Consider the following 144,179-nt stretch of genomic DNA (forward strand, 5'->3'; position numbering starts at 1 on the left):
CTTAGTCAACTCACTCACTTGACGCATGAGGATAGCCAATTGAGGATCAGGCGCTGATGCTGCGGCTACCTGAGGAGTTGCCACGTCGTGCACACGGTCAGCCAACTCTGCTAGCTCTTCAATTGGGTCATTGGGCTTCGATGCGATCACGAATTGCAAGTTACTTGGTAGGCGAGACGTCCATATAGATAAAAGAAACTCATCGGGTACATTCGGCCCGGCCAAATGACGCAGGTGGCGGAGAAACTGGGAAGGTTTTCTATCACCCAACTCTTCCTGACTAAGCAACTGCTTCACTTTCTTCTGCCGGGACACAGAGAGTCTTTTGATGAGCTCTTCTTTTATTTTCTTATATTTGTCGGTAGCTGGCGGCGAAACAATTATATCTTCCACCTCAGCGGCATACTGAGAATCGAGCTGCGCGACTATGTAATTATATTTGGTCGCGTCCGCAGTAATATTCGAAACACTAAATTGCGATTCCATTTGGGCGAACCATACTGCCGGTTTCTCTGGCCAAAACACAGGCACTTTCACGCCGATGCGGTAAATTTCCGTTGCTATGCCGCCATCTTGAGCACCGTTCCTTTGTTTGCTCGGCCCGGGCCTCTCCGAACCGTTATTCTCAGTATCGCTCATTTTCAGCGTTCCACGGGGTCACCAGTGTAGATGTGGTAGGTACACTTGCCTTTGTGCCGTTGCTAAGCGTGCCGGTAAGCGGGTGCAGAAGCTGAGATAAATAACAAGCACCAAGCGTTCGTTTTCAAACACCAATTTATTGTCCGTTAGTACGGCACACGAAAGGAACAGTTAGCACAATACACATCAGTCCATAAAGAGCAGAAGGAGAAGAGCGAAAGCGAAAGAAAAAGCGAACTATTTAGAATACAATGCAAGCGGAATGCAATTTGGCTCGGCAGCACGATAAGGCACATGCGTCTCGCGTCGAGGTCTCTCAAGCACTGGCTGCGCCTGCGCTGGCGGGCGCAATACAGCGCTGCGAGCGCTGCAGCCGACGGTCGCCCGTTAGACCGTTCCGTACGGCACGCAGCGCTTACAGCGGAACTAGATCAATTTACTCCGGGACAAAGTGCATGCCAAGTAGAAATCTAATAACAAAATCGGTCGCTCTGTCCGCGAGAGATTTAAATACATATTTGTATTGAGATTTCAGATATACATTATTTGTTATTATTATTTAAGAAATTATTCATATAAATGTTATATAACCTTAATATAAGTTATACATTATTATAACTTACACAAAATTATACATAAAAATTATTATCTTCGACATGAAATTAAGGAAATTTACGCACGATAAATTACCAATTATTATTATTAATAAAATAAAAGTTATAAAGGTCATTCCGACCCCACAGTATGAAGTGCTTATACTTATACTGTGCAAATTTTACTACGGGTCCAACCCTGAAATCGTGAAAAAATATTTTCACCTCAGCAGCTCGAACAAGGGTACTTTGCTTCTTAAAAACAGTGAGCAAAATGCGATTTTGCTCACTGAGTCATTTTGTCTCACTCAGTGAGCAAAATCGCATTTTGCTCACTGAGTGTGTCTTAGTCAGTGAGCAAAATGCGATTTTGCTCACTGAGTGAGACAAAATGACATTCAAGTGACCTTTATAGTCAAATGTCATTTCAACATGCGGGGTCTAATACAAGTTCGATATACTTGGGTTCTATTATCTCTGTCCCTCTAGGTATGTTCTCACTGCTTAGGGTGAAAAATTTTGTGTACTACACGAGATCAAAGTTATTTACATCTCGTGCGCTTTTGAATCCCTTACTACGCTCAAGATTCTAAATTAGATATTATAGAATCTTTCGCTTGCACGGGACTCAAAATAAGCACTCGAAGAAATATCAAACTTTGATCTCTTGTTGTACAAATAACTATTGGCTGTTTCATACATTTTGGCTGGTCCATTTTCTACGGGAGGGTATATTTTTTTCACGATTTCAGGGTTGGACCCGTAGTAAAATTTGCACATCGCGAAACACACAATCGCGAAAAAATATTTTCACCTCAGCAGCTCGAACAAGGGTACTTTGCTTCTTAAAAACAGTGAGCAAAATGCGATTTTGCTCACTGAGTCATTTTGTCTCACTCAGTGAGCAAAATCGCATTTTGCTCACTGAGTGTGTCTTAGTCAGTGAGCAAAATGCGATTTTGCTCACTGAGTGAGACAAAATGACATTCAAGTGACCTTTATAGTCAAATGTCATTTCAACATGCGGGGTCTAATACAAGTTCGATATACTTGGGTTCTATTATCTCTGTCCCTCTAGGTATGTTCTCACTGCTTAGGGTGAAAAATTTTGTGTACTACACGAGATCAAAGTTATTTACATCTCGTGCGCTTTTGAATCCCTTACTACGCTCAAGATTCTAAATTAGATATTATAGAATCTTTCGCTTGCACGGGACTCAAAATAAGCACTCGAAGAAATATCAAACTTTGATCTCTTGTTGTACAAATAACTATTGGCTGTTTCATACATTTTGGCTGGTCCATTTTCTACGGGAGGGTATATTTTTTTCGCGATTTCGGAGTTGGTCTCATAGTAAAAGTTGCTCAGTATAATCCCAAAACCTCCTGGTAACGGGAATGCACTTATTTTTTGGCCACCCTGTATATTACCCGCTTTCGAACTTACCCCAATGCACCTTACAGAATGGTGTAAAGGAACTTCCGTAGAGATAGGAAGTGCAGCAATGCGTAGTCTAGCAATTATTTCAGTTTGGACTCTGCCGAGCGGAAAACTTCTTGAATTGGAAGAGTTTTTGTTCATTTTAATGAAAACATTGCACAAGGGAGAAAAATGGTAGGTACTGGTAAGGTAAGTACCTATAGGTAAAAATGTATAGGGATTTGTTTTTCATTTCTCATGCTCTGAAAGAGGGTCATTGTTGTTCTAAAAGGTGTGCAGAAAATGATACGTTTCTGCACTAGAGCATTTTACGTTTCAAGTCCGATTTTTGTTTAATTTTTACGATAAGCAACTGAAATTTAGGTTTAAATGTATTTGTTATACAATATCTATTCTGATATTTTTTAACTCCCCATTCCATAAATAACGATACTCTTGCCTAAATTGTTAATTGAAAGTACTCTCAAGAATACTATAAAAATTGTACTTAGTCATGTCTTTAAAAAAACACATGCATTTTACTTTCCTCGTATTTTGAATGAAAAGTATAGTGTTTAACTCGGGTGAGAGGCATCATTTCAGCCTCGGACTATTGGCTCGGCTGAAATGGGTGCCTTTCATCTCTTGGTTAACAATCTCCTATTTCCAGGTTAAGATGTAATGTACAGTATGTTATACAATTATAGGAGTCGTATACATTTGTTTGTTTTATTTATGAGCATAAGTACATTAGGGTAGTGTGTCCTTCTAATGGCAAAATACCATAATTTTTGCAGTATTTTTCAATTTACGAAGTGGCATTGTATAAGTAGGTCCAGAAACGGTATCATGGTCGCATTTTTATCACCTGTCATGCCATACGTCACTTTCACACATACATATTTGTTAGAACGTAACAGGCATGGTGACAAATTTAATGACCATCTTAACCCTACAGGAATTTGATTTGATGAGGTAGGCTGGGGGTTTTCATTGGACCCCAAAATTATAATAACACTCGACTCTGGAAATATTGGTATTTTGCGATTATCAATGTTAATATGAACGTACTTATTTGTTGAAACGCCAGGATAATCCGTACGAGGTAGGTATACTAATTCCAAAACTGACCGCATCTTATCAAAGGAATTATGATAAACGTAGACTATATACTCTAAATCATAATTAGATTCCAAAAAAACTAAGACAATGTTGCCACTTTTTACTAGCGCGTCTTGTATTTATGTAAAAATAAGTAAATAAAAGTACCAACAAATAAATTATCTTAGCGTATTTATTTATAAAAAGGAATTTACTATTTTACAAACAAATTATTGAAGTGGCAACATTTTCTTACTTTTTTTGGAATCTAATTATGATTTAGAGTTTAAATAGGTGCTTAAATGCGTAGCGAGCGTGCGACTCTCAATCCGGAGGTCGCGGGTTCAAACCCTGGCTCGTACCAATGAGTTTTTCGGAACTTATGTACGAAATATCATTTGATATTTGCCAGTCGCTTTTCGGTGAAGGAAAACATCGTGAGGAAACCGGACTGATCCAAATAAGGCCTAGTTTCCCCTCTGGGCTGGAAGGTCAGATGGCAGTCGCTTTCGTAAAAACATAGTGCCTACGTCAAATCATGGGATTAGTTGTCAAGCGGACCCGAGGCTCCCATGATGCAAAATTCCGGCATAACACGAAGAAGAAGAAGAAGAAGATAGGTGCTTAAATATAGGTATATGATCGCAAACTATAATCCTAATACTAAACTATTACACGTTGCAAAACAACTTACCAATATGCAACATTGTTGCGCTTCTTAACCGACCGCGATTCGCTGAAGTTAACCGAGTAGCCCGAACTTTGCCGAAGTTCGCCGAAGTTTCACGAAGTTCGGTTAATCTGGCCCGAATGGAAGGCGAGGCGTGATGGCGTAAAGTTTGGTGACTCGGTGTTTGGTAACTGGTCTTATTCCTATCGCCTTTGAGGTGAATCAGAATATTATGGTGCTTGGTTACGCATGGGTATTGTGGATCTTATGATATTCCGTATGATAACGTGACTCTGTCCATATTGTGGACGGAGGTATTTTTGCTTCTATTCCCCTCAACTGTGACACAATTTCCACATCCTCGAAATACGGACATGGACAGAATGGCGTATTTGCTTCTATGCCCCTCGCGTGTATGTGTGACCCATGGTGTATAGTGGCTATAATTGACATTTTGCAAATTTCGGCAGTGGTCACCTGGTTTGGTACGGCTCAGGCAATATACATAGAGATGGGCTCCCGCTAGTTTTAGAATTCAATTCAAATTGTTAATAATATATGTACTACTAATAGACGCGTGGATTTTGTGAAAAATTGCTAATTTAGATTTTTTTTCTTTAAGGAAAATTGTTCTGTCGAATGCTCCATTTTTGGAGAAAAAGGTTCAGAAAAGTACTGCCCTGTGTTGCTGCCCGATTCGAACTTTAAGATACGTCAGTTAATAGATCTAGATATTTCTTCAAACAAAAGCGTCACTTTTGACACTGACACATCTAATCTATATCGTTTCTAGATCTATTAACTGACGTATCTTAAAGTTCGAATCGGGCCGTTAAACATTTCTTAATTTCCCGAAAAGCTATTAAACAGCTACTGACTATGCGTATAAACCACCTTAAGATAAACCTTAACACGAACTCTGTAGTCCTAAAATATTCAACACAGTCCACTGCACTTGTATAGCCGGTTAATCCGTCACCCTATAACCCTGACCTTAGCCAAAACGCCGTATCTTCAAACAAATTTCATATGACAGCCGTCTTTTTGTGTTAAGCTGGCACAAGACGGAGGCATTCAAGTGATTCGAGGAAAACGGTCGACGCAATTGGCTTGGGGATTCACAGCTTGGCGCTTTGAGGTGACCGGAGATAAAGGATAGGGCAGATTAAGAGGAAAGGGGACGATCGCTTCACCATACAAAAGCCCGCGTTTTCCTCTCTGTGGCCGATATAAATAAAACAATAAATAATAACAATTTCAGCCTATATACGTCCCAATGCTGGGCATAGGCCTCCTCTCATGCGCGAGAGGGCTTGGGCTATAGTCCCCACGCTAGCCCAATGTAGATTGGGGACATCGCATACACCTTTGAATTTCTTCGCAGATGTATGGAGGATATTTTAAAACAAATTGCGTAAAAATATTTTTGCACAACTATGCCCCGAATCGAAAAAATCCAAACGTCATCAAATTGAATAAAAATAGTTTCCATAATGCATTGAGGCGTATTGTCAAAGTAAATTTTGTAGTCACAGTAAATTTACTGCCATCTTTTGAGACGGGATTAAAACTTTTTTCTCGAAAAAACAGTTCTTATAATAAGTATTTTTACCTGCATAAATTACCTACTTTCTTACCTTATACTATATTTTAGTAAAATATAATATGCTGTGTTAAATAAAATGTACTTACATTATTCATAATTTGGTGCAAGATAAGTGCAGTGGGTACACAATTTACCCTGTTTAGCGGGTCGTAAACCTAAAAACCTGTAATCCTTTAAGTTTTCTTTTGTAAGTTACTGAGAAATAAGCGACTAGCGGGTTTGAAGGACAGTTTTTTATGACACAAACTAAAATAAGTACCTAATATGATGTAGGTAAGTACAATTTTTAGGTACCTACAGCAGAGCAAAAAGACCTACCTTCTGAATTTATAACCCGAATGTATGTTAAACCTCTGAAATAGGTAAGTGAACTAAAAAAAAAAGAAAAGGTGACGTAACAATTTATCCACCTCGTCATATTGTTAAAAAAAAAAAAAAAATTTGAATAAAACAAAAATTAAATAGGGTAGGTAAATACTAAGTACTAGCTATAGACCTCGCGGCCCTCGCGGTGATAGCTTAAAACTGAATAATGTTTATTGCTCCTCGTTCTGAAAAAAAATCCAAAAACTAAATAGGTAAAAAAAAAATTTAACGTAGTCTATCCGGATATAGGTACAAAAGCATTTTTGCACAAGCTGAAAGGGAGAGATCATCGCTAACGCTCGCTCAATATACTCTAACGCGCTGGCCACGACATTGCGCTACTCGCTTCGGCTAAGGCGACAACCATAGGTTGCAGCGAGACAGCGATCGGACCTTTTCAAAGACAATTACATGATAAGTTTGCAATGATGTCAAAAATACAAGAATTGGCGAGCGAGCCGCGAGAATTCGCGATTAAGAGAGCCGAAGCCAGTCGCGCAATGTCGTGGCCAAGCCGTAGTCGTTTGCACCGCACCCTTTCAAGACTTGTACCAGTACTCGCCTGCTGGAACGGGGGACAGTCATGCAGCGTGGCATGCCAGTACAGTATAAACGTCGAATCGCCCCGTCCACGCCACGGGGCAGCAGGACAAGGCCCTTATCAGCTTTAGTACGAATTAGTTCATAGGTACGGTTATATTTAGTTAGTTTGAGGTGTGAAATTGATTAAAATGATATTTTATAACAACTTGATTTCAATATCAGATACTGTGACCAAAGCGGATATATTAGATTAGATTCGATACGATACAGGCTTGAAAAGTTCGGCAACGCGCATTGTAAATTGTAACACCTCTGGAGTTGCAGGTATCCATAGGCTTGATGACCGCTTATCATCTAGCCTAGCGGGCCGCATTTTGGTTCAGCACCAACGTGGTACCTATGTATATAAAAATTATCAATGCAATGTGAATATTTATCACAGACATCAGAATTCACTTAACATTTCTACTTAATTCGCACTTAACGGCATTATCATTTCTTTATTCAAGTCACGGATAACCGTTTGTTTAGATCCGGCAACTCGAGACCGACAAGAGTATCCGGGTGCACAGATTAAGTACATAATAAGATACGCCGCTCATGTCGTCAATTTGCGTTGTTACATTTTTGGTATCATTATTTGAAAAGTTTTTCTTGCGAGATAAAATGACCCAATTGTTTTAGGTACGGGAAAAAGAGCGAAGAGGAGGAATGTCGCACTTATTAATTATTATTGTAATTCTAATAAGAGTAGAAATTTTCAATTTCTGCGTTGAGGATATGCTTCTAGCCATAGAAGCTTGCCATGGTCGCAGTTACCGTTGAAGAAGATCAGAAGCAGAAGCAGAGCACATTTGCACTAAACATAAGCTTACATAATGCCACGGGAATTAACGGCCAAGAAATATACAGTTTATGCTCTTCCTCTCCTTCCTCCTCCTCTTCCTCCTCCTTATCCTACCTCCTCCTCCTTATCCTTCCTCCTCATCCTTCCTTAAAGAAAAGATTAACAAAAGGGGCATAACCTCGAGGTTTTGACACACCATAGAATACTATCAAGGTGTTCAAATGAGTGAAACCCTAACCAACTCATATATTTATTAAATTTGACGCATAAATTAAATGCATCCTGTAGCTTTGAAGTTTGCCACCATCGCGCTGTGAATTAATTGTAAGTATCCTTGGTGGAATGCATATTAGGTGATTATAATGACACACCTAAATTCTTGCTCATAGCACATAGAACTTGCTCGAAAACAAATCTTTAATTGATCTTTGGATGGTCGCGCGCAATCAATATTTTGGGAACCTATTTTTCGTGGCGTATCTATCTACCTTATGGCATCTTATAATCTGTGCAAGTACCCTAGCCCCGCTAGGGGCTCTCGAGAAGAGATTTAAGGCTTCGCCAGCCAATATTTGCCCGAGTTTGCTGTAATTTGAGATAATGTATTTGGATTACAATTACAGGGAATTCGATTATGGACCTTGTTTGGGTTTGTAGGTTTTTCGATAATGTCTTAAATTTCAATGTTATTTGTTTATAAGTTTTTTGTTTCACAGTAGGTAATACGCTTAAATACAGAGCTGTATAATTTATTCAGTTTCTTAGCTAATTTGTAAATGATATCACCATTAAGTTAGCACAACAACTGACTGAAGCTAAAGAGGCTAGCAGACTGATTGTAAAACAACTTTAACAAGCCATAGGTATTTTAGAAACCATAAGTATTTCAGCTATCAAATTTCTAAGAGTTTGTTATTAGAGTTCCGTACCCAAAGGTTAAAAACGGGACCCTATTACTAAGACTCCGCTGTCCGTCTGTCCGTTTGTCTGTCACCAGGCTGTATCTCATGAACCGTGATAGCTAGGCAGTTGAAATTTTCACAGATGATGTTGGGTATTCCGTGGACTACTCAATGAAATACCATATAAAGTTCCCAAATATATTGTGCATCCGCACAGGCAAACGATTACAAGAGAATGACTTATATGTAAATGTGACATCTGTCTTAGAAGACTTATTCTATCTAGCCAGAGTTTATGTTGGTACATATACGAACTCTATGTAGGTATATTAGGCACACGCCAACATCATTGTTGTAATTAAGTTAGTTCCAACAGTATGTACTGTTGCCGCTATAGAGTCCGTGCGGAAAGAGAAGAGTCGTGAAATGTATGGACTCCCTTACATTCTACGACTCTTCTCTTTCCGCACAGACTCTAACAACAAATACTAAAAATAAAATAAATATTTAAGTGGGGCTCCCATACAACAAACGTGATTTTTTTGCCGTTTTTTGCGTAATGGCACGGAACCCTTCGTGCGCGAGTCCGACTCGCACTTGGCAGGTTTTTTGTAGACGCTACTCTAAGACCAATGCCACAAAATAAAAAGAATAAACTTCAAAATACATACAATAAGTAACACAATAAAGCCACCCCTGTAAAAAACAAGTTCGATAAAATCATAATGAAACAATTTGGTCTATGGAAACATTTTATCGAGATCATTCCCCACTTTCAAATAAAAATCTTACACAAAAAGCATCGAAATAAAATATTCCGTTTTAAAGATAATTTTATCGCAGCGCGTTTATTGCAATTTTAAAAACAGGTCATCAAGATAAACTGTCAATGTGACTTCATTTATTTTTAAAAACGGCGCAGTACGTTTCGACTTTTTTTTACAATTAATAAATTTTGTAAGGGTTGATGACAGTCATGAAATAACCCACTTTAAGGGTTGCGTTAGGTAGCCCAAATGGCAAAAACGGAGTCTTTATATTTTCGTTATTTGTCCTAGCATTTAACTAGGCAATGATCTTAAAGTTTTTCAGTCTTTTGATTTTTAAAGTTAAAAACTTTATTGCAAAATATGTCATGTCAAAAAGTTATGAATTAAAATACTTATAATAAAAACACAACGTATAGGTACAACGTCTAATATAGGTAGGTACTTACAGTACTTAGGTATCAATGAGGCCCGTATAAATCCATTATCGTACAAATCCTGCGTAAGCCAGTGACACTTAAATCGCTAGAACGGTCCGGGTCCGAGCCGAAGCGTCGGACACTTCGTTTTCTATAGAAAGCCCCTTCCGAGCCCCGGTAGTAACGAAGAACTATAGAAGAAGACTAACGAAGTTATTTCTCACTTGATGGTCTCATCGGAAGATCAGCGCTGCAAGTCGCCAGCAACATGCTGAGGTGGGGCCATTTCGTGACGCTTTATTTTTCACTCTGTTATTTCTATGTATGACTATTGTCTGTGTGTTTACGAATAAAAAACTATTCTATTCTATTCTATTCTAAGTGTCAATCACCTCGGTCCGAACCCGGACTGTTCTATAGTTCGTTTTTTTTAGCATTAGACAGAACTTGAAAGAAGGTAAGCGATTTTACCATGTTTTATATTTTTAAAACGCTTATTAAAAATCAGTAACTATTAGTTATGAAAGCAGAAGAATATAAAAGATCGTATTAGATTTTTGCCGTAACCTATTTTTAAAATGTGTTTTTCAATTAAAAGACACATCAAGATTGTTTACCTTATTTCTAATGCTAAAAAAAACGAACTATAGCATGAGTCGTCCTTTATGAAACGTAGCAAAGTCATCCCGTGGAGCGCCCTATTCTCACACGTGTGATATTAACTCAATTTGGGTCGTAGCGACTCAGTATCAGACGTGTGTTACTACAGGTCAATATGGGTCAAATTGCTTTGCAACAATAGATAACGTGCATTTTTGAAGTGAAAACTTTTTTAGCGGCGCTGTGCACTTTTTGTGATAGGGAAAAAATGTAAATATCGCGACAGGTCACGTGACCGTGAGATTCGTAAGACGTAAGACGGACACGTGACCTGATCGAAAAACTGTTACAATGTCATTGAGTTTTCACTTCTGCCGGCACTCCCGGAGTGCAACCCGTTGCTTTATTTTTTTAATGATTTTTGTACAAAATAAATCTACAAAACGTACATCTCAGAAAAAGGAGCATTTCCAAAATATTAAACTCGAGTAAATAGCACAATCTCAAGAAAGAGCATTTCCAAAATATTGAACTCAAGTAAATAGCTAGGAGCCGAAATGAAGTATTACTGCCAAAATCCCTTGTATTACAATAAAACATCTCCGTAAACAATCCGTCCAATATTGTAAGAGATCGCTAAATGTTTGAGCAGACCGGGCAAATATTCCCTTTCCTTGTAACCAAAGACCAGTTAGTAGGAAAGACTACAACGGGCTTACCGCCAAACACGATAATCGATATTTCGTTATCTGCATCTCTACCATTGAATTTCGATTTGTGTGTTTCGGGCCCTTTGATTATCCGTGAATAAATTGAAACAGCATGCAGCAAACGGCGTTAGATTACCGCGGTGCGCATCTTCTTCAAATAAATAAATACTTATAACTTTTGTACTTTTCCTACAAAATAAATAGCAAACGTCACCTATTCAAACGTTAACTATAAAAACAACATTTTCAATCACAAATGTCATTTCAATTCATTCATAGCTAGGATTACAAGAAGGTGTATACCAATTCATAAGTCTCGCACGCGCCTATACATGTACGTACAAATACCCACATGTACGGACAACTCGGACAAGTATGAGCGAAATACACGATAACTGAATGACATCAGTTAGATGTCATTCCAATGTCAGTGTACGTTTGCATTGGCTTATGAGACTACATTTTCAAGCATTACCTAATAGTACAGTCAGCAAAACTATTAGCTTAGCACTCCTGCATACAAATATGTTTGCAGCGGTGCTAAGCTAACGATTTTTCTGACTGTACATAAGCAGAGCATGAGCTGCGCGCAGCGTTGTGTGTTAACATGTCGCGAGTGACTGAAAATACGTGAGTTAAACCGTAAAATTAGCTTAATGTTAATATGACTCATGACAGTATAAATTCGATTAAAAGTCTTTATTATTGAGTCGTCTCGGTACTAACTAAGCAAACCAAGTCACTCCGATACCTAGCTCCGTTGTTTGTGATCTTAGAGTTACAAGATTGTTATAAGGGTTTGTGAGCGCTTGTCGAAACTGTTATTGATTAAATTATGGATTGTGCAAATACCGCCCCGGCTTCGTACAGGTTAGACAAAACCTTAACAAATTGTACACTTAAACCTTCCGCAAAAATCACTCTATTGATAGGTGAAAACCGCTTGAAAATCCGTTCAGTAGTTTTGAGTTTATCGCGTCGCGAACAGACATACATACAAACAGAGAGATGCGGCGGGGGACTTTGTTTTATAAAGTGTTAGTAATTAGTGATATATCCATGTACTTATAGGTACTCAGGAGGAATATTTAGTGTTAGTAGGAACTCCAGTTTAAATTTGAAGAACTCGGCTCATTTTTCCGAGATGCTGCACTAAAAAAACGGTTTTCTATGAAACATCGTCTGTACAAATTTCGGTTCAAATCCCCGGAACTGAGTTAAAACCGAACCTTCGTTTTTGGTTTCGTTTTCAACAAAACAATCTGGATTCAGTCGGACACTAATATTTTTTGCGCCTTTTTACTACCCTGAACTAAATTTCCATAATATTTAATTTATCACAAAAAAAAGTTAATATCAATTTTCAAGGAAAAAAACAAGTGAACTGAACGGAAATACAATTAAAAACTACGTTCATCAATCCGCCATTGAATATTTAAATACTATCCCAACTTCACAGACTTTTTATGATTTAGAGGCCGATTCGGTTTTATGAATTTTATAAGGTTATCACCTTATTTTAATAAGAGATTTGACCTTGATAGCGAGCATCAATCAACGTTAGCATAAAGTACCTAATATATAATGCTGTAACCCGCAATACAATTGTAGTGCGGGTTACAGCATTATTGCTTTCCAGTGACGATATGATCTAATCTGTGGCGATAAGCACTGTATTCCTAGGATAGCGGTGCCGCCATATAGCGGCTGTCTCCTTACAAAATAATACGGCTACCTAAATATGGATGAGTAGTATTTTGTACTGAGACGGGCCGCTATATGACGGCATCGCTATCTTAGGAAACCAGAAGGCCAAACCACGTTCGAGGTGTTGCCTCCCTGTCACACTTACGTACGAATTTACAAGTACGACAGAGAGGCAACACGTCGGACGTGGTTCGTGGTAGGCCCTCTGAGCTTTAGCGACTTACGCTGACTAGTGCTGACCAAATGCAATCAGGATGCCTAGCTAAAAGATGCCAATTGTTCGCTCCGTAGCGGACGATACGCTAATGTCTCTGTCACACCAAGGGTAACATTCCATTTTCAAACCGCAGCTGCACTACTCTAGTACCAACGCGTCGGTGTTGTTGTCAATTTCCATAGTAAAATGAATGGTAGTGCTGCTGTCGTTGGAAATGGACTGTTACCTTAATATGGAAGCGTGATAGTGTCGTTACGACATAGTGGGAATGCGGCCTAACACGACTCAAGATCGTATCAAAAATTGTTAATTCAGAATCAGCCTCTTGAACCGTAAAAAAACATAAAAGTGGTGAAAAACTAGCATAAGTTTATTTGTGCCTGTGGAATAAATTCCGATAATTTTCGCTGGTATGGCGCCCGTTTTATTCGATGTTGCAGACAATAACATTGATTGGATTCGAATACGACAATCGTAGTGCATTTAATCGGCCTGTGTTGGTATAACTAGCAGTAGGCCTAGCACATAATTGACGCTACAGTATCTCGCGGCGAGATAGACTACTCGTCTTTTACTATAAAAGAGGCACGGGTAGTCATCGGATAGACATCTCACCGAGAGATACCGTCGCGCCAGTCATGTATCTTCTACTAGCCCGGCTGGTGATAAGATATGAAAATAATAACATTTGTTTAAATAATAGGCACGATTTTAAATCCCGTTATAATATAAACACAGAACATTAAAGTCGCAACAGCCAAATTTGTCATTATGTTCGTAAAAAAAGATAATTAAATATTTACTTGCGAACTTGGGCGTATGTATACAATCTTCTACACCTGCTTATTCCAAAAATATTAGCAAATCTTAATAGGAAAAAAAATTGTAAACAACATTTGAACGTCGTTTAATCCTCTTTTTTCTATGTTAACATATAACTATATCTTGGTTAATTTAAACGCTAATTTAAAACTTTATATTAGTTATATTAAACATGAACAATCTACTCGTTAAAGAACTAAATTAGCATTTCATAGTTCACGGTGAAGGTTTTCCTCCAAGCTAAAATAAGAATATATATTTAAATATAGAAAAATGCAGGGAAAGTTTGCAAGCGCATGGCTCGCGATTTCCGAGCATTTTCCGCGAGAGCGCGTGTCGAGCATTTCTCGCGTGAGAAGGCATTGCTTACTGACGTAGAATATGTAAGGTATAGTTGGTGTCATGTCTAGGCAGAATATCGGTTTTGGTTTAAATTTATACCTATTTTTAGGCTTCCGTACCCAAAGGGTAAAACGGGACCCTATTACTAAGACTTCGCTGTCCGTCCGTCCGTCCGTCCGTCCGTCTGTCACCAGGCTGTATCTCACGAACCGTGATAGCTAGACAGTTGAAATTTTCACAGATGATGTATTTCTGTTGCCGCTATAACAACAAATACTAAAAACAGAATAAAATAAAGATTTAAATGGGGCTCCCATACAACAAACGTGATTTTTGACCAAAGTTAAGCAACGTCGGGAGTGGTCAGTACTTGGATGGGTGACCGTTTTTTTTTTGCTTTTTTTTCGTTTTTTTTTTGCATTATGGTACGGAACCCTTCGTGCGCGAGTCCGACTCGCACTTGCCCGGTTTTTTTTTATAAGATTTTTCGGTCTTGCCTACCGTCTTAGTTAAAGTTTGTGTCTTGTTTAACCCTTATCTTGGCAAGGTTCAAAATATATTAATTTTTAATATTTTTTGAGTTTTTTGTCACCTATTAACCATACTAGACTATTAAAAAATTATTAAAAAAAACCAGAGTTTTCCAGTTTTGGAAAATCATATGTATCATATTTAATACAATGCCAATCCCTCGACAAACTAGTTGTTAACTTTTTAATAGAAAAATGTGGATTTTAATCAAAATAAAACATGTAATGCAACAGAAATCATCATTAATTGTTATTAAACCGCAATCTAAAGTATAAAATGACTATTATACCTATAAAAATAAATTATATCTACGAATACCTGATCACTTGGTGCAAAATTTTAGTCCCGCAGAGATTCGAAAAACACGTTAACAAAAAGTTGTGTAAAATAGGGAAACTTTTTTTACTTTGGGCGCATTTTTTACCATAAATTAAATTTGCTGTGCTACGGTCTACGGCGTAGCAATAAGGCTACAGCGTCCTAATATACAGTTTAAATAATATCCATTACATAAAAAAAATCACTTACTAAATAGTATGATAACTTATATGACATATTTGAAACATGTATTTCAACCCCCCACAAGTATAAAAAAATCAAAATTTAAATAAATCATGTACACCTATTTTGACGACAACTTAGCAATGTATTAAATGTAATACACATGTACTTTTATGAGTTCTTGGCAATGTATTAAATATGATACGTAACAGTTTTATGTAAATATTGTATGTGTTAAATATTTTAAACACGAACACTATGTAAATCCTAATACACTAACGATAGTTAGCGCATTTAAATGTGGATTATGCAAAATATATACTAATCTAAGAAATAAGTGCAAAACTTACAGTACGAAACGAGATCTGTTGTTTCCGCGGCGAAATGTTGATAATTAGTAATTAATTTACAATGACACTTGTGTGTATTATTTTTTGCTTCAATAAAGGAGGGTAGATCGACATATTTATAGCAAAATTATTTTGTTAAGTAATAAAGTGAACCTTCTAGATTTTTTAATGTTCCATGTATCACGGGTGTTACAATGCCAAGATAAGGGTTAAGCGGACAATCCTTTTGATTTTTTAATTAATAAGACGCATCTTCACTTTGGTAGAGCCAATAAATAGTGTTGTGTGTGGGGTTTTAAGTACTTATACTTATTTGTATCACGACGTAAAACATTGTACTTGATAAGTTGAATAGAAAAATTTAAGTATGTATGTAGGTGTCAGCATCACTGGGCGAGAAGTCAAAAAGTAAAGCATTTGAAAAGAACCCTTCCATGACTTTGCCGTAGTGCCATACTCGTGAAAAAAATAAAACAGGGCAGCCCTAAAGGATTTACCTGCTCGTCACAGCCCTAAAGGCATTTCCTGGCCGTCGATCTGCCATTATACAGCTATCTACCTAAGTATTATACAGATAGCACCAGAAACAGCTAAACGGGAAGGGTATTCAAAATGGTCTACATAACTTTTCAGGAAAGGCCGTCAAAATTTTATTTCTGTATAATCAGTAATAGGTAACTTGGGTTGTTATGATTTGATTTGGAAACTGATTACACAAATAATAATTAATTATTGGCTTTCTTTCAAAGCTTCATTAAACTAAAGAAAAATTCAGAGCAAACGGTAGGCAAGTAGGTACTCAACTTGTTTTGGTCATTTTATTTTTTTCCTAAGGTCAAGGACGAGGTCTAATCTCCCCAATGGTGAAGTTGTGAACAGAAAATTTGGAACACCTCGCTGGCTTAGCTACTTTTGTGCTGACTGTGAAGGTGACGTTCGGATTCAGCCACCACCAACAATACTGCAGCAGTATTGGATTGCGACATTACTGCCGGCTGCAATACTGCCGCGAATGTCAAAAATCCGGGCATTTACATCGATTTTCACACTTGCAACAGTAATGCCGCGCTGCAATACTGCTGCAGTCGACTCCATTGCTGCAGGAAACTTCAACACTGCAGCAATGGTCTGAATCGAAATGGTACCTTAACCGTCTTTGATACAGGTGCAGCATTTAGCAGTTCTTATTAAGCGCACCATCCATCAGTGCCACGTATTACTTATGCATTCGCCACCGGCCGGTAATCCAGCGCGCCGGGAAGTAATGTTTTATTGTACTCTATTTAGATAATTAGTTATTCTGCGTGAGGTATTTTTGAAGCCACCTTGTTGATGTTTGGATTGTTTGCTTAAATAATATAATAAATATCTGATTTTTTAACTTTACTCTAATTTGTGTTACCATAAGAACGAATCATTATGACGATATTATCGCCTACACGTCGAAATTCAAACTCCTATGTTTTAATTTTTTTTTTTTTTTACTAAATAAATCTTTATTTAAGTACATACAATATATATACAGTGGTAAACGAAATTAATAACTAGCTTAAATCTAAAATAGGCCCTTGAGGCATTGTACCAAGGATGCTGGCGGCATTTCCTCGCTGTATCGCAATGCTGATACGTTGTGCGAGGTAGCCGCCAGCTCTTCGGTCAATTAAGTATGAAATAAATGGCCTTTACTCACGAGGAGGTCCGCTCATTCAAATAAAAAATATAGGTATAAATTGTATTGTATAAACATTAAAAAAGTTAGATGTAACCTTAGTTTGTAAACTTTAGTTATGAGTTGGAATAAAAAGGCTTTTTTTTTATTAAAATAAAAATTTACGTAACTTTTTAATAAATCACTAATTAGGACAGTTACGGATTAAAATTTAACGTCTAGACATTATTTTAAGACTAAATCTGATTTGGTTCAAGCTTTAATAGGTATAGTCTTTCGTGAATGTTTTTAGCGAATAATCAGTCTTAAAAAGTTTGTATTTACATCAACACCGTATCTGCACATGATACTAAGTAATAATTAGTCTCCTAGAGCCCCTAGAGTAACGTATTTAGGATGCAGCAAAGTACCCCTTTTAACCCTATTAGGCATCTAATGCAAAATATTGAAGCTCAGAAACAAATCTATTTATCGCCAGTCGTACACGATGTCACGCTAAATAAACTCAACAGTATCTGTATAGAAAATAGAGTTTAATTTTATTAGTACTCAACAAGCGGGCGTAATGCAAAACGGAAACTCCCTTGAGACAAACTCAATTAATTCCCTTTAAAACACAAGTCGCTTTCAATGAAAGCCTGAAAATTTAAACATTTTCTGATACAGTTCTAAACGCTTCGCATCCACCGCTTTCTTTCCTACCACCTCTTCTTTTTAAGTGTTAAGAAAGGCAGCAATGTACATAATACGAGTCCTTGTTCAAACTACGAGAGGGTTGTACAGTGCGCATGACAGTAAGTAACTTGTTGGCTCGGAAAGCGTTTCAAAGCGGCAGTGCGGCGTCCGACGTCCTCAGCGTATCCCGCTGGGGTTTACCGCTCCCGGACTAAGTTTCCGTTACGAAAAATCCGCGAAAAGCGTTCGAATTTCGAATTCGAAATGGATTAGGCGTGTTTTGTTTTTCATTGACTTTTCTGCCATGTTGGAAGCGGGGTTTCACGAAACATGGATACAACGTGACTTTAAAGAAATTAAGATTGAATTTGATGGAATGATTGAACTGTAAGTGTTTGTGATGGCGTTGAAGAGACTTGTTATCGTCTGGGCGGTCTGGCTGGCGTTGCCATTGGCAACGGGCCATCTCAACGTGCTCATCAGCCAGGCTGAAGTGATGAAATTGCTCGGTGAGTCTGATTAGAAACTGCACTTGTCTAAGTCTTGAGACTTGGCAAGTTGTGTGCGTTGTTCATCTTAACTACATATTTGATACTTAGAACTATGTTGTTTATGATAACTTTATATCATATGAATCTACAGAGAGCACATACTCTATTAGAAGAATGGTTGTCATGGTATTAGTATTTGATAGGAATGTTGCGCGTGGAAAATAAAACAGCGAAAAGCCGATATAGCCTTAAATTGTAGCTTATATAATATGTTGCAGGTACGGTGACGTTACAACTCAGAAATATAATTAAGACCTATAGTATGCAACTATTTTACGTTAAAGCTACCTATGAACAATATAAATATTTTGATTGCCCTGAAAAACTTTTCAGTAATATTTACACGGGTTTTCATGATTAGTTCATGTGCTATTTAAAACGAAAGGTTAACCGTTCTGATCGACAACCAACAACGTAGTAGATACTTTTTATCTCAATTTATCACATTTATAAATCATTTTGGATTTCACGGGCCTATAAATCCCGGTCTTTTGATAGGCTTGCGTAGGGATACCTATAGATCCAACACGTAGAGGCCCTTTGGAAAGCTTTAATGTCATGTAGAAATAAATGTCAATATATAATTATTATTAACTTATTATTATATGATATCCTTACGTATTTTTTTAGCCATAACAATGTATTCATTAATTTATTGAGTTTATTTCAATTAATCAAATTTCAAATTTAACGACCGGTCTGGTCTAGTGGATAGTGACCCTGTCTGCTAAGCTGATGGTCCTGGGTTCGAATCCCAGTAAGGGCATTTATTTGTGTGATGAACACTAATATTTGTTCCTGAGTCATGGTTGTTTTCTATGTATATAAGTATGTATTTATCTATACAAGTATGTATATCGTCGCCTAGTACCCATAGTACAAGCTTTGCTTAGTTTGGGGCTAGGTTTGATCTGTGTAAGATGTCCCCAATATTTAAAAAAAAAAAAAAAAAAAATTGGGGTAATCGGTCGGGAACCGACGGCCTCCCAATCCAAGGGCTAAAGTAGGTAGATCGAAAGGTAACTAAGTAACTTGAATAACTATTAGTCTCAAAGCTTTACCTATTACCTGCATATCAGTGGTCAGAAGCCAAAATTATTCGAACACAAGCTGACTTCCCAAATTGACTTCCTGACAATAGCCGTCAGCCGTTAAGACCATAAATTCAAATCAATTAACACCTCTGTCATCAAAATCGGCTTAGTAGGTATTAACAATACGGTAAAACATAGGTACCTACATACAATATGGTAAGGCTAAAACGGATATCATCAATGTTGCCTCTTTTCTGGAAACACCCTTTTATTTTACATCACATTACGACTCATATCATTCGTAAGAATTCTTTTACGTATCGCTAAGCAAAGACGTTCCATATATTTGAGACGTGACGACATTTCACAATCAGAATATTGATATTTCTCGTATTTAATATCTACATACGATCTGATACATAACGACCTGATTTGAATTTCATCAAAAGGCAGTAAGATTACCACACTGAGAAAAAAAAACATTAAAAATAATTGAAATTGCATTAGCGTTTAATGCTTTAAACAGTTCCATATGAGCCTATCGAACAAAGCGGTAAATGTAACTGTCCGTACGTTACGTACGTACGTACATTAGTTGATATTGTATATAGCGGTTAATCTCAATGAAATCAATTTAATGTGTGCTCGATAGATCATATTTTTTTTCAGTGCATTTACCTTTTTTTAATTTTGTATAATTTTATTGGTTACTTTTTAGAAAATAGAGAGAGAACAATATAGAGTATACTCTCCAGGCGGGTGTTGTGCCTGGCGACTGAAGTCTAGGTACTGAGAGTTGGTCAGAAGTTGTATACAGGATGGCCCATTTTGATCAGTCACTATGGGAAAATCTAAAACCATAAGACATACGACGATCTCTTTTCGACCATCTAGGTTCCAGGTCATCGATTTCAGTAACAAGAAAAACTGCATTCATATATTTAAAAAAAAGCGTACTCGGGTCGGGAATCGAACCCGGACGTTTTGAAAAATAGAACTAACATTATTTATATTTAGATATCGATTGTGTAGGTCTTAAGCAGTAAATGTTACTATGAAACATGATGTCTGAAATGAACTATTTCTTGTGGATTATACTGAGCAACTTTTACTATGGGACCAATCCCGATATCGCAAAAAAAATTACGCTCCCATAGAAAATGGACCAGCCAAAATGTATGAAACAACCAAATTATTTTTGGTTGTACCTGAGTACCTACCCACAACCCAAGTCTTCTTGAGCTTACTGTGGGGCCTAGACAATTTGTGTCAGAATGTTCTATAATATTTATTTATTTGGCACTAGCGACCCGCTCCGGCTTCGCATGGGGTTCTCAAAATCTTAACAAATTATACCTTCCTCAAGGATCACCGCAAAGGTAAAAACCGCATGAAAATCAGTAGTTTTTGAGTTTATAGCGAATATACATACACACAAACAGACAGACGCGGCGAGGGACTTTGTTTTATAAAGGTGTAGTGATTTATAATATAAGTAAGGATTAATTATTAGCACGATACCAAAACACCAGATTGCTACACATTAATTAACCAACCAGAACACCATGACACAGTTTAGGTATAATCACATTAAATCAACAAAGACAATTTAGTACTTACAATACGTGTTATCATAATGGATCGAATTCCTCTGCTAATGGAGCTTGAATACGATACTATTGAAACTAGAGGACGCGTTGCCGAAAAGGCTTTTATTTTTAAAGGTATAACCGGTTTTATGGGTAAATAACGAAACGTTTCCCCTTTTGTTATAAAAGACACACGAGAAATAGAATGTCACTGGAAAGCAATAATGCTGTAACCCGCAATACAATTGTAGTGCGGGTTACAGCATTATTGCTTTCTAGCGACGACATATTCGTTGAAAATAATACAGAATATAACCTTTTATAAAAAAAGAACGGAGATCATCATCATCCTACGCTGACAAAGTCGCGGCCAGTAGCTATTACCGTAGAATGGGCTTTGATTCGCGGGGTAACATTGATCATCGATTTTTGAGGAATAGGGAGTTGATTTTTGAACGCGACCTTAAACATTTTATGATGTGGTTGACAGGCTTAATAAAAATAGATAATGAAAGCGTTCAGAAACGTATTCCCTATAGTTTAAAAATCGATGATCAATGTCAACCCACGAATCAAAGTATTTACGGTTTACGGTACTACTTATTTTTATACCTTATTTTTTGCATAAATAGTCAAAATAAAATAACGCAAAGCAATAATAAATTCTCAGTATTGTTATTGTTTTGAAAACACAAACAATACTCAGATTTTGTCAGCAATGCTCGAGAAAAATATCAACTACCTACATAAATAACATAACCAATAAACAATGAAAATATCATCCAATCAATCTTTTATTTCCTAGTGGATCGGTAAATGACATGTCAACTTGTTTCCAATTTCCTCCCAAAAACATTCCCATACCGTATTGCGTTTGACTTGCGTCACCTCCGCACAAAACCTCTCACGACTGTTGATACGTCACAAAGGCATTGACGACCCCTGCCTCCGAAGATCAAAAAATGTAATTATCTACCCCTGATCTACCCTCAACCATTTATATTTGTTCTACAAATTCGACGTATGTGAGTGCGTGTCCGTTTGTTGAGACGGTACGGCAAAGTAATAATTGTATATTTTTCCTTGAATACTTTAAGGACAACACGCGTTAGCTTTTCGTGTTACTACACAATTGTTTCATAGTATTTTATTTTAAACAACTGTTAGTAATAAGGATATAATTAGTAAGCCATAATATACAGCAATAATAATGTAACATTTATAAAATGACTACCACTGGTGAACATTTTTTGTCTATTGAAACAGGTTCCTATTTAAAAACCTCTTATTCCTGATTTTAATAGAAAAACAAATTAAAGAAGGTAATACCCCCACAGAAAACCAGCGCCACGGTTTGCCTCGGCATTATGCTGACTGCTGAGTTATGTTAGCGCCCAAATGTTTTTTTTTTATGTTTTATGCCTTTCTCTTTTTTATGTACTATTTTGTGGCGTTAAATAAATGTATTTCTTCTAATCTTAATATAACAAAAGCTAGAAAACAATTGCGTTATCGTTACAATTTAACTCAACTAAGTCTAGCTACTTTTTTATTCACTTCTAGCACTAACCATTCACTTTCCCAACTAACAAATTCGCTTTCCAACACCCAACTTTCGCCATGCAACAATGGAAACAATTATAGTGCATCCGCCACTACTTTATTACTTTAGGGACTACATACTGCCAGATCTGAATGAAAATCTTATTAGAGATAAAAGAAACGCCACTGCGCAATGCATACAGAATTGAGACATAAAACAAGCTGTCAGATAAGTGCAGTGGCTGAATAATGGTCAGTGCATGATGGAATGAAGGCTGCATAGTTGTGATATAGTTGGATATCTAGAAATGCGGGGACGTGAGCTACATGCGAATAAAAGTAGTGTTTAGTGTATGCGGGCCTTTGGTCGGGAAACATAAACAGCATCGTTGTATATTATGTAAAGACTTTTATCACAAATGTCTGTAGGGAACCAATCAATCATCTGTTATTTTCGTACTCTCAGAAAGATTTTACTTTGTCATGTTAAAATGGGACCGATTTGGACATTTATTTTTGAGTCGTTTCCAATAACAAATCATTCTTGTAAATAGTAAGGTTGGCTTTTAGAACATCCTCCACATTAGTAGTAAGCATAATTAATTATTTAATTAACTTCGGTATTTAGTCTATAAAACACGAGTAGGTAAGAGTAAATAGGTAACTAATGAAACAAAGACTAACCTTCCTGTAATTAAGGATTACTCTAGAATATTCGAACTTTATTTTGAACGTAGAAAATAATACTTATATTTACTACTCAAACGTATGACTAAAACTAAACAGGTATCTTACGTGTTTGTTTTTTTGGATAGTTACTGAGTCTTATTGAATAATGATCAGTGATCACTGTACTGTCTAAAAAGTTGTTTCAAGAATCGATTCACTTTAAAAAAACCCGTATCAAAAAGTTTGTAATAATGCTTTTATACAACTCTTATATAACTTCTTATCGAAAGGAAACAAATTATACCAATAAACTAATACTTTTATAGCACGAAAGCTCAACGTACACTCGATTAGACAAGCATAAATCATTTTAATGACAAATGACAGTCGTATGTGTCAAAAATAATAGACTGGAGCGACATCTGTCGTGCGGGGAATTAATGACAGTTCAAACATCAATTTGGGAGTCTTATCGTATGGTTGCAGCGGTGGGGTGTCAATGTATGGTCGACGTCAAATGTGTTAACAAATTTAAACCCTATTCCTTTGTAATAAGGATATGTATGTACATATCTGTAAAGGCGTTCGTATGGGGTTATTTAGCAATTTTTGTAGTGGAGATTACGGTAATGGTGGAATAAATGGGGTGATTGGGAGCGCTGAAGAATGGCAAAGTTGTGTCTTCATTTTAAATGTGTGGGGTGCCGTGATTATACTCGTATCGTATAATTAGATCTCAATTATTCTGGTTGGCAAACAAAGTGATGACTAAGTGCAGTTGTATTTACTTTTTTGCTTTTATAAATTGTCCCCAGCTTTTACCTTTTTACTACACCATAGTCCATAAGAGCAACGGGCATCTTAAGGGGCCCACAGATTACCAGTTCGCCGGACGATATCAGCCTGTCAGTTAAACGCAAATGGTGACAGTACCGAACAACTGACAGGCTGATATCGTCCGGCGAACTGGTAATCTGTGGACTCCTTTATAGGTACCATTTGGATTCAGATTGCTCCAGCATTACTGCAGCACTATTGCAGCGCGACACATGTCATATTCGGGTAGCAAAATTGATTTCGGCATTTGCGGCAGCAATGCAATCGCAGCAATGCAATCGCAGCCATTTCGCTTCACATTACAGCAGTTCAAGTGGGATTGGGCGGGACATGTCTGCCGTATGCCGGATCGGTGGGCTAAACTGGCTACTGAATGGACACCGCAGACTAGCCGGAGCAGAGGCAGCCCAAAAAAGAGATGGTGGGATGACCTCGACGCTTTTCGCAGCGACTGGCGGGAGCTTGCACCAAACCGTGGTGTATGGCGGAAGAAATGGGCCTTTGCCCAGCAGTGGGACACAACATAGGCTCTGAAAAACAAATAACAGCAGGAAAGTATATTCAAGCGGTACCTTTATTATTTCACGAGTTTTCCACGGTACATAAACCAAAAAAACCTTGTGAGGGAGTTAAGACTATGTGTGTATACATACTAGCGTACTCTTTTAGCACAGAAGAGAAAAGACGTAATTGACTGAATTTTGTGAGTAAAATAAGCTGTTTAGCGTTAGAATTGCTGTTAAAGGGATAATATCAATAAAACGTACTTGAAGTCGGTTTATGGCGTAGTTTATGGCAGGTTTAGTGCGATTTGTAAGGTATAGGTGCTAAAAGGGCGTAGTTGTAATAAATATGTATAGTTACAATTGGGGAAGAAAGGGTCCAATGGTTTCTAAGACTTAGTGGTGTACGAGACGACCCAATAATCCTTGTTCCTTTGGCGAACGTCGAAGCGTCTGAGATCTCCTGCTCGTACAACATATAATTGTAAAATATTCTTTACAAAATACTTATTTCATAAAAACTTCCTTGCACTATTTAAAAATAAATAATACAATAGAAATTTCCAGCCTTCCTACGTGTTCTAACGAAGACGCATGCCGTCCATTTGTGCCCGTCGCTATGTGGGTCACTGGGCTGTTATGTTATATATTATGGTAATGAGGGATGACCACTCCCTTTATTTAGGTCTTGTACTTTATGTACTAACAACGTACCTATTGAACTATTTAAAAATAAACAAAAACACAATAGAAGTACTCAGGCTACGTGTTCTAACGAAGACGCATGCCGTCCATTTGAGCCCGTCACTATGTGGGTCACTGAGCTGTTGTACATGGTAATGAGGGATGACGACACCCTGCGCTATTTAGGTCTTGGGCTTTATGTACTATAAAATGTGGCTGTAAACTACAAGTGTGATATAAAATACAGGAAAACAATTTAACAAATTAATAATGTGTAATAGGATAATATTCAGTCCTTTAGTATATGTGGTGTTTTGTCATCTACTTAGGTTAAAAAAATATTTTTAGAACTAAATGATATCAGGAAGTGTCATGTGTTATATCTTAAATTAAGGTCAATTTGGAGAAGACCATCTCATCATCATCATCATCTCAGCCATAAGACGTCCACTGCTGAACATAGGCCTCCCCCTTGGACCTCCATATGTGCCGGTTGGAAGCGACCCGCATCCAGCGTCTTCCGGCGACCTTAACAAGATCGTCTGTCCATCTTGTGGGTGGACGTCCTACGCTGCGCTTGCTAGTCCGTGGTCTCCACTCGAGCACTTTTCGACCCCATCGGCCATCTTCTCTGCGTGCAATGTGGCCTGCCCATTGCCACTTCAGCTTGCTAATCCGGTGGGCTATGTCGGTGACTTTAGTTCGTCTACGGATCTCCTCATTTCTGATTCGATCACGTAGAGAAACTCCGAGCATAGCCCTCTCCATAGCTCGTTGAGCGACTTTGAGTTTTGAGATGAGGCCGATAGTGAAAGACCACGTTTCGGAGCCGTAAGTCATCACTGGTAACACACATTGATTAAAGACTTTCGTCTTGAGGCACTGAGGTATGTCGGACGAAAAGACATTACGTAGTTTCCCGAACGCTGCCCAACCGAGTTGGATTCGGCGGTTGACCTCTTTCTCGAAGTTGGACCTACCTAATTGGACTACTTGTCCTAGGTAGATGTACGAGTCAACAACTTCGAGTACCGAGTTCCCAACAGAGACTGGGATGGGCACAACATTGGCATTTGACATAAGTTTCGTCTTGTCCATGTTCATTTTCAAGCCCACCCATTGTGAAACTCTGTTGAGGTCATCGAGCATCATGCTGAGTTCCTCCATCGACTTTGCCATGACTACGATATCGTCGGCAAACCGAAGGTGAGTGATGTATTCGCCGTTGATGTTGATGCCAAGTCCTTCCCATTCCAGGAGCTTGAAGGCGTCTTCCATTACGGCAGTAAACAGTTTCGGAGAGATAACGTCTCCCTGCCTTACACCTCTTCGCAATGGAATCGCCCTCGTGCTCTGCTCCTGTACTCGGACCGACATGGTGGCGTTACTATACAAACACTTCAACACTTCGATGTACCGATAGTCAATATGGCATCGCTGAAGAGACTCAAGCACCGCCCATGTTTCCACCGAATCGAAGGCTTTCTCATAGTCCACAAACGCTAAGCATAATGGCAAGTTATACTCTTCGGTCTTCTGTATAACTTGCCGCAGCGTATGGATGTGGTCTATGGTACTATAGCCTTTTCGGAAACCGGCTTGTTCGGGAGGCTGGAAGTCATCAAGTCTGTGTTCGTGATGACCCTTGAAAACAGCTTATAGACATGGCTCAGAAGCGTGATGGGTCTGTAGTTCTTCAATAGGTTGTTATCACCTTTTTTGAAGAACAGCACCACCTCGCCTCTATTCCATGTTTCAGGCGTTATGCCCTCGGACAAGACGGAATTAAAGAGCTTCTGGAGGACTTTAAGTACCGTTGTTCCACCCGCTCTCAGAAGCTCTGAAGTGATTCCGTCTTTGCCCGGCGCCTTGTTGTTCTTAAGCTGCTTCAGGGCCATCCTAATCTCGTACAGACTGATGTCCGGGATATCTTCGGTATAATGTCGGGACAGCTTGGCTCTTGGATCTCCTACCAAGCTGTGTGTGAAGACCATCTATCAGGTAAGATCTACAAGCTTTTACGTCGCTTTTGACTCTTGCATTTGTAAGGTAAGGTAAGGTAAGGTGTGTAGGTACACACCTTACTCCACTTACACATGGTAGGTAGAGCAGAAGGAGCAAAGCTCTTCCTTTCTGACTGTGTTTGAGCGAAGTACGTAATCAAATACGAGAGTTTTTGCCCTTTGAGGGTCTTCCCAACCAAAAATATTCCCATCCCTACAATAACCTTACCTATACAAGAAAATCAACAAAAACATTAAATCAATAAAAATAGCATGTTACTAATTAGACTAGCCAAGTTACAAATGAAGTCGTAACATGTCATAATAAATAACTTTATGACACTCAAGACCCGTTTGTCAAAAATAACCTTTAACAGAAACACCAAGAGCGCTGAGCGCCATTAATCTGACAAACTTTTACAAATTGGCGTTTAAAACGCATCAGTCAGTGTTACCATGATGAAATTGATGAACAACTCGCCAGACCGTCACGTGAGTTGCGATGTTAAGTGTTACAATCGCTTTTAAAACTTAAAAGAGTCCGGCACTCGAACCAACCAGTCACCCAGCTAGTACCGTAAAATGGGGTCAGTAGGGTCAAAACTGAAATTCAAACCTCGATAACATTTTATTTTTACATATGAAAACTGAATGGTGTACATAATAAGTGTTCATTTCATAACTTTGACGATAAAGAGGAAAACCCACCTCACCCCGTAGTGCCTCGTATTTGGGGTGAGAGGGGTTTTCATACAAAGGTGATTTTGGAAGATTGTTGGATCGATTTTTTTTATTATGCGTATTATAAATTGGAATACATTATTTTTGTAGCAGTAGCCTTAAAATCCCTTCTCACCCCCCTCTCAAACCTTCTCTCCCCATTCATAACCCACCTCTCCCCGCGAAACCTACTCACCCCGTTTTACGGTATAGTATTTTTCAAACTGGAAGGGTACGATGATAGATGTCATCTCTATACAATTTATTACCTAAAAATGCCAAATGTCGCAGAATTGTATTTAATTCACATCTATCATATCATCTACCCTCCCAGTTTGAAAAACACTACAACGAATGCCCTTTCAGTGTCTTATAATTATGTAAGCTCAATAAGCTTTACGAACACCAGAAGAAGTACTTAAATGAGAAACTAATTCAGATGTGTGCATTACGCCGGAGCCCCACTGCTGCGCACGCTATGTACACGACCCACGTTCCTATACAAAATTTCATGGGCTTGCCCAGGGTTTGTATTAAAACGTAGGCCGTGCATGTAGCGTGCGCAGCAGTGGGACTCCGGCCTTACTTCTGGAGCATTCCACGGGTTGTCCCGTACAAACGCATTTTATTTCCTGTGTTATAACTTTTATTTCGGCATTTAAAGCAGGCAATTATTTTTCTGTGCATATTTTTGACCATTTGCCATAGAAAAGGAAACTTATACCTGCAAATCTTCAGAAAATTGGTATCGTCTTGGGTCGTCCCATTCGTTTTTCGTCAAGTTCTTAAATTAATCCTATTCTGCTTTCGTCACTGAAACACATTGAAACATTAACTCTAACACATTAACATTAACTTATTGAAAGCCACCAACGATTGTGACGATTGTAGATAACCCTGAAGTCCAATCATTCACTCCGTCTCGCGTTGCATTTTAATTATCTAGGTAATATGTTCGTGTTATACTTTTCAGTTACACGGGTCAAGTACACGTTTGTCTGAACGCTCGACTCGTCCAGCTACACGAATACACGTAACCCTGATGCCCAACCATCCACTCCGTCTCGCGTTGCATTTTAATTATCTAGGTAATTCATGTTATACTTTTAAGGTAGGTACTCGGGTTTGTCTGACCGCTCGACTCACTCGTCTGGTTACACGAATAACCCTGATGTCCAACCATTCCGTCTCGCGTTGCATTATAATTGGCTAGATCTGCTCCTGTCATTTTTCACCTGACACTGTCGAGAACCCATGGTAATACATTACTTATGATGGATGGTTCTGATATTTAAGAACTTATACATTCCTGGATATTTATAGGGGCTTGAGGTGTGAAATCGGGGGGCATGGTGGTGAACGCAGTTAGGTGAAGGTAACTGAGTGAATAAATACAAAAAATGGGAGTCTCGAAATAATGTTGATATAAAAATATTGTTAGAAAACTTTCTTCTTTTTTAGGGTTCCGTACCCAAAGGGTAAAACGGGACCCTATTGCTAAGACTCCGCTGTCCGTCCGTCCGTCCGTCCGTCTGTCTGTCACCAGGCTGTATCTCATGAACCGTGATAGTTAGTTGCTAGGCAGTTGAAATTTTCACAGATGATGTATTTCTGTTGCCGCTATAACAACAAATACTAAAAAGTACGGAACCCGCGGTGGGCGAGTCCGACTCGCACTTGTCCGGTTCTTTTTATATATTGCTGTTACTAATAATAATAACCTACAGTAAGTATTAAGTTCAGTCACCATTGGATAGGTATATATCGTAACGGCCAAGGTGCTCAAAAATGTCTGCACTTTCTACTGTCGTGGTAATAGAGGCTTTATTCAGATATAAATATTTACCGTGATGGCGACTGTACATTAAGTTCTAGAAAGTCATATATTTAGGGTTAGTACAAAATACAGTCTCCTACCTAATTGTGAAATAGATGGAGTCAGCATCAAATACCAAGTGACCAAATAATATATCGTCACATTACTATAGCAATGAAGGAAGGTGTGTTACGATATATTTTGCCACTTTGACCGTCACTGTTTATTTAATGATAACTGTAACTACTTAATTCATATGTATAGATGGCCAAGCAAATCTTGTCAGTAGAAAAAGGCGCGAAATTCAAATTTTCTATGGGACGATATCCTTTCGCGCCTACATTATTCATATTTGCCGCCTTTTTCTACTGACAAGATCTGCTTGACCCAGTATAGTTTTATTATCGTTCTATTAAAGTTCGCAACAGACACAAAAACAAAAGAAGTAACTTTGCTTTTTGCGATAGAGCCATGAGTAGTAACTATTATGATCTAAAAACACATCTATTTATGATAATCATTATCATTTCCCCGCCCAATTTCATATTCAATTCCCAATTCATTTGATTCCCGCACAACGCACAATTGCCTCGGGATCTGATAATAGTTAGCGGTCGCCATAAACTACACTATAAAATGGACTCGTAAAATACATTATTTTAACAGTTATTAGCTATGGTTTTAACGATACGCTTTCATATTTAGCATATTAGGACATCTATTGGGAAATATAAAAATAACCATGTATCGCTGCGAAATAAAATATGAACTTGCAGACCTTAATTATAGGTACAAACTTTTCAGTCTTTTGCAGAGTTTTTTAAAAGCAATAAATATTTAAAATATCGATAGAACACATAACATATGTCCCTCAAATATGTTACAACTTATAGTCAAGTGTAAAAATATGGGTGCATATAACTTCTCAAAAATATGTCCCATGGTTCTTAATTCGCTGACATAAGAGCTATGGGACATATTTTTGAATATGATGCGTGCACCCATATTTTTACCCTTGACTGTACAATCAGATAACCTATTATTTACGAGTTAATTTTACTAATAAACAATGCAATTAACATCCTCTCTTGCATGAAATCAAACGTGCCATATTTTCCGAAAACACACACAGTACTAAATAAACGTACTTTATGACACTTTAAATTTATGACATGTGCGTTGCGTATACGCCGTAAAACATTGATAACCAAACGTGCAATCAAATGGTTCCCTGTGGACTGCCAAAACTGGTGGAATGGATGCTTTGCTGTATATGTTTGGTGAAAGGCGGAAATTAGCTATAATGATCATTACTCATCAGAAGCAGCCATTTCATTGCAGATCGGCAGTACATAACATTTTGTTCAGCAAAACAATTAATTAATTGTGAAAAAATTGCTAATTTATTCAGGACTCACTTTTACATTTTAAAAATATTCTGTAAATGTGGCATTGAACTATTAGGTGTTTTATATCTCTATTTGAAAGACCGCATTGACTCCCTTATAATAGGTAGGTAGTTAGGTACCATGGCAATGCAGCCAGCCTCGGGGCTCGCTGTCCATCGGCAGAGATATTTTAAGTTTATTTATAGTTTTTTGATACTTATCTCTTAATTGAAAACCGAAAACATACCTACTTAATTTAAAAAAAGGAAAAAAAGCAACCTAAAATAAATAAATAAAAAACCGGCCAAGTGCGAGTCGGACTCGCCCACCGAGTATTCCGGCCTTTTTAGTATTTGTTGTTATAGCGGCAACAAAAATACATTATCTGTGAAAATTTCAACTGCCTAGCTATCACGGTTCATGAGATACAGCCTGGTGACAGACGGACGGACGGACGGACGGACACCGGAGTCTTAGTAATAGGGTCCCGTTTTTACCCTTTGGGTACGGAACCCTAATAATAATAATAATAATAATAAAAAGCTTTATTTATTTATAACTCCCTAATAACTACATAATTAAAACTTGTTACCTAAAAAAAGTAAAAACATAATAAAAATAAAAAGCCTAATATGTTTATTTATAATTCGGCTAGCTAGATCAGATCACCCAAGGTCCGACCCCAGTGCAAGGGTTTCCATAAGGCTGGCTGCGTCACAATAACTTTCTTAACAACCTTTAGCGAGCAAACGTAGATCAAGCGTAAGCGTAAGCGAGAACCCGGAGATCAAGCGTAGAGTAGCCATGGCGAAAGACGCGATGACACGCCTTCAGAACATCTGGAAAAATCGGGGTATAAGCTATAAGACCAAAACTCGCTTAGTCAGAGCCTTAATAATGCCTATCTTTCTCTATGGAGTAGAGACGTGGACAATCCGATCAAGAGAGAGGCAGAGAATAGATGCGTTCGAAATGTGGTGCTGGAGGCGAATGCTACGAATACCGTGGACGGCAAAACGCACAAATGTGTCTATTCTCTCACAACTTGGCATCAAGACTCGGCTGTCCACCATATGTCTGCAACGCATACTGTCATATTTCGGTCACATCATGCGAAGAGAGGATAGCAATCTGGAAAAATTGGTCATTGTTGGCAATACCGAAGGCAAGAGAACACGAGGCCGATCGCCAACACATTGGTCTGACCAAATAAAGGAAGCCACCGCCTCTTCCAAGCTACATCAAGTAGTGAGGGCTACTTTGGACCGCAACCGATGGAGACAGATTGTTTATTTGAGGGGTTCCAGTGACCACGATCCTCAGTAATGAGGGACCGACCAGAGAGAGAGCGAGCAAACAGACTGTTTTCTAAAAATTACTTATGTATGTTCATCGTTAATTAAATAATTTGTCTATTAATACTTACTATGTAACAACGTCTCCACTGTTTCTACCAATTTCACGAAATCAAGTAAACCTCAGTATAAATAAATCTCAACTACCAATTACTGTAAGCCTACAATTCGCGTGTGTTTGGTAGGGTTGTCTCTATAAATAGACCGGACAAAGGACACCGTGGGAACCATCTGGTGCAACACGGCCGTTTGTCAACCCTTCACCAATTACAAGATAGAATTAAATATAGAACGGAATAGAAAGCTTAAGGTTTGGTGTAACAGTGAATAATACAATATACTCAGTGTTTCATGGATTATAAATTATAATTTAGTTTGACACAAAACAACCTGTATACTTATTTAATTACACAAACGGGTCTAACGCAATATACTTTCATTGTTTTTACCTTAACGCGAGAGTTAACAGTGTTATGACCTGTATACTAATTTTTTGTACTAATTGAAAAAGTTACTAGTTTGCTTACTTTTAAACTAGGACATATTGGGAGTTAGTGCGTGTAGGAGGTAACACAATTTTTAGTACCTATTTATAATAAATGTAGATTTAAATCTTGAAAACGTCTGATAGGCTACGCCTAATAGAAATGCTGTTTGTATAAAAAAGATATTAGGTAAAATTTTTGTATAATTTATAATACCTATATTAGGCATTAATTAATTCATAAACAATAATTATTTGTTATACTCGTACCTACCCGCATTCGGTAAGCGAATTTAATTTTAGCTTGTATACCTATCAGTGGCGGCGCGTCCATAAAAGCAGTTCCCACCGGCTTGCCTGTTTTTGGACGTTTGAGCAAAGTTGTAAAGGAAATATGTAAGCCAAATTAGCCCCGGCTGGCCTATGGATATGTTTGACGCGCCGCCACTGATATCTATGTATGTTCAAGTGATAGTTCGTGTATATTCAAGGCGATACAGGCTAACCCGTGTTACCCGTGTATTTTTCTCCCCTTTTGTGAAGACACCTCATAATTTGCCACCGTAATTACCTGTATTTATAGCCGCTGATAGCTTCGACAGCTCCCGTCAGACTGTCAATAATTATCGTGTTCTATATCAGTACTGTTTGACGTTAGTTGACCAGCGCGATATTTCCAGTGAATTATTTAAGTGGGCGGAGTTTACAAACGGCAATAATAGCACGAGTTTCTTTGCAGTCTTTTTTCTTTTCTTCGGCTGAATGGATAATAAGTAACAAGGCTGTGGTTATTCTGCGAAGTATATTTTTTGTTGACTAAATAATTCGTTTTGGACTCTTCAGTTGGGACAGTTCACTATGCAATTGAAGATAGCCGTTCACTCCGTTCGAGCGCTTATGATATATCGGGGGCAGTGTGCAAAGAACAATCTAATTCCAAGATGAACTGACGATCTAGTCATGTTAGAAGAACACGCACGACTCGACGTTGTATCATCCTTGAGGGAGGCTTTTGTATGTATCAGCTGACAACATGATGGTTATGACTTTTTTCCTTAGCCAATTTGAGTATCCTACTGCTGGGCAAAGGCCTCTCCCCTGGTTCTCCATAACTCCCGATGGTTATGACTTACGAAACTTAAATTAAAAGCATCTTACAGTCAATGTATTTAACAAAAGCTTTGTACCTTTTATCGTGTTTATTTCTATTAACTTACACAATAAATCAATCGTTAAACTTTACACAAACAATAGCTTAGCTTGCACGTGTTACCCGGTGTTCAGTTTATTTTGCCACAAGTGTACACTCCATGCTGTGATGTTATTCCCGTAACTAGCGCAAATACGCATTTGCCTCCTATCCAACGTAAGTGTGAACTCTCGTTATAATCGATTGTTATTAATATAAAGGTCAAGTTATACTGGTTAGATGTTTCAGCAAATTGCAAGATAAAAGATAAACTTGACGCGTGACGGAGTTATGGCTTGTTTACCTATCCCATTACACTGGCGGGTAAGTTAATGGCTTTTAGATTATGAATTTACTGTAATTTGGTAAAGTGGTTTTTATAAGTTCAGGTACGTGGTGCTATTTTTGGATAGTCATGTTAAGGTGAAAGTACGTGATACTATAAAGATAAGTAAACCCACTAAAAAACTTATAAGCTAAAGTACTTTTAATATAAATAATTCAGCACTTGCGCCGTACTTCATTTAACGGCTTAAAGAAATGCATTTGGTAATTGAAATAATTTCAAATCTCTGTTTATTCAGAATATTTAGATACTGTATTTTTAAAGTATTGCCCGAAAACGCGCAAAGAGGCACAATCCACCTGACGATGCCGACATGGCTCCCTGCTTCAACTGCCACGAATGCGGTCGCAAATGTCGGTCCCGCATTGGCTTATACAGCCACTAGAGATGTTGTTCCTCGCTTACAGACGCTGCATAAATCATCTTTCAAGATGTTAAAGGCCTGATGATGATGAAATTATGAAAATGATTTCTACTAAGTATTGATTTAAATAAACCAAAGCTTATATCAACTTGAATTTAAATTCCATTATGCACAGGTTGTTTTGTATTAGCCACATATTGGAAACCTCTTATACCCTTCGTTTATACCTAATGAATAGCCATTATTTAAAACAACTGTTTTTAATTAAAATTTCTGCTATTTCGACTATTTATATAAAAAAATCGCGCGTATCCTCAGATACTTCGGACATGTGACGCGACGTGGAGAGCAGGCCATGGAGAGACTTGTTTTCCAGGGACGGGTCAATGGCTGTAGGTCAAGAGGACGTTCCCCAATGCGTTGGACGGATCAGATAAAAGCCCTTACCAACACCCCACTTAACACATGTGCCAGAGAAGCATCTGCCAGGGAGAACTGGCGTAGAATCGTTCGTCGTTCAACGTGACCACGACTGCTCTGTCAAGAGTAATTCGACGGAGAAGAAGAAGAAGATATAAAAAAATATATGCAAAAACAGGTTGTGTTACTTTGAACGTGGCAGTCAAAGTATCCAGTGATAAGAGACTGGACTGGGCACCGCACACTACAAAAAGGTTCATGTTTATATATTGAACTTTAGTCAAGTGTATTAGTTTGTGTTTGTTGCTAAGTCAGTCTGTTTTCCAGTTAAACGAAGCCAGGAATGAAGTGGATTCCGTTCGCATTGAACTAACAAACAAACAAAGTTTTTAACTTTTTCCAAGTCCCTGTTACTTTCCAAATATCATACTGTGTCTGTGAAGAGTGTTATTGAAAAAGCAACTATACTTGAAGTAAATAAAGCCCATTTTTAAATACATAATAATTTATATAAGTTTAGTTAAAGGACGCATCTAGTGAAGCAATGCACAATCAAAGAGAAAATGTTTTTCTTTTGCTGCAGAAGATAGTTTCGTTTATCTTTTTTATTTTGTTTTGAGTTTAGCACGGAAAGCATTGTTTTAATTAAGTATTTAGGATAATAAATATGTAATTATTTTAAAAATAAACTGCAGGATTAGTAAAATAGGTTATTTGTGTATAAAAAATGGTACCTAATGGATAAGTATTCAAGCTATGGAACGATGTTACTGTCATGTATTTTTTCTATATTTTAGGCAATAGCAAATTTAAAAACTTCCTATGTGATGATTTGTTTGGATCGAACATTCTAAATTAGAGTAAGTATAAGAATAGCTCAATGCTTGTGTCGTAGTAAAGTTATGTATCAGTTTATAAACGTATGTATGTCATTTTATTAAATTGCCTTATTATTGATAATAACCGATTGAAAAATAGCCACATTCATCATAAGCAATTTAGCACCATACGTCGTAATATTATAAAACCATTATATACTTACTTGAAAAGTCGACTTTTTCCGACGATAAAATATTAATCGTGTGAAGCCAGTCAACATTCACAGTAAAAAAACGAACCACTTATACAATAATCAACGTCAAATATATGTATACGATTTTCTACCTTTTATCATTGAAATAAAGCGTATAAATGGACATTATATTAGATATTCTATAACTTGAAGAAGTACGAAGGTACAAATTACTTTAATAGACGATTCAAAACTACCACATGACGTGTAAATTGTTACCTACGTTCGTCGTTTGAAAAGAATATTCGTGAACTTTTCTTTTCCTTTTCAAGCGAGTATAAATTGTCTTTTTAGTTGCTGTCAAGAATTTAACTCAGTTTTAAAAATTTTAATGATCACAAGTATAAGTCTTTAATTGATAAAATGTCCCAAACTTAACTCCCAATATTAACTTGCTCCTGAACTATTACAAACGTAGTAACGATTTTCCTCTCAAGATATTAACATTATAGAAAATATGTTTACACAATTTCTTGTCACTGAACCCCAGAGCTATTGTTAGGTATATTTCAATTCCCAACAATTTTGTTTTTAAGTTTTAATATTAATTTGTTTGTTTATAATATTAAAGTATACCTGCCTAATAGTTTAGCTTTCTATTTGTGACTAAGAAAAGAAATTGATAACACAAGCATTAGTTGAAAATATTCACTTAAAGCAAAATGTATGTAAACACTTTATTGTACATAAGACAGATTAAATTACAATGAAACAAAATATATATAATGTACAAAGGCGAACTTATCCCTGTAACTCAGCGGTCGGCAACCTTTTAGCAGCCAAGGGCCACATAGTAGTTAACGAAGTTGACGCGGGCCGCACTTTGGTAATATTTGTGACTTTGACGTTTGTCAATATTACATACAAAATAGCCAGGGAGGCTCGTGGGCCGCAAGCGAGAGGTTCGCGGGCCGCATGAGCCTCGCGGGCCGCTTGTTGCCGACCGCTGCTGTAACTTATCAAAATAATGTATACCGAGATTCCAGCAAGAATTTCTACCAGATATGTGTACAAACAATAACTATTCTTCTCAAGAAAAATTAGCATCTTCATCTCCAAGCGCTGGCTCAGCTAATACGTTTTGTTTTCTTTAAAAACAATTTCGGGGACGCAATTCTGGAAGTTGGAACATTGTTTTGCACTATAAGGCTTAATGGTGCCAAATGCTTGAGCCAAAAAGTTACAGAAGTCAGTCGAGATGAAATAGTGGTCTATGAATGCAATTTGTTTTAAGTTAGATGCATGAAGTTAAATAGTACAATATATAATTATGTTATTTTTAATAAATAATTATTATGACAACTTTTTCGTCTTATATTAAAGTTCGTTAATTCTTTTGTTGAAGCGAATAAAATTCGTTTGTGAAATCAAAGATAAACTAAAACTTTTAGGCCTTAGCTTATCCGTTTTAGGCTCTCCTTTTTTTTTTAACAGTAACATTGAAATTTTTAATATGTTAATGTTGAATCGGTCACTTACTTTAGATATAAGTACCTAATTATAATCTGAATATTTATAAAAATTGACCCGTTTTCAATCTTCTTACGTGTAAATGATCTCATGTAGGTAAGTAAAGTATGTAGTACTTACTGGCCGCGTAGCCAACATGCCAATCGCTTACGCTCCATAGCGATCGAAACACAACTGTCACTGTCGCACTAATGTGGAAGAGTGATAGACAGACATAAAGCGTTTCGCTTTCGTAGCGATATCGATTGTCACCTTGGCCGGCTGTCTCCTCATTCTGAATCCCAATATATGCTCGTACTTGCATAATAAATACTCCATACATAATTTATGTACCGCCTCTGAAATTGCAAATGTCTAATTCTAATATAAACCACAGTGTCCACTTGCGATAAGGTAGACCATAAGGTGCATATCCACTTCTGTTCCACACAGTAACACTAGGTAACTTACCTAGTTACTTATTGTTGCACAGTGTTGTTCCAAAGTTGTTACAAAAGTTAAATGCGGTGTGGATGCACTTATATGTCACCATTAATTGTGACGTTCGGATGTCAACTGCAGGTGCATTACCGTTGCAGCGTTATTGTGCCGCTTTTAATAACCTTGATAAAATGAGTGACGATTGCCGTCGCAAAACCTACTGCCGCGATTATAACGTTCATTCTGTCACTTATGATTATTAAGGAAATCGACAGATACAGCGGCGGCAACACCGAAGCCACAACAGTAATGTAGCTGCAGTTGACATCCGAACGTCACCTTTAGGGTAACATTCCATTTCTGACCGCAGCTGCACTACTGGTACTGAACGCGTCGGTGTTATTGTCAATTTCCATAGTAAAATGAACAGTAGTGCAACTGTCGTTGGAAATGGACTGTCACCTTTATTCTTGCATTTTTCTACCTTACAAATTACGAAACTTTATCATATACTAGTCTAATAAATGTATTACCCTATCTCGCTCTAATTAACAAAGGCTCGCAAAAGTTACATTTATCCGCCAACAAATAAACATGTAATGGAGATATTCGGTAATTCCCCGCGAGGTCGCATACGTGACGGGCCGGGAATACTTTGCGCAACAAGTGGGTATAATGTCGGAAAATAATACTTTATCGAGCTTTATTGCCTTCCGCTTTGCAGATGTGTTCTCCATTCATTCGTTGTTTTGGGTTTATTTGGACTTAATGTGGTTTTAGTTGATTGATATGTTTGGTGCTTTTATTTATTTTACGAAAAAAATTGTTGTCAGAGGTATTATGATTAAATATAATTTTATTGTTGATCCAGTTTTTGGTTTTTTTTTTAATGCGGAAATTGTTATAAAGAACTTAACCGCCAATAGCGTCTATGGCGCTTATGACCATGGTGCGTTCACTGTGATAACGACTCAATGAACTTAGTATATTTCACTTTTACTTTTTTGAAGTGAAAACTTCTTTAGCGGCGCTGTGCACTTTTTGAGGTGGGAAAAAATGTTAAACTCGAGACAGCGTAAGGCGTAAGGCGTAACCCTCTCTTTCTACCGCGCGGCGAAAATGTATGCCTGAGCCTGCTGTTACGTTTAGGCGGCGCAGGGCGCTTGCGTGACGTCACGTGTGACGGACAATATAATTGTGTTTTTCTTTTTTGATTTAAATGCCATCAAGTGAGTTTCCCTCAAACTGGTATTAATATAACTGTAGTACTCACAGTGATGTGCTTAGGGCTTCCAAGTAATGCGACGAAATAACGCTGGATGGCGTTAACCTCAATTATAAGAACATAGTGCTGCAGACATTTTGCACTAGATGGCGCTGTCATTAATATATTGAGTTACAATGTCGTTGAGTTTTCACTTCTGCCGGCACTCCCGGAGTGCAACCCGTTGTTTTTTTTAAGCTTAAAGCGAGGTCTACAGCTCACAGAGCCACTAGTTTAGCTTGAAATGTGTTATCTGTCTTTTTATTCTATGTAAAGACAATATATAATACACTTTACAAGTCCCTGTGATGTCATCGAAAGTAATAACCATGAGTAATCCACATTTGCATGCTCCAATATCAAGCACTTGAAGCTAACATGCGGTCACAACATGTCACTCTTGATAAAGCTCAATTTGTGTAATAAAAGGTCTTCAGCAAAACTGCATTGTGATGTCAGTTACAATTGCTTTCGCGAATATTACAGCTTGTGAGTGACATGTGGACGTAGGTAATAAAGTACCTAAGGTTGGGAGTGCACGTGAGATAGTTCCCAAGGAAAAGGAAATTTAAACGTTTGTGTCACCTGTAGCGCGGCTAGTCAAAAACCAAATTATACCTAGTTTAGATTTCAATTGTATACTTCTTGCGTCGATTGATGGTTCCTATGACAGTTCCTCCAAGGGCTCCAAGTTTATTTTGATAGGGCTTGATTTGAAAAAAAATTGAGGAAATATGTTTAACCATATTTTACTTAATTAAATGTTACGTTTCTAAATAAACAAATGTGCTCAACTTCCAAAAAATGACAATAGAAAGATTTTACGTGACAGCTACTCCATATATTAAAATAAACTGTCATGCCGGCCATCAATCCACGCGAGAGGTATAGCTATCTCATATTTTTCTTCTTAGTCGTAGATCTCTGTAAATCAGCACGGTTGTGTGATAGTTAAGACAAAAAATACTCACCTATGTAATTATTGGGAGTCCTTTTAGTTAAACCGTTCATATTTAATTTTCTCGGTGTGACCTCTCGCGTACTCTTTATTTTATTTGATAAATCTGAACAATCTATCACACCATTTAAGACTTACAATGCAAACACATAGACAAGTAGACCCATGATCGTATTTGTTCCAATTGCCATTAACAATGCTATTGCATTTCCAAATTAATAAATATTTATATTTAAATCGAATTGTTAGCCATCAAACAATCATCCTAAAAGCATTCCCGTTTCAAACTTAATTAAATAACCATGACTAAACAACTCCTTGCATTCGATTTCAGTTTCAGTAAAATTTGAAGTCATCCTGCATTTGTAAAGCATGTAATACCACCGCATTGAAATATATACTTAAATGCAAAACGACGTAACTTCCTTACTTCCTGAGCCACTTAAGACCTTATTGTACCAAGTGTAGAAATTACTTTTGTCGTAGAACTCATAACTTCCTAGAAAATGTCTTATGCGGTTATACAGTTTTACCAAAGAGAATTTAGACTAGAGGGATATTGTCAAAGTAGATTTTTTAGTCAGTACATTTACTGCCATCTTTCGACACAAATGATTAACACTTTTAGAAAGCCATTTGACTTTGATCCTTACTTTTTCACTAATTTGTGTTAAATTTATAAAATGTCAAAAAGTATCGCTATCTATAGTCGAGAGTAGGCCAAAGGTATGGCGCCATCGCTCGACAAGATGGCACCATACCTTTGGCCTATCCTCGAGTGCTACACATACCAGTGAAAAAAATAAGGATCACTACATAATTTACTTTGACAATATCCCTCTAATCTAAATTCTCTTTGGTTTTACAAACATAGGGCGTTGTATGAAACGGTACACACTCTTTTGTCGTCGTGGGAACGGAGGCGTGCGCTCGACAAGAATACCATTAGTCAAATCTTATGACCGAGCAAAAACGGTCTTAAGGAAATGTCTAATTTTAAGCGGTTTTAAAGTGGTCGGCGGTTTTGTGGTGGTTTTTAAAATGTGGGAATGTTGTAGCTTAACTATTGGGTGGAACATTACTTACTTAAAAAATGCGCTTAGGTACATATTTGAAGATTTTGAGCTAATAAAAATGCTCGGAGGCGGGCATGAATAGCATTCTATCAGCACAACCTACCGAGCGTGAATGCTACATTACTGGCCAGTTGTCATGTAAAAACCTGGACTGGCCAAAAGCATGTCAGACCATGCTGTTACCCTTCTGTCACAATAGGCTGCCTTGAACGGGGCTATAAGAAATTATTATGTACATTACAAGCAAAAGAGAATACCTTCGTAACGCTACGGACAGACTGACTTAGCGAAACAGCTGGCCTAGCCAAAGCCAAGGTTACAATCACTATCGCTTCGACAACGAAAAGCTTTATGTCTCTCTATCACTCTTCCATATTAGTGCGACGGTGACAGTTGCGTTTCGATCGCTACGGAGCGTAAGCGATTGGCATCTTGGCTACGCGGTCTGTACGGTTTCCTAGTCGACTACGGAATCCTAAAAATGTAAGCAAAACAGCTTAAGGCAGTTTGCGCCAATTTTCCAGTTTGCTCTGAAGTTGGTTTCCGCATTTAACTGAATGTAAAAGTTCAGGTTTATAATTAAAAATTAAGACAAAGGCAAAGATTGGCGCCTCGCGCCATTATTATTTTTCGATTCATCATACATCATCATCATCATATCAGCCCTTTATCGCCCACTGCTGAGCATAGGCCTCTCTTCTAGTACGCCACTTATCTCGGTCCTGAGCTAATCTCATCCAGAAGTGGCCCGCAATTTTCCGGATGTCGTCCACCCAACGAGCCAACGGACGCCATTTTTCGACTGGTGGTCAGAATCTAAAGAACCATTTCGTCAGCATGTTTACTGTAGGTTTAATCCGGGCTCAAATCTAAGTCTATATTCAGACATATGGTACACGCCACCATAGAGAAATATAGTAAGAATAGAGTGCTCACTTCATACATCAGTTTTGGTACCAAAACGACTGTTATTTTCACAGTCGACATCTAGCATCGAGTAGCGGAATTATCAGTACCGCTACTTGATATTAGAATTCTCTAGTGTCGCGACTCACGAAAATTGTATTGAACAACAATTTACAACTAATATTAAAAGCAGAAGGAGTTGAAAATAGAGTTCCGGTTAATCTGGTTATAATATTAGCTGAAAATTGTTGAGCATTAGACTTTTCGGTCGTTGCAGCATCTTTTGTCAAGTAGCAGTACTGATAATTCTGCTACTCGATGCTAGATGTCGACTACGAAAATACCTAATAGTCGTTTTGGTACTAAAACTGATGTATGGAGTGAGCACTCTATGTATTTTTTTTTACCATGACGCCACCTACGAAACGTCACAATATTCAACATTATGACAGTGAAATGCTCAAGACATGCAAATGAGTCAAATTATTGTCCCTTCGCGTCCTGACACACGTCAGTTACAGGTGGAGACGCGATAGCATCGGCTGCTTGAATATGAATGAAGACGTGTTATGGGGCAGTGAACGGGTTAAGTAATTTTATGACTTAATGCCTGTATATTCGTTGGATTGTCGAATGTTAAAAATATGTGAAGTACGACATTTTTATGTTCACGCGCATTTTGTTTTTTTTTTTAACTTAATTACAGAAATTAAATACGTACCAAAGGTACACTAAAATGTCTAAGGGTTAAATGATTTTTGTTTAGTTCAAAATTCTATTCAGCAAAAGAGAAATCACTTAAAGTAAGTGATGACCAAATGTCTTAGCATGAACGTACTGATTAAACATATAAGGAGTGGTCCAGTAAAAAAGTAGCAGTGAATTATATGGTATTTTTTTTGCTAATTATGAAGCAGTTTTTTTTGTAATTTAGGTAATATACTATAAAGTAAAAATATAAAATAAAATAATATCGATAAATATGAGATTGTTTGAGTTTTCTCATTTTTATTGCAATGTTGTACTTTGTAACTTTTTGAACAGTACAATTTGATAATATTTGCCACATGCCACAAATGAAGTTCCAGTTTCATAACTTTTTTTATGCTTTTAAGAACATCATCTAACGAATAAGCTATTCCAATAAACTGGAATTTATCTTGGGTAGTTAGGAAGTCTCTCCAATCTAACCTGTGACATAGGTTTTTCTATCGAAGACAAATCTCTGTAAAAATGGCAAATACACAAAAGTAGAAATTCCATGAAACTACCTCAAAGTGAAGTCAAATAAAAAAAGTTTTATATAGAACGAAAAATAATTTAATAATGTATTAATTCGATTATCAAACTTTTAGAAAAAACGATGTGTATGAGAAATACTTTATAATTTCCTTCAAAAGACACTGTTCAAAAAGTGTCATGACAGATGTAATATAAAACCTGAAAACTCTAATTCACCCTTTTATATTAAATACGTGTGTATTTAATTGTAAAGAATAGCATCTACATATCACTATAGAAATGAACTGCTTACAAATTATTACAAAATAAAATGAAAAATCCACATAATGTGCTGCTACTTTTTTTCCGGACCACTCCTTATCTCAGTATGTTTTGACTTGATAATTTAATTCTCGTTGATATTGTCAAAAAAATCTTTTCTACTTAAAATGTATTCAGTGACTCATTCTAGAGAAAATCTTTTTCATTTTCAACCTTAAGTCCACAGGGTAGATTCCAAAACTCAATTGTAGTTTAGTGTAATTTTAGGGCGATGAGTCACGTCAAGGCAGACATATAAATTCCTTAAATCATTATTGGAATATTAACACCTATCTGTAGTCACACTTGAAAGGCTTCAGACCAAATTATTAATATTGCGAACACGAAACTCGATAGCAGTAAACCCTTAAGTGCATTGGCAATGAATGTACTCCTATATGTGAATTGATAATTGATTTTTCTTAAAGTACCTGATATTGTTTCAAACTCACTCATGTTAAAGCCCGACGATTATTATTAACTGTAGAGACTATGTACATCTCTGTTATATTGTAGTAATTATTTATTTAAGATTATTGTAAAATAATGTTTATTGGTATTGACTGTTAAAATTAGCTAACTTTATATTTTTCATGGCACTACCTAATAATAGGTACTACCTATACCATATTTTGTGCTTTGTACAATAAAGAGTTTATCCATACCTATAATAATATGATGTCACGGTAAATGTTGTATTGACTTGTGAAAAAAGCACTTAAGGTCTACTTCAATACGGATATTATTTTTTATTTTTAAGCCAGTTTTGGCCGTAGGTACCTACCTACATAATATGTAAAGATATTACAATCATGTCTTGGTAATTTTTTGGCACTTACCAACGAATAATTTTATTTTCGGCTTTTTGTACCTAATAATTTATATATAGATTTATAATTAGCAGCTTTTCATGGAAAACACAACGCCAGGTTATTAACATTTCAAACAGAAATATTATAAATTCCGGTAGCCTCTAAAGATCTTAGCGTTCCAATAAAATAGAAAAATCTTTTAACTTTTTTAGGGTTCCGTACCTAAAGGGTAAAAACGCGACCCTATTACTAAGACTCCACTGTCCGTCTGTCCGTCTGTCTGTCTGTCTGTCACCAGGCTACATATCTCATGAACCGTGATAGCTAGACAGTTGGCATTGTCATACATGATGTATTTCTGTTGCCGCTATAACAACAAATACTAAAAAGTACAGAACCCTTGGTGGGCGAGTCCGACTCGCACTTGGCCGGTTTTTTAATTGTACAAAGCGAAAACGAGTTTTTCAACGAAACGTTGGTAGGTCAATTAGAGCGTAATGACGAGAAACTTATCAAAGAAGGTTTTTTGGAAAGACGATAATTAAAAACATAAATTTTAACGAGGCCGATTGTCGATGAAACTGTCTCTTTTTTTACAAAAGTGTTTTAGGGTGGTAAGCTTTTTACGCCACAGGCGTTTTTTGTAGGCATTATTCAGAGGCACGTGGGAAATTAAATAAAAAAAGAAAGAATAATCCGTGCTAAATCGTGTTTTTGAAATAATTACATGAGCGTTTTTTTTATTTTTTGCCATTTCTATATACTGTGACCTTTTTTACCATTTTTGTGTTATTTCTACTGAGAATCACGAGCTCTTTCGATCCTAATGGGATAAAAAAATGTCCCAGAGTTCCCCATATACTCTGTATGGCGGTAACAAAAAGGAAAGTTTGAAAATGTATGGAAATTTTAGGACAATTTTTTCTCCTACAAGGATGAAAAGGGCTCACGATCCTGACTAGAAATAGCATAAAAGTGGCAAAAAAGGTCACAATATATAAAAATGGCAAAAAATAAAAGAAGCGCTCACCTAACTATTTCAAACATCTGTAACTCAACAATTGGACGTAGTTACGCGAAAACGTTCCAACCCACAGCGACCCAATTTTGAGATAAACGCAATTTTGTGTTTTAGCGGTACACTTTTTCCCTGTAATTATTTCAGGCGAATACTATTGGTTTTACTGTGGAATGCCAAACTAGTTATTGAATGATATGCATATTTTTTGTAAATACATAATACAAGGGTCATATAAATAGGTAAAACGAGTTTGAATCGTTTTTGCTAAATTTAATTTTGTATGAACCTTGTTAAATAGCAATTATGCATAAACGTTCCAAAACGAATTTAAGTGTATTATTTTATAAATTAATATATCTAAAATAAATTTAATATGTAAAATAATAAATAACAATGAGGAACATACAAAAACAACAAAAAAAATTTGAAAATGTATTACAAAAAAAAATAGAACGTGATCTTTTGAGCTTAGAACCTATGCCAAATAATTAGGCTACAACAAACAGAAATCAGACTCTTTTATGTATAGCAATTCCCGCTTTATTCTTTTTTCAATGCTCAAATTTTTAAAACCTTTTTCCAGTGATAACGTCATGAAGATAGAAAACATTTTATCTTTATCCAATTTAATTTATTTTGTGTGTAACCAACAAACTTTGTTTTTGTCCGTGAATTTCTTACGGTTGATAATCTTTTTTTCCAGTTTAGTTGTACTGTAAAAATAGTTTTCTGCATTTTACACACTTGAAGTGGTTTTCCTTTTTTACAGCGCTTAATTATATCGATAAATTCTTCAGTGGTATACACTCGTTGATGATGTTTGAGGGCAGTTTCTATTTTAGAAAAATCTGTGTCATTCGGTAAAAACGTATGGCCAAACTCAAGAAATCGAAAGGATAATTGTTTTCAAAGTTGGATGGGAGCTTAAAATTGTTTTATAACAGTGGAATACATAGTGCTTCTAACGACACTGGGCATTGTTATGTCTGGGTAAAAGGAGAAGAAGGAAGAGGTGCTCAGGAAGTAGGATCATGCTTCATGAAATATATAATGCAAAAACTAAAATCAACGCTTGAACATTTAATCATATGGAGTGATTGCTGCGGTGGCCAGAACAGAAATATCAAGATCGTTCTGATGATGAAAACAATTTTAAGGTCCCATCCAAAAACAATATCCTTTAGATTTCTTGGTTCTGGCTATACGTTTTTACCGAATGACACAGATTTTTCTAAAATAGAAACTGTCCTCAAACATTATCAACGAGTGCATACCGCTGAAGAATATATCGATATAATTGAGCGCTGTATGAAAGGAAACCACTTCAAGTGTGTAAAATGCAGAAAACTAATTTTTACAGTACAACTAATCTGGAAAAAAAGATTATCAACCGTAAGAAATTCACGGACAAAAACAAAGTTAGTTGGTTACACACAAAATAAATTAAATTGGATAAAGATAAAATGTTTTCTATTTTCATGAGGTTATCACTGGAAGATTTTAAAGAGAGCATTGAAAAAAGAATAAAGCGGGAATTGCTATACATACATATAAGAGTCTGATTTCTGTTTGTTGTGGCCTAATGGCAAACCAATTGCTCCAGCAAAATTAGCCGATTTGCAATCAATGTACCAATTTTCATACCTGAGGTGAGTCTTCAGTTTTATAGAACCCTTCAAAGCTCTGAGGAAACTGTTGATGATGTTGATGGTTTCGGCGGATTGCCATACTTTGACACAGAAGGTTATGAAGACGAATAATGATAATGTTGTTAACATTATGAAAATATAATTTAGATTTCCTTTTCTATGACAAGCTATATAGGTAGTTATCATGTCCCAACCCTTTCAATATAATTTTCTTTCTTATTTATGGCTTTCATTTTGTTCTTAATTCTTATGTACGTAATGAAATACTAAATTTTGTTAAATTTTTCATTTAAAAAAGGGTAAATTACTTTTTGGAACGTTTCTGCAATATCATTATGAATTAGGTTTCATACAAAAACAAATTTATCAAAAACGTTCCAATACCGTTTTATCTAAATACATACCCTTGTATAATACATATTCAAAAATTACTCAAAACATCAAATAATAAGTAATCAAATTTTTCGTTGTGTGTGTATCGTTTTTGTCCGTAGCAGTTAGAGAAAAAAAGTGTACTACTAAAATGTTAAAATTGCGTTTATCTCAAAATGAAGTCTCTGTGGGTTGGAGCGTTATTGCGTAACTACGTCCATTTAATAGCAAAAATGGATCGTTTATAGCAAAAAATTAGAAAATAATATATTATAATAAAACGTTCCAATTTATTTAGAACAGTCTTCGCAGTTTAAAAAAACAGTATGGATTAATCTAAAAGGTTTCAAATTACATGGAACATTTTTGCAGAAATAAAAAATGTATAAAGATTTTGCAAAAACGTTCCAACCCACATGGATCATTTAAGAAACAATTAAATGTGCGTTTTATGAATTTAGTATAATGTTCCAAGACAAGTGGAACATTATAACGATATTTATGTTATTCTATTAAAAGTTTTTAACAATATGTTTCAGTATGCATGTAATGTTTTTACTTTATTTTGAGTACACGTCCTTGGCATAATGGTGGGTTGGAACATTTGGGTCAAACTTTATTGATGAAACTAACCTAAAAAATACTAGCATCTTTGTGTGCACATGATGTAATATGTCAAAAATAGTACTCTGGTTATGGTAACTCATTTTCGAGTGACTTGTGGGTTGGAACGTTTTCGCGTAACTACGTCCAATTATTCATAGGTTTCTTCCCAACTTGAGTAGGTATTACCTATACCTACCCACGTCGCCATACTAGCTGCATAGAGAAATTGATCCTTAATGTTAGGGCACCGACAGTAATATAATATCATAATTAAGTTAGAAACGCTTGTACTTGATCGAGTAAATTTGCGTTTGTACACCATGCGTGCATATTTTTAGAGCTCTCTATAAAACAAACAGCATGGAGTAATGTACAAAAAATTAAAAAAAATACAATTATTTTCCTATAATTATTTAGTTTTCGTTGCGTATGCGTTTCGAACTAAAACAGATGTCATATAGGTACCTACGAAAGAAAAAGTGACCAAGGCTTCCAGTAACCAGGCCTTCCAGAACCAGCAGTCGCGGTAGATGTCTATGCCACTCGGCCACCCGGGCCACGGCTAATGCATTTCATCAAATATCAAGCCCATTTCGAATCGACGAACAGTTTAAATTTTCCATCAGCCATAACGAGAACAAATCAAATATTTATTAAGAACGGAATCTCGAACTAATAAATAATAAGCCAGAAAAGCACTCGCAAGTCACTTTCAATTACATTCAAAAACAAGAACGGGATGGGAAAATTTGCGAAAATTCCGCTCGCAAAATAAGGAACAAACTCAAATTTATTGCGGTGATAACAGAACTTCGAAAAGGCGGCATAAATTACAGTCGAGTGTACTTTGACTTGTACATTTTGGAATTACGAGCCCTGGAAAAGTTTTCGGCATAAGCATATTTGAACTTTTTTATGTGGAATAGTTTTGAATGCCCCGAAGTTTTGCATAATAGACTTTTTTCATAAATTACTTAAAGTTAAGTATTATGCATACGAATGTACTATAAAAAGAAATTCTTCTTCTATAAAATAAATTATATAGTGGGGGTCTGGGGGTAGTTCAAAAACTCGCGCACAACTTACTTTTGGGCCACGGGTAGGTACAATGCCGTCTTCAAAACATTAGAGGTACTTTCTACCTCTAGTTACTCGTGGTATTCCCAAAGTCCATGTCATGTAATGTACAAAGCTCGGTATAACGGTATACATCAATAGAGACGCCCAAAATTTTGCATGTATTGCAAACTATGCCTATTCATAAAACACCATTCTATTACAATCACCAGTAATCTACGAACCACACAAACTCCTCGAATTTTTGTCGCCCCGGGGCCTCAGATAAAGCCTTTATTACCTCACGGCTCTTATTTACAGTCTAAACTCCGGCACATTTATTAAAACGGTGATAACACGCTATTTATTGTCTCCTTGCCTCCTTAAGTCGTGGAAACACGCGAGATTTTTGTAGGTGTGATGTCGGAAAACAATATTAATGTACGTATAACATACAACGGTTTTGGACTTACGGTGCAGGGGGATCAGAAAACGGATTTTAAAAAGTCGTAGCGCTGTTTTGCATCACAATAAGTCTGCCATAAATTTAATAAACAATCTTGAGGCTTTTCTCTAGGGACTTCAGCGATTCGAATCTTGAGTTTTTGACTTTCGCTCGATAGAAATTATTTCTAAAAATTTATAATAAATTTTGCACAAAATCTAAACATATAAAAGTTGTTTCTAAAAATGAGTAATATTATGCTTGAGGGAACTCAGAGATTACTTATTTATTTTTAAAACTCACAAAAAATAAATTAAAATTCAAAAACTTCTCGCGCTCCCGGGCACACGCGCTTCCATCTCGCTCATGCTTACGCTCAGTGAGAGTGAGAGAAGAACACGAACTTACTATACCTTTAGTACTTTATACGCGCGGTTTTATTGTTGATGAAATGAATGAAAAGAAAAAGTTGATTCACCCTCCTACACTTTCGTTTTGAGTTAATTGTCTCCGACTATTTTATGCGTAGAAATAACGATAATATTATTTTTGAGCTTATTAAATTTGTTGAACTTTTCAGACAAAAACAAGTTTTTAAAGTTATTCAAACTAAACGCTTAACTAAGTAGCCTTAAGTATTCAAAAGTAAAGATATTCAGAATAAGTACCTATTTAGTTTGTGTAGGACTTTGTAGCTTGTATTTATTATATCATTGAAAATACAGTAAAACTTGTACAAAAACCAATCAATTATTTTTTTAAAACACCCTTGATATTGATTTCTTGTAAGTACCTATGATTCAATCGAATACTAAAACTTACAGTACACCCTGTTACCTATATACTTAGTTCTGTGCTAGGTATATATGTACCTACATAAGTAAATAATTAACATAACATAATTCTATATTGCACACCTCAATAAAAGAAAACGTTACAAATCACTGTCTTGAAATGAAAGAAACTAATATATCATCCGGTTATAAATTAACATCCACTATTTGTCATTCTAGATGACCACAGACTATAACCACAGGGCTCTCCTGTTTCGAACTTTAACGAACCATTGCCGAGGTTGTCAAATGGGCGGAGATTTCGACCGTAATTCGCCATTTGTCGCGCTATAAGGCTAATTGGAACGCGGACTTCGGGTTTCATATTGTTGATTAACAGATGCTTATTTTCATAGACATATATGGTACATTTTACACCCGAGATGAATAAATGAAGAAGGTAGGAGAGGGGTGGGGTGTTACAGCCGCGGCCATGGCGACACTGAAAGGAGACTTAGGGTAACATTCCATTTCTGACAGCACGAATGCGTCGGTATTATTGTCAATTTCCATAGTAAAATGAATGGTAGTGCAGCTGTCGTTGGAAATGGCTGTCACCTTTAAGGTGACATTCGGATGTCAACTGCAGCTGTTGAGACATTACTGCTGCGGTGTTTAAGCCGTTACTGTATCTGTAAATTTCCTTGATAAAATGAGTGACGGAAAGCCCTTCAATCGCGGCAGTAAAACGGCTGCGAACGTCACGTCACTCATTTTGTTCATACATCAGGAAATTAACAGATATAGCGCCCACGTCTGTACCGCAGCAGTAATGAAGCTACAGTTGCCAAACGAACGTCACATTTAATAGTATCCTTTACAAAAGACATCAGTCATCACTGTAATGTTATCACTAGTTTCAACCAGTTTACAACTCTCACTACTGCTAGCCTCCCAATATCTCCATTTTAACCCAATGTATTTTGGAGTGTTAACTTCATCTCTGAATTTCTTCGCAGAAATATGCAGGTTTCTTACTCGCGACCTCCTTTTATCGACAAGCAACTGTGATCAGAATCAGTTCCAATATGGATATTTTGTATCCAATTAGAGAAAATTCAGTTTCCAATTTCTGACTCACGACCTCCGTATTGGTGGCCGTTTTCCCGCTCGGCTATCATTGTATGTGTGTATTGCTTACAGTAAATTTCTTTGTCGTAAAATAATTTGTGTTGCCAAATTGCGTCCACCTTACCCGCCTCATTTCCGCTTATCCTTTCCGCGAAAATAATATTCTCTTTATTTTGTAACACCAAAACTTGTTAGCCCGTTGTCTTTGATCATTTCCCCTCGTTAGCAAATTCCAACACCGAGTTGCTTTCTTGTACGCAAATATAGTTAATTTCACATTACTTTGCTTTACACCTTTATGAAATGCAACACTGTTGTCATTAAAGAACCCTTGCTGGGGAAATTTGCGTTTTACGTGGCGGACAATAGAGATTAAAGTGGGTTGTTTAGGTTCACAGGTATTAGCGCCTTTGACTCATTAATACAAAGGAATCGCTGCAGGGTCCCGTGCTGTCATTAGTGCGTTTTAATAACATGCGAGTTGTATTTTAAGCTTTGTTTAAACAGTACGATATTATTATAATAATAGCATCTGCATTTTCGAAGCATTTGGGTAAACTGTGTCATTATTTTAGGCGTCTTAGGGCAAGTTCATATAAGGGTTAGATTTGACATTTGTGTTTATCGTCCAATTTTAAATAAGGTAATATATATATATAGGAAAAGTGCAGCCGCACCGCAGTTAACTTTTGTGGAGCAACTGAAGAGTAACAATGTGCAATAGTACTTATATAAGTAACTCGGTAAGTTAGGTACTTAATGTGACTGTGTTGCACAGAGTTGCACCACAAAAGTTAACTGCGGTGTGGATGCACTTTCACATATCAACACCAAACTTAACTATCATCATTTTATTTAAAACCATGCACATAATTAATATCAAACTTACAATAAAACTACCTACAAAACTAAAAAAATAATAAAACATAACATGGGTAACCTAGCCCAGATCCCTCCATCATTTAATTTATGACACCTGTAATAGAAAACAACCAAAGAAAATAATTTTTGTTAATCAAGAAACTTAAAAAAATACCTAATATTATTTTGAAGTTTTGCCTGAAAATATCACACCCTAAACAATACTGCATTTGACATAATTTTGTATCCAACTCAGAAATACGAGCCCCAACATTCGTTCAATCGATCGTTAGCGACTGAAACTGTCCGAATATGAAGTGGCACTTCGCTCAATTGATGAATCACCCCCGTCTGCTACTTCCGAAAAGAAAAACGAAGTAAGTATCCTACTGTCACGAAAATGTATAGAATTTTCCGCCCTGTTCCAATGGAGTAAAGCGCGATAAGTATAACTTTTTATGATCTTGGCTGTTCGTATGTGATTTTTCCTAAAGGCGACATAACAGCTGTCTTTGCACATGTTTGTTTTAGGGACTTTGGCCAAGACGGAGATATTTAGTGTCCTACCACGCATATAACCGTATTAAGCGACTTTACATTGACATACCTACATTACAGATGTAGCGCATAATTATTTTCCATCATATTTTCTCGGAAACGTTCGTATTTGTCATGCTACTTTAGTCAACCTCAGTACTTTTTGTACCGACTGACTGAAATAGAAAGACACGTTCGTATGTTTACGTGAAAATACGATGGAAAATAATTATGCACTACCTACATCTGTATTTTACGTAAGCAGTCAAAACGTGCCAATTTAAAATATTTATGATTCTACAGTTAGATCTTAGGATATTTCAATAGCCTTATAAAAACATAATCCAATCGAGTACCCTGGAATTACATTTATCTGCAATCGATGCAACCCATCATTTCTTCCAAACCGAGCTCACACAAAAATAAACTCAGTTCCATATACACAAGGTTCAAAATTATAACCAGCAAGGCCTCCCTACACTTCTCAAAAGCAAATAGTGTTAGTTGGATAATTGACGCAGTGGCAACCCTAGGGATGGTAGGGATGCACCCTGTGCAATCGTTCGTACGAATTAGAATAATAAGATTTCCCTGCAATTTGAAATATTGAACAGTGGAAGAGCATTTCGACGTAACTTAGTTTTTTTAAGTGCATTCGTTTGCATAATGAATGACGATTGTGCGCCAAAATTTGTGTCGTGTTTAGGTGTTATTAGGTGGACAAAAGAAAGGTAATACTACCTACCTTCTATTACGCTTTTGTTCAATTTGCTTCCATAAGTCGTTGCATTTGTGTAGGAATCCTAAGATTTGTATTCCAGCGATGATTTTGAGTTCCTTCTTATTTTGAGCTTCAATCCAAGATGAAGAAAATTCTGATGTATTTGCCGGCAACTGGACAACATTATGGCTTAAAATTGACAGTTTCTTTAATACCTGCTTTTGTACGTTAATTGGAATTTTGACTAATTAAATTTTGAATCCAATGCCAGCATTGCCATTGGGCCAGCGTGGGGACGATAGCCCAAACCCTCTCGTGCTTGAGAGGAGGCTTGTGCCCAGCAGTGGGACGTATGTAGGCTAAATATTTTTATTTTTATTTTTATTTATTAATCAGATTTTTCTGACTTTCAAGACATTTATTTACATTTTGGTGTCCACAATCGTTTTTATTCCTTTTTTTATATTTCATCAAAGTTAAAAAAGTTAATAAAATAAACATACATATTTCAAAAAGTTACATTTTGCGTAGTGCTTGTCTTACATATACCTACTTACATATTTTAGAAATGAACACAGAGGTTCCATCAGTCTGATAACGCAAGATTTACAGTCCCGTGGCGTATATTATTCACTGGTTGTAAAGTTGAATGTTTGTTCTAATATGTTACTAGGCTTAACTGTAACCGTTGGTAAAAATTGACATGTTTGCTGTCGAATGGAGGTCATGTATATTTACTGACCTAGTCTACGTAATTAATTACAGGGCGATCCAGGTGAAAATGAATAGATAGGCACGGTGGACCTCAAATGTTGGTCTTGTTATTTTTTTATACTTCTTATACTGCAGTAGCGTTTTCTGAAGTTTACAGTTCTGAGTACAAGTTGACTTTAAATAGTACGTTAAGCAAAATCAACGTCTGTAATATAGGTTGTTCAGGCAGCAAAATTATCAGAAATATATAATTATAAGATAGGAGTATTCCATAGTGTTGTATACCGTTGTCCCGAACAAACATGAATTTTCTGAAGATGCGCAGTTCTAGGAGTATCCTTTTCTGTGATCAGTGTGATCAACGGTCAAAAATATGCCCAAAGAAAAAAAACTCGGAAAAAAAATCTAATACACGAAATAAAATGCGATTGTACGGAACAGCCGGTTTTAAATGTTATTTTATATTAAGACTGTTTATATTGTTGAGTGTGTATTCTTAGGTACCTGTGGTACCTAATCTACACACTACCTATAGTACCTAACCTTAGGTATTAGGTACCTATAGGTAGGTAACTATACTCTATATCTTTAGGTATTAAAAAAATAAACAGAATCTACCCTCAAATGGCTCCTTAAGCCAGTTGAAGGTAGATGAAAATTTTACATGATCAAATAATGTAGGCTAGAGTCAGGTCATTCAGTGACAGGTCCAGGCATCAATAAATGTTATAACTACCCGAAAATGTCCAAATTGTTTGTTTACTTTTATTTAAATACCTAAAGATACAGACTATAATACAAATACAAATATATTTATATTTGTATTTATATTTGTATATATTTGTATTTGTATTTGTATTTGTACTATAATACTCGGCTTCTTTGTTTCAGGTCTCGACGCAGAACTATACTACGTGCGAGAAGGCGTGGTAAACACCTACGCCACAGGCTTCATCGTACCAGTGCCTGCGCACATAGCAGATCTGGAGTTTATGTGGCAGTCTTTGGGCAGGAAACCAGTAAGTTCCTTGCAATTATTTTATTTAGTAGGGTATTTTGCAAGAGTACGCCCTCCAGACCGCCCCCGAAACCGAATCGAATCGAAAGAATCGAATTGAATGGAAGAGCGTCTGTACGCCCTAGGTACAGCTGGAGAGACGAAGTGCAGAAATACATTAGCGAACTCGGCGCCGTCGACTGGATAGAAACGGCTTTGGACAGAGTAGCATGGCGGTCTTTGGTGTCGGAGGCCAAGATCCACTTCGGGTCGTTGCGCCACAGCAGTAAGTAAGTAAGTCTTTTGCAAGACTAATGGTACCTACGCATATAATCCCTCGCAACATTATCCAGCACCTTCAGGGCTTTTAAGAAACCGGTGAGTCAGTAGTAATCTTAATAAATATATATATTTATTTTAAAATAATGTAAGTGTTACACATTTCCCTTTCATACATAAATAACAAAAGCTTGCGATGTTTAGGTATAAACAGATGGTGTTATAAATTAGGTTGCAATCTGGCTGATACTAGCTGAACCTATTAAAGTCAATTAACGGCGCTACTACTCGTATTGGTAGTATATCTGTATTTATGTGACATATATTTTTCTGTGTAATTGAATTAGATTGGTTCAACTTTAGTAAGTCCGAGCGAATATGAAAAGTATGATATTGATATTAAATTGCCTAATCTATATGCTTGGATACAGAATCTAAATGTTTTAATTTATGATCGTCGAGATTGGGCCTAGCTTCATATGTACAAATGGTGACACCGTGCTTGTGTGCCGGCGCCCACTCCCCCTTTAAGCCGATATAATAAATTTTCGTGTTTTCAGCACCGAAGTTGCTCGGAAAGTGCATAGTCAAATGGGTTACAGAAGAAAACGTGACGATTTTGGTAGCATATTCTAATACACCTTCACTGTCTCTGTGTAGTTCAAACACCTGATCTGGTTCCATGGTGACGTCATCAAATGTCATGTTAGGTTTGTTTTTATACAGTCTCAACTTGGATGGGTGTGCGTCAGAATTTTCTGATAAAGCTTAGAACTATTATATAGTGCCTGATCACGATCAGAGATGGGTATTACTTGGTATTACTCAATAAAATATTTAATCGACTAATTAATCGATTACGATCGCCTAAACACGAACAAATCTCTATCAAAAGTTGACAGGCGGTCATTTTTGCCCGTAGGTACCTGAAATTCAAGATGTCTTGCGTACACAAATTAAAAGAAAAGAATATATGTAAATTGAAAAGCATTCTAGTGTTATATGTATATTGTGTGATATACCTGTAAGACAGGTTACATCATATTAGGTAGACAGGAAACCGTTCGACTGAGAGTAAGGTGGACAAAGGTAGATTGTTAACACATTCCACTTCTATCTCTCTAATAAATAAACTATCTATATGATCTACTCAAGGAAATAAGAAGGATTCTTTTATACGCACTTCATACTTTTACCCAACAACTCTTAATTTCATCAAAACATCGCCCAACTCTGCTAACGAAACTATTCATTGCTAAGTATTGGTTTACTTACTTGAGCCTCTACTGATAGTGCCGCTTATAACAAACAATAACTGTATTATAACCTATTTTTATTAATTACTAGCGACCCGCCCCGGCTTCGCACGGGTTAACAAATTATTAAACTTAAACCTTCCTCAAGAATCACTCTATAAATAGGTGAAAACCTTCGTTCGGTAGTTTTTGAGTTTATCGCGGACAAACACACAGACAGACGCGGTGGGGGACTTTGTTTTATAAGGTGTAGTGATTTACTCAAGTTACCCTAGTAAAAATAAACTGCTATTTAATTATTTTGCACACTTTGTAGTTGTGTTAAAATAAACGTCTAGTTATTTTAACACACAAACAGAACCTGAAACATGCAGGCAGGAGACACCACGCTTCCAATTTGGCTTGAAAGCTATTCCATTTACGAAACAAAAGGACAGCTTTTGTTTTGGAATGTTCTAACGAGCTTCTGCTTTTGAGCTCTTTGCCCACCAAGCATAACCGTAAGCGACATTTGAATATCAGGTTGATTATGGAATATGTGAGAATAACAAACGACGACCGTTCTGCCGGCCAAGCCAAGGTGACAATCGCTATCGCTACGACAACGAAACGCTTTGTGTCTCTGTATCACTCTTCCATATCAGTGCGACAGTCTGCCGGATACGAACTTTAAGATACGTCAATTAATAGACTATCTAGAAACGATATGGATTAGATTTGTCAGTGTCAAAAGTGACGTATTAGTTTGAAGAAACGTCACATTTGACACATCTAATCCATATCGTTTCTAGATCTATTAATTGTTAGGCACGTTACGTTTATATTAAAACTTTAGAGTTACTGGTCAAAAATCTTGGACTGTTCCCATTGGTGGATAATGTAAATAAGTGACCGCGTCTGGGGTGCATTTGAAAACGAACTGTAGCATGCTCAACCGTCGCTGCACCCGATAGTACCTTAAAGTTAGAATCGGGCCGAGTGACAGTTGCGTTTCGATCGCTACGGAGCGTAAGCGACTGGAATTTTGGCTACGTGGCGTGGCCTGAGGGCCTACCGCGACCCACGTTCGACGTGTTGCCTCACTGTCGCACTTGTAAATTCGTACGTAAGTGTGACAGGGAGGCAGCACGTTGAACGTGGTTCGCAGTAGGCCTTCTAGGTAGTTATACATATCGTTTGTTACAGTTACCATACGTTATGGACATAGACTACGAGAGCCGAAGCGCGATGCTGCCGCCGCAAGTCAACATCTCGGAGAGGGGGATGGTGCCCACCAAGTTGCAAGCTTTCAGGTAAACACAGCCTAAGACGTAGCTAGAGATTATAGACGGGCTTGATGTAAAGTTACTGCCGTCTAGGTTTATTAAGAGTAACCTAAGCCATTCTATAATCTTCGTGGCCAATTTAATACAGATGTAAAGTGTCATTCTATGGAACTTGCTAACTATGTAAACAAACCGCCATATTGAAATTGTCTCTGAATGATGAATTACTAGTGACTTTCGTTTACATATAGTTAGCAAGTTCTATAGAATGATGCTTTAGTGCATAATTGTTTTCCAGCTTCTTTTCTCGGAAACGTTCGTAGTTGTCATGCTACTTCAGTCAACCTCAGTACTTTTTGTACCGAGACTGACTGAAATAGCAAGACACGTTTGTATGTTTCTGTGAAAATACGATGGAAAATAATATGCACTACATCTGTAATTTTTGAAGGACTAATTTCAGACCAAAAAAGGTACTAGTATACGAAGCAAAACATAATTAACGTAAGTTACTTAACTTATTATTTGTAAATGATCAATTGAATAAGTCCAAAGCGCAGGTACAGCAAATAGCAGTTTCGCGCATAGCTCGTGGATATTTGTGATATAAGTAAGTATGTAACAGTTTCTTGAAGAGTTTCGACTTTGTGCAATACGATCAAATGAGTGTTTTAACAATATTTTTTAGAGAATTTTCAATCCACAGATATACTTACAAAAATATATAAAAACACCCATCATTCGTGCTGCCTACATGTTCCAACTACACGTCACACTGCATAGCAAATTTGTTTCAGAGTACGCTTACCGTGCACCGGCAGCAGAAGCGCTGAGATTCTGGTGACTATGCAACTGAACATTTCGGCTCCTGATCGCGCCCACAAAGATGTACGGCTTTTGTTTAAAAGGAACAAGATATGCTTGAAAGGTGAGTCACTAAATAGTTTTCCTTATTATTTTCTTTTTTCTCTTCAGAACCCCTAGTGTAAACAAGCGTTCGCGTTTGCGTTATGTGAATTTTTGTATGGGATTTTGAACAGCGCGCCAAGCGGGACGTTTGGGTTACTCAAAATTCCATACAACGAATACGTCACGTCATGCTATCGAATGAAATTTACACTTGGCGTACTTGACTGGATATACCTAACATAAGGTCATCGTAACAAAATAAAAAGTATAAACCAACTTTCAGGTATTCTAAACATATTTATTTGAAGATATTAGTACTTTCACATGTTGATATCTAAGTCTGTACTGACAGCTACATTGTACTACGAATCACGACCAACTGACGACATTAAGTATTGCCAGGGCTGCCAGTACATAAATCTGGATTATTCGATCCAGTGCTCGCAATTATACGAAATTCGATAGCATTATACGAGTACAAAATTATAAAAAAAACGATTAATTTTAAATAGATTTTTTAAAAACTGGCGAATTTCGGTTTTCGCGGTAAGCCCCCAAATTGCGGGGATCTTTCTCTTTTACTCCAATGAAGGCGTAATAAGAGTCACAGAGAAAGATGCCCGCAACTTGCGAACTTGGATTTTCGCGGTTATAGCCCACATTGACGTGTATTTAAGTAGTTGCCGTTCCAATAAATCGTATAACAGTATTGGCACACTGCTTTTTTTAAGCATTGACAGTAGTTTGACATCGGTGTTTTTTTTTCGTATCCAATTATACCGATTGACCAACTATACGTCATAGATACTTACGAAAAAAATTTGATTATACGAATTTCGTATCCAATTCTACGATCTGGCAGCCCTGAGTATTGCGTACTAGAGATAAGGACACAAATAATATTTACAACTATTAGATTACCTCCCCTCTTTTTAACCGACTTCAATTTCATAGAAGGAGGAGGTTCTGTATTCGGTTGTGGCTATCTTTTGTTTTTTTTTTTTTTCTATGTACGTTCACCGATTACTCCGACATCCGTAGTCCGATTTGAGAAATTCTTTTTTTGTTTGAAAGGAGCTACCTCCAAGTTGGTCCCATATTAATTTTGTTCTGTTCTGATGATGAGATCCATGAGGAATTGAGGGAACTCCTCAATTTTTAAAGGCACGTGCATAGTGATTTGGGGGTTTTCTTAAGCAACTCGAGCATTTTCTCCCGAAAACCACCAATTTGATGAAGTAGACCTGATGATGATGATTGTTTTGATGATAATGATGATGATTTTTTTATATGTAGTATGTTCAGCGATTACTCCGGCACCTGTGATCCGATTTGAGTAATTCTTTTTTTGTTTGGAAGAAGTTACCTCTAAGGTGTTTCCGTATTATTTTTGGTTCTGGTCTGATGAAGGAATCCATGAGGAATTGAGGGAACTCCTCAATTTTTAAAGGAACGTGTAATGGTATTTCGGTGTTTTCTAAAGTAACTCGAGCATTTGCTTCCGAAAACCACCAATTTGATGTAGTGCAACTGTAGCCTTACCACGAGCTTGACATTGACATATTCGCTAGCGTCTTCGTAACTTACTTTTTATGCATCTCGCTCGCACTAATATGTTAGTACGAGCGAGATGCATAGAAAGTAAGTTACACACACGCTAGCGAATGTATCAATGTCAAACTCGTGGCAAGCTGGTAAGGCTACTGATCGGGGGTTAGGGTTAGGAGTTAAGGGGTCGGGGAATGGCGGTTGAAGGGTTGCTGGTTCAGGGCCGAGGGGTTCCTGGATCAGGGGTTGATGCGCTGTGAGGTTGAGTGATCGGGGGGTTGAGGGATTGGGTCAGGGACGGGGCGGAGGATGGATTTAGTGTAGTGACACGAATTATAATTTCCCAGACGGACTCGAGAAAATTCCTGATTACGTATTTATTAAAGTAATAGGTACACGAATTTAGTGTTAAACATGATCTTGTTTTTCATTCATGCGTCGCGCTCTTAACAATGCGTTAAAACTAAAAATGGAAAAATAAAAACTTTTTACAAAAAAAAGCAAACCGACTTCAAAAAGGATGAAATAAAATATTATCCTTTTTTAAGTCTATGCGTTACCAACTGATATGTTTGAAGTCGGTGCCAAGCCAAGTAGTAACAATACCAGTCAAAAATAATCATCTTTATGGCTATAAATCCCATTAGAACTGCATTAATAACTATTATAAATGTGTAAGTAATTCTGCCTGCCTCTTTGTCGCCTTTTCATGGCTAAACAACTGAACCGCTTTAGGTGAAATTTGGCAAGAAGGTAAATTCCTTGAATTGTTTTATATTTTGAAATGTAGTCCTCTGGATAAGGGACGGGAAATAACTCAGTCCCAATCCCACACTTGCGTGCTATAGACTGTTCGAGCATTAGTAAGAAATGCTCTTTAAAAAATACGACTGCAAAAAAATGCATTGGATTTACACTAATGTGCCGACAAACATGGTACGGACTACGCCAAGGTTTGATCGTAAGGTTTGAGGTACAGTCGACGTCAATGTTATTCTTTATTCTTTATTCTTTATTCTTTATTCAAACACTATGTATAAGTTTACAGCTCAAGCCAAGGCACTTATACTGTTAATTAGGTACATATATGTTGTCAGTATCATAAAATTAGTAGGTACACTTATTGTATTACACACTTATCTTTATAATTGAACATACATATTATGTATTACTAAGTTACATAGAGATAAAAAAAAGAATCTGATATTAAATAACATAGGTAGAGTTTAAAAAAATCCTGATACTACGTTGTAGGGACGGCCACTTGTCTGCGAATATGTCTGCGTTTTGGACTGTAGCTATGAAGTTATTTAGTAATTCTATTGCTCGGTACGTGGGTGCGTTTGAACCGTGATAGGTGCGAACATTTGGATATGCAAAAAGGTTTCTGGCTCTACGTGCGCTACGCCCTACTGCAGCTATGTAGTTGTCTGGGGTAAAAATACGCATACGCTCCAGAACGGATGGGTTGTCAATACGATTTCTTAAAAGCAGACAATAGTGTAAGGCAAGCGTTTGCTTACGCCTTAGCTCGAGAGACTCTAACCCTACCATTCCCAATACAAAGGATGACGGAAATAAGTATGGGTAGTATCCGTAATACCTTTTGTAAAGATGTCTAGCAAATTTACGTTGGACGCGCTCGACCATTATGTTTACACTTTTGCACCTTACTCCTTTGTAAACGTATTTTTAACGTCGACTGTACCTACAGAAAGTACGTTTATTGTCGTCGTGTAAGGCAATCCAACGTAGGTACATCTTATCGAATCGCACCAAAATCATGGTATGCTTCCAATTTTGGCTTGGCACCGACTTCAAACATATCAGTTGGTAACGCATAGACTTAAAAAAGGATAATATTTTATGTTAGTAAGTAAATAAGGCCACTTACATTACCCATCAAAACAAAAAAAAGTTCCTAAACTAGTTCCATTTTATGACTATTCTACCAATTTAAAGAATTGAAGCCAAACGCAAAATCTTACTGGTAATTCAATAGTCTAATAAAACAATGAAGGATCCTCTTATACCCAACTTCATTGCAATCCCTGCTCAATAAATTATTTTACAACTACCAATATAAAACTGGGAACAATTTTACAAAGTTCTACACTTTCCCTGGCAATAATAATAACAGTAAATCAACTTGGCAACATTGGGAATAGTTTCAAAAATAGAGGGTGTACTGCATAGCAAAATAGTGAACATGGCTACCCCATGTTAAAGAGCTTAAGGCACGTCCACACTTGTGTGCTTATATGTTCGACTTGCGTTTTTCTTAAAGTCATACATAGCGGATGCCCTAAATATTGTAATTAGCATGCATCGCAATGACAATAAAATATGGCACGCACAGGATGCAAAGGAAGACGATAATGAAAATGCGCTGATGTGGACGTGTATATCTTTACACACTAACTGTTATTTTCTTTTCAAATGTCGTACTTGTACAATTTCAAAAGGTCCTATCTAAGGCGTTCCTAAGCAAATGTAAATTTTTACTTGCACTATAGTCAAGTCAGTTTACTTGACAAATAGGGTGCCTACTATATTATTCTGTACCACTATCGAAGTTTCGTCGTTCTGTGAGATATATGTGGTGTTTTATTTGTCAAATAAGGAAGCATTTGGCGTTGGTGGCAGGAGCTGAGTCATTTAGCATCCGGTATGTTTTTCCGAGTGGGGTGATCCTTCATGTTTTTTTTAGCTGGGAAATGGCTGGGAATGTAAAACTGAGTCTGCAGCAAAATATTCCAGTAAATTGACTTATTTATGAGACAGACAGCTGACTTGGTCGTGTTTTGTACAAATCGTCGTGTTGCTTTTTTAAGATGAAGTTTTTCTGTTAGTCAAAAACAAGGAAATAAAGTAAACCAGACGAGTTGCATTAAATATATTATACAGAATGATTCATGAGACGTGAGCAGGACTAATCCTGCACACTCAGTAACTGATAATTGATCGATCACCGTCGTATTTAGGAGAAACAACCACACTTTTTCCTATTTTTTTACTTTTTGGTGAGGGCAAATTTAATTCTCAACAATCATGGTCACCCTACAGGATAAACATAAAACCTCTTTAACCGTATTGGCATTTTGATTACGAAGAAAATAAACTGTCAAACTTGAGTGAGATACGAGTTTTCAAAAGTAACCAGACCGTGATGACAGTAATGACATTCAATTTGACACAGAATATCGGTAGTTTAGTATTCCAATTTTAGGGTGACCATGCATGTCGTAAAAAAATTAATAACTTTTGTTTTTCAACACGACTAGAAAATTTACGTCAACCTCACTAATATTGATACGAAATAGTAGCTTATAATTAACGATATGCGCAGTGTTAGTCCTGCTCACGTCTCCTGAATCACCCTGTATAATTATACATGCGAAAGTATGTCTGTCAGTCTGTTAGCTCTTCAGTAACTCACCTGTAACCTTCGCAAAATCTAGTAAGTATGGAGATAGTTTGAGTACCGGGAAACCACACTGCATATTTTTTGTCCCAGAAATTATCTATTAAGGGGTTGAAAAGAGGGGTGGAATTGACTATATAGTGAGATATGGCATACTTATTCTACACAATCGAAGTCGCAGGCAGAAGCTACTTCATATATATACTACCTAAATACATAAGGGCTAGTGCACAAATCACGCGAGGTTCGACAGGGGAAGGGGGGGTCACGAAAAAATCACGATAGATTGGGGTAGGGGAGAGGGGGTATAAGGAAACCTCACGTGTATTTTTCTACAGCGAACGAAAGTAAGAAAAAAAAACCTATCACATGAGTAGATACTTTTTCTCGGTTTCGTTAAACGTAAATCTCCACTCTGCACTTCAAAATAGCGAATCTATTAAACGAAAATAGAAAAATAAACAAGATTTTCTATATACAATACTATTTGTCTTAAAATTAGGTCGAATGAAAAAAATTTAAAAAAATACACGTGAGGTTGGGGTAGCCAAAAACCTCACCAAATCACCAAGGGGGAGGGGGGCTCAAAAAGTAGCCGAAAACACCTCGCGTTTGTGCACTAACACAAAGTAGCATCACAAATTTACACAGTACTCAAACTCTATACTGAGACAATAAAATAATAACTAATCTTTGTAACTAGAGCTAGAGTAATAATTTGTACGATATCATTATTATCTTCAAGTTCCTTCTAGCGGTCCCTAATCAAATTGTCACATAACGAACGGCCATAGTTATCCGGGTTATCCGGCCTTGAACTTGACGGGTACACGCGTTGCCTCGAGGCTTTTCCTATTATAAATAGTTTAGCCAGTATAATAAACATCAGAAAATGGCAGTTACGTAGTAAGATGATATTGAAAAAGCTATTTTCGGTGAAGAATCCGAGAAACTTACCTAAAGAGTATTTATAACTTTACCAAGTAGCTTCTATGACCGCCATATTTTTATGATTTTTGTATTTTTTTTTACACCTGTTAACTGTCAAAATAAATAATTTGTGTGTCTCTTTGGAATTCTGTCTTATAATCCCAAGGCTAGCGCCACTGGCCAATACCTACAACCCATAGGTCTATCTTTATGGTAATCAGATAATCAAATAAAAAAAAATTGATTAATGTACCTACTCTAAAATTTTACCTTTTTTTGTATCAATTGTTAGTAGGAGATCCCACATATGGTCGACCTTCACCAATCTGACTGCGGATCAGAAGATTCCAGGTTCGAATCCTGGCAGGATCGCCATGTGGTGTGGGACGTTAATTAAGACAACCAATCGGTTATAAGTATGTCGTTATTCTGGATAATGATCCTAAGTGCTAGCGTATATAAGGCTACGTAAGAGTGTGCGTGGCTTAGTGCACACTACAAACCCCCTAATTAATATATGAAGAAAAAAACATGTGTGTAAAAACGGTAGATACACTTGAAATTATTTATTTGGAAATCACGTTTCAAATTAAAAAGATGTATGCCAAGAACAAATCCGTGAAACCAAAGGCAATCTCAAACTAATACGTTCATCTAAAATCCTTTCCACGGAGGCATTAGATACGAATCCCACTAAATGAAATATTAAGGATAATAGAAAAACTTTGAGAGGGAGCGAAATGGCAAAATAATAACTCGACAAAAGGACTTAAGCGCCAATATATTTCAACGAGAATACTTCCTTCAAAACGGAGCTAGGACGAAACAGGTAGGACGAAAGATGACTTACATCACCTCGCTGAAAGAAATTTCTGTATACTGTAATAAGTACTATATGTAATTTAATATAAGGTTGAAATTACATGAGCATTTTTAAGAGACATGAGAGCTTTCGAGTGTTATTTAGCACGTTATTAAATGTCAACGACAACGCTCTTTGAGATATTGATACTAGCTCCAGACATTTTAATTAAGAATCAAGAGGTAATATTATCCATGTATATCATCGTATATTAGTTTGAGCGTGGATATTGAATTTTTTATGTGCCTATCGTTATATTTTTAAGGTCAAAGTGACCTTGTTGCTAGTCACAAATGAATACCTAATAAATGATTTATTTATTTATTTAATCTCTATTGCACAAGGAAAATACAAACGTACAAAAGGCGGACTTAATGCTACAAGGTATTCTCTACCAGTCAACTTTCGGGCAAAGCAGATAACTTGTAGGCGGTGCAACAACATATTGTAATTACAAACAAAATAGGTACCTACTTTTACACAACTCATACAACTAATATAAATAATACATAGATATAATACATATATACAAATATGAGTATAAGTATAACATAACTATTACTTATATAAGTACATATATAAATTTAAAAAACGTCCAATGCGCACTGAAGATTCCGTACCTCTATTTTTTCTCCCACTAACCTCTTCTACCTATAACATAAGGTAGGGGGAAACCGGGAGACTTGCCCGCGTGGGAGACGCAAGTCTCCCATTTTGGCAGTTTTTAAATAAAATGGTTCAAGTCTCCGAGCAGGGCAAGTCTACCGGACTCCCCTTTTTCCTTGGTAGGTATTTTTAAAAATTTAAAACCGGACAAGTGCGAGTCGGACTCGCCCACCGAGGGTTCCGTACTTTTTAGTATTTGTTGTTATAGCGGCAACAGAAATGCATCATCTGTGAAAATTTCAACTGCCTAGCTATCACGGTTCATGAGATACAGCCTGGTGACAGACGGACGGACGGACGGACGGACGGACAGCGGAGTCTTAGTAATAGGGTCCCGTTTTTACCCTTTGGGTACGGAACCCAAAACACAATCAAAATAAGCATCCTGGGCCTCACATTTCCAATAAAGCAGAGCTCGACAATATTAAAGGTTTCAATTTTCAAGTAGGCAAGGCATTTATCAAAACGGCCAATTTTATACACTCCACAAATCACTCCCTCGCATTCTATCCTCCGAGTGTATCCAGAGGGATGAAGACGTGAGCACACTAAACGAATTTTATCAGCATGCAAAAACACACATATGAAAAGCCCTGATATTTTGCCAAGTGTAATTTTTTAAATACACAACTCCGGGAAGGGTTATGAGACTGAATCTAGTTCTTCATTTAAGTGTGTGTGTTTGTTTTTTCTCTGTGTTTCGCCGTAACGTCAAAACTACATTAATTTAATCAGAGAATAAAGAGTCAGTTGTCTCGTTTTTATTATGTGGGTGACACAGCTTCCATTTAAAACTAAAACTTTAATTGGAGTCTTGGGACTTTTTGCTAAAAGAAACTACAGTTAGGTTACAGTTTTTCATGCGTTTTGCTTGTAGTTAGGTGTTTCAGAGTTTATTTGAAAAATCCTTTTCTAAATTCACTAATGAAATGATTTGCCTTTTTTGAGTAAAATAAATCCAAAACTCGTGAAGATCAGGTTATGAAATACCTCACTAAAAGGGAGTTGACCTACTGTGCATAGTATTGCTACTGTGGCGAAGACTTTAAGGGACGCACCCCTCCTTAATGTGTTTACAACGAAGTATCGATTGTTCTATTGTGCTTTTATTTGACTTGTAAATTCGATGTTTCTTCTTACACGCTTGTTATTATAAAAAAGGTACTTGGCAAACTTTGTAAGTACTTAAATGTCAAAAAAATTGTCAATTAGTAGGGAAGTCGTTTTTGATTTACGAGGCCCGAATTTGAGTCTGTCATATACAATGTGTCCGGTCAACCATGTCGGAGCCGTTAAGGGCGTGTACAATCGATTTCATCGATAAATCACCACGTGTTTTTTTTTTAAGTCAACGGTAATGAAATTGCGGCATTTTTAATTTTTCAAACACCTGAGCACGGGTGCACGTGGTATTTTTGGCATTATCTGTAAATTTTTCGTCCTACGAATACAAAAAATATCTCATTGGATAGCTAAACATGTAAGCAATCGATTAAAGCTAATAATTTTATGCAAACATTTCAATAGCAAGGCAAAAGAAAATATTAAAAGTAAATAATTAGGACAGAAACGCATTACTTTTTGAGTTTTTATTTTTTTATGTAAAAACTAGGTCGTTTACCTACATTTTTTTTGCTCTGCGTTTGTAGTACAGGATATTGGATAGACATCAATACCAAAATTACGTATCTGACATAATAACTTTAGAAGTAACAGAGGTTCCAAGATGTACCTAAAAATGTTGTTTTTTTACAAAAGGAGAAAAAATAAAACAAAGCGCTAATAATAATTTAAATTTTAATAAAAATCATAACAAAAGTATCTTAAGGCTAAAGATGACTAACTAGTTGAGTAACTGCTCAAAATAGCCCCCTCGATTTTGTAGACAAGCAGTTGCTCTTATCGCAATATGCTGCGTAGACCGCCGAATCATCTCCTTATCTTCTCTTAACATGTTTGCATGTTCAATTATTCTTTGCACTAAATCTTCCCTTGTTCCCGGTATGTCGACGTACACTCTTTGTTTCAAGGTGCCCCATAGAAAATAATCGAGTGGAGTTAAGTCCGGTGATCGAGGTGGCCAAGCGACATGCCCGTCACGTCCAACCCACGGGACATAATGCTCATTCAAATAATTTCGCACATCTCTTGCAAAATGTGGAGGAGCACCATCCAGCTGCAAAATCATCCTCCTCCTGTATGCTACAGGCAGCTCCATTAATGCGTCATGGAACTGTGTTTGGAGAAATTCTAAAAATCGTGGGCCATTCATTGTCCCAGGTAGAATAATTGGCCCAACTAAAATATCGTCAATGATTCCCGCTCAAACATTTACTGAGAATTGGTGCTGGAATGAACTTGGTCTCACAGCATGAGGATTCTCCAACTGCCACAGATGCTCGTTGCGGTGGTTTACGTATCCCAAACGCGTGAAAGTGGCCTCGTCGGTCCACATAATACGTTTCAAAAACGTTTGATCCATTCGTGCTCTTCTTGTTATCCAGGAACAAAAAACTGATCTTGCAGCGTAATCTGGTCCAATAATGTCTTGTACTCGTCTGAAATGGTAAGGGTGTAATCCTTCTCTTTTTAATACTCTCCAGACTGTCCACTTGCATAAATTCATCCTGTTGGCTATTCTTCTAATGCTCAGTCTCGGGTCGTGTGTGACTAATCTTAAGATCTCTTCTTCGTCCTGGGGTGCTACAAGTCGAACACGTTCATCGGCGGGTCTTCTTATGCCGTTCTCAGCGAGCCGTGCATGAATTCTTATGAATGTGCGAGCATTCGGAATGGGTCTGTTAGGAAACCTCCTTGCGTACTCTCGAACAGCAGCATTAGCGTTCCCGTTGCAAAACCCATAAACGAAATGTATGTCAGCAGTGTGCTGACTAGAATAGTGGACGTCTTCCATTTTAACAAAAACGGAAACAGCAGGTCCAACAACTAACAAAAGTTTCAACAATAACACAATCGAACTGAAGTAAGCCGAAGATAGCAGAAGTTTGTTATCACAACGCAGAGCGAGGGATGACTGATTGACCTGGCAGCACCCCTTGACTTATCTACCTGCTTGTAAAAGAAAAACTGGGAGTGGGGATGATAATTCTTGGGATTATCTCAAGTTATTAATAAAGGTAATTAACAGGATCATATTTGAACACGTGTTATTTTTGAAGTATCAAAGATAGAGCTATGATTTTGGTATGCATTTCTAGCTAATATCCTGTACTATAAATGCAGTACGAAAAAAATGTAGGTAAATGACCTAGTTTTTACATTAAAAAATAAAAACTGAAAAAGTAATGCATTTCTGTCCTAATTATTTACTTTCAATTTTTTTTTTTGCCCTGTTATTGAAATGTTTGCGTACAATTATTAGCTTTAATCGATTGCTTGCATATTTAGCTATCCAATAAGATATTTTTTGTATTCGTAGGACGAAAAATTGACAGATAATGTCAAAAATACCACGTGCACCCGTGCTCAGTTGTTTGAAAAATTAAAAATGCCGCCATTTCATTACCGTTGACTTAAAAGAAAAAACACGTGGTGATTTATCGATGAAATCGATTGTACTACACGCCCTTAACGGCTCCGACATCGTTGACCAGACACATTGTATATATTTTTCCTTGATTTTAAGTTGTTATTTGAGAGTTTAGAGTAAGTAGGTATTTCTTTTTTATATTAACTTGAGGCCTAATATGGCCTTGGTATAGGATCAATATCTATATCAAATTTCTACTCTACTCTAGTCTATTTTTATTTAGTAGTGAGTTTATATCAGTGTTTAATACTGTCGTCAGTTTTTCACATACAAACACTTTCAGTGAATATTCAATTCTGTCTACACCTACTACAACATATTTAATTTACGTTGTAACTCCTTAGGTATATGTAAATCATTTCAAAGAAAAACCACACAGAAAAGTTCAGCGGAAGTGTTTAAAAACCCACATAAAGGGCTAAACAAGAAAATAACTTTCTTAAACGCTTTATTACGAAACCCGACTTTGAAACTGTACTTACAAAAAAATGGTGTCAAGATTTTCGCTCCAGCGAGATTACTTTCAAATTGCTTCCTTAAAGTGATTCAGTTTCTAATAACCTTTTAAATAATGAAAATTTAGTCCAGAAAAGTTACTTTGGAGCGTGGAAAATTTTAAATGGCTCCTTGCGACCTAAGACCGCTTCTCCATACAAACGTAGTCCCAATTTTCCTCTCTGGATATTGACATTATGAAAAATATTTTTGCATAACTTTATGTATATTAACCATAGCTATGCTCCTACGTTTGACTTTTTTTTATTATTATAAAAATTAGGAGTGAAAAACAGATTTCATACAATTTTTTTAAATTTTAAACGTAATACGTAAAAAAATTAAGGGCATAGCTGTGGTTGATAAACAACAAATTGTCTCAAAATATTTTCAATAAAGTTAATATCTAGAGAGGAAAATGAGGACTACGTTTGTACGAAAAGGCGTATTCGCGCGGGTCCTCCACTTTCCTCTTAAGCGGACGGAAGTGATTTCATAATGAAGTATTCACGATTCTGAGATCGCGTAATAACTAAAATGATAAAGTTCAATCGAATTGATTTTTGTAGTTCAATTAAATTTGTAATTTTCGGTGATGCCCGAGGCAATGCTCTTGATTGAAAACGTGACTTACAGGGAACTTTTGGATAAAGACAGCACGTGTTTCTTATATCGGTAATACCTAAATCTCTTGGTACTTATCTAAGAACAATAAAAAAAAAATCTGATTTTTCCTTGGATTTGGATTTTACGCCATATACCTAGGTACAAACAATAGTACATTATTGTCGAGGCTCGGAAGTAGCTACTTGCAGGCTGAGGATTCGTTTTAAACGGACGACCTTGGGAGTCCATTTAATTGAATCCGAAGCCAGCAAGTAGCCTTCCAGCCGAGTCATATATAGTGCTTTTCTCAAAAATGGTGCAACAAATATAAATATCATAGAAATATTTTACAAAAGCAACTTTCTTACGTATATATTTTCACAGAAAAAAGTAGAATCAATTGAAAAAATTAGCTTTGCCGCCTTTTTATTTTTTTAATAAAAAAATAGAAGTGTATTTTTCTGCCGAAAATACGCCAACCTATTTGAGACAGCTAAATAGTCGCGGTACTAATCATCTGTTTGGCTGTTTAATGGGCCTGTGCCTTCATTTGATATGGCCATTTCAACTTTTAAAAAGTTTGGAACTCGACAAATAATGGAATTTGTATGCAACATTGCAGTCCCAAAATCGAGACTGCAATGTTTTTAACTTTTTAATTTTTGACTGACCATAAACTACGCGCTTCGCAACCTATTTTTTAAACGGCAAAGTCGACTTTGCCGTCCATTTTTGAGAAAAGATATTAAATGATTTCGGAATAAAATTTACTTTACCTGCTGTTTACCGCTTTAAGCTGTCTTTCCACTGAGGTGGAGATGAGATAAGAGGAGATGCGGGAATCAACCAATAGTTTTGGGTTGTAATCCACATCTCTTCTTCGCTCCGACGTTTTATTCGCTACTGATATTAATGATATCTGTTCCAGTCACCAAAGTTGAAACTTCATTCATATCTCATCCTCTCCGCCAGGTTTATCAACAGTAGTCACCCACAACGAGACCGCCATGCTGGCCGGCGGCGCCACCCGCGGCTCCAGCGGCGTGGCCTTCGCTGCTGGCGGCTGCGCGGCTGCAGCGCTGGCGCTGCTGGCGGCGGCGGCCGCGGCGGGCACGCTTTACCGACGGGGCGGGAAGGCGCGCCATCATGATTCTATACAGTAAGTTCATAATGTCAGATGACAACCAAACTCACTAATTACTACCACCAGTTCATAGCCATAGTGAACCGTATTACTATCTAAATATGGTTGATTTTCGTTTAATTATTTTTTAGTAATTAGTGAATTTTGGTTGTCAACTTGTCACCTGACTTAAGCTCGCTATTCGAAAAACATACAATACCTTTGTTAAATTTTGTTCTTCCTAAAGGGGCCCACTGATTAACAGTCCGCCGGACGGTATCGGCCTGTCAGTTAGAACAAAATTTTGACAGTTCCGAACAACTGACAGGCCGATACCGTCCGGCGGACTGTTAATCAGTGGGCCCCTTAAGATACCTACGTCAAAATGGCAGACGTTTATGATAACGCCATAAGTGTAAACGCCTGTGCACATCGGATGCGTGTGCGTAGACGTGCACGTGAACGTTAGCGTTGTGATATTCAGATCCTTATGACAGACGGTATACAGCCTGCGTGACGTGTGCGTGCACGGCTCCTACATTTTAGCGCACCTACACGTGCACGTATTATGCACATGATTAGGGGAGAGTTAAACCTATGTTTTACTTAGTTATACAATCTATTCTGAAGGCAGAATATGTGTGCTGATCAATGAGAAAATAAAAAAGCATTTAGTTTCAATTTCATCGCCTTTCATCAAATTTTATTGTTCAATTTGTTTATAGTCACAACGCAGCCGAACGTAGTCATAATAAACCAATAAACGTTTATACTCGTGCTTTTGTCATTTCCAGTTCGTTTTTATGGTCATTGCTTTTATTTAAATTTATTGTGACACAGTTTTGTTTCACTCGTATTTTCATGTAGGTGTGTAATAGTAGTTTATATGACTGCTACATAATAAAAGGCGTTAAAATACGAGTGTGGGTTTAAGAAACGAACTAAGTGAGTTTCTTAAAAGGATCACACGAGTGTTTTTAATGCCTATTTATGTACAGTTACATACACTACTTTATCTACACACATATACAAAATTTGCTTTTGATAGACGCATTTTATATTGATGAGAGCCAGAAGCTATTGATATAAATAATTATTACATAATTTTTAAAATTGGAAAGATACTATAGTTAAATGGTCACATAATAAGTAGTAGTATAAAATTTAATTTCTCTGTAAGCTAACCAAACATAAATTCACAGAGCTGCTCATTATTTAATTTTATCCTAACACATGTCAAAATTCATCAAATCATCAAACGGTTTGTGCCGTGGAACGTTTAACAGACAAATTTTTACTTACACTCGAAATTACCTTTCCTTCATTGTCACTCCAGACAAAAATACGATCAAAATCCTGTTTATTACCATAACCTTAACACAAGCGTAGGTACATTTACTGAAGAGAGAATATCATTTTCATCGAACAATTCCTCTTTTCCTCGATGTTTTTCCGCGAGATTGAAATAAAACTCAATTGTGCTCCCATGCGCGAACTTGCTTAACTAGAAAACAAACAATGCCAGAAACTGGATTACTTGAAACTTTAGATGGATATTAAATGAAATCCCGAAGATTATTCAAAAGTGGGCAAAGTTCCTTTCTAGGTTATTACATATTCGGAGTTAAATTGCTTGTTGTTACGAAATTATGCCGCTCTAATAGGCAATTAATTCCAAAATTTTGTTGTAATCGCCATAATAATATAATGAAATAACTAACGGTTATATGTAAAATTGCATCTTTCTATGAATGTTCGTATTGATGGGAGATATTAACACAGTTAATAATTAATACTTTCTTAAAAAAATATTCATATATAATTATACAACAGTGTTTAGTTTGATATCCAAATTTCCTAAAAGATGGCACTGTTACATACGAAAACTAGGTAACGCTTGTTCACCATATATATAGGATATATATAGGAAACTGTCAAATATGAGATTCAACGATTGGTAACGTAGGAACTTCTTTAAACAAAGTGATTTTCGAGCCGTAGTTCTTGTATTTTTAAAAACAATCCAGCATAATAGCAAGCTCTACAGACTACAAAAAAAAAACAAGTTAAATTACGCTCGTTAAAGTAATCCAAAATAAAAACTTTGTACACAAATAAACGAGTCCGATTTATCCAAACCACTGAACAAGATAACGTGAACCGTATCGAAATGGATAATTTATATGAGTTCTTTAAAGGTATTGATATATTTTACATGTAGGTACATGAATAAATTACATTTGAGTATGGATTATCTGAGTAGCAATTTCAGAGTAGGCCGATCTTCAATTACATATGAAATGTAATCATAAGCCGAGATCGATGGTCTTATTGGAATCACTGAGCATTGATGTGGCTGGGACTTTAAATATGTTGCATTAAAATATGTTTTTTTTTCTACCTATGTCTATGAAATTTAACTTTCAAATATCGCAAAAGGAATGTTGACTTCTTAAATCAAAGTATATTTCTGTTACAACAAAGATTGTCGCTGAATTGTTTTCACAGTTTCTTCTAGAGTATTACTACTGTATGAAAGCCTTTAGACTTCTTAACTCAATAAGTACACCACAAATCGTCGGTAGAAAAGCACTCATTCACGTGTTGCGCATTCTCCTTAGTTTAGTTTTCTGTATAACAAACAGATGCACTTGTTGCTTTGAGTCTGTAGTTACGAGTATGTCTATAGTGTTATTGGTAATTTTTAAATTTCAAATAATTAGCTGGTCTGCTTCAGTCCCATAGCTTATACAAATAAGAGTAATATAAGTATACAAATAAGTAGATTGCCCGCTCATTAAGTACCGGGCAGAACTAGTCATCGGTAGGTCTAAGTAGATATAGGTTACTAACATAGTGTTAAGTCTAAAATGTTACTAACAAAATATGGATCGCTTTTGGTCTGAAATAAGGATTTTTTATTTTTTATTTTATGTTATTTAAATAATAATAAATACGGTACAGTACAGAATTTTGCATACGGTGCAGTCGCCATCAGATATATCGGAGCGGCTAAGGTGCTCACAAATATACGCCTCTATTTTCAAGGCGTTAGAGTGCGTATTCAGATATTTTTTAGCAACTCGGCAGCTCCGATATATCATCCCATTCTAACATACAACCAATAAATTCCCAAAATTTTGTTTCATACCTTTGCAACTGTAAATAACCAACCACTTGAAGAATAAACACATTTTTATCTCCCTTATTCACCATAGCTTATAATACGAAAATATTTCCAAAAACGTATCCATTTAAAAGCATATTAAGTTCAATAGATCGTATATAGGTCGACCCCTGTCTCTGCTGATGGATGGTGTGGCGGCGATAGACACTCAATCCGAGTTTAATTATTATGGAGATTTAGACTGCGCGTAGGCATAGGCAGGTTCAGCCGCAGAAGTGGGGTTAACTGATTAATTTATTTGATGATGTGATGCGGAGTTTGAAGAGGCGCGGATTTATTTTTAAATAATAATGATAGGTTTTTGTTTTATTTTAAGCACGGCGTAATCAAAAAAGACCTTTTAATTTATGTAAAATGCATTAGAAATTATAATGATGAAGAGATGGTTTTATTCCAGCTGTGTCTGATGATCACTTTACTAAAGCCTTTTCAACTCTAACATAATTTATTATATATAATATTAATGCATGAGCGAGAACGAAGTGCGAGCAAAACGTTTTTATTCACGCTTGGGCTAAAATGCTTTCGTATATTTACAGTCTGTTTGTTAGGGTTTCTTTAGTTCGCAGTGCTCAACCTGGGGCCCGTTTCTCAAAAGCTTGTAACTTGTTAATACAAGTGGAAGTCCCTTTCTAACAAAAGCTGTCAAAAAGTGACAACCGCTGGTATTACAAGTGACAAGCTTTTGAGAAACGTGCCCCTGTTCTCGTGAAATTTTGTGAGCATTATTATGGTATTTTTTATCAATTCAGTTGTTGATAAGTTTTCGTAATGGACTCCGCCAGGTCCACAGCTCATAGAGCCACTAGTTTCAGTTAAGAAAGTTTTAGAAAAGAAAAAAAGCCGGAATATTGAAATACTACTATTTCAATATTCCGGTTTCTTTTTCTTTATGATTCTTATACCTTTAAACGAGCAATTCTTGTTTAAATGTATAGTTATTTATATATTTCGGGGGTTTCGGAAACCAGATATTAGGAGGAAAACGTGCAGACAAATCGCCTGATGGTAAGCGCCTACCGTCACCCATAGACACCAAAGGGCTTTAAATGCGCTGCCGACCTTTAAGATGGGAGTACTCTCTTTTCTTAAAGGTTTGAAGGTCGTATCGGATATTTATTTTAACAGAAAATGTTTGTCCACAGTACATCATACACTACAGCAGCCTACGGCAGCCACCAGAACGTCCTGCTCCGATTGGACACCCTCGGTAGACCACCGAGCTCCACCGGTTCTTATGCTACGATAGCTAGCTTACATAAATTTCCATTTGGTACGTATTGTTCATAATAAATTAAAATAATATTGTTATCGATTTTTTACTACTTTATAGTCAGCTTCAAACAGATTACATTAGGGACAACTAAATTGGCCAAATATATGGCAAAACGCCTTTGCAAATATAGTACTTGCAAACCCGTCATGTAATAGGTACAAGCAAAATTGGCACTTAGATTTCGTTCAAAATTAAAGATAATATGCAATTGCGTTCTAATTAAAAATGCCCAAATGTTCATTGAAGTAACTAATACTACGAGTAAATATACCGACCATGTCAGTCATCTCTGCAGCATACTGTACATCGTTTATTATCTTCAAATTGGAATTTATTAGTGTGTTTACTTTCAAGTATTTTAATAAATTTAATTCAATATCTCCATAACAATCTGACGTTTTCATTAATAATCAGGCAGCAGAAGATCCCCTTCGCCGTACGCGACGACCCACATCGGTGAGCACGTGTACGCGAAGCCCGAGTCCCGGGTGTCCTACTACGCTGCCTCTAATCTCACGCACGTCTCGCAGGTGATTTCATTATTAATAGTTTTAGAGTTTAATCCACTTTGCATTTAATAGGTTGAAGTAGGGCAGAGGGAAGATGCTCGAATATGGGGCTCAGTTGGAAAATTGTCTTCATCAAATGTTATGTCAATAGGTATTTTGTACGGAATGTTTGTTTAATGTACAGTCATACTTTTAACGGCATTAAGTCCGCCTGTTGTACTTTTTGTATGTGCAATAAAGTTTAAAAATAAATAAATAAATAAATACTTAATCTGCAAAGTGAATATATAATTTTGGTCATACTGAAAAACTTTTACAATGTAAGTAATAAAAACTGCCCGCCGCAAAAATATGTAACAGTGAATTAGGTAACTTTCCGGAAAATGGCATCTCTCATGTGGACAGTATAGTTAACGATTTCATCATACAGCTTTTAAAATAGGTTAGAACATGTCTAACATAAGTGTCTACTAAGAAGATTAGGTCTTAAAGTCTACTTGTTGAATTATGTCGTCGGGAAAAACTCATAACGCAAAAAAGTTTTTGACTAAATTGTGTTTTTGCACGATTTTGGAGTTGGTCTCACAGTAAAAGATAATTACCACTTGAAACAAATTCTACAAACTGTCACAAAATATGAGCTTGTATTCCCTTTTAATAGGCGCGACCATGACAGGATTGCTGATGAGTAAGGTCACGGGAGCTCCTGAGAATAACCTTGTTAACGTTGAAGGATCTTGCCGCTTAACCTGTCAACAAACTGATCTTCATAACCGTTTGCTGAATTCATAATTAGTTACTTTGCAAGTTAGTAGCTATCGTAGGCGATGGATGGATTACTTCAATACTTCATGTTACTTCAATAATTATAGCAGGTAAATATGACATATTTCCTGAAATGGTCAAATCTGCACAAGGAGTCTCATTGTTTGAAGTTAAAAAAACTATCGTGGCACAAGGTACTGTCACTCCTGCCGCATAATGTCTATTACTTAGTATTAGTGTTTTTATTGCTCTGCCGGCGCATTATGGATAGCTTTATCCATTTTTATCCACGTGATAAAATAACTGTCACTTTTTAACACCGTGGGATAGAAAGTAACGGACACCGTTTTATCACGCTGTCACGTAGACAAGAACGACCATCATATCCGTACTGGTATACATAAGGTTATATTGTCTTCTCTAACTTTTACCTACTCTACGCAAACTAAATTGTACAACTTTTCTATTCCATCCGTATAAAACTCCTTCACCTCATTAAGAATCCAATTTAAGACGAGTTATCCTGTCTGCAGGTAATACAAACGTAATACAATTAGCGATGTTCGCAGAATTGAAGAGAACTTCGACTAGAAGCGGCAAAGTTGCCCACTGTCGTTTGATGTGAGGAAACTGGGAGTTGAAGTATTGTTTTAATCAAAACTTACTGTTGTATAGTGAAGTTAAATTGAATTGCCTTAAGTTGTAAACAGGTGTGCAAAAGCCGAAATTATTGTTTGTAAGTTTCTTAACTAATCCATTTTCTGCGTTCGTGTTCGTGTTATTGTGTTCTTGAGTTTAACGAGAATCCTTTGATGTCGCTAAACACCTGCCAAACATCAAAAATTTTTGATAAAATAAATTTGTTCAGATCGGGTAATTTATTCTTCACATAAAATTGTCCTTCTTACTCTGAAGCCAGGACAGGGGGCTTTTAATTTCAGCCTAGTGGTTGAAGGTTTCCTTCAGAGTGCAATTATAGGGTATCAGTTGATCAATCTATTAAACATGAAAAATAACATATTAAAATTTATCCGTGTATAAGTAAAGCAGGATCCCCTGTAAATGTATTAAATATCATATTTGGCATTCAAAAGCTCCAGGAACTTCATTATTAAATAAAATGCAATTCCAAATAAAATCTTATTAATGATTAATGTTTAATTTGTACCGCTTTAAGATTTAATTCAAGTCGTAGAATATATTTGAAAGATCCATCATTTGATCGTTCGCCATCACACTGGATTATTTGGTTCTTCGTTTATTCTTAGTAGCCACTTCCAGCGCTGACGGCTCGTCATTATTAGGCCCTAGCCAGAGTTTTTAATTTGCGATCCCCCTTTGTCCGTAAATTTCTCGCGCCGCTGGATATCTCCAGGAAACATGAATTAGTGCTCTTTAGCGGGGGAGGGTTAACGAATCTGGAATGCAAATAGGGGGTATCAACAATGCACAAAGATCCTTGGAGCTGTTGGTTTGGAGTCGAACTTAATGAATTTGCTCCGGATAGTGTCTTTGAGACGCTGAGATTAATTGCAGTTTGCAGTTTTGTCCGGCTTCTGAGGAAAATTGCTGTTTATACTTTGTTAATTAGTCTCATTGTTATTTGATTGAGTTGAGTAAAATAAAATATACCCAACAGAAAACGTTTTGACACTTTAATTTAACCCTTTCTTCAAATCTCGTTTAAAGTTTAGATGAAATAAATATATACAATTAGGTGTTAATTTAATTTTGCTACTGATATTTTGATAGAACATAACATGCCATAACATGCAATTTAACGGGTGTGTGTTTTTTTATTGGTGCAATATTCGGCTGTTTACATTTTTGTTGAAAGTATAAAAATATACTATGTATATTTTGTGCATATATTTTCTAAACTTCAAACTTTTAGGCTAAGTGGAGCAAATATTTCTCCTTGAGGTATGATCGACATATATGAATGTTCATGTATGTATTTATACAACATAACTGAACCAAATTTAGCTCCCATGCACGTTCAACGAAAAGCTATCAACATGTAATGTTTTACATTGCAGAGCTATGGGACGGAAGACCTTTTCCAATCTAGCAGTAAACTCGATTAGCGATAGCGTTCGCTCGGCGCTCAATGAAATTATATGCCCGAGCACCTGCCAACCGGGTTCAGACTTCGGAACTATGTGTATAGATTTATATCTGTAACAGTAACAGTGCACAGGTATAATGGGGCTAGATTAAAAACGATAGCTATAATAGCATGGCGTTTTAAGCTACAATAAGTTGCGTTAACATTTTACTATAATTTTCTCTAAACAAATTGTAACTGTAAAATTCTGTACATTTGCTGGAATAGTAGGTATGTTTTGTTTTCATGTATTTTATCAGCTTTGCGTTCACAAAATGAGCCTACATATTTACACCGAGTCAAGTAAATTCGATCCAACTTCTGAAAAAGAACATTGAAGTTTAAAATTAAGCGTGAAGCCTTAAAACAATATACGATGACGAAATTTGAGCACCAATGTCTCTTAGCGACACTTGCACCATCCTACTAACCCGGGGTTGAAAACCCCTTGAACCGTTAACCCAGTGTCAAATTGTACTGGTAACCCTAGTAACTCCCGGTTTAACCGGTTAACCCCGGGTTAGTAGGATGGTGCAAGTGGCGCTTAGTCATTTACGATTTTAATAGGCAGACGTACGGATTTATATTGATTGTCATTGTGTATGAATGTAAACTATACAATTTATGAAAGTACTAGTACCAAGTAGAGACGTGGCTTCGAGTCTTCGGTCAAAACTTCCCCTACAGCCAAACACCAATTTGTCCGTCCCTATAATCAGGTACCCGTTTCCAGACCACAATAACCAAGGATCGCATCACAGACCCGGCGGAGCAGCTCCGAATTCTGACAACACCTCGTTCAAACATTCGTCTCGAGATCCTAGTTCATGAGGGGACGTTTGGACGAGTTTATAAGGGGGTGTACAAACGAGGGGATACGTATGAAGAGGTCTTAGTTAAAACCGTGTCAGGTGAGTAATGCTATTGATTGTAATTTTGGCATCACTGCTGATCTGAAAACGAATTTCCTAAGTTACCAAATATGATGAATTAGTATTTTTTAGTGTAGGATAAGTTGGGCTAGATTTTTTTTTTAATTTGCCGAAAATTTATTTAGATGTTTTTCAATATATAGTTCTGAGTTTGATTTGTACCTTGGTACCACGATAACGTCCTCCACTTGCCCTTATTTATTTCAAAGCAGTTTCCAATTCTTATATTTTCTTAATTTCCTAAACCTGATGACCGCTTAACTATGAACTGAACTCAATTGTTCTAACTTTATCCATTACTGAACCCTAATAAATAAGTAAGCAACTTTCCATCAAAATGTGTATTTACTTACATATATTATTCAGAAGCAGCATCGGCCATGCAAGCAGCCCTGCTCGTCGCCGAAGGTCTAAGGCTGTGTGGCCTCGTCCACAACAACGTACTAGCACCAATGGCAGCCTGCGCTGAAGAAGCACGGAAACCGCTTCTAGTATATTGCTGCGCTTCTCACTCTTCTAATCTTAAAAGGTAAGTAAGCTCCTTGCTGTTAATTTTCGAGCCTCGCTCTTTTGTCTTCGTCAACAATTTCTGTCAATGCCATCGTTAACGACATAAAGTTTTCTCAGATTAGATAGTTGTCTAAGACAAAATGTTGAGCTACTTTGATATTGTACTTCTGAGGTTCATTACAATATCTATATGCCTTATCATCAAAAATTTGATTATTAATGCAGAAAATAGGTTGTGAACGACAGTTACCTATATAATAAATTCATAACACGATATTAATTGTTCGTCATATATCTCCAAAGATGTATTTTTATTCGAGTTCTCATTCTCCCAAATTGTATGTTGCTCATTCTTGTCGACGCTTTCTACCAGGTTCTTAACATCATGTCGGCTAGGCCACCAGGCAGCACCAGCGACGCGGGAGTTAGTAGAGCTTGGTGCACAAGTGGCTTGCGGCCTGTCTTACTTACACGTCCAACGTTTCGTACACGCTGACGTCGCTGCGAGGAACTGCGTGTGAGTTGAAATCTTTTACTGATTAATTAACTGAAATAAACAACGAGTAGTCTAACAAAACCTATTTCCAGCTATAGTAATCATTACCACTGCTTGTAACACATAAGTTTGCAACTTCCCGAATGTACACGTCCATTTGCTGGATTTAACGGATTGCTTGTTTTTATAATGTGCATTTTAAGATGTTATGCGACAGTAGCTTTAAGAATAATTTTATAATAACGTCAATATTTTTATTAGTTACTCAAACTGGCATTTCCCGAGGCCATTCTAACGTATTACTTGTTTTTCAATATTGTGATTCATTTGGAAATGTGATTACATTTTTGACTTTTTACCCGATATTTTATTTTTATTCTTAGAGTGGATGAGAAATTGAGACTGAAGGTGACCGACAATGGCCTATCCAGGGATCTATTCCCTGATGACTACCACTGTCTTGGAGATAACGAGAACAGACCAGTGAAATGGATGGCGCCAGAATCTCTTCTGCAGAACCAGTACACAACAGCTTCTGATGTGGTAAGATCTTAGTACAACAAAGCAGCAGTCATTAGTAAATGTGAAAAGAAAAGTTATGTTAGTTAAAAATGGATAAGGTCCATGGGCAGCATGAAAATTAATGCGAACACTATAGAAATGAGAAATCACAAAAGTCCATGTAAGTGAAAACTCAAAAAGTCAGGCAAATTGAAAGATAAGAATTTATGTGAACTCTAAACTCGGAATATTATAAAACCGGACAAGTGCGAGTCGGACTCGCCCACCGAGGGTTCCGTACTTTTTAGTATTTGTTGTTATAGCGGCAACAGAAATACATCATCTGTGAAAATTTCTACTGTCTAGCTATCATGGTTCGTGAGATACAGCCTGGTGACAGACGGACGGATGGATGGACGGACGGACGGACGAAAGGACGGACGGACGGACAGCGGAGTCTTAGTAATAGGGTCCCGTTTTACCCTTTGGGTACGGAACCCTAAAAACTGCCAAGTGTTTTAAATGCTAACATTTATTTTATGTTGCCAGTGGGCGTTAGGGATAACGCTATGGGAGCTGGCAACTCTTGGTGCTTCTCCATTAGCTGAATTGGATGCTGCTGATGTTGGAGCATTCCTCAGCGGAGGCTATCGGCCATCTCAACCACATAACTGTCCGGATGAACTGTAAGTACTCAAGGAACAAATCATGAAAATGAAGCTAATATGACATTACCATATTAAAATGAAAGAGAAGGACTACATAAATAATCTTAGGTAGGTAGGTAATAATCTTATCATTAACTACTAAATACGTCTTAAAAATATCAGTAAAGAGGAAGTAACAGTTGATTTTTTAAATCAGGTATGGCCTAATGTCCTGGTGCTGGACCACTTCTGCATCAGCGCGACCGACAGCACCTCAGCTTTTGGCGGCCCTTCATGACTTCAGACAAGCACTTAGCACGTATATCTAACTTTTGTTGTATCAGGATCTTAACACCTTTGTTTGACCATCTCACTGCTTCATTCTGTTTCAAATAAGTAGCTTTGAAATATGTATATTGAAGAATATACTTTTAAACTTTTTATTCAGGTACCTATCCGAGACGTTTAACTTTTGGAATATTATAGTCAATTCAAATAATCACTCGGCACTATTTTTCGTATACTTACTAAACCCAAAGTGCCTGCCAAAGAATCTTAAAATCAGCTAAGTAGATGGAGCATAAAATCGTTAGGTAAAACCAAAGATGTAATGTCGGATGGCGTAGCGCTTGAGCTAGGGAATTGGTGTAGGATAAAATAAGGAAATGCAAAACGGTGATATATTTTTAATTAAGTCATAAGAACCCATTATGAGTACGAGTATACCCAAAATACTTAATTATCTTTCTTGAAATGAAGCTAGTTAGACCGTAGGTATCATAGTAAGCGACATTACAGCAGAATATATAACCAAAGCAATTAAATGTCCCCAAAGACGGTTACCAAAGATTAGGTATAATTTTAAGATAACCTATTATATGACTAGACAAAAATGAAATATAAAATAAATAAGTTAAATTATCTAAACTAGGTTGGACGAATGCATGTACTTACTTAGTAATTTGGTCTTGTAACATTATTATATTATTTTATGTTTTGAGTACCTACTACTCTCAGTTTTAGGAATACGAAGTCTGATTGTTAATATTAATAATAGTAGATTTATTTTAAAAGCATATTGCAATATTTAGTTTGCCATTGTTAATTTGTTATACATAATACAATTTTTACACTTGTTTAATGATTGCACGTTTTTACATTTTTGAAAATTTGGACCAATATCGCCCAACCTCTTTTGTACATACGAAATCGATGCAAAAGGAATTTAATTTTGATAAATAGAGCCGATGGCTTTGATTAATTTAATTGCGATATTAATCGTTTTAGACATAATTATTAGGATAGAGTTCCTGAGGACATAAAAGTCCGTCCAGGCACAAAAGGATACAACACCAAAGCAGTAGTTAGTCATGATATAGTTGACGAAATGGTTTCGATGAATCTACAATTTAATAAAAATTGAAACGAATTACTTAGTAGCATCGACAAAACAATAATAATGAGATCTCATAACGCGAGTTGGCACAGTGGCTGGTAACAGCCACTGGGTAGAAAGCGACGCACACCTCTCGACACCCCTGAGCCGCTCACACCATGTTGCTCCTGGTCGTCTTTACGACGGCAGTTTCAGGGGCCCATCTAGTCAGCGGCGAGTCACCGCCTGCCTCGATGACGGTGTTAACATTGTTATGGCAGGTGTCCGGACCTCTTTTACAATAGCCCAATCTCATTATCCACCCAAACATCAATCCATAGACCGGTATACTGTTCACTTTTTCTACAATAGTCCCAATGCCTGCTGAGACCGGTTCATGGGTGTCTATTGTTACGCCTGTGAACGGGTTCCAGCAGGCGTTCTACATGACATTAAAGCTCTCCAAAAGGCCTCTACGTGTTGGATCTATATCCCCACGCAAGCCTATCAAAAGACCGGGATTTATAGGCCCGTGATATCTAAGGAGATCTCATAATAAAATTGTTGTAGTGTCTGCTGTACCCATACTACCCATTGCTATAAAGATTCTTCAAAACCATTATTCGTGCAACTTTCATGATAAGAAGATGTCTATTAAACCACAATTACTCATATAAAATATATAAATGTACTATTCAATATAACTAGTACTTAAAACGGAAACATAACAATATTCAAATTGTGTAAATATATGAATTTAAAAATCAATGTCAGATTTTTTCATACCATCGTAATAGTAACAAGTACTTAAATTGAGGTTAGAAAATAAATTTATTAACAATTTCAAATTGGTGTCGTCATTCATTGTAAAATATACGTGTATTACAAAGTGAGATTTAACTATAGATAGATTAACCAATTTATTCTTATTAACTTGATTACTTTTGCTATTGTTTGTTGTTTGCTCATTATGTTTTCTTTATTTTTTTTCTTCTTTCTTATTTACTAAATGAATATTGTTCACTGCGTTATCAGTATTTCAGCTACCTCAACCATAATCTGCTTACTGTTTATTCTTAAGACCCTAAATGCTAGTTACAATATTATCCTTTCTAGTTGCTATATTACATAAACAAACATAGTTTTCGTTTGTGTTTTCTGTAAATCGCAAAACTGGCGCATATGTGTCATTCAAATTTCAATCAAAAACCTAACCTCGATCATCTTTTTCATATTTCACTTATTATTCTTTGAGAGATTCTTCATCTACATTAATTCCAATGTCATTGACATAATATATATGTATATGCTATTAATACTTGTATCTAAACATGTTATGGATCAAACAGGGTCTTTAACTCTTAGGCATTACCTATACGTGTTTCTTAATTTTAATGTGTTGCGCTTTCTACTAATACTTCGTAGCTTGATGATGTTAACTTTTCTATCGTAAAATCGGTGTTCTTGTAAGATTCTAGAAATAAGCAGCACCCTAAATAAAATGTTAGAATATAATTAAATCTTGTAATTGCGCGATCGGTATTGAACAACATGCAAATATGTAAGTTGAAATAGCTATATTGTAATGATTTGTACTAAGAGGAGGAGTCAGTAAAAAACACTTGTAATTTTAAAAATTCTACTTTAAATTCACCAATGATATTTCGAGTCACCGATCTTTTATTCTACGAGTCTAAAACTTTCATGACTACTCTTAGAATGTTTGTTACCATCTGAAATAGCTCTGATAGTTCGACATCAGTACTCATAGATTGTACAGGTAGATATAAAAACGCGTCATTTTTGTATAATTAATGACTGAGTGCCAGATGAATGTGATTGTATGTTACATGTTGAACTGTGTTTAAATTATAATATAAGTAACTGTTTATAGTGGTAAATGGATGTATTGTAATCAATATGGCTTCAATGGCGAATGAAACGAAATAAAGGTTATTTTATATTATACAATAGTTATTTTATTTTACAATTTATTTCCAATATCTCATTCCTTCAATAGTATTTACTTTATTAACTAGCATTAAAAGCTAAATTATCATATAAAAACTACAAAAATAACGTAGTTTAAACTAACAAATGAGTAATTATTCAAAACGTTACGTAACGTAAATTATAGGAGAGGTATAAAAATACAAAAGGGAATGGCCAAAATACTCTCGTAACATTTAAAGTATTTAATAATGACAAAAATATACTTAAATACTTCGTAAACACATGAGGAGAAGTAGAGTTTTATAGACTAGAGGTCATATAAATATAATGCTGTAAGTTTTAAAGTTTTTCTCTAAACTTAGGCGGATACTTTGCTCTGCAACATGAGTAAGATAGGTCATGAATCACTCTTTTATTAAGCAATAAAGTATATCGAAACGGCTAAATCCATCAAAAATCGGTTTCTGGTAAACGGTTTTATTATCCAACCAGATTTCAACCCAATATAGCTAGAAACACCAAAACGCTGTAAAGCGTAAAAAGCCAGTATCAAACTTCCAGGCCGGTACATAAATCAGAGTACTTAATGGCGGGCGCTCCTCTGTGACCGTTTATTTACTATCAGATTACAGTGTTGTGTGACCAACTTTCAGTTGTTTTTGTTTGATAATGCCGCTTCGCTTTGTGGTGAAACGTACGAGGTGTTTTGAAGTCGTGCTTTGAGGTATTCGTAATACAAAAGGCATTGTGAGGATTTTATACTTGGTTCAATTTTTGAAGAGGGTGTTTTTTCGACATTTGTATGGCAATTTTTTATTTTTGAATAATCTGATTTATAATCATCGTTTTAGAAAGGGCTCTTAACAACAAAAAATATACTGTACGGATATGGACGTTTAAAGATCGACATTTGTATGGCACTATTTAGCCATTTGTAAGGCACTTTTGCCATGTATAAGGCATTTTTTCGACACTGTATGGCAGTATCAACATGTATATGGCACTATTTATTATTTTTGTTGCATTTATAAGACCCTGACGACATTTGTATGGCACCTTCTCAACATCTGTATGACAATGTGGCGATATTTGTATGCCACAATCGACATTTTTACGGTCAAAATAGCCGTATAAATGTCGCCATACAAATGTCGCGACATGTCGCCAATAATATTTTTTACCGATATTTCCTACACAATACAACCGATTCACTTATTTATTTTACTTTATATTTTAACGCTATATTTGCAACTATTATTATAAAATAAACATTTTTATTTCAACTATGTACCAATGTATTAAGCGTCCATACAAATGTCATTGTAGTCGTACCAAAATATATCGAAAGAGATTCTTACCTGTTTTTAAATAAATTAAACCGTTGCCGCGTCTACATTCGATGTCAATCGATGCCCAACTAACCGCACTATTGCGTCGTAAATTTAATCTAACCGTTATTTTTGTATTTTGTTTGTGAATTTATATTTTGGATTTGTAAGTATTTACCTACTTACTTTTATTCTAATTGTGTTGACAATCCTTATTGGAGCTATAATATTATTTCATTATTATTGTTATTATTTAAAAATTTTATTTTATTTTACTTTCACGATCATGATAGAAATTCTTATATTTTTGACATCAATGCAAACTTATTATGTAATTGTCTTTCATGAAATAAATCATCTAATCTAATCTATTAAATAGACAAAGAAGATTACCCCCGTATATTTAAGTCATAACAAAACAGGTGCCGCGCGGGACAGCGATAAAAAGGCTTCCGTTGTTTTATTAAATAATGCATTCATTTATGATTAAATCAATTCTCTAGAAAATGCTCTTTATAAAAATACAAAGTTGCTTATAATACGTTGCCTACATCCAAAGTTATGATTTTTTTTATTGCCCTATGCCGCCACTGGAACACGCGAAAAACGGCAAATTTCGCCGTTTTTGGAACTTCAAATGCGATTTTGTCAGAAACAAATAATATTTTAGGTACAGTTGTACATGATTTTTAAAGCTTATAATACTGTTGGGTAGGTATAGGTTTCATCATCAGCACGTCATAATTAGCGATCTTGGGCTCATTGTATCCGGTTCTTTCCGACCACTTTGGTGATCATCATCATATCATCAGTCCATCTCGCAAACTGTCCTCCAGAATTCCGACTTACTAACCAAATTGGAATATAAATACGTAGGTAGGTAATACTACTGTAACTTATGATGTTCATATTTTGCCATAGGTATACCTACTTTATCAATTTTGGTATTATCAAAACAAATCAAGTTAATATACGATTCCCACCTACCGACTGGAGTCGGGCCGTGCCGAAGCGCATTTTCAATGTGGCTATACATTATGTATGGCAGACGCGTCAAAAATCCGTCCGTCCGGAGCCGTCCGTGTCCGCGAGGAGTCGACCGGTTGGCGGCCGTACAAAATGTGAAATACGCTGCGACTCCGTCCGTTCGGTGGGAATCGTACTTTCTATTACTTGACTCCACTTTCCTAGAATTTCATCCATGACATGGGCTTTACTTTAGTATCCAAGCATACTAGAGTTACACATACATAAACCATGCTCGGGTTCCTTTCATCGTGTGAAATATTTAGCGTTAGGATAGACAAAACATGCGCTCTCGGTGCGAGGCGTGTTAAATATTTGACAAGTATGTGCATTGCATTCCGAAGTTCCCACGGTTTACTTTTATTTCGGGGCTGGTTTTGCTGGAGAAATGAAATTTATAAATAGAGAAATCCTTTGAGACTCAGGAGAAATTCGTCGACTTACCTGAGATGGGAAGAGTATTATAAGTCATATAGCGATTATTTTTTTTTTTAATTCGAGTTTTTTACCTAACTAAGATTCTTAGCGTTCCAAATTATTAAATTTGAATACTCTTTTTATAAATGACTGTAATAAGGCACTGGTTTTTGGAGAAAACAAAATGTAATCTGACAAACAATAAAAATAGACAAAACAGTCCCAAAAAACCATAAAAAAATACGTAAAAAAAAAACAAAATTATAAATAAAGGTTGTGCAGTCTTGCACAATTATAATAAATATTATGTATCATACAGGTAAATGAAATGAAATAGGTTGTACTTTAATTATCCTAGCGAAAGTTATTTTAAAATAAGGGCATTACACATACACATTTCAACTTTTCCATTTGTTTACATAACATGTTAGTTCAATTACCCATTACGCGATCATGAAAAGCATTGAAGATCGCTAAAAAGAAAAGTTCACCCACGGTATGGCCATAAAACTATCTACTGGAACAGTGGAATGTCGGAAGCTAGCTAATAACAATGTGTTCTAACGATGGAACAATGTAGGTACGTTATTCCCAAGGTGCTTCATACTACTACGAACTCGAACGGCTTTAGGTGAGAGGAATTAGTCACAGCAGGTGAATTTGTATTTAAGGGCATTTTCTCTTAACTGTTGTGAACCATTAACAGCCTCAAGCATCAATCGTCACAAAACTGACGGTCAATGTCAAACCCCGTACATTAAATTTTGTCAGGAATGTGACGGTGAGACATTACTGAAACACAGCTTAAGTCGCGCTTTAAAATACAAGTTAATATTAAAATGACCTTAAGAAAGTCAGTTATGGCAAAGTATATCCAGTTTGGTAAGTTCAACTGAGATAATTTTATTTGAGAGATTTTGTATGAGACAAATGTCATTTCTGTAGAATTAGAAGAGGAAAGGTACAGTCAATATCAATAGAGAGAGAAGAAACAACGCGCCAATAATACCAGCTACAAATTCTTAGGAAATCGCATTTCCTATCGAGCCTAATTTTTTAAAAGTTTAGTGATATAACTAATTTGAAGGATCTCGCCCGTGGACGCGTTTGTTTGGTGGATCCAGGCAAAAAATCGAAATCCTCAATGAGCACAATATAGTCTGTGAGTTTTTAGATACATTATTCGGTCGCAGAAATATTTTCGTAAAAACTAGTGCCAGGCATATCGTGGGATTAGTTGTCAAGCAGACCCCAGGCTCCCATGAGCTGTGGCAAAAATGCTGGGATTGCTCGAGGAAGAAGAAGAGGAATATTTTCTTCCTTCAGATATTACTTACTATTTCATTTCAGTTTATCTGCTGTAATTTTCTCCTTCTCAAGCGCATAGCTCATAAAAGTCCAGTCAACGGTGCAGTAAACACTAGTTTATAGTGCAACTACATAGATGTCGCTGCCGGTTACGGCCCGTGGTGGTTAAGTTGCACATTTCCGCACCTTTATTGCATTTGTGCAACTTGACGATTTCATGGAGAGCAAAGGGTATAGTAGGAAGACAAGATTTTGTTGAATCTTAAATCTAGGTTTGAAATCCAATTTAATGTATGATGTCCACGCTGACTCATTCAACTGTTTTGCTTTGATCCTTTCAGTTTTTTTTTTCTCGCACAAATGGAACCTTTTTACTACGATCGTATTACAGTATAAGCTGCTTTAATACCCATTTTTGCCCACACTGAATTTACTAGTTCCTTTACTTTTGTTTTCGTAGGTTTTGTCCTTTTTTAAACCTACGCATTCCTGTTTCTAGACAAGAAACGCCGTAAAAGAATTCACAATTTCATGAAAGCTAGAAATATTGTTGTTTGGCTAACGCTGCAATACGGTAAACGTACTGGTGCTCGACGCGGTCCCAGTACATGTCAGCTGTGAAACTTAAGTCATTGTCAATAGAGGTGACAGCAAGGTGTCATCTATTGGGAATTAGCATGTCGAGCACTAGTACGTTAACCTTATAGCAGCTTTTATTTAATTTTACTGTCTAGTGAAAAAGTTCGTATATTATTCAAGTTAATTAACTACGCACCTCCCATCGCCGCTAAATCACTCCCAGGGGTACAATCGACCTTAACAATCACCTAAACGTCGCATCACTTCATCATCTTAGTCCATAAACCGCCCGATTTCTTTCTTCAACCTTTATCTGACCACAATCTTAACTTTCCGCCCTAGCGCGCCAAAGCGAAAAACGGTGAAAGTAATCGCCGTATCAAAGAGAAATTTGTCAAAAACACGACTCCGCGTGCACTTCCGTCAATTCTCTCCAATTAATAACTTGAAGCCGTCCTTTTTTAACCTTAGCAAGATTCAATAAGTGTTGTCTCCCTCGTGTCCCCTTGTTTGAGAAGCCCCGTCGAGATGGAATATTGCCACTTTGTCCCACCACCTCCTGGGGCTGTTTATACACAGTGAAATTGCAATATTTCCGAGGCGGGCTATTGAAAAATTCAAAGTTTCACAAAGCGAAGAAAATGGGGTTTGAACCTTATTAAATTGCAGACGCTTGTTTACTTTGTCGCGTAATGACTGGATGACCTTTGCGGTAGACGGACGTTTGGGGTAGGACAGTCTGTATTTCCATTAATATAAATCTTCCTCCGACTCACGAAAATTTATGGTATTTTCCTAACTCAAGGAAAAACTGTATTTATTCCGCTCAGAATGAGGAGCTCTTCAAAATGATCAAATTGTATCGAAAACTGACGAAATAAAATAAATCTGTAAATTCCAAATAAAATTCGGCACATTTCAGAAACTCAAAACGAATTAATTATAATGTATACATATATAATAATAACCTTTTCGAAGAAAACATATTCTGTAGTAGGTATTCCGACTCGCAAAAATATAATTTACATATACGACTATAATTTGCTTCAGAATCCCCGTACCAATCAGCGCAAGAGTATTTCATTAATTTAATTCCGTTGCAGATTCGTAGTAAAAAATATTTGTCACCAATTACTGCAAGAGGCACGCGAGGACGCGAATAACAGTTGAAACAAAATAAAACAATCGAACGCCGCACCGTGAAAAAGAATTATCTTCTGACGTGATTTTTGAGGTAATAAATAAAATTAACCTGCTGTAGTGATGTCTGTACCAAAGACATATGTAACTTTGTATAAGACGAATAAAGTCTAAGGAAAAAACGTGCCCCGGAATTCAAGTAAAAGTCATTCTCGAATAGATGGCGCACACACCTTTAGCCTATCCTCGGCTAGATGGCGTGACGACACCGTTTCATATTTAACAAATTTAACGCATAGATATCAGTGAATGAACATGGATCAAAATGATATAAAAATAATAAAATCATTTATCCATATATGTACATTTATTGATAACTTTATACGTTTTCATTTTGAGTTTTAGTCGTGTGTCGATAGATGGCAGTAAATTTACAGTGACTACAAAATTTACAATGACAGGACCCCTCTATACTATCTATTCTTTTTGTCTGTACTAAAGAATACTGCGAAAACTGACTTCTTCTTCCTCGCGTTATCCCGACATTTTTGCCACGGCTCATGGGAGCCTGGGGTCCGCTTGACAACAAACAATTAAGTACCACTGGTACGTTTTTGCCGCAAAAAACCGAGCTATGGACATCATACAACTATCTGTTCTTCTTTCCAGTCATATCTTCATTGCTGAGGGTCGTGATTACCATAGATGCTTAGCATAGCCTTCTGCGTCATAACCACAGGACATAACACACTAAACAAACACCTACATAATATGGGTAAAACAGACAGCCCCATGTGCAGAGCGTACATGGAAGAAGAGGAAACAGCAAAACATATCCTCCTACACTGTAAACAGGTAGAAGTATACAGGAACCAACACCTAGGGACTCCGTGCACACTGAAGGAGGCAGTTAGCAACCTGAAGACACTGCTAGGTTTCATGGAGGAGCTGGGGTGGCTAGTAGTAGTGCTACCTCGTTTTCACGCAAAATAGGCACAATGGTTGTCGACTTGCGGAAAATGCCCAGTATAACTAACTAACTCCCCTTCTGCGTTCTGTTCTGTCTGTTTTGTCTGTTTTTTACAAATTCTCTATTCACAAAATTTCGTTATATCACCATCAGCACACCATTGCTCACCCCAGCTCCGATTCAGATGAAAATTAATTGAATTGCACCGGACAAAGCTGGTTTTTGTTGCGAAGTCAGTTTAATGTGATTATTTCCAGTTTCACATAAAATTGGACGCTCTCGGTGGATGGATTTGATGAACTTTTGACGTCGTTTGATTGGTTTATAGAATTTCACTGTTTGAATGAACACTTTGGATTTTAGGATAGGCAAAAACGTAAAATATCTGTCAATTTTCTTTCAACACTGCGCACGTGCATAAACGTGAAAAAACGACAAAACTGTTTTCATTTGCGTGTAGTTTTAATGGCTACTTGGTTTAAACCATGCTAATCTTAAGATTAGCATAATTTTGTTTGAGGCGAGGCTCAAATTCGCTATTATTCGTCAGAGTGGCGAGTTGCTCGATGCCCGAGACAGTCAATTTTTCCTATTTTTATTTTTTTCTAAACTTTTTTGTCTTTCTTTTAAGAGATTATTTTATAACATAGACTAGGAATCCTCTAGACGGAGTTTAGAGCAATTATTTCATGAAACCGATGCTGCCAAAAATACTGGGGTGCGGGGGACGAGGTGAGCGAGTCCCGTGCCGTGATTGGTCCGTTCAAAGACACGGACGTCACACAAAGACAGTTTCGACTCGAAAATTGAGTAAAACTACCGTATATTGTGGCAGAGGGGGTAGAGCTACTATGCTCAGTCTGGAGGATGTCTTGTCTGCGCTTTAGATACTTTTTGAGATAGAGGTAAACCGTTCCCTGTTTCGTGAGAACAGCAGATATTATTTTAAGATAAGTGTGACAACATCTGAACACGCAAACAATAACATAAGCTTTTGTGTTTCTCTCAACTGAAAATACATTTTGTGAAAAATTCAGTACTTAACTAGTAAGAAATGCTATAAATAAACTGGTTTACGTAGGATTTCTTTGATAGACGGACACGTTAGACAATACTTTAGGTATTTGTTTATGTTACGCTCTTACAGTGAATTGTGGTTACAACAAACCCTTTCATTGAGGTTTGTAGCAAATAATTTTCGAAAGTGAAAATTAACTATAATGAATGCCTATTTGTAATATAATAGGCATTAATTATAGTTAATTTTCACTTTCGAAAATTATTTGCTAATAAAGCTACAATTTTAGTAAGCGCCAGATAATCGTATGATTTATAGTTAGAAAAAGTTCAGCAGACATTTGGATGGCAACTACAGAAGCATTACTGTTGCGACATTACTGCCACGACCTTAAAGCGAGCGGTGTCACCACTGTCGCCTTGATAAAATAATTGACGTTCGTAGCCTCATTCATTCTATCAAGAAAATTAACAGTGACAACGCCCGCGTCACGGTCGCTACAGTAAGGGTAACATTCCATTTCTGACCGCAGCTGCACTACTAGTACGAACGCGTCGGTGTTATTGTCAATTTCCATAGTTAAATGAATGGTAGTGCTGCTGTCGTTGGAAATGAAGTGTCACCTTAATGCAGCTACACGGTGTTCCTCCACACTTGCTCCACAAAAGTCATTGTGGTGTGGATGCACCCTAATACGTTTTCTGGTAATAAAATAAAGAATATTCAATCATTTCTTCACAATAATAGCACTCTTCGTCCCAAACTTAAATTCTTATTACACTCATAAATCCCATACGCGCTCGCTCCAATATCTTCAGCCATAATATACATTCAGGTGCACACTTTCAGCGATTTATATCGTTCATTACTGCCCACAACTGTACGCAATCTCAAGACTTATCTTGAGAACAATCTGGGCATTCTTGGCCTGTGTTCTTATTGTATATGCGAGCGTAGAGCTTTCGGACTGGCCAGTGTAACACGAGACAAAGATCACTGAGGTAACGTCAATATAATGGTGTGATAACTTGCAAAAAAATGCCTGCTGCCTGCTCAAACAGTTTTTCTTTATCAAATAACCAGCTTCCTAATAAAGGTAAATGGTAGGGATTAGATAAAGACAGTGGCTTGTAGAGAATCGCTGTTTTTTTTTTCTAGCAAGCAATATTGAGACAGTTTACGTTACCAAAAACGCCGACTTTACAATGAAATATAATTATATTTTTTAATGCATGTCTATCCCGTATAATTACCTGAATTTTTGCTAGCTGGCAGTTTATCAACACGGATTTCTGTTGACGTTTTCAAGGGTGTTTTAATCCGCAATTCCGCCTCATTTTGTAGTTCTTTCCGAGATAAAATGCACGCATGACCAGCGTGACTGATGATAGTAATGATACATATGTATAAACAAAACTTTTTAGGTGTTCTTTTAATATTTGAAGAGTTCATTTCCTCGGGACCATACCTATAATAGGAAAAACTGGTTTGCAAAATAATGTAAAAAAATAAAATCAGAACTTTGTCAGTATTGAAGTGCTTGGTTGCTGTGAAGTGCTTTTTACAGAAACTCTGACCTTTGCTCGGCAAGCGAATTGAACAAAACACCTGGCCTCACCTTTGCTGCAGCATTTGTCCTTAATGTCCACTCTTTACAAATCAAAACGGTATAAGTCCAAACGCGTGACAATCAACTTTGTATTCTACATCGATGTATTTAGGGTTGATTAGTGCTGGTGGTAATTTCAAGTTTGTGTGGATTTGATGATTGGAAGGGAAGTTTTTGTGTTTGAGCAAACTCATCAATTTTAGAGGCGTGAAGCTGTTAGGTAGCGTTGACCTAGTGTGTTCGGAGTTCTTTTGTCACGTTACGTAGTTATTGCCGTGGCCGGGAAAAACTTTTTTGGCTAACAGTGGGGCAGGCAAAGGTTCTATACAGTTTTGTTTCTAGTTTGTTCCGTTAAAAACGTTTTCACGGGGCTTTTAGAAAAAGTGTTGCTTTTTTCGAATTGTTTTAAGGTCTATATCAGAGTGTCGCTAAAACATAATGGTCAGTTGTTTTATAGCACCCTTTTATTCGTTAATTTTTTTATCTTCTGTTGTAATGAATAGACAAGTTATGAACAGGTATAACGAAGCCGAATCGCTGTGAGATTGTAATATTTTTCTTATCATCATGAATTATAATTAGAAGTATGTAGTTTATGAGGTTTCTCTTTTACATTTTAAGTCAAATTCAAAATTATTTATGCCATCTCTAAATGAATTGCCTATAAAACTCTCTACGTAAGTAAATCATTTATTTTCACCTAAATGAAATCGTTTAGGTATATAAGTATAATTATGAAATAAATTTGTCAACTCTACAAGCAATGTCTATTTCATTTCCGATTCCATCTCACAGAGAAACTAGCGTGGCCTTGCTATACGCCACTTAAAAACACTTGGATAGATAGAAAAATCCCGTATTATTTTGGACTGAAAGCGACCGGATATGAAAGCTAGCTGGAAATCTCGCTTCCGCCCCCTCAAAGGCACACGTGCTGCTTTTAGTTTCTTTGTACTTTTAAATTTGAAAAAGTTCCTTATGCGCAGTTTTTATGCTTCGTTTCTTCGACACAGTTTTTTTTTTTTTAATTAATTGGGCTAGACTAACCAGATCATCTTCTGTTGTAAGAGTACCCATAAAAGGGATGTTTTTACAAGTTTTTGGACTAGAAGTTCTAGTCCAAAAGACTCGAGCCCTGTTAGCTCTTTTTTTAGGGCTCGCCTCATCTCTTGACGACTAAAAGGCTAAAAGCCTATTTTACTAATGAAATAAAAAAGGCTTTTAGCCTTTTAGGCGTCAAGAAATGAGGCGAGCCCTAAAAAAAGGCTCACAGGGCTCGAGTCTTTTGGATCACTAACTAGAATGAAAAGTGATCAAGAGTAATATTTATTTACATAAGAATTGGGGTTTTTGCTTCAAGCCCTCTTTACTCCGTGACGCTTAAGCAGTAACAAATACGTTTTTTAGGGTTCCGTAGTCAAAATGGCTAAAACGGAGCCTTTAGATTTTCTACATGGCCGTCTGTCCGTCCGTCTGTCTGTCCGTGTATCACAGCCATTTTCGTAAGTGGCGTAGTAATTCAGTTGTACTTCAATTACCTATTTAATTTTTGTAAATACTATGGAAAACTAGATAAAACTTGCTTCTGCGTGGGACCATCATTGATAAAAACCCATCGTTTGTTCTTCCTCCGGCCTCAAAATGAGTAGCTAAATTTCGTCAGCTTGTCTAAGAACTATTTGGCTCAGTTTGTAAACGTTCGCTTTTTTTGTTTGCACAGAGAGTCTGGGTTCGATCTCCAGTATTTGTATGCTGGGATATAACTTTTTTTATTTTTTTACACTTAAATTTCGTATTGTGTTTTTTAATTTACTATATTTAAAGCTCTTAACACCATGTAATTTAAAGCTCTGCTCGCGAGGTCTACAGCTCACAGAGCCACTAGTAGTATGATAGTAGGGATATATTATTGTCTCACGGAACTCTAAAACTAGTACCACCTTGTATATTTGATTTGGCGAGTACCCGATATTTCGGCACAGTTCCATCGTAAAATTACTCCATGGAGACGAAATCAGTAATTTTACGTTAGCTATAAACCTTTATCCCTAAACAAGAAAAACATATCAATCCTACAAACGACATTAACTTTATAGTGCGGTAAACTCACTATTTACGTTTGAGTGTGGCCGTTTTTTCCCACGAGTTGGGTCGTACCATAAATTTCTGTATCGACGGGTCCAGGGTTGCCATAAAGTGGGTAACGTGACAGCCGCGAGGTTTCGCTCGTATGAGACTTGACGTCGTGTTGGACTCGGATTTTATTGGTTAGGATGGCGCTTGTGATGCTATGTTAATATTTAGTATTGGTAACATTTTGCAAGAATATACTTCTGTATAACACTAGTATCTATCTATTTTTAGTTTTTCTATAAAAAAAATATTAATGAATATTGTCAGCTCGGTGTGTTATTTCATAGATACAAGAAGTTACTTAGCAGGCGGTGAATTCAAAATGGATGACTAGCGTGTTCTGATCTTTTGACCTCCTCACATCTTTAGCTAAAGTACCTAATTTTATAAGAATTTCGTATATTGACCGCTATTTCCTATCTCTATCGTACGCGCATATAATTATATTGCTCTCCCACTTGCACAGTGAGAGCGGGAGAGCCATATAATTATGCACGTGCGATAGAGATAGGAAATGACGGGTCAATGCACGAATACTTCGTGCTTATCGTCCTTACTTTACCTCTGCTGACGTTTGTACGTATATCAACTTTGATTTATGAATCAGTACGGATATGTTGGTCGTTCTTGTCTACGTGACAGCGTGATAAAACGGTGTCCGTCACTTTCTACCCCACGGTGTTAAAAAGTGACAGTTATTCTGTCACGTGGATAAAGATGGACAAAGCTATATCCATAATACGCCGGCAGGCCAGCACATTTTTATTACCTACACTACAGCTAGTTCTACCATAACCTACATGCTCAATTTAAAAAACACACAAATAACAATTACTTATTATAAAAAGCAAGACAAAAAACTGCTTTCATATGTGACAACCCTAGCGAATAGCGCGTTGCACGATTTGTTTCTAGTATAACAGTAGTATGCTATCGGCTTTAAATTTTTTAGGGCCACAAACATCACAGTATTTGGCTTGTGTAGAGCAAACATAACAATACCGTTCAAAGCAGTTCAGAGCATGAGTTCCGTTTACACACCCCGTTTTCCATAGTATTTATAAAATTAAATAGGTAATGAATAATGAAGTACAACTGAATACCTACGCCACTTACCAAAATGGCTGTAACTCACGGACAGACAGACGGCCATGTAGAAAATCTAAGGGCTCCTTTTTCGCCATTTTGACTACGGAACCCTAAAAACCGTAATTGTTACTGCTAAAGCGTCACGGGGTAAAGAGGGCTTGAAGCAAAAATCCCAATTCTTATGTAAATAAATATTAATGATTGCTTGACGGTCAGTTATGCAGGGGGTCCCTTTGTTTCCCATAAAGTTTTAAGTCATAATGTATTGTTTGTCATATTATCGTCATAAAACTGAAACCGTTAACTTTTCAGGATTTTCGTAAGGTTATTCTATACATAGATAGGTTAGGTTAGGTTTGTTTTATGGCAATCCTGAAAAGTTACGCGTTTCTGAGAAAAACCCATTATGACTAACGAAAATTCGGACAAACAATACATTATGACTTAAAACTATTTGGGAAACAATAGAGACCCGTTATGATGCAAGCACCCGCTGTAAACGAGGAATGTGCAAAAGATTTGACCGGTGCTGGTTAAATTATTTGGAAAGACAGCGACACATCTCCAGGAACGTGTTGCTTTACGCAGCGTACGTCAACCATAGAAAATGCACTAAATATTTTATTCTCTTTACAATAACAGTGTGTATTTCTGGGAGGTTGGTTTTTCTTCCTTTAATCTGTGCTTCATTAGTTACCTAATTCGGTATTGCATGTTATTAAGTAAAAGTGTTCACTACTGCATAAAACTATCCAAACTCATACCTATGTATGATATCTGCGCTGCGTTAGTATTTTTGGCCACGTCTGTTCTTAAATATTTTGGCATCGAACAATAACACAGAAATGAAGGTACTTACTCGTAGATCGAATATAAACAAACTTGCAAGTGAGTCTAATTTTATGAAACATCAAACAAGAGCATTTGTCAGGCTATCACTTGACGGATAATTGAACTGGAACCAAGCTGAACTTCCTAAAGGGCTCGATAAGATAAAATTTGCGCTTCGGATGATTTATTGCGATTGTTCGAATTAGAATTGTAAGGGCTTTTCACTCGCTATCGAGATGGGCACGGCTAGATATTTATCGCGTTTAATGAACATCCGAAAATGGATGACCATGAGCAGTTTTGATTGAAACAACTTTAGATAAAACAATAAGGAGTTCTGTGTTTAGATTTTAAGTTAGGACATTTATTTTAGTGTGTATGTAAATTGTTGTGTAGGAGATTTTAAGATTGACTTTAAATGTGCCTACCAATAATGTTTGTGGTGTTAAATTAATTTATAAGTTCTTGGATCTCAGCTAGAAAAAGCAGGCGTCGTTGAAGTTGGATTTCTAATATGCCACATCGAAACTTTGCCACAGTGAAAATTATATATCTGGCGTTTATATTCAATAATAATATTCATTATCGCTGCAAGTGACACAAAAATCTGATTCCTTTTAATCGAAGTAAGAGTTTTAGAATCAATGCCAGTGTCGCCACCGCCTTATTTCTACGGAGAAAGAAGGAGCTTATTGAAATGTATGGGAATTATAAGGTTATCGCTCGCTTTATAAAAATTGCAATAAGTATACCTACTTATGGTCATATCAATGTCCCTGCATTAAAACTCATCGTAAAGGTTGATAGGGGTTAATACGGCTTAGTAAAAAAAAACTACGGGTTGCACTCCAGGAGTGCCGGCAGAAGTGAAAACTCAATGACATTACAAACAGTTTTTCGATCAGGTCACGTGTCCGTCTTACGAAGCGTCTTACGTCTTACGTCTTACGCTGTCGCGAGTTTGACATTTTTCCCCATCACAAAAAGTGCACAGCGCCGCTAAAGAAGTTTTCACTTCAAAAACATTTGTGATAGGTAGAGGTTACGTAATTTGTTCCTAAATACATCTAAAGGAGCCCACTGATTCACAGTCCGCCGGACGGTATCGGCCTGTCAGTTGTTCGGAGCTGTCAAAATTTTGTTCTAACTGACAGGCTGATACCGTCCGGCGGACTGTTAATCAGTGGGCTCCTTTAAGCGCCAGTTGGTCACCCCGATTCAAATTTCGATCATTTCAGTCAGCGTAAGCTAAAACTTAGCACTGGTAATAACAGTTGTGTAGTAACTACAGCGTCAACGTTTCAGTCGCAATGTCGTAAAGACATCGTTTTTGCCGTTCTCAAATGGTCATAGTTTAATGCGATCATAGTCCGCTATTATTATTTGGTCATTTTCGAATCAAAATTTTATTTCGATTTTGTAAGAAATACATCTTAGATTAGATTTATCTTCTTTCTACCACACAACTGTATTGAAATAAGCTTAAAATTGTATTAATTAACGTAATAAATGTGTTATCATCTTAGAAAATATATCCTAAAAATAAATAATATCTCAAGAAAGGCCTGATGAATTTATGAGAAGCCGGTGACCGCATCAATCGTGTTTAGTCTAATATGTACTAGTGGCGCCCCATATTTGTCACCCGGCGCCACAGACCACCTCAACTACTAGACAGAGCGTATTTCGTGGTAAGACATTTGTGTCGCTTAACTTCAAACTCGGGTAAATCCACTCGACCAACTCAGCAAATATCTACCCTATTACTTTTTCTTAATACCAAAATCGCATAATCTTACAGATGGATTTACCCGAGTTTGAAGTTAAGCGACTCATTTGCCCTTGACTATAATGTGTAAAAAATATACCTACATATAAAAAATATAATTTTGCGTTAGCCCATTATTAAGCTGAGATGGTGCCACGACAATTCGATGGGATAGTTGTTAATCAGAGCCAAGGAAGTTGTGCAATAAAAAAACACCAATAGACAGAACAAATTCACTAGAAAAACACAATTTCACATCAAGAACTACACGTCAAAACAAAAGTATTCATCTAAAATTGACTGCGCATATCACAATGCAAATCAAACCTTATTACTATCCCAACAGGGTTGTATTTATGTAGTCAAGGGTATAATGGCATAATTGAATTGATGGCGTAATAACTGCGTTGTTTACGAGAAGTTGGTTAAAGTTTAATTGAGTCGGGCGTGGACGAATCGGTAAGGGAGACGCCGGTTCCGCTTTGCACCCGCGGATGTGTACCGGGAACTTATAATTGGATTATAGTATGAAGAAGTGGTGTGTATATTAGTATGTAAATGTTGCTGCATTTGGCGCATTTCATTATTTAGTCAATTTCAATTTCAATCTCACTGCATGTCGCTCCACTAATACATAAATACATATATCTATACGACCTCTGCAGTAAATATACATGCATGCTAGTAGGTATTTAGATTAAAATTACATCATTTTTGTACAATAGGTATTGTGTTTGTAGCTGAATAACAAAAATACGATAATCTTCATTACCATTAAGTACACATAAGCGAGCGATATTACCCATACGACTTTTGCTCAATAGGTAATCTTGTAGCATTTAGTGGCAGTTTTGGTGTCAGTGTATAATTTCAGAGTAGTTTATTAAGTGTCATAGCTTAACCATCTCCCTGGAAATTGCATATACAGATTTTTAAACTCAAATGCTTATACATACCACTCTACCAACCTTACTGATCAACTAACTGAGAATATAGTACCTAGTTCGTTACTAAATAAATAAAAATATTTTATGACAAATTGGATACCTATACATATACCTACTTACCTACTTTCTACTTTGGCGCGATGACTCGAAATGGATATTGTCCAAACCTGTTTATTCCAATCGACGGCTTCGATTTCGCTAAGCTTCGATTTTGGCACTTTTGGATCGATTCTGGAAATGAATTAGAGACTCACTAGAATCTAGTGATATCTGATATGAAATAGTAAAGATATGTGACGTTCCACTGCAAAAGGTACCTTATGGCGGCTGGCGCCGCGACTCGGGAAATTAATTAGAGCCTCACTAGATATGAAATAGTGAAGATATGTGACGTTCCACTGCAAAAGGTACCTTATGGCGGCTGGCGCTTTCGTCACATAGCGCCGCAATAATATTAGAGCGGCGTCAATAATAGCGTAAGCGCCAACCGCTAAAGGTACCTTTACCCGTGGGACGTCACATATATCTACTAAATCGTATCTAGTTCATCTCAAATTCATTTCCCGAATCGCGCCATTTGTCTCTCATTTTTTACGTCAGAATACGCCCTCTACAGTTTTGACTTATAAATTAGATATAATTAATATAAAATTAGTATAAAGAAAGCCAAGCGGAGTAAACCAAGGGAGCTGGGACTGGGAATTACCGATTCCGGTATAATAGGGACACTGCTTGTTGATGTGTTGACGTAATTAATGTAAAGCAAATGTTGATGCTCCGGCAGACGGTGATTTAATAAATAAATAATAACAAGCTTACTGAAAAATGGTAAATAAACAAATAGAATACATATATTACATAGAAGAGGCACGTGATTTATAGCACGGTTTGACAACGTCGCATTTTCCAGTTTCGTGGCACCACCATAATTGGTTTCCATCGTACTTTCTCGGAAACGTTCGTATTGGCCATGCTACTTCAGTCAACCTCAGTACTTTTTGTGCGAAGACTGACTGAAATAACAAGACACATTGGTGCGAGTCCGTGAAAATACGATGGAAAATAATTATGCACATCACCTTTTTTTCAAATTTGGGATTTTTTATTTTATTTCTACTGTCTCAGAATCACGACTATCACGAGGTCTTTCGATCCTAAAAAAAGTGTCCCAGAAATCTCTTACTTAATTTTCACTTTAATATACTTATAATACCTACCATCAAAGATTCACGAGGAAAATGTGGATTATTCACATCACACAATCATTACCATGTAGACCACAAGAACGGTAGATGCTAGCACTTGATTTGGCAATGCACATATGCACATATGTTTCCGATTCAGGCCACGAGATGTCAGACCCTCCGACGCGCACTCCCTATAATCTGAAGCATGAATTTTAATTTAAGCGATACAGTAATTAAGTAAGTGCAAGCAAGTACCTACTTCCCTTTTGTTCAATTCTGAAGAGAATCTGAGAAATTTGGTGAATAGGTTATCTTTTCCATAAAAGGAGGACAAGTACGCGATAAGACGTGTTTGCTGTGTAGCAACAAAGTCGTAGCGCCCTCTACGCAGTTGCTACGAAACCTCATCTCACCAATAAACCACTGATATTCAAAAAATATCAAACCCAACCCCAATTTACTTCTACAAGCGCCTCTCTCACTGTTAATTTCAATGTGAGATGGGACTTTCTCTCACCAAGACCCCCAAGTTTCCTTGTAAATTTGAGCGAAGTGCAGAGTCCTTGTATAAGAGGACTATTTGCTCAAACTTCCCGGAAGTTTCTAGACTAAATTTAACTTTTTATATATGGATAAAAATATTGTTCTTCGCGATGATAGCGGTTTTCATTAAACAAACTTTGTGGGAGTAAAATAAAGAAGGAAATATAAATTGAATATGCATTTTCATTGTTAAGAAGAAGTGTGTTGACTAAGTTACTACTTACAAACTTTTGACTAAGTTAATACTTATGTATATTAAGTCCGTGAGATCTATCAGAAGGATATTCGTTGGTACGGCCACGTCTTTCAAAAATCGGCAAGCTACGTGGGTAACAAATGTCTGACCTACGCCTGGACCCGGAAAAATGGGAAACCCTGGATATGCTGGCTGCACATTGCGAAGGATGACATGCGTGCCAATGGTCTTACTAAAAAGGATACCGAAGACCGTGCGAAGTGGAGGAGAAAAAGTAGGAAAGCGAAACCTCGGCTCCGAAACTATAGCAGAGGATGCAACTGGCATAAACGCTTAAAACTTGTTACTGACAACTATAAAGGGGCCCACTGATTAACACTCCCCCGGACGGTATCGGCCTGTCAGTTGTTCGGAACTGTCAAATTTTTGTTCTAACTGACAGTCCGATACAGTCCGGCGTACTGTTAATCAGTGGGCCCCTTAAGTAGCAAATTTTAACACCTTGCAAAAATTGCACATTTAACTACAATTTATTAAATAGACTTTTGGTCACATTTAAAAACCGTCAAATTCTATTTTAACACCTCCAAATCTTTTGAACGGAAAGACCCAACCAGGAAATGTTGTTACATATCTTAGCCTGTTATATTTTCTATTCTTTATGTTGACAATACCCTAATCTATTTTAAACATAAATATATATTGCTTCAAGCGCAACTCAGAACAAAACAAAGACCCACCCAAGCAATCTTCCACGACATTATGCTAAGCGCACACTAAATTCCACTAAGCCCACAACTATTTACGATTTAACACATGCAAATTGTGCCCTATCGAGAATCACGCCTCTCAATGATGGATAAAACCGGATAAAACCGGCTCAAATCCGGTTAAAACCGGATTACACCGCTTCGAGGCTGAGACGTTCATTTATTATGTAAATACGCGACAAATTAAATCCAATGGGAATTTCGTTTGACAAACGGTTAGGTTGTAAGATGCATTAGTGAGTTATTTGGATTCATGAGACGGATTTGAATTTTGAGGGCGGAATTTTCACGTATTCGAGATAATTTGACACTTGTCGGTGGAAGTATTTATGTTAACGAGTTTTAAATTGCAAATGAGCATATTATAGAATATTGAGTTTGCCAGAATTAAATGATAGGGGAAAAATTTCTGTAAAGTTCATATTGAAGCCCTGGGAAAGGTAGATTTTTGGATAACATTACATATATAAAATATTAACATGAAACTGTTTGTATAGTCTATAAATAGACTAAGGCAAATAGAATGATCTGAAACATGACTTTGGCGACACAACGATGTGGCGGCCCGATTCGAACTTTAAGATACGTCAAGTATTAGGTCTAGAAACGATATGGATTAGATATGTCAGTGTCAAAAGTGACGTTTCTTCAAACAAAAACGTCACTTTTGACACTGACATATCTAATCCAACGGGACGTGGTTCTTTTGCGTCGCCTATTCCAGCGTAAGCAGAAGTCACTCTCGTAATGGTCAGCTGAAGTAATAGATGAGTCTACTAGAAAAGGTTTCATTTAAGCTAGATCAACTATTGTGTAAATATCATGAGGAACCATTGAGCGTCCGAATCGAACGAGTGGTTGTTGATAAAATCCTTAGGGGAGGTTTTTGTTCGGCATTTAGCGTTTACATGATACAATAAATAATCATTTGTGTATCGAAGAGCTACGACTCACAGTAGATTAACTATGAAACGCAAAGCATAGGTAAGTATATATTTTTATACTGAATAAAAAAAACTTCTTAATAATAAACCGTCACCACGCAAGTCATAAAAGTCAAATAGTCGCCCCGATCACCTGCTTTACTACTTCACATTACTCCGCCTTCAGTACTAAACAAACACATTACACTATTTCAAGAAAACTCCCACCCAACTCGATCACAACCTTATGACTTCGCATTAAGATTGAAATTCCCTTGAGACTATTACAATGTACAGTCGCGTATGTAAGTGCGATCACGTTTCCATGTCAACAACTAAGTTTGAGTTGTAGACTTGTTCCAGTCGCTTTCTAAGCGTCGGTGAATCGAACGCTCAAACAGCAGGTGTAAGTACCTACGCGTGGTACCATCAATATCATCGTATCAGATCGTTGTTTACCCTGCTAGCTTTTCTGCCTCAGCGGCTATTAATTCCAAAAACAACTTGCCGGGCACATTACCGCTTCTGGTAACTTTTAGCCAAATCAAGCCTTGGTTCTCTAACGGAAGTCCTCATCTCGATCGACATCATTGTAGTTACGTTTTTTACATAATTGCTATGAATCGTACGCCTTGGCCACAAAACTTACGTTACGATGGCTTTCCACTGAGGCGGAAATGAGCGGAGAAGAGAGAAATCAACCCATAAGATTGGATGTAATCCACATATCTTCTCTTCTTCGCTGGATTACAACCAATGCTATTGTTTGAGTCCTCTCATCTCCGCTCATCTTCGCCGTATCACTGGAAAGATAGCCTTGATGTTTGTGGAGTAGAGTGAGATGTTTAGTGGTCAGCGTCAGCGTCAAACATGCACGTTCAGAGCATGCGTTCCGTGGTCCTACGGCTGAAGGTCACTAGTAAGCTTGCTAGCTTGAGCATTCGATTCAGCAGGCATCAGGAATACAGCCGGGAGTTTAATGGACTCCGGTGACGTCACGGCGATTAAGCCGCTTGATGGCAAACTAACTAAACTAAATTAACTGTGCTCTGAAAATGACAGGCTTCTCAAGAATTTAAAGGTTTTCGGGAAGTTTCAGCCTCTTGGCACTTCGACATGTATTTAGGTAATTACATCTTATGATGTAGGTAGAAACTTGTAATTATGCTGGAATCGATGCGGCTCCGTTAACTTTTGTGCCAAGAAGCTATATGAAATAAATCTTGTGTCATTAAAATATTTCGTAATGTCACTGAGGGGTCTTAAGAACAGCTACATAATTCATCATCATTATCAACATATCAGCGTGGGCTGCTGCTGAGCATGGGCCTTCTTTCGAGTACGCCACTTATCCCGGGCCGGGCTTGAGCCAATCTCATCCAGAAGTGACCCGCAACCTTAATTAATTAATTACTTAATTAGGTACAATACCAAAAGTCATACCTGAAGTAAAACATCAAGTCTTCATCAAGTCTCCGCTATATGACCAGATATTTTTCATTTTGCATTTTTATTCCATACCAACACCTTTTTCCTAGTGTTATAGTGTTAGAAAGAGTATCCACGTTTTAAACTGAGTTCAATTTTGTATTTTTTTATCGTCTCAAAACTTAAAGAAAACTTGACATTACGCCCTGGTTTATTTGCTCAGCTTAAATTAAAGACGCGAACAGACTTACTCACCAATAGTAATTATCCGCAGTAATGTAACTACATCCGCACTCCCATTATCCTACCTTAAACAATAATTACAGGGCTGGTATCCACTGTCACACACACACCACCCCCTAGAGTCACTTAATTTAAATAACTCACTCCATTACCAGTGGCATTGATTATCCATATATCGACTCCCTACATCTAGTGTCCACTACTCCACTCCTATACATGGTGTTTGTAATTTGGACTGGCCTTTATACAGGGCAGTACAATGCTACAATGCCGGTGTTTCAATTACGTGTGTAGACTACCGCACGCCTCCCGGCTCCTTTCTATCCAATTAGGATTAAAGGTGGGTCGGCAGTTGTAGCGGATGGTATGGTGTTGGCTAAATGGTTTTATTTAAGGTCAATACGGGTGTGTAACTGACCTTCATATTGGGGCCTGTTTGACACATGATTAGTGCGATTTCATACATTTGTCACTAAACGGATGTAGCAAGTAGCAAATGTATGAACTCGCAATAATAAACACTAATCAATGTTTAAACAGCCCTAATGTGTAGGCCAATTACACTTATGCCGTATCTACACTTACCCGTGTTGACGTTATTTTTATAGCTGCCCCATACAACCATTTCCAGTCGCCGTTACGACGCGGTGTTGACACATCTTGTGTCGACACCGTCTGTTTCGGTCACAATTCCAGTCGCAGAGTCGTCGCCGTGTCGACACAGTTACCAGAAATGGGGAAGGGTCGACACATGACACAAAGTGACATAAAGTGTGGTCGCCGTGTGCACACATTGTTTCGGGTTTGCGACTACTTTATGCCAAAATCATTCGTTCATTCGTTCATTTTGTTCCTGTCAAATGGAAACTGTCAGATGGAAAAATACTTAAATAAAAATAAGTGACATTAATACGCCATCTCTAAAACGGATTACAAGACGTAATTATATATTGTTTGCATTTATATTACAATATGACTTAAATTATTATGGGGAATTAAACTGCTCGAGTGATTTGATAAACTAAGTGTAATATAATCAACGCGCCACCACATTGTTTTAGTTTAGCCGGAAATGAAATTGTTTACTTCTCAGTGCCTGTGTTCATAACTATATTATTTGAAGCATTTTTAGTACTTCGATGCGTATACTATACTTAAATAACAGAAATAACGCTTTACATACTACGAAACTTGTTAATTATGATGTATAAATATGGTTTAAGGCTGAGAAATATTGCAGTCACAAAGTAGTTGCAATGTTTCGACTTTGTGTCGACTCTGTGTTGACACATGACACGCGCTGTCAAAAGTAATAACAAAGTTACTGGTATGTTACTGGATTTGCAAAATGGCTCCTTGTGTTGATTTGTTTACAGATATTCTCAAAGTGTAAAAATGCCGTGGTCAGAGATGGGCATTAATCGATTAACTGTTTATTCGACTAATTAATGGAATAAAAAAAGTTAGTTCTCAAATTTTAATCGCGATTAGTTTAGTCGACCTAACATAGATTGAAATTGAATTAATCTGAATATTAATCGAATAAAAGTTGTATAAAAAATAATAAATCTCGATTGAAAGTTGACAGGGGGCCATTTTTGTACGTAAAAATAATAGAAATGTCTTGCATGCAGATGGTAGCAAAACACTTTGTCAAAAAAGTCGAGATGGGTGTCGATATATAGGTTTTAGGGAGTGCCGATTTCGAAAATAATGACCATTTTGGAATCCGAAATGGCGGCCATGCACTGTGTCATAAAAGTCGTCATGGATGTCGTTTTATACGTTTTAGGGGGGCTCAATTTTGAAAATGATGACCATTTTGGAATCTAAAATGGCGGCCATGCACTATGCCATAAAAGTCGTCATGGGTGTCGTTTTATAGGTTTTAGGGGGCGCAGATTTCGAAAATGATAACCATTTTGGATTCCAAGATGGCGGCCATGCACTATGTCATAAAAGTCGTCATGGATGTCGTTTTATAGGTTTTAGGGGGCCCCGATTTAGAAAATGATGACCATTTTGAAATCCAAAATGGCGGCCATGCACTATGTCATAAAAGTCGTCATGGGTGTCGTTTTATAGGTTTTGGGGGGCGCAGATTTAGAAAATGATAACCATTTTGGATTCCAAAATGGCGGCCATGCACTATGTCATAAAAGTCGTCATGGGTGTCGTTTTATAGGTTTTAGGGGGCGCAGATTTCGAAAATGATGACTATTTTGGATTCCAAGATGGCGGCCATGCACTATGTCATAAAAGTCGTCATGGATGTCGTTTTATAGGTTTTAGGGGGCGCAGATTTCGAAAATGATGACTATTTTGGATTCCACTTTTATGACAAAATACGTAGCCGCCATCTTGGATTATAAAATGATCATCGTTTTCGAATTCTGCACTCCCTAAAACCTATAAATCGGCATCCGTGACGACGCAAGTTATCTTTATTTTCAGATCTAACAAATTGCTACAGAATACAAAGGATAAAAAAGAAGCGAGGAGGTAATGAAACAAGCAACAATACAGATGATTCCTCGACGCAATTGGGTGATTCTTAAATTGTGTCCAGATTTTTTTTGTCATAACAGTTTATATTTTTCACATATTACTCTCACAAGTTCCGTGACATTTCGACCTTGTAATTTTTTAAGTAAATGTTTTTGTTTATCTATGAGGATCTCACTAGAATAGTATAATCAAGGTATGTTTATATTTGATGAATGAAATAGTAACGCAAAAAAAAAAAATATTTGTGTCTTATATTCCTGCCGAAGACTTTTATTTTACCTTTTCCTTCTACACAAGTTTGGCCAAGTAATAAGAATTTAGGGCTCTCAATTTTATTTTGACTTCTACAACAGTAAAGCTACGAGGCCATGTTTGGTATCGTTTTCGTATAAATTCGCAGTACCAAATTTAGTTAAGGTATCACATTGACACCATTCCGAAGTAAAAACATATAAACTTATTAAAATACTTTCTTTTAAACTCCTCTTCACGCTTAAACTGCTGAACAGTTTTAATTTAAATTTGGTACACATATATTTTGAGTCCCGAGACAGGATATAATAAGTTATCTCAAAAATTATCCTTTAAAGGTGTGAAATGAGGTGTAGGGGGGAATTCAGAATTGACTTCTTGAAGTTAATACTGTTTAAGTTTAGGTTTGAAGTCATGTTTTTTCATCATTTTTAACTAAATCAAAGATGTAGACCATCCCAAATTTCATATAAATCGGTTCAGCGGTTATTGATTTCCCGTACAAATTTCCACGCCACTTTTCACACCTTCAAAAGATGATTTTGGTTATAAGATCTATCCTATGTCCTGTTCCGGGACGCAAACTATTTCTATACCAAATTTCAACGAAATCGGTTCAGCGGTTAAGCGTCAAGAAGAGTTTGAAAAAAACCGGCCAAGTGCGAGTCGGACTCGCGTATTAAGGGTTCCGTACATTAAGTCCGACTCGCGCTTGACTGCACATTTCTAATAGGTTTTCCTGTCATCTATAGGTAAAGAACTATTTTGTGTATTCAGACGGACATACATACAGACGCACGAGTGATCCTATAAGGGTTCCGTTTTTTCCTTTTGAGGTACGGAACCCTAAAAAGATTTATTTTTATTTTGTGGAATGGTGTCAATGTGATATCTTAAATGGATTCAGCAGATCCCAGATTTATACGAAAACGATACCAAACACGGCCTAGCACCTTCACTGATATAGATATATCAAGATAAAATTGAGAGCCCTAAATAAACTTTCAAGAGCGGATATCTCAAAAACTATTCAACATATCGAAAAAATTGACGGAATAAACTTGTAACAAATTAAATTAACTTTCATTTTGTATAAGTGGCCATGTCGCTGAGATGCATAGTTTCCGAGATATAATCGAAAAACCGGGAAATGGGACCTTCAAAGCCCCCTCTCGTCCCCCCCGCTCAAGGGCTACGGCCGGGGACTTTTGATATGTTCACCTCCTAACTTGTCAAACCGAGTTACGGAGTCAAAAATTGTGTTCCGAGCATTTCCCTCTACAACTTTTGGAGCATTCGTTGCCTGACCTAAGTAGCTTATTGAATTTCTTTAAAAACTTTTCTGTAAAAGGTTGACGGGTGTTGGGTGTTTATATGGTTTCGGTCGATTATTATCATTTGCATTGCCCATGATGACTTACTAGAATTACGAGCACACGAGACACTAATAGTAGTTTGACAAACCTTGGTTTTCAAGAGGTATTTTATATTGACATTTGCTGTCACAAATTTGCTGTCAGATTTAGTCGCAAACCGCACGCAAAGTGCACACAAATGTGTCGACACCTTGTTACGGAAAAGTGTAGACACGGCGACGACACTTTGTTTCGAAACAATTCTAGACACATTGTGTGGACTCTGTTACGACACATCTGACATTTAGTTACCACTTTGTGATTCTGCGACTGGAATGGTTATATGGGTGAAGAGTTCCAACGACCTTGATCAAATGTAATCCATAAATCATTTAAGATAGAAAACGGCTTGTGTCGCAGGTATATCATATCGGAAAGGAGAAAGTTTAAATGATAATGATAATTCTACTTATTTTGGCTCCGACGGCAATTTTCCTGGAATTAGCTAGCGTAGGCCGGTAGTAGTAGATATTTTTGAAGTGTTACAGACTTACGAGTACCTACTATATTGCGCTTTTGATAAGCGCAATATATAATTAGTATATAGGAGGCCCATCATCGGATGATGACAAATGATTTTGCGACTTTTGTTATTATCTCACCATGGAGGCAAATTCAAACTTACATTGTGACATCAAAATGAAAATTAAATTATATCAGTCGCCCGTGTGACTCGCTCGCGCCAATACATGTCCGGAACTACTTACCTACAAGCGAAATGCACGCGCGACTGACATCATTTAGATGTCATTATCATATCACAATGTAAGTTTGAATTGGCCTCAGTCCTTATCAAATGAATCCGCTTCCGCTTATGAATCCGCTATTAGAAGCACCGCGCTCTTTAATGGATCTCATCACAGGAATAATGCCCGGTATTAGCGGCGGCTTTTTGAAACTTCCTGTGATTGGTTTTTAATTATTTAATAGTATAAGCCGTAGCTTATAGTTGTAATTGTGTTTAATCTGTGCCGGTGATATTGGATGGATTTAAGTGATTGACAATCTGCTTAATTAGTGTTATTAATGTTAGGTACCAAATTAAATAAATGGGAATATTTTATACGTAAAATACTTCACTAATGACAGTGTACCTAATTATAAAATTATAATGCATGTTGTATATGGGAATGATCGGAGAAAAAATATTTCGTAGCCTATGTCTATTCATCGAACCATATACCTAATATTATGGCTAATAAAAACTTAGCCTACTAACACTTAGATTATACTTATTGTGATACATCATCAGACCATGTAATTAATATTTTTACCATAGGTAGGTAAAATTATACAATATTATAAATCACCTCCTCCGTCTCTGGCGAGATTTAGACTCACGGCTGGGGGACATCGGGTACCGGTCTACCAACTAAGCTACCGAGGCTTCTTCGACGCCGCTGAAAAGGTACTTCCATCATATCCTTCGATGTTATACACGCATTAGTGGTGCACCTAGTGACGATTTTATGTTTTTGTTCATAAACTATGGAATCTTGATAACAACTACGCTTGTACAAAATATAATAGGTGTATTCTGGTAGTAAAAACAACATTTTTAGTTAGACAACAAATTTAAAATAACTATTTTAATCCTTTCAAAAATCTAATATGTATGAGTCGGTAAATTATTTATGTGTAGGTACCAAATACCCTTAAAGGGAGGGAGTCATAGAGAAGGTAAAAGAGATGGAAGTACAAAGAGAATGGGAAGAAAAAACTGGATGTAGACAGTCGAAGATGATGATCAAAGGCATGAATCACAGGAGAACCAGGTATCTTCTGAAACTAGGTAAGAACAGTCTGAGACGTATGACGGGTATCACTACTAGTCATAACACCCTCAACAGACACCTTAAGATAATGGACATTAGCAGAGACGCCTCCTGTCCACACTGTGGTAAGGAGGAGACTAGCTTACACCTAGTAGCGGAATGTATTATGTATGCGGCACCGCGATATAATACATTCGGTAAAGACACACTGAAAGAAAACGAACTAAAGGACGTCGAACTTAAAGATGTCCTTCTGTTCTGCAGGAAAACAAAAAGATTTGAGGAGAATGGTGTGGAAATGCCGCCGGGACAGTAACCTGCAGCTCCAACTCCAGGGAACTGGGCTGAATGAACGCGACACGCGATCGACAGCCCGCCTGCTTCCGGCCAGGCGTCCCTACAGTCCCTACACTACATCTACATCTACAAATACCCTTAAAGAAAACTGATAAAACAACCAATTGAATAAAATGTAAGAATTGTGAGAAAAAAGCTAACAATCCCGTATTAGCACATTCTCGTCTCCGGCAATGGAGACAAAACTCGAACCGTTCTCAATAGTTTTATTCATTTCAGTAGATTTCATGGGTGAGGAGATCGCAAATTGCGCCGTTCTGGCGCGGCGCGGTCGTAATCGATTGCGCTGCCATCTGTTGGGAAAATAATGACTCCGTCTGGTATGCTTCGCCTTTATTCTGGCGCAGTATATGTCAAGTTGAGAAGGAAATTTGGAAGTGCATTGGAAAATGCAACTTAGTAGAGAAAAATCTGTATAGAGATTAAAATTCATATGCCTTAAAATCAAATATAGTGTAGACACTTCATATTGTCTGTAAGTTTGTTTGTCTCTGCTTGTATTTCTGTTTTCTTTTGTATTGTCTTCTTTTATTGAGGTGTGCAATAAAGAGTATTTGTATTGTATTGTATTGTATATATAAGTATGGAATAAGATAACATAGCGTTTTGTACTCAGATTTCAGATAAAAGCAGCATCTTCAGAACGATCGCCTAGTAGGTCATAACTCTGAAGTGATGTATTTTTTTTCATTTTGGAAATTGTGATGATGGTTCTATTGACGAGGTTGCTTGGAAGTCTGAAGCTCGCTTTTTACATATTTTTAATGGTTTTATTGAACTCTCAACGCCCAATATAGCCGACGATAGCAGTTGGAGAAGGTAACTGGTCTACTGGCGCCTCGCTCGAAACCGCAGTCGCCCCAGCCTACTAGATGCCCATGTGCGAAGCCCTCGACGAATATCTTCAACCGCCTCGCGATAAAGAATAAACTACACGATTTAAAAAAAACTGACTTTTATTACGCGGTACAAATATAAAAATACTCCTACAACGATTAGGCGGTACAGCTTCGGATCCCTCAGGTCTTCCTTGGTTTTCTTCCTTTGGTTTTCTTCCTTTTGGTTTTTCCTTTTCGGCTGCTCCTGGTGTACTGTACCATCCGAAGCGGTTCCGTCTTACTTTTATACGAAAAATCAAGAAAGAGAGTCACCTACGATAGGGAGATAAAATCATGTCTTAATTCGCGGAATTAATCGGCCTGTGATTGGTCGCTTACGTCATACGGTCATTTTCGGGTGAATTTTCATTATCCCGCTATCGTTCTGCGACTCATATTACATACATCCGATTAATTACTGACTTAAAACTATTACAAATAGTTAACTACGTTCATTAGTTATAAAAACAAACGATAACAAGTTCACTAGTCCTTACGACTTGGCTTACAATAGATAGGAAAGCGGCCGAAATGAATACAATGGATGGTTTATGGCCCTTTTGCCGACTCGCAGGCCTTTGTCTACCTGTGACTGCCTTATGATTCTTATCTAACTAGGTGACTAGGCTAACGACCTATAATATCTACAAATATTGTTATGATGTAACTTTAACAGGTTACGAATTAATTAATGAAACGTGTATGTTTCTAAGTGAAAATTACGCTGTATCGGAGCGCTGAGCTCGAATTTGGCCGACCAATGAGAAGCGGTCATTCTGTCCCTTTCATATTGAGACTTCCTTGTCTTGATCCGCCTTTCTTTGGTTAACCAATGACAGAGCCTACATTATTTTACTAAGTTTATAGTGATTACTTGGGAATTGGGAAATAGGTTTAACCATGTTTTTTCCTAACTTACTGGGTGACCTAAAACTTATTACGAACCTACGAGTTAAATAACGGATATTTTGAATACTTATGACTACTGACAATCTAATCGCGGTTTTCCCTACCTATCAAATAAATCTTTATTGAGAATACAGTCTTAATCGAATTTGATCTTAATCTAACTTATAATTATCCGCGTCTTGTCGTAGCGTCGCTAACATTTTGTCCCCGCAGTCGAAGACTCCTGGTGCATGGGTTGCGACGCGATGACCGCCAGCTTGCAGCTCGGCCTGCGTAGCGTCCCGCGCCTCGTTCTGACGTCTGCGGAGCGAACCCTCCCGTCGGGTCCATGATAGACGGTCTCGACGACTCCTTTAGGCCACACGCTGCGTGGTCCGTTGGGTTCAGAAATGATGACAACATCTCCCGGCTGGATCTGTCGCCCTCCGTCGTCGGATGATTTGCGTGGTGCCAGCAGTGGAAAGTACTCCTTGGTCCAGCGCCGCCAGAAGTGGTCTGCTAGCGCCTGGGCAGCCCTCCATTGTCGCTTGTCGTTTTCCTCGTAAGCGCCAATCATAGGTAAGTTAGCGTTATGAAGTAGAAGAAAGTGCGCAGGTGTGAGACTTTCTTCGCTCTCTGGGTCGACGTTCACGTGTGTTAACGGCCTTCTGTTAACGATATTCTCGATCTCTGCCAGTAGAGTCTCGAACACTTCGGTTTTCGGTGCTCTAGTGTTGAAGGTATAGAGCATCGCTGTCTTCACGGTGCGTACCATTCGCTCCCAAGCTCCGCCTGCAGATGGGTTGCCGGGGGGAATGAATTTCCAATCCATTCGTCGCTGCACGCCGTAGTGTTGCAATTGCGGAAGCCATTGCCTGTAGGCCTCGCGCAGCTCGTTCGATGCCGCCTTGAAGCAGGTTGCGTTATCGCTATACATAACGCTCGGCCATCCTCTTCGTGCGGCGAAGCGCCTTAGCGCCAGTAGAGCGCTATCCGTAGACAGGCTATGTACAGTTTCGAGGTGAATAGCCCGAGTTACTAGGCATGTGTACAGACACACCCAGCGTTTCTCTCGTCGTCGTCCTATGGTCACGTACATAGGCCCGAGGTAGTCTTGCGCGGTGTAGGTGAATGGCCTCTGGTAAGCCTGTAGCCGCTCGGGTGGTAGATCGCCAAGGGGCTGCGCTCGCGGTGAAGCTCGACGTAGCTTACACAGCGCGCAGTCTCGCGCTACAGCTTTCACAGTAGGTCGCAGTTGTAATATCCAGTAATGTTGTCGTAGCTGATTTACCACTGCCTCGTTATGAATGTGCGCCATTCGCCTGTGTGCGCGTTGGACCATTAGTCTGGTAAATGAGTCCTTGCCGTCTAATATTACGGGTCGTACCGATGTGTGCAACACTGGAGCGTTTCCTAACCTCGTCTTCATTCGCAGCACGCCGTCGTCGCACAGCTCGGGTGCTAGATTGTATATTCGCGATTTCTTGTCCAAATCGCGTCCTGCGCTTAGAGTGCGCAGCTCGTCCGGGAAACTTCTTCGTTGGCTATTCTGTAGCCACATATGCTCGGCTCGCTTTATGTGGTTCACTTGCAGCTGCAGCGTCTTGTTCTTATTTTTCATCTTATCTATGAAAAGTAGAACGTAGGCCGTCGAATTCATTAGCCTATCGTAATTACTGAAGCGTCGTATGTCAGGTAGCACGCTCGACGGATCTGACTTTGACGTAGTAGTAGATAACGTAGTCTCTACTGTGACTCCGCTTTTCCTTTCAGGAAGGTCTTCAGTCGGTCTGCCTATTTCTTGACTCGGCCACTCCACTTCTGGTCGGTGAAGAAATGACGGTCCTTTGTACCATTCGTCGTGAGCGGTGATTTTCCTCGCCGGCTTCCCTCTCGTAGCGTGGTCTGCGGGGTTCACGTCGGTTGGCACGTACATCCACGCCCGCCGGTCCGATTTTTCAGCTATTTCAGCCAAACGGTGTGACACGAACGGCTTGTAGTTTCTTGCGTCGTCTTTGATCCATCCTAGCAATACTCGAGAGTCCGTCCAGTAGATAATTTTCTTGACGTTGTATCGTTGCTCCTTTTTAATCGTCTCGGCCAATCGAACTCCGATTACTGCGGCTGTAAGCTCTAGTCGTGGTACTGACAATACTTTCAGGGGGCAAACTCTGCTTTTGCCCGCTGCTAGGCTGACTCGTACATCTTCTTTGTTCTCGATACGCCAATACGCCACGGCGCAATAGGCTTCAGTTGACGCGTCGGTAAAAACGTGTAACGTGTATCTCGTAGCTCCGCCCGGTGACTCATACCTTCTAGGTATGCGTAGCGCCGCTACGTGTTTCAGTGCGTTCTGCCACTGAAAAAAGTCTTCAGCTTCTTTATCTGGTAGCGGTGCGTCCCACGTAGTGCCTTTTGTCCAAACTCGCTGAAATATCATTTTAGCGCTGATGACGTAGTGAGCGATAAGTCCCATGGGGTCGTATATGGACATTATCGCGCTGAGAAGTTCCCTTTTTGTCGGCGGCCGTTCTTGCGTCTTCACAGCCTCGGGAACTCGCAGCATTTTCGTGTTGTAGCCCAGAGTGTCCGTCCTAGGGTCCCACGTCATGCCTAGAACTGTGGGTTGACCTTCGCCCAGATGCGTCGGTCCTTGCGCTGCGTGTAGTTCGTGCTCGACGCTTGCCAGCATTCGCGTACTGTTGCTCGCGTAGCCTCGTAGATGAAAACTGCCCTCCGCGTGCGAGTCTCGCACTTGTTGTGATACTCGTAGCAGCTCATCCTCGGTCTCGTACGATGCCACGTAATCGTCCATATAATGATTATTGTGGATGTCGTAGACCGCGTCCGGATATTTGTCCTGGTTGTCGAGCGCGTTCCTATTACGCACCGAATGCGCGAGGAAAGGCGATGACACGTTGCCAAAACAAACTCTGTTTAGTTTGTACACCTGGGGCTCCATATCTCTTCTAGTGCCGCGCCACAGGAAGAGTTGGCTCTGTTGATCTTCTTCTCGCATTTGAATTTGCAGGAACATTTCTTGTATGTCCGCGACCACCGCGAAATTCCATTCGCGGAATCGTAGCAAAATTCCTAATAGGCTTCGTAGTAGGTCTGGCCCCGATAAAATATAGTCATTCAGACTATTTCCTTGACTTTTTGCCGCGCAGTCAAAAACGGCTCTTCCTTTGCCTTTATTTAAATTAAATACATTAAAGTGCGGCAAAAACCAGGTTCGGTCGGTCTGCGGCGGCTCCATGATACGTTCCGCGTATCCTTTCTGTAGTAACTTCTGAATTTGGGCTTCGTAGTCTTCAGCGAAGTCCTTGTTGCGCCGCATTTTCATCTCCAAGTTGTGTAGCCTCGACCGCGCCATTACGTAGCTCGGTGGTAGCTTCACGTTGTCCGACGCCCACAGTTGACCGACCTCGTACCGGCCCCCTGCAGTCTTGCGTACCGTAGCGTTGAAAATGTCGATGGCTCGCTGATCGCTCGGACTGACGTTTTCTTTATTCGTTACTCCTAACGCTTCGATCGACCAATGCTTCTTAACTTGATCGATTAATTCGTCGTCCTCTGTGCGGCAATGAAGTACGGTTTGCTCGATCGTGCGAATGATGCGCGGCATTCGCCCAAAAAATACCCAACCCAAGGGTGTCTTCATTGCGCAAGGCTCGTCCTCTCCGCCCTGCCTGATCTCGATGGGAGTCTTCAGGTGGCAGAAATCGCCTCCAATCAGCATCTGCGGTACTCCTGTACCCACGTAGCATTCGTCGCCCAAATCTTCTAAGTGTTTGTGCTTCATCAATTCGGCCTTGTTGAGTGATTGCGATCGTATGCCAAGTCCTTCTACGGTCTTCATGACGATCTCGTGCACGGTGCCTCCTCGCAGCGGTCCCACTTGCGCCTTTACAGTTTGCGTGATAGATGTGTGCTTCGGGTTTCTTATCCCACGTAGACAGAGAGGTTCGTCTTCGCCTACTGCTCCGATTTCATCTGCGACGTCTTGATCTATCATGGAAAGCGTTGACCCGTCGTCGAGGAAAGCGAATATTTGAGCCGTACCCTTCGGCCCCGTGACTGTTACAGGCAGCACCTTCAGTAGCACGTTGAAGTTTGGGGTTGACGACACGTAGACGCGCGGATCGTTGTCCTCTCGTTCTGTAGGCCGCGACTCCGTTTCGGCCGCTGCCGCAAACGATGACGTCACTCTCGGTGAGGCGACCGCTCGATGCGTCGACTGAGCTACCGCTATTGTAGCCCCACTGCTGTTGTTCGCCTGTGTAGGCTCGGTGTGCAGCAAACGGTGATGCGTGTGCGGGCAGCCTGTCACGCCGCACCCTTTCGCGTTGCATTGCGACTTCAAATGTTTCGCGTCCATACATCTGAAGCATATACGATTGAGTCTTGCCCATTCCCATCTAGCGCCTATACTCTGTGCGGCCAGCTTGCGACAATCTGTAGTAATGTGATTGCCACCGCAGTACAAACACGTGCTCTTCGCTGTGATTTGTCGAGCCGCATACGTCGCCTTCTGCCCTCCGCTGCATCGATTTGCGGCCGGAGCTGGAGTGGGGATGGGATAGCGCGGCGCGGGCGCGTTCAGTCTAGCGCCAGGCGCGCGCGCGTACGGTGCTGTCATCGGTCCCTGCGCGCGCTTCGCTGGTGCGCGCGCGTGACAGAATGACATCTCTAGCTCGCTCTCTTCCATCAGAAAATCAGCCAACTGCAGGATCTCGGGGTCGTCAGTATCGCGATGTCTGTTGGCGTAGTCGCACCATCTGCTTCGTAGATGAGGCGATAATCGATCGGTTACTTCCCGTATCAGCATCGGGTTGTCGGCGTAGTGTCTTCTATCTATGTCCATGATAGTAGATACGACGTTCATAATCTTGATCGCAAACGTATTGAGGTCGTTCGCGCTCGGCCCCAACGGTGGCAGTCTTCGTAGGTCCTCGATTGCTTTATCCAAAAGCACCTCGCTTCGGCCAAACTGCTTCTTCAAAATACGTATAACCATGTCTGGACGAGTAGCTGTAGACAGGACATGTGACACGCACATCTTAGCGTCCCCGCGTAACGCCATACGCAGTCTTGCAACGTTCTCGTAGTCGGTGAACTTGTAGCGCTTCGATGTCTCGATGTAGGTATTGTAAAAGCTTCGCCATTCGCTCACATCTCCATAGAAGTGAGGTAGCTCGAAGATATCTTTAGGTGCCGGACGAGCCGCCATCTGCATCTTCTCGAACAAATGCAGCATAGACTCCGCAACTGTGCCTTCTTGCGTGTGTTGCGTACGCGCCGTGTGCGGCGTACGGGGCTCCTCCGGTGGCGATTCCGATCGCCGTTGACGTTCCACGCGGCTCGGTGAGCGGCGTCGCATATGTCGCTCGTCCCGCAGAGGCCGTCTAGGAGTCTCGTAGTCCGGTGGTGGCTCGTTGGCTAACCCCTTCTTAACTGGCTCGGTTATAGTCTTGTCATCCTGAGAGTCGTCCATCCACTTCAGGATTCGTTTCTGTTGTGGCTCGATGTCACCCGCATCTGAGACTGCGCCCGTGCTTCCTTCCGCTATAATCTGTGATTTCTGCGCCTCTAGCCTCTTCTTTATTAAGTCGGCTTCGATCCGCAACTCTTTTCGCTGAATTTCTGCTAGACGTTCGCTCGCCTCAAGCTCCACTTGAGATAGCCTTGCCTCGATGACCGTACTAGCGCATGAGTGCACGGACTGAGTAGGGGCAGGTGCATACGGAGTGCTCGACTCCATAGTGCCTCCCTGCTGCGTAGCTGCGACGTCCTTAAGTTTCGTTCTCGCCCGTCGCAGTGGTAACGGTGTGGGCCTCGCAAGTCGTCGTAACCGCTTGCGGAGCTCTCTGCTCCACAGCAGTGTATTTACTTGCGAGGGAGACCCCGGTGGCCTCGTGAAGTCGTCCGCCCTGAGGGAGTGCTGTGGTGCGGCCGCTACGCCAAACGGCTCGGCGCTAGCCGCGCGCGGACGCTCGCTGAGCGCGTCGGACGACGTTACAGGGGTGAGGAGGGGGCGCGCCGCCTCGGCGCCCTCTGACCTCTCGGCGTCCGCGCGGGCAGCCCTCTGAGCCGCTGCCGCGCCCTCCGCTAGGTAACGCCGCCTATCTTCGTCGCTCTGCATCGACGCAGTCTTTCGCGAACGCGTACCGACCATTTTATCGGTCATTTGTGACGTTTCTTCGCAGCAAGTGTAGACTTGAGCACGACGTCCCGGTGCGCTGACAGTAGATCCGGCTCGAAGGACCAGAAAATATTGAACTCTCAACGCCCAATATAGCCGACGATAGCAGTTGGAGAAGGTAACTGGTCTACTGGCGCCTCGCTCGAAACCGCAGTCGCCCCAGCCTACTAGATGCCCATGTGCGAAGCCCTCGACGAATATCTTCAACCGCCTCGCGATAAAGAATAAACTACACGATTTAAAAAAAACTGACTTTTATTACGCGGTACAAATATAAAAATACTCCTACAACGATTAGGCGGTACAGCTTCGGATCCCTCAGGTCTTCCTTGGTTTTCTTCCTTTGGTTTTCTTCCTTTTGGTTTTTCCTTTTCGGCTGCTCCTGGTGTACTGTACCATCCGAAGCGGTTCCGTCTTACTTTTATACGAAAAATCAAGAAAGAGAGTCACCTACGATAGGGAGATAAAATCATGTCTTAATTCGCGGAATTAATCGGCCTGTGATTGGTCGCTTACGTCATACGGTCATTTTCGGGTGAATTTTCATTATCCCGCTATCGTTCTGCGACTCATATTACATACATCCGATTAATTACTGACTTAAAACTATTACAAATAGTTAACTACGTTCATTAGTTATAAAAACAAACGATAACAAGTTCACTAGTCCTTACGACTTGGCTTACAATAGATAGGAAAGCGGCCGAAATGAATACAATGGATGGTTTATGGCCCTTTTGCCGACTCGCAGGCCTTTGTCTACCTGTGACTGCCTTATGATTCTTATCTAACTAGGTGACTAGGCTAACGACCTATAATATCTACAAATATTGTTATGATGTAACTTTAACAGGTTACGAATTAATTAATGAAACGTGTATGTTTCTAAGTGAAAATTACGCTGTATCGGAGCGCTGAGCTCGAATTTGGCCGACCAATGAGAAGCGGTCATTCTGTCCCTTTCATATTGAGACTTCCTTGTCTTGATCCGCCTTTCTTTGGTTAACCAATGACAGAGCCTACATTATTTTACTAAGTTTATAGTGATTACTTGGGAATTGGGAAATAGGTTTAACCATGTTTTTTCCTAACTTACTGGGTGACCTAAAACTTATTACGAACCTACGAGTTAAATAACGGATATTTTGAATACTTATGACTACTGACAATCTAATCGCGGTTTTCCCTACCTATCAAATAAATCTTTATTGAGAATACAGTCTTAATCGAATTTGATCTTAATCTAACTTATAATTATCCGCGTCTTGTCGTAGCGTCGCTAACAGGTTTTAAAACTATTTTTTGTTAAAAAGGCCTGAATATGCCGATTCTTAGGAGTTTTAGGAAAGCTGGGACAATGCTCATCTAAGATATAGATGCATCCAAATGCAGACAATTTTAAAACGTTACATGAAAAATACTAATAGAAATTTTGAATTCTGTGCCATTTAATGATAAGAATGGATAACCAGACTATTGAACCTAATGTGGTATCGCCAAAATAAAGAAGAAAGTTTCCTTAAAACCAACCAATCAGAAGTTCAAAAGCTTCCAACTATAGCCCAAAAATAAACTCAAATATCTTCCTTCAGGTGTTATTATGTACCTAATGTATGAACGTTGCAATGCAAACCATTTTCATAAATCGAAGGAAATATTAAGACAAAACAAAAAAGATATTGATATTATCAATATATATTTCAAGTACAAAAATCGCTCGGAGGGACCTCTGATGACGGCTAGCAATAAACATGTTTAATATGCTTAATATGCCTAATAAATGTACAATAACCAGTTTTAACTGTAAAAACGTTAAACGCTCTGTTGACAGTATTAAGCAATTATGTCAAATGTCGGATATTATTGGTCTACAGGAAACTTGGTTATATCCGGATGAGATCGCATATCTGAACACCATAGATTACAACTTTTGTTCCACGGGGACCTCGGCGATCGACACTACGGCGGGCATGGTGAGGGGGCGCCCGCACGGAGGTGTCGGTATACTCTGGAGGAGCGCGATGTTCACTGATGTGAGTGTGGTTATATGCGGAAATCCTCGTGTGTGTGCAATCAAGGTGGTCACTAGTGATCGACCATTTTTAGTGATTAACGTGTACATGCCAACGGATAATTCGGTAAACCTTCCAGAATTTACGGATTGCCTCAGCGCGGTGAGTGCTATTATTAGTGATAATAACTTAGAATCTGTGTATTTAATGGGAGACTTTAACGCGCACCCTCACGAACCTTTTTATAACGAATTATTAAGTTACTGCTGTGAACAGGACTGGTGCTGTGTTGACATAAATATGTTAGGTGTTTTGTCAGATACTTACACTTATATTAGTGACGCTCACCAATGTAGGCGCTGGTTAGATCACTTTGTTGTAACGCAATCTGCTTTGCCATCGATTCGAAATGTATATGTTGACTATAGTGTCACGTGGTCTGATCATTTCCCCATAATACTCACGTTTGATTTAAATATATTGACGCCCAGATTAAATAATACTAGCAGTGGTTTTGATCAGTCCATTATGTGGGGGGAAAGAACGGACAAACAGGTCAGTGATTACACCCAAGAATGTCATAATAATTTAAAAAACATTAATTTTCCTGTGGAATTCACAACATGTGCCAGTGATTACTGCAATATATTAAGCCATAAAGAAATTATTAGCGCAATGTACTCTAATATAGTGTGTATCCTTAAAGGAGCCGCCTCCGCAAGTTGGACAGGTAGAAATCTTAAAAATAGGAATAGGCTGGTAGGATGGAACAGACATGTGGGTGAAGCTCACAGGGTGGCCAGAGCGAGATTTCACGAGTGGAATTTGCAGGGAAAGCCTAAATCTGGATACTTCTTTGAGCAGATGTGCGAGAGCCGAAAAATATTCAAGTCAAGGTTGAAATGGTGCCAGGATCACCAGCATCAAATCAAAATGGACTTAATAGCCTCTCATCACTCAAAGAAAGATTTTCGAACATTTTGGAAGGCTACAAATAGTTTGAACTTTCGGTCTGGCCTGCCTGTGTGTGTTAACAGTGAAAGCAACAAAAGGTGCATTTCAAATATTTTTAAAAATCACTTTTTTGTGAAGTCTGCTTTAATCTCGAGGGAAGCAGAGATAAGCAATGCTGAGACAAACATACCATGCCCGGTGATCACTGTCCGGGAGGTGGAGAAAGCTAGAAAGTCAATGACTCGTGGCAAATCACCGGGTCATGATTGTCTCAGCATTGAGCATCTCCAGCACGCAGGTCCCCATTTAGCGCGAGTGTTAGCAATGCTGTTTAATCTGTGTGTAACGCATTCTTATCTGCCTGACGACTTAATGCGAACGATAGTTGTACCTATAGTAAAGAATAAAACGGGAGATCTGTCCGATGTAAATAACTATAGGCCGATATCACTCGCAACTGTAATAGCTAAAGTATTTGATAGTGTGCTTAACACACGATTAAACGAGTATGTGGCATTAAATCACAGCCAGTTTGGTTTCAGACAAGGATTATCCACAGAAAATGCAATATTGGCTCTTAAGCACACTATCAAGTATTACGTAAATAGAAATTCCCCTGTATACGCCTGCTTCCTCGACCTATCTAAGGCAATGACTTGGTTTCCTACAAGATTTTATGGAAGAAACTCGAAGACATTAAACTTCCATCTGGACTAGTCAGCATCTTCAGGTACTGGTATGGAAACCAAGTCAACTGCGTTAGATGGGCAGACGTGCTTTCAGACCCGTATATAGCTAGCTAAGCGCATCGGTTGGTGGCATACGTAGGCTGCTGGAGGTTTGTGAGACATACGCTGAAACTCACGGCTTGAAATACAATGTATTGAAAAGTAAATATATGGTCTTTGAGGTCGGCCGTAGCAGAACAGCCGAAGTAACACCCATCAAACTTAATGGGGCAGTCCTCGAAAGGGTGGACACATTTAAATATCTAGGCCACATCGTTACGGCAGACCTCAAAGACGATAAAGACATAGAGCGAGAACGGAGGGCTCTGTCGGTCCGCGCGAATATGATTGCTCACAAGTTTGCGCGCTGTACCAGGGAGGTGAAAGTGACTCTATTTAGAGCTTACTGCACCTCACTGTATTCGTGCAGTTTGTGGCTCTCGTATGCGAAGCGGGCCTACGAAGCCCTCCGCGTCCAGTATAATAATGCGTTCCGGGTGATGATGGGGCTGCCGCGCTTCTGTAGCGCATCAGGGATGTTCGCCGAAGCCAGGGTGGATTGCTTCTATGCCACAATCCGCAAGAGGGCCGCATCTCTGGTGCGCCGGACTCGCGCCAGCCCCAACATCATCATGAAGATGATAGGGGACAGGCTGGACTCCCCTTATTTGCTGCGTTGCAGTCGGCTACATGTGCCGTACTCAGCGGATAAGAAAAATATGTAATATGTAGTTCATAGTTTATAAATATAGATGTATATAAAATTCGTAGTTTTTAAGTACTGTACTAATACATTATTTTAGAATATTTTTTACTAACCAAGATATGAGTGTAACTTACTTGAAATAAATGATTTATTATTATATTATTATTATTATGTAGTTAATTACATATTATTGAACCTGTGGATCATACATAGTTGTAGTACTGGGCTATAGTTGGGCGGTTTGACGATTCATAAATGTAAAGGTATGTTTGGACTATGAAAAGACTGTGAATTGTTCGCGTTGACTGTAAGAAAGCTCGCGGAAAACCAAAAGCCGGCCATAATGAAACTATTTATCTCCCGAACACAGATCGGCTCGCTTGATCGCGACCCTTCGATGCTACATTGGTTCACTCCACACTGCTCTTTGTGCAACTAAACAAATAAACACACAAAAATATTTGAGGCTAAAGTGTCATTCTATGGAACTTGCTAACTATGTAAACAAAGGTCACTAGTAAATTCATCATTCAGAGACAATTTCAATATAGCGGTTTCTTTACATGGTTAGCAAGTTCGATAGAATGACACTATATGTACTATTTTCGATTTTCGAAGTGAAAACTTCTATAGCGGCGCTGTGCACTTTTTGTGATGGGGAAAAAATGTTAAACTCGCGACAGCGTAAGACGTAAGACGCTTCGTAAGACGGACACGTGACCTGATCGAAAAACTGTTACAATTTCATTGAGTTTTCACTTCTGCCGGCACTCCCGGAGTGCAACCTGTTGTTTTTTCATTATTATAAGAGTTTTGAGCGGAAAACAAATACAATCAGCAGCAATAGTTACTAACTAAGCGGACGAGGTGTTTAAAAATTATCTTGCTTGACTTTATTGTTAAGAGAATAAAAGTAATCAAGGTAATTTTGAACAACTCGCCGGCTTAGCAACTTCTGCTACTGACTGTATAACATTTTAAAAGCTCCTAACTCTTCGATATAATAATAAAAAATCTAAAAAAAAATCAAACAAAGGGGCATAGTTGTGGTTAACGTACATGAAATTGCGTAAAAATATTTTCTATAATGTTAATATCCAGAGAGGAAATTGGGGACTACTTTTGTATGGAACCGGTCGTCCCCTTTCCTCTTAATTATAAAGTACAAATAAAAAAATTTAAGTGCTGATATTAGGTAGATCTTGGTACCTACAGTCGCCACCAGCGGTCAAGGCGCTCACAAATCAGATCACGCCTCTATTGTCAAGGCGTTAGAGTGCGTGTTCAGATATTGAACACCTTGGCCGCTCCGATATATCTGATAGCAACTGTACCTACCTACCTGGTTTATGACAAGGTTTGCTTTTCTCAGGAAACTTTAATGTTTCCCGTTAAAGAATAAAACGTAATAGCCCCAAGTGGAACTCGGATCATAAGGCGTTCACGTTGCCACCTTCGATATACAATCTATGTGTAATTTAATACTTACTGAATTGGGTCGTACCTCGTACCTTTAATTTCTAATACGGATTCTGCTATTGAAATGGCTGACGCGAACTGGGTGGAATTCAATATGGGTTTCCGTTGCTATATGATTTCAGGGGTGCTTGCTCTTGTAATTTTAACGTGACAATGGTTTGCTCAATAATTCAACAGTATAACGTAATGTTGTTTTACTTCTATACATATTGGTGGTGTTTAGAATCAGTAGTAAATATGTACCAGGTGTGTTTGGAACAATTTTATTTAAAATAGAATGAAAAGTTTTACAGTGGGTGTATGTAATGGCTCCTCTACACGATGGGCCAACGTCGGCCAATCCAAGGGACGCATTTATGCGTTAGAGGGAGCAAGTGATATTGATATCTCATTCTACCGCATAGCTGCGTCCCTTGGATTGGCCGACGTTGGCGCATCGTGTAGAGGAGCCATAAAGCCAAGAAATTAGAAGGGGATAAAAGATATGGCGCGCCGCGTGAAACTTGAGGGGGTCATCGCTCGTGTTTTGACCTTTAACTCAGGAAATATTGGTAGGTACTTTTGTTTTACAATTTTGCTCGTCAGATATCTCAACTCCACTCAATATAAGTAATTTTATACTAAAATATATACAGGGCATCGATAAATGAAAAGAAATGAAATTGTTCGTGTTTTTTTCTATCCAGCCAACTATAACATTTAAAAAGTTTTTGAAAAGTTGGTTTGGAGTCTTTAACAAATTAGTCTAGTTTCCGTGTGACGTAACGTGAGCTATTTATTGCCCTTGATTAACACATTCAACACCAAGAACCCGACTGTCGGGTACACTGTTCGTAGCGACTACGCGCTACATACGACGAAACCGTGGCTACCCGCTACGAGCGTAACCCGTAGCACTTAGTGGTATTGAATGTGTTAAAGCATGTGAAAATTCAATATAAAAAATATTAGTCGCACCATCTTCTGAGGCCGGTACTTACGTAGTAATCAATATTACAGACTGTGAGATGTATGTATGTATGTGTACCTACTAACTACTCGTATTTGTAGTCAAAGCGGCCATCTTATAATCCACCCATTACCTAACTTATGCGGCAACTTAAGCAAGCAGTGCATCTAATCTGGATGCAGATGCAATCTACAGATGCATACTGCCCTGGCATACATTCTGGTGGCTTTACGAGTACTAATAGGGCACCGCCCTAGTGCAACTGGAAATGCAATTGGTTTACTCCGAGTACTATTATCAGTTTTATTGATGGGAACTCGGACTTTTCAGCGGCAACATCGGGTTTCTGGAAGCTTTGAAACACCACTACAATGAATCAGAAGTCAAACTGCGGTGTAAAATAAGTTACTATCATTATGCAATCTCATTCTTAGATATTTGCCATTTTCAAAACTATCCTGCTTTCGAAGTTACCCCAATTAAATACACCTTAAGACATGTTTTCCAGAAAACGTATAGTACAAAAATTAAAACGACGTCAACTAACATGCAATTTATATACTAAACTTTTGTAAACCTTTCTGTACCTACTCTGCCGTGTCACGCCAAACTCCGTTAACTCGAGTTACATGAGTTACGGATAACCTGTCTAAATCGTCTTAAAAACCATTAAATATATATCTTCTAAAAGAATATTTTGAAAATCTTCGTTATTTACTAAGAAAAGCATATGACTAACTCATGTAACTTCATTTTTTTGCCGATGGCGTCAGACACAACTCAGTTAACTTGAGTTACATTGCATAAGTTACCGGAGTTAGGCATGACTGGCCGAGCGCTTGGTTTCTACGACAACAATATTATTTCACTTGACTATGAAAAAATGACACATTTTATCTAGTAAATACGGTATGGTTTATGCGCAAGCAGAATTATCCTTTCTGCTTAACGCAATTCTAATAAGAAGTGTTAGGGGATAGATTTCTATAAATTTACATAGGTACTCGTACCTATTTGTTAGCAATTTAATTGATTCCGTTGTTTATCAAAACCCATAAATTGTGACGTTTTTGGCTAAAGGGACGACTCTGTCGGTTGTCGATAAGGCGCTAATGCCATAAAGATTCATTTGGAACCATATCAACAATCGACAAAGTGGTACCTTTTACTAAACTCAAGCACAATTCATGACATTTTATGCGTAACACAAAAGGATCAATTAAATTGTTGACAAATTTGAGTTCAACGAAGACTTGAATCAGGTTGGTAAAGTAATACGTGCCACGTCTGATCACGCGTATGTCATGTAACTTGACTTACATGACTTCGTGTGACCACTATAGTATGGAAGAGTTGATCATGCGGAACCATTTAATTCGAATAAAATGAAAACTATTCAATTATGCGAAAAAAAAATTAAAGGGCCTATTTTGTGACCATATTTCCTACATGTAGATTAGAAAAAATAAAAAAATTACGATGAACCTTCAACGATAACAGCATTTGAATCTTTAAAACTTTAAACGTAATTATCTTGAAACTCAACTTTTAAAGTTACATGAGATGCGCGTGACACGGCAGTACTTACTTGTAGATAAAAGGTAGATAAGGTTGACAAAATATAAAGTGAGCCAATCTCCCGAACAAGTTTGAACAAGATCGGCTCACTTTATATTTCGTCAACAAGCACTGAACTTTTACACTTTGAAAACAATGAATAAACTAAAACTAGCTTGTAGTCGGCGTGATGCCCTCCCTAAAAGCCCACAGCAGTTTCATGAGATAATTAAATCATGCCAGTGTTTGTCCGGCGACTGTATTTAATAGCGTTATGCACTTAAACGCAAACGCAGTAAATTCATTACCAATGACGTCACGTTCCAGTGATCCTCAAAGGGCATAAAAACTGGATTTTTCCAGTTTTGTTCATTTAAAAATTAACTGGAATCCGCTTTCCGGGTCCGGTTTGTGTCCAATTCGATTACTGAAGTGGATAAACGGGGGGAGTTGTTTTTAAAATTAAGTTACGCTCATTTCGAACTTAATTCTTTCTAGCGGTTCTGATATGAAAAATAATGCTTTTTTGCGGAAAACAAGTTGTTTTACTCATACCATATTTGAACTCTCTACTACCGTAAAACCACCCAACTTTAAGGATATTTCACACTAGAACGAGCGACACTTCGTTTTCTACGGAAGGTGAACGGTGATCATGTGATGCTTTCTATAGAAAACTGAAGTGGTGGGTGCCCCGGCCCGGGCCCGGACCGTTGTAGCGTGAGGCATCTTTTATAGTAACTACTGCAACTATGGTTGACAAGTTCAATACGTAATTAAGTATAAAATACCAAGCTTCTTTTTGCTTTGTCTGAGTATTATTCTTCTATTAAATCCAGACGTAGTTTTAATGACATTCAAATAATATTATAGTCACACCTGAACGAAGATATTCTAGTTCATTCTGGACCATAGTTGGGAGGTATACTCGAGGAACTATAGTTATGTAATTTTACGGGTATCTAACTACGCTAGTGGAATCTTTTCCATATTCGGTTTTGAGCATCGGTACTTACGCTAATCAAACATTACTTTGTAAATCAAATAATATCAGGATTATTTAATCAAATAATTGAAAATTCATTCTAGAGGCATTCAAAGTATTAAGTACCTACATCAGTTGTAAATTGATTCAATCTATCTTTCTCTGTGGTGGTTTAACTTGGCTTCAAATAAAGTAGGTATTAATTTTCTACTTTGACATAAGTATTGTATGTATTACATAATTTTCCATCAAACCCGTATATAACCGTGTATTTGCGCAAACATTAAAAACGTTAAACGGTTCGCTTAACTCGGCATGAAGCCCTCGCTTTTACGGACTAACTTTAAGGTAACGCCACACTCGACAGACTCAGGACAGTATTTCAACACGCTTTTAGGGATCTTACTCACTAATTCCTACTAGTATTGCTTGGACATACAAAAGTAACTCTTTTTTCTGTCTGTTACCTCTTCACGTTTAAGATGAAAATATCTGGGAGACCGAGCTTTGCTCGGAAAACATATAAAAACTCAAAAATGCGCGTTTTCCCAGAGATAACATTGTCTTGATAAGATGGCATTGTCTTATCACAAAGTTTCGTTCATCGTCATATCAGCTCGATGGTAAGGGAACATACCCATACTATGTGACCCATTTTTTTACGATTTGCACCAATTGCATCCCCTCTCGCCCCTTAGTAACCTCCCGTATTATATGCCAAGACGAACCCCCTCAACCCCCCTGAACGGGTCACGTAGTATGGGTACGCTCCGTAACATAATATTGCATTGTCACCCAACTTACATAATATGTAGGTACCTATGTCACAGAATAAATAATAGTACTAGGTACAGAAGACTCACTCTCTAACAAAACGCGTCTGTTACGATCAGCACAGATATGGCCGCTAGGTGGCGACAGCGCCACGCGCGGCTTATGGCAAACCCCAAAATTGGGGCCGAATGGATGTACTTTTAGCTACCTGTAGCAAAGCGACGAAATCGCGGAGTGAACCACGCCTGCCTATGTGAAGTTTCAGCTCAATCGAATAATAAAATTAATAACTGATTTGCAAGACCGAAGTGATCCCATTTAAGTGATCCGTGAATAAAGTTTTTTACAACACACTAAAAAAGTGAGTCTAATTTTATTTAGCTTACATGATTTGACCCGAACATACATATAATCATACATATACATGCAAACATTGCAATTTAAATAAAAGCTTGTAAGTAAATACTGTACGTACGTATTGTTACTTTCTTTCAACTGCGACACCGTGTCGCCGAGACGTGAAAAGCCCTCGCCCCAAGACATCCTTTGATCTCCGAGTGACAGAAATCAGGCAATGACTTAATTAAACATCAATTTGACTCCCCTCCTCAAATTATTGACGTATCTGAAAGGGTATAAAAGTAACTACGGTAACTTTGGTATATTACGGAGGTTTTGAATTGGAACAATAATTTGATCTTATATGTTGGTAATGTATTACGGGAGAGATTGTTAAATCTATGTAACTTGCATGTACCTATTATAACAAATATTTGTGTTTTAATTTACTTACAATAAAGGTGTGTCCGTAGAACCGATAGCCTTTGGGCCGGAAAGGTTCTCGACTCTCGAGTGGCGACCACGTACCGGAAGGCGCAGCGCGGGTAGACAAGGTGGACTGACGACCTGGTAAAGGTCGCGGGAGTCCGCTGGATGCGGGTGGCGCAAGACCGGTCATTGTGGCACTCTTTGGGGGGGGGGGGGGGCTATGTCCAGCAGTGGACGTCCTCTGGTTGATATGATGATGATGATGAAAGGTGTGTATCAAAACTAATAACATCCCACTCGAGCAAATAAATATTTATAAGTATAGCTCGCGAGTCAGGAATAGATTTCCACGACCCGGCGTAATTAATGAATAGTATCCCAATAATGTGGCTAAGGGCGACGTGTTATGAACGCTACTAGACGTCAGCTACCGCTCCGTTGGTGGGTTGAGGAATGGCACCCACCCAAACACGCAAAAAAAGCGCATCCTGTTAGAAACTTTGTCAGGTGATAGATGCTACTGTGAATTAAAGAAATTCGTCAACCGGTTGCATCGCGGTGGAAAGTCCGTCAGCTGGTTACATGAACACGTACGTCATACATTTTTTTTTTACTTATCACTTTGCACCATTCTTTCAGCTTACAGTATTGTTTACACATAGACATTAACTTATATATACTCTATATACAGTAATAAATAAAAAGATAAGATATCTTTATTAAGGTATCATTGTTGTTACATTTTTCCCCAAACCTAAATCAAATTGACCCTCAATATCGTCCTACTGAACTCCTACCCACCTCAACTCGGTTTAAAGAATGTCTCAGATAAACACAATATATCTCAATTTAAGGGTAAGCTTACGGGGACCTAATTACGTAATTCCTCCGGTCGACTGTGCTTTTACTTAATTGCGATTTAATGCCGAGGTTCGCCTTAAGTGTTTCTTGAGGATACTGGGTCAGTTTGTTTTCATTTGCAGACTTAGTTTCAGGATAGTTTTTGTTTAAAGTGACGTATATAGTTGGTAATAAATACAGTCCAAGTTTGTTAATTTTGAGTTGCTTTTTGTTATAAGTTATAACTCAATCATATTAACTTATTGTTATCGGGGCAAGGTTCTATTTAAGTAAATCGGAAATCAATTTATTTGATAACATAAAATCGGTTTCTTACATAAAATCTCCGAATGGCGATGTCTGAGTCGAAAACATCAGACATCGCAAAAACTAGTTTTATACATTTTTAGTGAATCTCTTTCTTGGTTTTAGCTGGTATTATTTTAATGAGGAACTGTTTATAAAATTTAGTTTTCACTGAGTAACATTGTGAAATAAAAAGCAGTTAAAACTAGTTTCACCCTCCTTTCAGGCTTGGGTAAAAAATGTAGTTACATAGTTGTTGATGTGTTTAAAGAAAAAATAATTGTATGCAAGTACTTAGTGAAAAAGGCATTTAGCAAGACTGGTTGTGACTGGGGCAATGTCAGCAACTTCTGGCACTTACAGCAACATCACTTAATATTAATCAAAGGTAAAAAAGGCTTACCTACTTATTTAAAAAATCTTTCCAACATTTATACACCCTAATTATTCAAACCGCTCATTTTCAGATCTCATTAAACAGTGCAGTTCAGTAATCACAAACAAAATTAGGTAAAAAAGGTTTAAAACCTTTTTAAATTAAAACCCTCATCAGTATCAAAGGGACGTCGATTTTGTCACGGTGACCTATTAGGGGTCACTGAACCGTGTCTTGCCATGCTGGGATGAAAGGGCGTAACCGCTTAGATTTTCTTTATAATCAGAGACAAGGTGAAAAGATAGACTGCTCTGCTGATTACTTTTACTTAAGTAATAGACTGATAAAAGCTCAAAGTCATGACTGTCCCATAAACCTGGTGGCATAAATACTAGTGCTCCATTTTCCCGTTAAGCGTCATAAACTTATTCAGTTCTTAGCAAAATTTTATACACATCGTAAAACTGCAGTGGAATCGACGCACATCTTAAGAGCAACATTTCAATACATTAAACTCATAGTAGGAACGAGAGTTTTATTTCAGCTTTTCGAGTATTATATATCAAATTTCATGCCTCTGGCAAATAGTAGGTACTTATGCCCAATCCTCTGGCAATGCTACGTTTGTTGAAGATACCGTGGCGTAGCGTTTTTACGTTCATCAAGGTGGGGTAAAGGACTACCCAAAATATAAGGTAACTTAAAAGTATATAATGTCAAAGGAATTTTATTAAAATTTACTTAAATCTTCTCGAGGCAGAGGGTTGGAGCCGGTGTAGCTTTATTTTGACGTTCATAAGCTCATTGTAATATGCCTACTTGAATAAACTATTTTTTTTATCTTTATCTTTACTTATTATAATAATAATCATATGCTCACATCACGTATTTCCTTAAAGGAAACTCGGGTTAAACTAAACCTGAAATTCGGGTACTGTACCGTACCCGACTTGTAGAGTAACTACTATATCTTTTGAAAGAGAGATGGAGAGAGTACTTCCATCTTAAAGGCCGGAAGCGCACTTACCAACCCCTCTGGTATTTCGGGTGTCCACGGGCGATGGTAATCGCTTACCCTTAGGTGATTCACCATATCATTAAAAAAAAGAGTGGCGTTTGATTAGATTTAGTCTCTATGTTTCTTTATGACATTAATTTAGGTATCATTTATCCCATACTAAGAACTCGATAAGCCGTAAAAGTATTAAGAATCAAGGTGTCATATAAAATTAAGTACCAGTATATGTATCATAGAGAATAGACGAGGCAAAATGATAGGTCACTTGATAAGACACGACACTTTCGTTAAAACTATATTAGAAGGCAAGATCGAAGCTAGGAGAGGAAGAGAAAACCACGAGCAAGCTATACACAACAACTAAAGGCAAAAGCAAATGTCGTGTCTTACAGGGACCTAAAGAACCTGGCCGAGGACCGCGAAAACTGGCTACTGGCACATACTCCATCGACAAGAGACGTGCTCTTAAATTATTAATGAATGAACCAGTATATGGAGATCATTAGTCTTAATTATTGACGTGTCTTTTTATTTTACCCAAGACCCCCTTGTAATTTTCACAAACTGTCACCCTGTTGTAATTAGTGATAATCAGAAAAGGAATTCGCGTCTTTTGCGTTTTTAACGACGGAAAAGTATTCCAAGTTTTTTTGAAATTAATGAAATTCGCAATAAGTCGAAATTTGTTTCTGGAAAATAATAGGTAAAATATACTACAAGATTTTTGGTTTCTGAAACATAGAGAAGTCGTGGTACTGTGTAGTGTGTAGGTTATTACAAATTATATTATTATTCGTGATAGTGATTATTATTAAGTGTCTAAAATGTTTTTTTTTTTAGTTTTTAATACACAATAACAAGTAAACATTACTTTACTTACAAAACACACTTACATTTACATTTTACATGCATTTTTTTCTATCCTACTATCTCAGCGTCTAGTGCATTCTTATGCCTTGCCCATTTAGAAGTCAAATAAATTAATAACATTATGTCTACCTTCTACGAATTCTATTACTCGATACAATATTTTAACAACATTCACGGCAATGTGTGTAACCGCTTAAAGAAATATTCACTCAACAGTTTATCGACCCTTTTAAACTCTCAAACAAAAACGCCTCAAACATGTTACTAGAATATTCACCATTGCTCGAATTCTATCATGTAATCTAGCCACGTAAACCTTTTGACCTACTCCTCTCCAAGCCGAATTGAACCATACAGCAAGCTCATTAAGGTTTATTTTTCATAAGTCTCGAATTGGCGCTTAAATCTATTTATGATTGGAGCTTGATAGGTCAGAGTTTCCTTTCATAACACTGCATGACGGCGCAAATTCAAAAACCTCCTATCTCTCACTTATAGTATTGTCGAAATTGAATTTTATTCTTTAGAATTAAGATTCAATTTCGAATGGGCAAGTATAATTAGAAGGGTGGTTTTTGAACAACATAGTCGATGAGCATTTCAACATTGCATTTGAAATTGGTGTTTTCTGAAAACGAATAAGGTTTCCCATTCGTGAACGATGCACATCTAGTTTCATGAATACTGTTTTATGAAAGATTTAAACCGAGTTCTGTGAATAGGTTTAAACGTTATATTGCTTACTTAAATTTAAATTGACGTACCTAGTGATGAGATTGTGAGTGACTCATATTATTACTGGGACAAGATACAAAATACTGAAATCATATTCCTTGTCCATACTTTGCTATGACTTTAACCTCGTAAGTCCCTGCGTACAATTTTTTGAACATATTCCAAAATTTATTTTGAACTTTAATTGTGTAACTAAGGGTTCCAATTTCAAAGACAAAACAATTGCTTCTGGGTCTCAGGAGGTTAAGACTGGTCAGTAGCATACCTTTGTAAGTATAGTATAGTATATGTAGCCGTTCGAAGGCTATTACCGTTACATTGCAGCTTCGATATATCGTAAACATCGTAAATTCCGTTTTACGATTTAAAGCTCGGTGCGGCGATGTTACGGGAATCGATTCTGAAATACGAGTGGAAATAATAATCGATTATTGCACTGCGAGCGATATTTTAACCCATATCGAAAACTTTTCTGAATTTGTATTATTTGATTAGACCCAATTTGACCAAACGGAAATATTAAATAAATGAACAATCTTACACAGAACGACCTAGTCCAATAGCAAGCTCAAAAAGTTTTGTGTTGGGTAGTTTTCAACCCGGAGCTCGCGCAGATCAGCGTCCACCACATCCACCCATCGATACCTAGGTCAGCCGACCGGCCTCTATAATATAATATAAATATTTATAAATACATACTTAACGTATGTAGAAAACACCGATGTCTCAGGAACAAAATAAATGTGTTCTCACAAATAAATGCCCTTACCGAAAATTAATCCCAGGTCCATCGGCTTTATAATACATGCATTTATGATAATTCTGAAAGACTTTTAAATATATGTGAAATTGACTTAATACAAATCTCAAGTCTACACGTCTAGCTAACTCGCCGAATTGTTACGTATTTTTAAATATGGGATGCGCCTATTTTCTACATACATTTTGTCTCATTAGTTTGGTGTTGCTCGCGCAGATTTTCGCAGCCCCTCTGTAGGTATACCCCTCCATCAAGTGATGCCTTCATATGCAAGCACAATTATTGCATTACCCTGTCATTGTATCAGATGACAGGACAAACACAGGCGTCCCCGGAGACGGTTTATTAAGGGGCGGCGGTGATTCATCAATTGCCCCTATGTCACCTTAAGTTGAGTGCTGTTGGGGTAGGTATATTCTGCCCTCCTAAGCTAAAAAACCGTATTTGCAGTCAATTTGTATGAAAACTGAATGCAGATACGGCTTTTTAGCTTAAGAGGGCAGTATTGCTAGGAGATATTTGCTATACGGGTATCATGTGACTAAATTATATTAAAACTAGCTTTTGCCTGAGACTTCGTCTGTGTAGAATTAATATATCCGTATGCTACTTTCATAATAAATTCCACCTCCGTTTTCACCTTAAGGGGTGATTTTAAATGAAAACTATCATATATTCTACCTCCGGGACTCAAATTATTAATTCTCTCCATACGTAATTTCATCTAAAGCGGTTCAGCGGTTAAAGCGTAAAGAGGTAACAGACGGATAGACAGATCGTAATATTAGTATAAATGTTAAAATGTAAGTATTCTTAGTAGTGTCAAACTAGTGACTGTAATATAAAACAAACATAACCCATAGCATTGCATGGCCAATTGGCAGTGGCTTATGTAATCGGAAATTCGACGACTCCTAAGCTGACAATATTTATTTGTTCGTCAATATTGGACAAAAATGGCATCCTTTTTCTTGATAAGCCTGTTTACGTCAGTTTTGCGTTAGTGCCCAGCAGGAAGTGTTTCTAGAAGCCACGTCATCCCAAAACACGATGATGCGAGATTTCGTAACAATCGCAACGAACAATTACGGGTTTGAGTGCCGTTAGCTGTTCTTGGGGTCAACAACCCTCATGATAAAACTCTTTATTGATTTATTTTATACAAAAAAGTACTCACGAACACTGACAGATCCGCCATTTTGAAAACTTAAAACACTTATATGCCACGATGATGCTACGGTGAGATGTCACGAGTACGAGTAGATGCCAGAAGATGGACGCGGAGGCCCAGACGGAGATGGCGGGAAGACCTAGACACCTTCCTCTACAACTGGCTGGAAGAGGCACTAGATCGGAAGTCGTGGAGATCAAGGGGGGACACCAGTGGGACATACCTACCTAAGAATGGATTAGGAAAAAAACACTTATATTGGTTTAATTTTGAAAGAGAAAACAGTCACATAGGACAGAAAGTTTTTGTATAAAACGCTCTGGCTTACATTTTCCGTCTTCAGCATCTGTGGGTACTACTACTATTACTAATCTGTCTTAAAATTCTCAGAACGTTTCATGTTCCAGCATAATTCAAAACCGGCCCGTCAGCTCCCATACCCAATCCTTTTAACGAAAAAACTTGAGTAAGCAGTAATTTTAATAACAATTTGCGGGAAATGAAACCTAGCGGGTGTGCAAACACTGGAAGTTTGCCTACATTAGATGGAAAAAGTTATGCGTCGAGGGAATGGGAAGGTTACCGTTGTTATTGCTCGAAATTTCTGGATTTTTTTAACTAAGTGGTTTAGGATCCCGGACAACAGCGGTTTCTTTTGTTATTCTTGTGATGTTAATTCCCTTGGTACTTAATTCCATTAAATTTAAAACCGAGTTGCTGGGCTATTTTCGAGTAGTATTGTAAGCTGCACTTATTTTTGTGTTAAAAGTTTACTCTACAACTTTAAATACCTAGGCCGAGCTAAGGCTGGGTAAAAAATCTAGTTAAATAAAGAGACATATAAAACTTATTTACCTTGAAATAAAAAAAAAAACTCGATTTTATAATGGCCTAGCCTCCAGATCTACTAGGAAAATCAGTATTTACGTACGATGTTGTGTCTTGTCGTTGGGTTGACTTTCTTTTCTTTCACCACCTGTAGTCTGAGGCGTGAAACAAACAATATAAATTAGAAATCAGTTCAAAATTGGGAGCAAAATTTCTGATGTATGGTAGTTAAACGTTTAAGAATTCAGCTCAGGGCAAATAAATTACTAATTTAAATGATATTGACTAAGAAACTGCAGGCCCACTAAATTGTTACGACACAAGAATACTGTTTCAAGATTTACGACAAAACCTTAACAAAAAACAGCAAGATTCTTGATTCATCTCAATTTTTCTGGATAAATAAAGAATTTCTCCGCGCAATTTGAAGACAAAGTATCCTTCTTGACATAATTTAAAGCCACAAAGGCTCGTCGCAAAAAGAATTTAATTTATGCCACTAATGAAGACGTTAGCGTGTACTAGGGTTTAATCAGAGACCAGGGAAAATAAAGAGTAAATTGAATTAGCAAATTTAGCCACATCAATACTAATGATGTACCTAACTCTTGAGAAGTATACATTTTTTTAATTTTATTGTACACTTCAATAAAAGAAATGATACAAACACACTCTTACAAGTTGGTTACGGTAAAACAATCGGCGGTCTTATAACTAAAGAGCAATAGCAGAAGTAAAAAAAAAATTAAAATCTAAATTAAATTAAATCTGCGGGAGTTTACCACGCGAAGACTAGGAGGAGATAATGATAACTATAGTCTGTATTATTTAATCGTCCATGCACCAACGAGGGCTAGAAGGAAGACAACGGGCGCAATATCCGGTTTTTAGTTTCAAAGAGTTGCTCTGAGCTTTGGTAACCTCTTTCTAATTTTTAAGGGATATGTACTAGCGTTTCTCGAATGTCATAGAATCTTATCTCCGAAGTCAAAAACTACCGGGCATAATATTGTGAAAAACATACAATAAATAGTAGTTTACCTATATAACCTATTAGAAATCTACGGCCAAGCGTGAGTAAAACTTGAGGAAAACATTGTTAAAATTGAGATCAACTGCACGAAACAAACATTAATAGAGATACCTGATACCACTAAGACCCTATATGACAAGTAGGTAGAAAATAAATACCTAATTCTGAACACAGAGTAGAGTTAGCACTTTTACAAACACAGATTAAGCGCTGAATTATGTATTTTAATAACAAATTAAATCTTATCTGAATTATTTATCTCTGCTGCAGAAAATGCTCTTTTAAAGATATGAATTAATTGAAATTGAAATTATTAAACTGTTTAAGTTGTTGTCTGGAGAGATGGCCTTAATCCTTAATGATGACTGCAACAGTTTTATCTCGGGAATCACTGCAGTGTTAAAATTGTGGAAAAACTGCGTTGATATCGTTGCAGCATTACTACCGCGAATAGGATGCTCAATCATGGAGATTGACAGATTAAGGAAATTGACAGTGATATCCCTTGCGTCAACACCGCAGAAGTAAAGGTACCGTTGGGTTTCAGATTGATGGTATTGCTTTACGGTCGCGATCGTCGAAAAACTGGGCAGCACATCGGGTTTGACATTGAGTGCTGCTGCAGTAATGCTGGTGTAGTCTGGATCCAAATGGTACCTTAACTATGCTGTAATCGTCATCTGAATGTCACCTTTATTCTTTAGTATGGTACTTAACTATAATACTTAAGAAGCGCTGGCTGGACATCGTGACAGCGGACATGGAAGAGAACAATCTCACACCTGAGGATGCCGAAGACCGGGCAAAGTGGAGAAGATTGAGCAGGAAACCGGGCCCTGACGCTAGGCCGGGAAAACGCTAGGTTGAAGAAGAAAATGGTACATAACTATGCCGCAAACTCGGTCAAATACCCTGCGAACACAGAAAGTCGGCTAATATGGGAAAGATGTGCACATGGCGCTTTTTCCAACAACTCACAAGTCTCACAACTTTGTGAATAGTAATGCGGGGATAAACCGGGTGTTGAGTTTAGAACTTTGAGGCCGATTCTAAGTTCAGAGACAAACTAGAGTCGGGGGTCGATTGCCATATCGTTTGATACCAACCATAGTCGCACCAAACAAAGTCTGCAGCGGATTTGATAGCCCACGCAGTGTAAGTGTTATGTATACGTCATAATTTCACAGAAGTTTGACGTTTAAAATTACACTTGCACTGCGTGGGCTATCAAAATCGCTGCAGACTTTTTACGGTCTAACTCTAACATGCGAGATTTGTCAAAATTGTATGCAATTGACATTTCATTTCGAATAAAACGTCATCTCGACTGGTATTAGAATAGAGGTCAAACCAAATTGCTTTTTTTTTCAGAGATGTTCGAAATTTGATTGTCATTGTATGTATATTGATACCACAATAACTCGGAGTAATTAACAATGGAGCCGCCATTAACAGGCGTTCATCTCTGTCGAAAATAGGCGGCCAATGGTCAACCACATGTCAACCATATGTATGGACTGACGTTTATCTGACATGACGTACTATACATTTGATGTGCCCCTCCCCGCAAAAAACGGCAGACTATTTTGTACCGAAAATTTTAGACATGGCGTCTCCGTTGGTAATATCCTCTATGCACAATAATGAAGCAATTACAACATTTTCACAGATAATAAATTTGTTGTAACTAAACAGTTTATCTTACTGTTAGCCATTATTTACGGATTTTGAAGGCATCATAGAGGGTTTATGATATGTGTGTAGATAAATGTATTAAACAATTATAAATCTACGAAACGCACGGGTAACAATTTCTTTGTTTTCACACACATGCTTACATGTAACTTTTACCAAACAAAAAACCATAGGTACTTACCTATGTTCATGTCATTTCTGTCATTTTGGAAGGCTAAGTACCATAGTTCATTATGCAATTGATGTAAATTCAAGGACACAAATCATTGATCACGTTTCCAGTTAGTTGCAAAACTCGTTTTTGAAATTAAACGCGGAGTAGGAAACGAAGTTGAAATTATTATTAAAACAGCCCTTTCGATTTGCAACGCTCCAGGAGGCTTCGCAGGAAACTAAAGAAATTTCAACACGACTGACTACCTCCGTTTCAATAAAGTGAAACTGACTGCTGAAACTGTGGAGTTCGATTTTAAAACAACTTTCAGCAAACTCCTGTAGAGCGCCAAACGATGGTAAAAAAAATCCCAGACTCATCATAGACAAGAGATTATTTTTTGTGTTAACGGGGTATTCGATTATTAATAGTTATTTGTTTTACAAGGGGGCAAAGTTGTTGTTTAACTGCTCGTGCTAATATTGATACCCGAGCAAGCGAAAGATTCCAAAATTGAACCACGAGCATAGCGAGTGGTTCGAAAAATGGAATTTTGAGCGTTGCGAGGGTTTCAAAGCACGAGGGTTAAACAAAATTTGCCCCCGAGTGAAACACAAAATTTTTCACCACACCAACCTGAAGCAAATATTAAATGTAAAATATCAAACAAAATCAAACCAAATCA

At 37.8% G+C, this 144,179-nt stretch overlaps 1 protein-coding gene across 1 annotated transcript; it reads left to right on the plus strand.

Moving 5' to 3' along the window:
- The first annotated feature begins 18,071 nt into the window (after positions 1–18,071).
- On the plus strand, positions 18,072–85,674 carry LOC134790171 (tyrosine-protein kinase Drl). Its single transcript, XM_063760985.1, has 13 exons — positions 18,072–18,506; positions 55,789–55,916; positions 58,615–58,721; positions 59,492–59,622; positions 72,657–72,843; positions 77,140–77,267; positions 77,685–77,800; positions 81,385–81,562; positions 81,950–82,112; positions 82,467–82,610; positions 82,973–83,132; positions 83,640–83,776; positions 83,955–85,674. The coding sequence occupies exons 1-13, from the start codon at positions 18,398–18,400 to the stop codon at positions 84,064–84,066; spliced, it is 1,800 nt and encodes a 599-aa protein (XP_063617055.1). The 5' UTR covers positions 18,072–18,397; the 3' UTR covers positions 84,067–85,674.
- The last annotated feature ends 58,505 nt before the right edge of the window (positions 85,675–144,179 follow it).

The sequence above is a fragment of the Cydia splendana genome, chromosome 4 (assembly GCF_910591565.1).
Source record: "Cydia splendana chromosome 4, ilCydSple1.2, whole genome shotgun sequence".
Classification (NCBI taxonomy): Eukaryota; Metazoa; Arthropoda; class Insecta; order Lepidoptera; family Tortricidae; genus Cydia; species Cydia splendana.

What these genes read in the sequence shown, in the direction of transcription:
- LOC134790171 (XM_063760985.1), top strand. Translation starts at nt 18,398, where the DNA reads ATGGCGTTGAAGAGACTTGTTATCGTCTGGGCGGTCTGGCTGGCGTTG. An exon ending in ACCAAGTTGCAAGCTTTCAG is followed by an intron (nt 58,722 to 59,491) that starts GTAAACACAGCC and finishes AATTTGTTTCAG; the next exon opens with AGTACGCTTACCGTGCACCG. An exon ending in GTCGCTGCGAGGAACTGCGT is followed by an intron (nt 82,611 to 82,972) that starts GTGAGTTGAAAT and finishes TTTTATTCTTAG; the next exon opens with AGTGGATGAGAAATTGAGAC.